We start from the raw sequence: 121,896 nt of genomic DNA, 5'->3' as shown, positions 1-121,896 counted from the left end.
CCCTTGGCCAATAAAGCGAGATGAGCGCCGCAACCCCAGAGTCGGTCACGACTGGACCTAATGGTCAGGGTCCCTTTACCTTTTACTAGTTGCTAGGGAGTAAGAGTGTGAGAGAAAGTTGGTATTCATGCCTGCTTATGGGCTTCCCAGATGCATCTAGTTCTCCACTGTAAGAAATTGGATGCTTGTCTAGATGGATGTTTGTCTAAATTAGAAGGGGACTTTTGATGATCTTAGGTCATTAGGGTAATTCTGGCGTTTCCATGCACTCTGGTTTCCATCACAGTGTTCTGTTGTGCTAGAAGTGGTTTAGTCATGCTGGCCACAAGACCTGGAAAGCTATCTGTGGAGAAATGCCAGCTCCCTCGGCCTGAAAGCGAGATGAGCGCTGCACCCCATACTTGCCTTTGACTGGACTTAACTGTCCAGGGGTCCTTTACCTTTTTTTACCTTTCTGACATTTGTGTTCAGAAATATCTATGAAAATTGGATGACTGCTTCTGTATATCTTCATCATAGAAACATAATCAAACATCACACATAAATGTACCGACAGAACAGGGCTTACAGAACAGGATGTTTAACCAGTATTTACAGCTTAATATTTTCACTTTTTTTGTATACACTTTCATATTTCATGAGAGTTAGGGATGAGTGGAAAATACACTTCTGAGAGCAACTCTGACTTCCTTGTTCCTCAAACTGTAAATAAGAGGATTTAACAAAGGTGGCAGGACAGTGTACAAGAGTGAAAGGCTTTTGTCTGTTTCATGGAAATGGCTTTTAGGTTTCAAATACACAGTTATTCCAGAGCCATAAAACAACATCACTACCATGAGATGTGAGGAGCATGTTGAGAAGGCCTTTTGCCTCCCTTCCACAGATGACATCTTGAAAATGGTGGAGGCAATGCACATATATGACATGAAGATCAATGCAAAGGGTATTAGTCCAAGTAAAGCTACCTCTACCAGAGCCATCTTCTCATTTATAGATGTATCTCCACATACAAGTTTGACCACAGCAGGGAAGTCACAGAAGAAGTGGTTAATTTCTTTGGAGTCACAGAAATAAGAGGTGAACACCAGGAAAGTCTGCCCGAGTTGCACTGGAATGGCAGCTAGCCACGAAGCTGCAACCAGCCCAAAACACACTCTACTGCTCATAATCAGGGTGTAATGCAGGGGCCGGCAAATGGCAACATAGCGGTCATATGCCATGGCAGCCAAGAGGAAGCACTCTGCTGCCCCTGTGATGAGGAAGCCACACATTTGAAAGGCACAACCAACAAATGAAATAGTTTTGTCCTTTGATAGGAGGTTTTCAAGCATCTTAGGAATAATGACTGATGTGCAGCAGATCTCTAGATAGGACAAGTTTCTGAGAAAGAAATACATGGGGCTGTGGAGTGCCTGGTTAGCCAGTGTGACAGCTATTATGAGGATGTTCCCAATCAGGGTCAAAACATAGATGCTTAGGAAAATGGAGAAGAACAAACCCTCCAGACCTGGCAGATCAAGAAGGGTCAAGATGGCGGCGCAAGCACTTGCAGCGGCTCGGCACTCCGAAGACCGGTATTCAGTGATTTGTGTTTTATTTTTATTTGTGAACTTATTGCTGCTAGGGACTGTGAATACTCAGGCACAAGTAATTTATAGTCGTCAAGAGCTCTTAAGTATCGGCAGAGGAGAAGGTTGCAGCCAGGAGGTCTCAACCTATAACATTCCAGCTGAGCTTATCAGAGAGCCTCCATATCTTGCACATTCTTGGGATACTCCCCTTGCTCTCCTTGCCAGAAAGAAAAGAAAACGGAGGGGGCGCAAGCAGAAGAGGGGTTGCAGGGCTGGTCTACGAGTGAGGCTAGGTAAAAATCCCCACAAGCCTGCATTGCCAAGTCTCCTTGTATCAAATGTGAGATCCTTACCCAACAAGGTAGAGGAGTTGGAACTTATTACCTCTCGGCAGAAAAGTATCCGGGACTGCTGTGTTATGGTCCTTCTAGAGACGTGGCTGGATCCCTCCTTTCCACAGGGACTTCTGCAGCTAGAAGGACGCTCAGTAATTAGAGCGGATAGAACCGCCGAATCCGGGAAGAGCAGAGGAGGAGGAATTTGCGTCTATATAAATAACAACTGGAGCTCGGACATCAAACAAATGGACACGCATTGCTCTCCTGACTTGGAGTACCTAGTGGTGAAGTGCCGCCCTTTTTATTTGCCACGTGAGTTTAATGTTGTTATAATAACAGCGGTGTATATACCTCCCGATGCAAACACTACTACAGCTATGGGCCACCTGCTAACTGCTATTAGCAGACAGCAGCGGGCCCACCCGGATGGAGCATTTGTGGTTGCTGGTGATTTTAACCGAGCCGATTTAAGGACTGTGCTCCCTAAGTTCCACCAGTATGTTGATTGTCCCACTAGGGGGGGAAATACCCTGGACCGGGTATATAGTAACATCATGCATGGATACAAGACCAAGCCCTTGCCCAATTTGGGGCAGTCAGACCACATATCTTTACTTATGATACCATCATATAGACCTCTCGTACGCAGAATTAGACCATCAACTAGAGAGATACGAGTGTGGCCAGTAGGTGCATCTGAGCAACTTCAAGATTGCTTTCGGAGCACCGAGTGGTCGCTTTTTGTGGAGAATAATGTGGACACATACGCTTCAACAGTACTGTTCTACGTTAAAAGCTGCATTGATGTTGTCACTACTACCAAACAAATACGGGTGTTCCCTAACAACAAGCCCTGGCTAAACAGGGATGTGTATCTTCTGTTAAAGGCAAGAAATGCTGCTTTTCACTCTGGTGATGCGCAACAGTATAGAGAAGCCAGAGCCAAATTGAAAAAGGGCATTAGGAACGCCAAAGCTATGTACTGCCGGAGGATTGAAAAACATTTTGAGAGCTCCGACCCTCGTCGAGTATGGCAAGGCCTGCGACAAATTACAGGGCAAAATATTAAAAACGAACTGGCTAGCAGCAGTGCGCACCTGGCTGATCAACTGAATCAATTTTTTAGTCGCTTTGAGGTGGGAACTGGAACTACCGTCACTACAGCATTGGCTACCAGCACATCATCAGAAACTACTACTGATAGACAACCATTTTTATTACAGACCTGTGACGTACAACGTGCCTTTCGGAGCATTAACATTAGGAAGGCAGCTGGACCGGATGGAATCATGGGACGGGCTATTAGGGACTGCGCTGCAGAATTAGCTGGTGTGTTTACGGACATTTTTAACCTATCCCTGTTGCAGGGTTCTGTCCCTACCTGCCTGAAGACATCGATTATAGTGCCAGTCCCCAAGCAGTCAGTGGTGGTATCTCTCAATGACTATAGACCAATAGCCCTAACATCTGTCGTTATGAAATGTTTTGAGAGATTGGTGCTAGATCATATTAAGGCTGGTCTTCCATCCACTCTAGACCCGTTCCAGTTTGCATACAGAAGAAATAGATCTACTGATGATGCTATTTCCATCGCTGTCCATACTGTACTGAGTCATCTAGAACGACAGGGAACCTACGCAAGGCTGTTGTTTGTGGACTACAGTTCTGCCTTCAATACAATTCTGCCAGACAGGTTATTTCTTAAAATGACCAATTTGGGTATACATCAGAAGATCTGTCTGTGGGTAAGGAATTTCCTGACTGATAGGCCGCAGACAGTGAGAATGGGCCCTTACTATTCTTCTACTCTAGTATTAAGCACAGGAGCCCCTCAGGGATGTGTGCTAAGTCCCTTTCTCTATTCCCTGTACACATTTGATTGCACCCCACTGTATAAGTCCAACACAATCATCAAATTTGCGGATGATACAACAGTGGTGGGGCTCATTAGTGAGAACGATGAGACTGCTTATAGGAAAGAAGTACAGGGGTTAATTCAATGGTGTAAAGAAAACAATCTTATGCTTAACACCAAAAAAACCAAAGAACTCATAATTGACTTTAGGAGAAAGAAAAGTGTATTTTTACCATTGCACATAAATGGCGAGGAGGTGGAGAGGGTTGGTAGTTTTAAATACCTGGGCATTTACATCTCTGAGGACCTCTCATGGACTGCAAATATTAATATGGTTGTGAGGAAGGTGCAGGGGAGGTTGTATTTCCTGAGAATGCTCAGGGGACTGAATCTATCTCAGCACCTACTTCTGTCCTATTATCACAGTACCATCGAGAGTGTCTTAACCTATAGTATATTATCGTGGTATGGGAGCAGCTCTGAAACGGATAAAAAAGCTTTACAGAGAATAATTAAAATTGCCCAGAATGTTATTGGGCTCCAACTACCAACCCTGGATGAGATCTTCACGTCTCGCACTTTGAGGAAGTCACACAATATCCTGAGAGATCCCACCCATCCCGCTCACAACTTCTTTGAACTGTTGCCTTCGGGCAGAAGATATAGGACAATGAAAACACGAACCACACGCCTTCTGAATAGTTTCTATCCAAGAGCTCTGATTGCACTAAATAATGATCTCAGGGCCAGTTGCAAGAAATAGCAAGCAGGGAGTAGGAAGGAATGAGACAGGTTTTTAGGTTATGTTATGCTTTTAATAGGTTATGTTACATTCTGGAGTATGATATGTTTTTATAGATTATGTCTGAATAGGATGAGAGTGTTGGAGATACGTGCAAATGTGTATGTGAACCCGGTCTTTGGGTGGGTGTTTGATTTTCGTTGTTGTGTATACTGTGTATATACGGACAATGACAATAAATTTATCTTATCTTATCTTATCTTATCAGAGAATCCCAGTAGCAGGAAGCTATTCACCATGCTCTTGTTGACTCGCATTTGTAAATCTGAGAAAAACAGAAAAAGTATTTATGATATCAATGTGAGAGACCCAGCATATTTCTAAAGGAAATGGTTCCAGATAATCAACAGTCCTCTCCAGAGCGGATTTGCAAAGATATACAAGAGTTGCAGAAGGAATCAGCAAAAAAGTTATATTCCTTTCCCTTCTGTTAGAGGCAGCATTTCAAGAACAAAATCTAGTTTATGGAATTCTGGATCTAACTGAATAAATTGCTAGGAATTTGGCAGTCTTGATTATTGTAACTTGGTTATTGGTGTGGTTTTCTCTGACGACACTGATGGTGACTAGGGGCTCATTTTTGAAGGCTCTGATATTTGAGATTTGGAGAGAGATAGTGCATTACTAAATAATTAATTTAATTTATATACGACCCTTCACCTGAGGATCATAGGGTAGCTTACACTATAAAACAAGAAAATATATAACATAATAACAAACAAAACAATGCCGCCTGCCCCCTGCCCCCAGTTTAAAAAGCCATGGATTGTTTTAATTAGCCAAAGACTCAAGAGAAGAGAAATGTTTTCATCTAGCACCTAAAGATATGTAATGAAGGTGCCAGGTGAGTAGGAAAGGTAAGGGAGTTGGCTCTGGTTGTATATATCAGAGGTGGGGAACCCACAGCCCTTCAGGTACTGCTACTCCCCTCTCCCCTGATGCTTTGCCATGCTGACTTGGAATGATGGGAGTTCGAGTACAACATGATCTGGAGGCCCACAGGTTCCACAACTCTGGCGTATATAAACTAAACAGACATTACAGAGACCACAAGTTTCTAGTACTCTCTCTTTGGAAACCTGAAAGTTTAAAAGATTCATTGTTGTATAACAAAGGAAGAAGTTTTTGAATACTGGAAGAGGAAATCAATGTTCCTTTTCTTCCTTCCAGAAAGAACCCTGTATAGTGAGCTATGTATGGTTTATAACTTCATTGAGAACTACCCACCCCAACTCTAAGCCATGATACTATGTTTTTGCTCAAGCAGACCAATTGCCCCATTCCACCTCCCAATAACACCCTCAGTATTCCAGACATCTTAGAAACTGAGCATAGGTCCTTGTTGGGTTATTATTTAAACTTTTCCCCCTTTTGATTTAGACACTAATATATGTGTGCCTATATGGTAGCTCGTAGAAGTATGAAAGCATTGGCTTCTGTTTACTGTGACCTTATTTTGAAACTGATAAGTACAGGGCCACCAGTATTTGGTATTAGAAGAACACAATTGTTCCTAATATTTTCTAATATGTGATGATATCACATAATATTCATAGATATTTTTACATGGAGTGTGAACAAAAGAATGTGTTAAGTACCTCTATCCCAGATGAATGAGGAATTGAAGTTTATGGAAGGTCCAATTTCTATTATTCGTTGGTCCTGGAAGAAAGCTGCACCTTTTCCATTCTTTTCCAATATTCATGATATTTGGCTCACTTAGGCTACATTTTCTTAGTTAGTTCCTTGTGTAATTTCTGCATCTGATGGTTTCACATTTCTCATTTCATCAACAAGACGAAGTCTCCCCTTGACTGTTATTTATTCTTGGGGAAAATAGGTGGCCTTGTAATAATTTATTAGCAGTGGTTTCAGAGAGATTGCCAATTATTAGTTATGAACTCCAGTGAGAGTTCAGGCAAACAAAATGAACTTAGAATGAAATAACATGGGGATGTTGCATTATTAAAGGAAATCCCTGAAGATGGTCCTTTGGGCCAATTCACATAATGTGGGTACACTACTTCATTTCACCATTTGATTGGAGATTCCGAGCTGAATGGTACACTAATTTCATTCTAAAACACTGTTTCAGTGGGATTCTGTCAGATTTTATAATGACCCCACCAGTATATTTTGAGTATAGACATGTTCTTAAAAAGTTTAAGGTTGGAAGATTTTCAACTTCTCTGCCATTTTGTTCAAACTTCATGTGTATTAGGAAGGGAAAAACAAAAAAAATTAAGATATAAAAAGAAAGAAACAATTGGATTGAAATTGAAAATCAAGTTTTGTACAGGGAAAGGAATAGGAATTTGTGTATTGGACATCCTGCAAACCAGGAATGGGGAACCTGTGGATACCAGATGTTGATGGACTTCAACTTGGAGCTGCCCCATCAGCATGGTCAATGGTCATGGATTATGGGAGTTGGAGTCCAACAACACCAAGAAAACCACAGGTTCTTTATCCTTCCTGTATAGCACCCTTGATTGAGATATTTATACTGTGGCATTGTACTATTTTTTCTGTTTGCTATACATCAATACAAGAAGTGCTACGGAGGACATTGTATAACCACACATTTAAAAAATCACTCATAATTTGTATTTTTTGCATGCATTCAGTTTTATTTATAATCATAGAGAAGATCGCCAATCCTGATTCTACTAAGGCAGGCTTCCTCCACCTCGGCCCTCCAGATGTTTTTGGCCCACAACTCCCATAATCCCTAGCTTGCAGGACCAGTGCTCAGGGATGATGGGAATTGTAGTCTCAAAACTTCTGGAGCGCCGAGGTTGAGGAAGCTTGTACTAAGGTCACATACCAGATACACTCTTGTAAATGTGCATATTCTCAAGCTCCACATACAAACCTCACTGAAAATGTGCATATGCCCATGCCCTACTGCCAAGCTCTGGATCCTCCTAGCCCTGAAGTTTATCCTCCTGATATTACTGCCCCTTCACCTGCCATCTCTACGTGAGTAATGAGAGAGCATGGAGAAAGACAGTAACCTTCACAAGCATTATCCCCTCTCCCTTTAAAAGTTGTGGTGCCTGTTGGTCCCAGAGGAAGAAGCAATCCAAAGGGTAGTGAAAACAGTGAAATAGGAAGAGGATGAATTCTTGAAAGGAACCTTAGCAGAAACTTCTTACCAAAATACCCATAAAGCCTGGAACCGATGTTGTTTGGAAAAGGCTTTGGATAACTATTTAGCTTTGAACCCCTAACTCACAAAATGGCCTTCTAAAATCTTCCCCGTGGCCTTCCTGAAAGATTCCTTGACATCCTTGTTTCTCAGGCTATATACAAGGGGGTTAATTAAAGGGGGAAGGACTGTATAAAAAAGAGAAAATATTTTGCTAACATTTCTCATTGCTTCAGTTTTTGGTATCACATATACAATGATTAATGCCCCATAGAACATGGAAACAACAATCACATGAGAAGAACAGGTGGAAAAGGCCTTCTGCTTCCCAGTGGTGGATGGGATTTTTAAAATGGCAGCAATAATATATATGTAGGAGATCACAGTCAAAAGAAAAGGGGGAAAACTGAACAAGAAACCAAGGATTAGGATGAAATATTTCACAAGGCTGGTGTCACTGCATGAGATTTTAACCAATGAAAGAGATTCACAAAAGAAATGATCGATTTCATTGGAACCACAGTACCGTAGTTGCCATATCAAGACCAAGGTTATGGTGATCACCACAATGCTGTTGATCCAAGAGCAACTGGCCAGCTGGATACAGAGTTTACCATTCATAAGAGTTGCATAATATAGGGGTTTGCATATGGCTAAGTAGCGGTCATAAGACATCACAGAAAGCAGATAACATTCTGTGCCAATCAGGAAAGCAACAACAAAAAATTGTGTGTGACATCCTTTAACAGAGATGGTTTTGTCTCCTGTCAGAAGACTGGTCAGCATCCTGGGCAGGGTGGTTGAGCTGTAGGCTGCTTCCAAAAAAGACAAATTTCCCAGGAAGAAGTACATAGGTGTGTGCAGGTGATGATCAGTCACTATGAGAAAGACCATGAGGATATTGAAAGCAATTGTCAAAATGTAGATCCCCAGAAACACAAGGAACAGAAAGATGTGCAGATGAGGGAGATCTCCAAACCCCAGAAGAATGAACTCTGTGATTTCACTCAGGTTTCTCTGCATTGTGTATTATCATCAAATGCTACATTCTGAAAGATAATGGGAAAGTGATATGAAAGTGATAGCCCTTATACAATAGTTAAGTACCACTGAGTGAAGTAATGGAAGGGAGAAAGATTCCATCAACCAAGTCTCTGAAAAAAATTACACCTCTCCTGGGAAGACATGTGAACTAATGCTAGTGTGCTGGAAGAAGCAATGATCACCATTGTCAAAGTAATGATTCTTCAAAATTAACTTTGTTGGACTGGTCATGTTGTGCTGATGCCTGATTATTATACAATATACGATACGATATACGATATCTTTATTGTCATTGTCCCTTGCGGAACAATGAAATTGAAAACTACATAAAACTACATAAAAACTACGTAAAACTACATAAAAACTACATAAAACTACTACAAAACTACATAAAACATTCAAAAACCCCTAAAAACTCTAAAACCCCATTTTAAAATACACTATACTACTATTGTCTTCCAAAGCAACTACTCTACTTTGAACTTAAAAAGGTAGGCATGATGCTGGTGGTCAACAAAAGAGTTTGAACAGCTCTCTCAAGGCAAATCGTAAAACAGTGTAGTATAAACATTGACAACTGAGAAACACTGGCCTGCGAGCACTCCAATTGGAGAACAGCCTTTACCAAAGGTGTCATGTGTTTTGAAGACACTCGAACTCAGGACAAAAGGGAGAAAAGCACTAAGAGGAAGGCACACTTGGCAAACTCTCACCATTATCAACTCCCACCCAGAAACCTATGTCCCCACAGTGGAAGGACGTGCGGATCCAGAATTGTCCTCCACAGTCACTTACAAACTCACTTTTAAAACTGTGTCTGTGGAAGACAATCTTACTCGGCTACAAGTGATTGCCAAAGAAGAAGAAGAAGGAAGGAAGGAAGGAAGGAAGGAAGGAAGGAAGGAAGGAAGGGAGACCTAGTTGATTGTTAATACAGGCCACAACTTTACTGAGAAAACACAAGTAACACTGGTGCCTGACCAGTAAATGGGACACAGCATCACAAGTTTCCTCTCATTATACCATAATGTTAATTTATTGCTTTTATCTGAATGACTGCATTTTGAACAAGAAGGCAGCATGCTGAATTTAGTAGGGGTACTCAGTGGAAAAAATAGAGCAACTGTGGGCTAGCAGGCTGCTTGATAGAATCTTGATTTAATTTTGATGCAATGCTTTGTACAATTGAACAATGGAGGAAAAATATGGGAAATCTAGGAATGCTGAAGGATCATCCTTATCCACACTTCCTGAACTAATACATGGATCAGGACATACATAATCCTTTGGATTTCATATTTTTCTGAATTGTACAATATCATTTTCAGCTATGAAAATAAAGTCATAAAAATACCTGAAGGCATTAAAATTGGTATTTCCAGATAACATGTATTTAAAAATGCATACGTACGTTGCAATACGTATTTAAATCTATTTCATTTTTATTGTAAAAAAGGGTGGGGACTATGAAGGACCACACAGAAATAATCAACTTTGAAAATAAGACCATAGCATAAAGAATTCCAAAATCCTAAGAGAGAATTAAGTGAGGAAAAAAATCAGAAGTATATCATTAACTTAAATAGAATTTGGTGGTCTTCTGAGTTTGGCTGTCTTGATGTTTGATATTGGTTTCATCTGGAAAAATTGATAGAGAAATGCACTTTAGTCAATTTGGGGATTATAGAGCTTTGTATATTGAGCAATGGCAGATAAGCACTGAGATGGAATATGCAGCTTCCATCTTGGCAGAAGTAAGGCGACTGGGAGACTTGAGTTCTGAGCTGGCTGATGGATTTAGTTTTTCTACTTGGGAACCTATTCTAGGAATAACTGTTGTTGCTGTCTTGGATATTTTGCTTGTATATATACAACCACAGCCAGTGTGGTGTAGTGGTTCGTAATCTGGGGAACCGGGTTCGCATCTCCGCTCCTCCACATGCAGCTGCTGGGTGACCTTGGGCTAGTCACACTTCTCTGAAGTCTCTCAGCCCCACTTACCTCACAGAGTGTTTGTTGTGGGGGAGGAAGGGAAAGGAGAATGTTAGCCGCTTTGAGACTCCTTAAAGGGAGTGAAAGGCGGGATATCAAATCCAAACTCTTCTTCTTCTTCTAAACCAGCCTTTAGTGCCCATGACTAAATTAACCTATGGATTTCAGTGGGACCTAAGAGCCAACCCCAGAAGTCATCAGTGGTCTCCCAACCAAAGAAAACAGAGAACATTCAGTGCGGCCTCATACTTCTAACTACTGAATAAAGTGAGGAATTGAGAACCACACGTTAATTGCAAATTTTAGTTCCTGCAGATGATCAGCACTGAATGCAAATACCTATATTGTGAAGGAATGACGAGCTGAAGTTTGCATTGAGTGCAATTTCTGAGATGCTGTTCTTGGGAGCAAGTTGTAGAGGACGTTTTCTTCTATGTCCATCTTCACAGACTTGATTGGAAGTTTCTTTCTCTATAGCTGCTTTATTTATTTTAGCATCCCATGGCATGCTTCTCAGGGTTTATCAGAAAGAAGCAGTCTCTAGATGGTTGTTATATATTATTATAAATCAAAGGTAAACATACTGAGAGATAGGGACTAATTGTCAGAGAGGGAACATTAGCTTGAAATCTAGACCAAACTCACATGGGGATCTTGCATCCCTGGTGTCAGATGTGGAGCACTTTGGGGACTTCCATTCTTAGAAATGTTCTTTAATGAATACTCAGATTTTATCAAGGGAAATAAAGCCCTAACTATTTTCCTTCTGCAGATGTTGATTTGGCCACTTAAATAGTAAGACTATTTGAGTGGGATTGGTGTTACTTTATTTTTTTTTAGTTAGCCTTGTGTGGAATGTATTGAAGTACCTTTGTGGGGGTCAGGGGGGCAGTCAGGTGGAGGGGACTCCCTGGTTCTGAATGTCAGGAAAAAGCAGCAATGCGAAAGCCAGCTGCAGGTGTCTGGAATGCAAAACAGGATGTTGATGTCTGGGACTGTACTATTGGAACTATTCGGTGTACTGAGCACCGGATGTTAGCTCAGAGTGTCATCTGACCTGTACTGGAAGTACAGGGGCGGAGTTGTGACTCTACTGCTGGAGTCTGGAGAGTGCAGACACGTTTCTCTGTACTGCTGGAACGACAGGAATAAAACATGTAAATAGATTTCTGTCTGACTCTTTTCCCTCCCTGGGGGAAGCAGGGAGGAGGGAGGAGGGTGTGTTCTTCTCACGTTTGAGGAGGATCGCCGATTTGTGACCTTGCCTGTATCCTGCCGGGAGACGCAGACGGGAAGGTCAACAAGGATTCAAGCCGAATGCCTGGAGTGAGGCCAGTTACCTCTGACTGCGGCTAAGAATCCTAACAAATGGTAGCAGTGCCAGTGGTTCTGATCCATGGGAATCTGCATGAGAGGTGGATGGATCGTCTTCATCCTCTGCACCAAGGGAGGTAGATAACGTCTGCGTGCAGCCAGAAGCTGAACAGACGGCTGGACACCGAGAGGAGGTGTTTTCCAAGCAACGGAGCCCCAAGGTATGCTGAATTTCAGGCTAAAAGTGTGAACGCAGATTGATTCATTCTCTGGTTCACGGGAGCTGCGTTTGGAAAAAGCCAGCTCTGAAAGAGGAAGCTTGCATACCAGGAATTCTTGTGGTTGATAAGATTTCCTGTTCAAAGATTGGTATGCACAGTTGCTAAGCAACGGCCGTGGAAAGTTGCTGGAAAAGGGGCTGGACTGTGAGGCTGAGCCTGAGAAAAGCGAAACAAAACCACGGAGTGTTTTGGCTACAAAGCTCACGAGCTCTTGGAGGGGACTTTCCATAGCAGCCTGCGTTTAGCTGCCAGGTGCCAAGAGCGTAAACAGCTTGCAGTTTGCCTGCCAGAGAAGGCAGAAAACAACAGCCGGCTATTGGATTTCAGCAGGCTTGAGAGTGAGTGCTAAAGCTTGGATTCAAAATGGATGCCAAGAAGGGGGGAGGCCTGCCTTACCCACCCCCTCTGACTAATGACAATTATTCATCTTGGTCTATAAAGATGAAGGCCCTGCTGCAGAATCAGAGGATTTTTGAGGTGATTGAGAACCCCATCGCTGCAGCACCAACGCGAGGTTGGGAATCACAGAATGTAAAGGCCAGGACGGCTATAATTCTGTGTGTCTCAGATGATCAATTGGTGCATATTCAGGGTTTAGAATATGTGCTTTTAGACTGGGAAGAGTGGTGAGGAAGGACAGAACCAGAGACTGCTTAATCATTTTAGGATCCAAGCAAGAGAGAGACAAAATATTAGGCCTTCACTTTGAAAAACCACTTGATTTTCAAGGCACTAAAGCAGAAATCTACAAAGATATCCCAAAACAACTTTTGGATCTCAGAGCTACGTACAAGGAATTAACAAGACTACTGAAGGGCAATTCAATTCCCTTTAGGTGGGAATTTCCTCAAGGATTATCTTTTACCTTCAAAGGAAAGAAGGTCAAGATCAGGACAGCGGAAGATCAACAAAAATTTCTTCACGATCACGGAGAGGACCTTCAGAAAGGAACTGTAGGACCTGGGTCTTGGCCACCACCAGACCCTGCATCTATACCCTCGGGTCAAGAAGACCAAGAGAAGGAGACGCCAACACAAGACTAAAAGATTGATCCAGGATGTCTCTGCAACTTCTTAGCTGGAATATAAATGGAGGAAATTCCCCGGGAAAAAAGGAAAAGAATATTTCACATATTGAAGAAAGAACAATTGGACATTATTTGCTTGCAGGAAACTCATGTGACTAGGCTCCATAGAAAGGTGTTAATTAACAAAAGACTAGGCCAAGAATTTATTTCATCGGATAGAGTTAAAAAAAGAGGAGTGGTGATTTATGCAAAGGAGAGCCTATCACCAAAGTTTCTATTTAAAGATGAGCAAGGAAGAATTTTGGCAATTGAGATTCAGACCCAAGGAGAAAAGTTCTTGTTATTAGGAATATACGCACCGAATGAGGGGAAATCAGAATTTTATAAGAAGCTGCATGAGATCATGCTGGATTATCTGGACTATAGTAACATCATTATGATGGGAGATATGAATGGGGTGGTCTCCACAAATATGGACAAGTCATAAAATCAAAGTTTAACAAAAGATGGCAGACTACCTAAAACCTTTTTTGAATTAACTGACAATATGGACTTGGTTGACATCTGGAGGACAAAGAACCCCCTAGGGAAAGAAGGAACATTCTTTTCTGAAGCCCATCTGTCATGGACAAGGATCGACCAAATATGGATAACTAGAAGTTTGGCACCTAAGACTAGAAAAGTGGAAATCTGCCCAAAAACCTGCTCCGACCATAACGCTATGAAAGTGGAAATGAGACTAATTCCAATCGGTTCCTTCAGATGGAAGATGAATGACACCTTGCTAAGAGATCAGGAGATCGTGAAGAAGGCCCAAAAGACTTTAAAAGACTATTTTGAAATAAATTTGAACACCACAGTGGAAAAAAGAGTAATCTGGGACGCAAGTAAAGCTGTTATGAGAGGGTTTTTGATACAACAGAATACGATAAAGAAAAGATTTTGGAATGAAAAAAAGGATAAGATCTTAGAGAAGATAAAAGATGGTGAGAAAAAATTGAGATCAAAACCCAAATCACAGGAGGTTCTGAGAGAAATTAAATTCCACCAAGCACAATACGCTAAATTGATAAACCAAGAAGTTGAGTGGAAAATTAAACTAATGAAACAAAGATCATTTGAATCAGCAAATAAGTGTGGGAAACTGCTAGCATGGCAGTTGAAAAAGAGACAAAAATTGAATACGGTTACAAACTTAGAGATTGAAGGGAGAAATATTCAGAAACCCGAGGAAATTAGAAAGTGCTTCCAGAGATACTTTAAACAACTTTACACGCAAGGGCCGCAGAAAGAGACTGAGATAGACCAATTTTTAAAAACCAATGGATTACCAAAATTATCCCAGGAAAAGAGAACAATCCTGAACTATAAGATAACACAACAAGAAATTGAGGGTGCTATTCAGAACATGCAACTAGGTAAATCTCCAGGGCCTGATGGACTTACCTCCAAGTACTATAAGACATTGAAAGACTTTTTGATACAACCACTAATGGAGGTTTGCAACCAGATTATGGAGGGGAAGAAGGCACCGGAATCGTGGAAAGAAGCTTTCATCACATTGATACCTAAACTGGAAACTGAAAAGACACAACTTAAGAACTACCGTCCCATCTCTCTCCTAAATGTGGATTATAAAATTTTTGCTGACATTTTGGCAAGTAGACTCAAAAAAGTATTAAATGAAGTAATTCACAAGGACCAGGCAGGCTTTCTCCCAGGTAGACATTTGTTTGCCAACACTAGAAACATTATTGACATTTTGGAACTTTTACAAACAAATATGAATACAAAAGCAGTGTTGATTTTTATTGACGCTGAGAAGGCCTTTGACAATATTTCTTGGAAGTTTATGAAGAAAAATCTTGAAGGGATGGGAGTGGGACGGGGGTTTGAAAATGGAATAGAAGCAATCTATTCAGAGCAAAAAGCTAAATTGATAGTTAACAATGTGGTGACAGAAGAGTTCAAAATTGAAAAGGGAACACGACAAGGCTGCCCTATATCCCCTCTGTTATTTATTTCAGTCTTGGAGGTACTTCTGAACATGATTAGGGAGGACCGGTTGGTGCAAGGAATACAGGTCGGAGCGAAACAATACAAACTAAAAGCTTTTGCAGATGATCTGGTTTTAACATTACAGGAGCCAGAATCTAGTACGAAAAGAGTTTTAGAACTGATTTATGAGTTTGGTCGGGTGGCGGGATTTAAATTGAACAAGCAAAAAACGAAGGTTTTGGAAAAAAAATTGACACCTTTGGAATCAGAAAGGTTTCAGAAAGAGACAGAGTTAAATGTGGTTAAAAAAGTGAAATACTTAGGGGTTAATTTGACTGCTAAAAACTTGAACTTATACAAGGACAATTATGAAAAATGTTGGTCAGATATCAAAAAGGATCTAGAAACTTGGTCAAGATTGAAACTTTCCTTGTTGGGTCGAATTGCAGCTATAAAGATGAATGTATTGCCAAAGATGTTTTTGTTTCAAACCCTACAGATTGTGGACAGAGTGGAATGTTTTGGAAAGTGGCAGAAAGATATTTCTAAATTTGTCTGGCAGGGCAAAAAGCCCCGAATAAAATTTAAAATACTAACTGATGCAAAAGAAAGAGGGGGGTTTGCTCTGCCGGACTTAAGGTTATATTATGAAGCTGCGGCTTTCTGCTGGATGAAAGACTGGTTACTTCTTGAGAACACTGATGTCCTAGATCTGGAAGGGTTCAATAATGCCTTTGGATGGCATGCATATCTGAGGTACGACAAGGCAAAGGTTCATAAAGGGTTCAAAAACCATATTGTCAGAAAAGCAATATTTATTGTCTGGACAAAATACAAAGACCTATTGGAAAATAAAACTCCGAGATGGTTATCACCAATGGAGGCTAAGGCCCGGAAAAGACCCAATATGGAGGCCAGTTGGCCGAAATATTGGGAAAAATAGAAAAAATTGGAGAAAATTGGAGGTTGCAGAGCTTGGAGAAATTAAAGAGTAAGGTGCGAGATTGGTTACATTACGCTCAAATTAAAGAGGCTTTCAATTTGGATAAAAAGATAGGATTCCAGGTGGAAAAATCGAAATTAGAGACAGAACTGTTAGAACCAAAGACTAAGGTACTTTCGAGAATGTATAACTTGCTGCTTAAATGGAATACTCAGGATGAGACAGTTAAATCAGCCATGATAAAATGGGCTCAGGATATTGGGCATAACATCATGTTTGAGGACTGGGAAAGGTTATGGACCACCGGAATAAAATTCACGGCAAGTAATGCCTTGAAGGAGAATATTATGAAAATGATATATAGGTGGTACATGACCCCAGTCAAGCTAGCAAAAATATATCACCTGTCTGATAATAAATGTTGGAAATGTAAGGAGGCTGAAGGAACATTTTTCCATCTCTGGTGGACCTGTCCAAGAGTGAAGGCCTTCTGGGAAATGATCTATAATGAGTTTAAAAAGGTATTTAAATATACCTTCACGAAGAAACCAGAGGCCTTCCTCTTGGGCATCGTCGGCCAGAAAGTGGTGAAAAAAGATAGAACTTTCTTTTTGTATGCGACTACAGCAGCAAGGATACTTATTGCAAAGTATTGGAAGACACAAGATTTGCCCACACTGGAAGAATGGCAGATGCAATTGATGGACTACGTGGAACTGGCGGAAATGACTGGCAGAATCCGAGATTTGGGAGAAGAAACAATGGAAGAGGACTGGAAAAAGTTTAAAGACTATTTACAAAAACAGTTTAAGTTGTATGAATGTTAAGAAATTGCGCAATCTAGGAAAATATGGTTCCAGTAAATTTATGGTAAACTTAAGTTACAATTAATTGATAATAATTATTTTAAGCTAAGAAATTTAACATTTGAGAAGTACAAAATAAGGTATGATACAAGGTAACAATTTGCTGATAATTTTTATTGCTGAGAACGCAGGGTAAGGGAGATGCGAGGAAGTCCAATAAGTTATATAAAAAAAAGTTATGAAAAGCTTTGTTTCTTTTTTTCTTTTATTTTCTTTTTCTTATGTATAATGCTGGTGTAATATGTGTTTTTTTGTTTTATGTTTGAAAACTTAATAAAAATATTTATAAAAATAAATAAATAGAATATGCGCAAGAGATTTGGGAAACGCTACGTAGAACACATCAGAGGGATGCTGGTTCTTCAGCGTTGCTGTATTTTGAGAAGTTGACCAATCTGAGGCTTGCGCCTGATGGAGATGTTCAAGCGCACCTGACGGAGATGAAATTTCTGCGCCAACAGATGGTGGAACGCAATTTCCGTCTACAGGAGGAAGTGTTTTGCTTCATGATGATCAACAGCCTGAATCGGACTTATAAATCGGTTGCCAGTCAGCTTGGCTCCCTACCGGCGGCGGACCTGACCGCGGAGAGAGTGTGTGCGGTGGTCCTTAATGAACACGATAGACTTGCTGCACTGGATGTACAGGACAGGGGGAGAGTAGCAGAGGGTTCTGACTCCCCCACTGCTGAAGCTACTGAGGAGCGTGCTGTAGCTTTGAGCGCTGTTCGATGTTACAATTGTGGACAGACTGGGCATATTCAGCGGAACTGTAAAAAGCCACGCCAGTCAAAAGGAGCTAAGGGCAGCTCTGGAAAGCCTGGAGCATCAGGCAAAAGTTATACCAAATCTCAGGTGAAACCTGCAAAGGCTTTGATGTCGCTAAAAGCCACACCAGAGGTGGGGAACTCATTTGTTCTGGACACTGGCGCCACAAAACACATGTGCCCACACAGAGAACTGTTTTCGACGTTTAAGAAGCAAAGCTTCACTGTGCAGCAGGCCAACGGTCAGGAGTTGGAAGCGACCGGGATTGGGACTGTGTATCTTGAGAGTCTGAACTTGACTATAAACAATGTGTATTTGGTTCCTCAGTTGAGGTTCAATCTGCTGAGTGTGTCGCAGATTGCAAGGAAAGGACTGAAACTGTCCTATGATGCTGAGAGCTGCAAGATCTTCAAAGATGGAGAACTGTATCTTACTGCCAGAGAGAAAGATGGACTGTATTTGTTGACTTTTGATCAAAGTGATTACATGAAATGTAATTCTTCTGATTCTAACATAATCTCTCTTGCAGGTGTGACCAAAAGTGCCCGGAAGGTGGCGAAGGTCGACAGAGCATTTCAGCGGGTATATGCTGATGTGATTGGTCCTCTAGCACCATCTAGATGCAATGCAAGATATTATCTTGTGTGCGTGGATTGTTTCTCAAATTATGTCTGGGTTTTTATGCTGCAGAAACCACAAGAAACCTTAGAAAGGTTTCAGGAGTTTTGTGACAAGGTTAAAAATGTGCATGATGCTAACATTGATTGTCTTTTCACAGATGAGAAGCAAGTTTTTCTTTTACAGGATTTTCAGGAGTTCCTGCAGAAGAAAGGGATAAGACACAAGGTTGCTGTTTCGGCGGAAGCGTGGAATAGGGGTGTCTGTGTAAGGGTGAACAAAGAATTGCAAAAGGGGATGAATGCGCAATTGCTTAGTTCACATTTGCCACATGAGTATTGGGCGGAGTCGTTAATGTCCTATGTTCACGTGTGGTTGAGAAAGGTCTCAAAAGAGTTGGGAAGTTCTCCTTTTGAGAAGCTGTTCCATAGAAAACCTTCTGTTGCCTATTTTAAGGTTTTCGGGTCTCATGTGAGAACAGAAGCTCCAGGTGGAGTGAAGAATGCCAGAGGCATTTTTGTGGGATATGAAAAGGGTCTCTACAGAGTAATTGTGTCTGAATCTGGTCAGGTGATTCTCACAAAATTTCTAGAGAATGCTCCTGAACAGGAAACAGTAATTGTTCACACATTTCCCACTGAGGACAATTCAGATGATGATGATGATTTTTCAGATTACAGTGGTGATGATGACAGTGATAGCTCACAGAGCTCAGTTGACACAGTCATTGAGAGGAAGTCTTACACAATGGATAGACCTTCACAGGTGAAGGATGAACCACTGTTTGCCATTGGTACTGGTTCTCAACAAAGTTCAGAGGTTGAACCAGTGAGCAGAGAGGATCAGCACCTCATACGCAGGTCTGAGAGAGTAACAAAGGGTGTACCACCAAAGAGGTACTCAAAAGAGTTTGCTAACTTAGCTATTGCATGTGTTGCTATTGTTAACAACTCAAAGCAGGTAGAAGCTGTGTCTAAGTCAGAGACAAAGACACAACAGAGAGTAGCAAGCCAAGGTAATGCAGATGCACTCATTCCTTGGAAGCCAGACAACCAGAGAGGTACACTGGGGAAACCAGTGGCGGGGAGTTCCAAGGGTGGAACTGAAACAACAGGGGACTGTTATATGTATAACAACTGTTTGTTTTCTTCTCTGGATCATGTTTTGCTCACAACGCACATTGATGCTTTTGGGGGAGGTTGTCAGGAAAAAGCAGCAATGCGAAAGCCAGCTGCAGGTGTCTGGAATGCAAAACAGGATGTTGATGTCTGGGACTGTACTATTGGAACTATTCGGTGTACTGAGCACCGGATGTTAGCTCAGAGTGTCATCTGACCTGTACTGGAAGTACAGGGGCGGAGTTGTGACTCTACTGCTGGAGTCTGGAGAGTGCAGACACGTTTCTCTGTACTGCTGGAACGACAGGAATAAAACATGTAAATAGATTTCTGTCTGACTCTTTTCCCTCCCTGGGGGAAGCAGGGAGGAGGGAGGAGGGTGTGTTCTTCTCACGTTTGAGGAGGATCGCCGATTTGTGACCTTGCCTGTATCCTGCCGGGAGACGCAGACGGGAAGGTCAACAAAGATTCAAGCCGAATGCCTGGAGTGAGGCCAGTTACCTCTGACTGCGGCTAAGAATCCTGACACTGAATGGGTTAACTGTTCCCCTGAAGGACCAGGTGCACAGCCTGGGAGTCATTTTGGTTTCACAGCTGTCCATGGAGGTGCAGGTCAAGTCTGTGTCCAGGGCAGCTGTCTACCAGCTCCAGCTGATTCACAGGATGAGACCCTACCTACCTGCAGACTGTCTCGCCAGAGTGGTATATTCTCTAGTTATCTCCCACTTGGACTACTGCAATGTGCTCTACATGGGGCTACCTTTGAAAGTGACCCGGAAGCTACAACTAATCCAGAATGCTGCAGCTAGACTGGTGACTGGGAGTGGCCACCGAGACAATATAATACTGTTCCTGAAAGACCTACATTGGCTCCCAGTACATTTTCGAGCACAATTCAAAGTGTTAGCACTTTTAAAGCCCTAAGGGGCCTTGGCCCAGTATACGTGAAGGAGCTTCTCCACCCCCATCGTTCAGCCCAGACAATGAGGTCCAGCTGCAAGGGTCTTCTGGCAGTTCCCTCACTGTGAGAAGTGAGGTTACAGGGAAACAGGCAGAGGATCTTCTGGGTAGTGGCTCCTGCCCTGTGGAACGCCCTCCCCTCAAACGTCATGGAAATAAAAAACTATATGGTTCTTAGAAGACATCTGAAGGGAACCCTGTACAAGGATTTTTTTAATGGAATAATAATAATAATTTATTATTTATACCCTGTCCATCTAGCTGGTTTCACCAGCAACTCTGGGCAGCTCCCAATAGAATATTAAGAACACGATAAAACATCAAACATTAAAAACTTCCCTAATGTCTAATGTTTTACAACTTATTATGTGCTGTAAGCCGCCCAGACTGGCTGAGGAAACCCAGCAGATGGGTAGGGTATAAATAATAAAATTCTTATTCTTATGTTCATGGACAAATGCCGGCTTCCTCAGCCAGAAAGCGAGATGAGTGCCAAAACCCCATAGTCACATTTGACTAGACTTAACTGTTCAGAGGTCCTTTACCTTTCTTTTTTTTTTAACCTTTTTTACTCATGCAATTAGGAATCCTGAAATTTATGCTGTTAAGACTCCTAATCATGTGAAAGGACCCCTATGCACATACAGTTGCACATTTGCAGATTCATTGTAGTCCTCCAAATGAAGTTACATAATTCAGTCTCCACCTCCCCAGAATGATACTGATTGGTGAGCGAAAATCGGTTACTGGCCATAGTTTCTTACAGCAGATGACCATTGTGAAACAAATGAGAAGGAAATGATCTTATAATGTAAATAAGGCAAATGGAATTGAAAATGGTATTTCAAAGTGGGAGGAAGTCATGGAACAACTTTTATAAATTATTCAAATAACTTTTATTGCTGGAAAATGAAACAAAAGTTTGTGTGATGGAGAACAGAATGTAAACTTTATTAGAAACCCCCCAAGTTCCTGCATGATCCTGTTCCTAAGGGGCACAAAGAAGTCTGAGATATGCCTCTGAAATCAGTCTGCACATACTATAAACAGATGATATCTGTGGGCGGAAAATGGTGAGAGTAAGAGAGACTGGATATTTTCCACTCTTCGGTATTTTTTTAAATGCTTAATCAGAAATGTTTTGGGAAATGAAAGGAAATTCACCTCTTTTAGAAAAATTATTTTATATTATTTTCTTCTTCATTTGAACGGTTGGGTGTGTAAGAACCACTAGACCCATCCACGTTTCCATCTCTTTCTTGATTTCATATTGTTTCATTAAGAAATTTCAGCTATGTTGATGACAGGAAAATTCCCTTGGAGTACAACTCATGATTGGGGGCTCCTTTCATGAACAGATTGGTGTTCATGGAATAGAACATATAGCAAAATAAGGGTGGCAATTTCAGCTCTGTTTCACAGGTCACAAATCAGCCTCTAACGTCACATACCAGCATGCAAAAGTAACACATATGCACATACTCTTGTAGATGTGCATATTCTCAAGCGCCACATACAAACTTCATTGCAAATGTGCAATGCCCTACTGCCAAGCTCTGGATCCTCCTGGCTCTGCAGTTTGTCCTCCTGCTATTGCTGTTTGTTCACTTGCCATCTCTGAGTGAGTAATGAGAGAGCATAGAAAAGGGCAGTAACCTTCACAAGCATTACCCCCTCTCTCTTTCAAAGTTATGATGCCTGTTGGTCCCACAGGAAGAAGCAATCCAATGGGTAGTGAAAACACTTACATAGGAAGAGGATGAATTCTTGAAAGGAACCTCAGTAGGAACGTCTTTCTCAGATACCCATAAAGCCTTGAACCGATGTTGCCTGGCAAAAGGCTTTGGATAACAATTTAGCTTTGAACCCCTAATTCAGAAAATGGCCTTCTAAAATCTTCCCCGTGGCCTTCCTGAAAGATTCCTTGACATCCTTGTTTCTCAGGCTATATACAAGGGGGTTAACTAAAGGCGGAAGGACTGTGTAAAAAAGAGAAAATATTTTGTTAAGGTCTCTCATTGCTTCAGTTTTTGGTGTCACATATACAATGATTAATGCGCCATAGAACAGGGAAACAACAATCACATGAGAAGAACAAGTGGAAAAGGCTTTCTGCCTTCCAGTGGTGGATGGGATTTTTAAAATTGAATCAATAATATATATGTAGGAAATCAGGGTCAAAAGAAAAGGGGGAAAACTGAACACAAAAGTCAGGATTACACTGGCATACTTCACAAGGCTGGTATCACTGCATGAGATATTGACCAATGCAAGAGAGTCACAAAAGAAATGATCCATTTCATTGGAATTACAATACTTTAGTTGCAACACCAGGATCAAATATATAGAAGTAAACAAAATGCTATTAATCCAGGAGGCACTGGCCAGCTGGATACACAGCTTACCATTCATAAGAGTTGCATAATAGAGGGGTTTGCATATAGCTAAGAAACGATCATAAGACATCACAGAGAGCAGATAACATTCTGTGCCAATCAGGAGATCAAAGAAATATAATTGTATATGACATCCTTTAAAAGAGATGGTTTTGTCCTCTGTCAATAGACTGGTCAGCATCCTGGGCAGTGTGGTTGAGCTGTAGACTGTCTCCAGAAAAGACAAATTCCCCAAGAAGAAGTACATGGGTGTGTGCAGGTGATGGTCGGTCACTATGAGAATGACCGTGAGAATATTGAAAGTCATTGTCAATATGTAGATCACCAGAAACACAAGGAACAGGAAGATCTGTAGATGAGGGAGCTCCCCGAATCCCAGAAGAATAAACTCAGTAATTTCACTCTGGTTTTCCTGCATTACAGTTGTCATCAAATGTGTATAACAAAGTTATTTCATATCCTGAAAGACAACTGAAACATAAGATAAGTAAAAGTTATTTGTAGTCATGAATTTTACAGACACCACTGAGGGAAAACGTGGAGAAAGCACAGTATGATTCAGGGATGTTTTGCAGGCTATAACCTTTCTGAAAGCTCACAATGCTAAAATGCCTGTGAACAAAAGTTGCTGAAAAGCATACCAGCATGAATAGATAAATAGGTACCACTGTGGCAGGAAGGTAAATTGTGTCTCTGTGTGCTCTGGCTTCTGCCACAGTGTTCCATTGTGCCAGAAGCAGTTTGGTCATGCTGGCCACATGACCCAGAAAAGCTGTCTGTGGACAAATGCTGGCTTTCTTGGTCTGAAAGCGGAGATGAGCACCCCACCCCACAGTCAAATTCGACTGGACTTAACCATCCAGGGGTCATTTACCTTACTGCACTCCAGCCTAATCGGGACATGTTGCATTTAGCAGGAATACTTATTGGTATAATGGTAAAATACTCATAGAGGCTTGCAGGCAACTTGATATAACCATGATGAAGAGGGAGGAAAATTGTGAAATCTATACATATAGGGGAAACAACCTTATTCACAGTTCCTGGACTAAAAGAGGGACCAGGACATAAGTATACTGTGGAGTTCAAATTTACAGAATTTTGTAATACAGAAAATAAAGGAATGTACCAAACTGCATTAAAATGTCTAATCTATAGAATACGTGTAGAAATGCATACATTAAAAATATCTATTTCAGTTTATCTTGTGAGGTATATGTATTTAATTGCAAATTTTCATACAGTATTCTTTTATTAAACACAAATGAATGTGATATTGACATATAGTATCACAGGAATAGCCATTCTTATTTTTGCCTTCAGTGCTCTACTGGTATATATGTAAATAAACCAATGGTCATATTAGGAATGGGGGGGGGGAATCAATTCAGTTCACATTGAAAGGCAAGCATACACAATTTGTAGTTTCTGAAACAATGCATGGACCAAAACACAGCCAACCATTGAAATTTGCACTTCTCTGGATCTTGCAATAATACAGTTCTCCAGCCAAGTCATATTTCTAAAAATGCATATACTAGGGGAAAGTGTTCATATAAAACCATATATTCATGAAACAACAAGCAAAAATGTGTTCCATTAGGGGGAACTGATTTGTAAAAAGAAGTATCTTAGGCAAATTTGCATACAAATATATGCATATTTTGAGATATTTGTACTAAAATCCTAGTGAACTTTTATGAGGACTTTTAAAAAAATTCAGAAACCAGTGTGGGAATTTGGAAAACTGACCTTCGAAGTGGGAAAATGGCAACTTAAGAGAAGCCAAAATTCACAGATTTGCTCATCTCAAATTCCAACTGGCCGTTGGTTAGATCCAGATTAAGTGAATTGAATTCAGTTCCCATTGAAAACTATGGGTCTTATTAAGCCATGATAAGTTTGACCCATTGATTTCAGTGGAGGAGTCTACCCCAAAAGCCTCCAAATCTTTCTCAAGCAAAGAAAATGAAAGCATTCAGTGCTGTCACAGCTTTGTTACTCTAAGCAAGCAGTTCATAAACACACATTTATCACGGCGCTTCAGTTGCTGCAAATAACTTGCACTGAATGTCATTACCTCTCTCATGAATGAAGTTTCTTGTAAGCTCAATTTCGAGCAGCTTTTGGTCTTGGGAGCAAGATGTGCACTGTGTCTTCTATAAGCATCTCAATAGACAAAGCTTGCCTTCCCATAATTTCTGAATTCTGTTTAGTCTGCTATGGCTTGTTTCACATCTTACGCTTTATATATATATAAAGAGAGGTAGTTTCTGTTTGGTTATTATTTATTATTAAGCATAAAAGGTAAATATCTTGAGAGATGCAATAATAATCTGAGAGGGAATGTAGGTTTCAAAGCTAGACTGAAGCCACACGGGGATACTGCAGGCCCATAGTCACAGAAGTAGGACACTGTGGGGATTTCCCTCATTCGGAAATATTCCCACTCCTTTCCTGAATGTTCAGAGTAATTCTTCTTTTAAGCACTACCTGTTTTACTTTTACTTAATTATAAGGAGCAGGGAAGGCATTTGGGCAATATACAGCTTAAGGCCTCATTGAAAAGTAAGGCAATAGATGTCGTATTGACTTATTATTGTGAGTTGTTCATGAGGGTATGTGCTTTTCATTTCATTAGACCTTTTGGCAGTGCAGTGCATCCTACTTTTTATGTTTTATTTTTTACCCACATACTGGGTAAAAGGAATTTTTGACATGCCTAGAGTGCAATGAACTGTGGTCATTGATCCAGACCAACTTGTAGCTGAAACCAGGAACAATATGTGAACCAACACAAAGCCATCCTTTTAAATTCACTCTTCTATGTTGGAATGTGTTGATGGTGTGTGGAAGGGCTAGGTGTGGCCATCGCCTACCCCTTCAAATTTGGGTATTCCGTTAAAGGAATCCAGCGGTCATGGATCCTGTCTGATGCCTGTGTGGTGGGGGGCCATGGCACGACCCTCGGTGACATCAGGGGAGAGCTTATAGTTGTATTAGCATCAACAGGCTCCACCTTCTGGTGAATAAACCCCTTTTGGGCTCACCCCTCTCCGAGTGGGTGGAGTCAATCTGTCGTTGTCCAATGCCTAAGCCAATACCTTCTCACTTGCTGTAATCAATAAAGTTGTGGCCTTTTCTTGCCCGTTAAACTTATACTCTGTGTCTATGTGTCTTCATTCCATAAAGCGGGGAACGGGTCCTCAAACCACAATATGTGAACCAACACAAAGCCATCCTTTTAAATTCACTCTTCTATGAATTTTGCAATGCAGTTCTCCAGCCAATTAATCTGTACAAAACTGCATACACTGAGATAAGGTGCATATTGGGGAAAATAAAATACATAATGCATTATATTAGGAATAAATGCCTGAAAAAAATCAGTAAATTCGCAAACAGAAATGTGTATCTCTGGAGAAATGTGCATCAAAAGGCTTTCATTAGAATTTATCCCCCTCCCCCACTCAGAAATTGCTGCAGGTGTGAAGAACTGGATTTAAGATTGGAAATATGAGAAAATAAGAGAAACCAAAACTGGCAGATTCATCTATCTCTATCTACAACAAAACCATGGTAGGGGATAAGAAACCAAGAGAAGTGAAACTGGCAGATCCGTTCATCCCTAGACATCCATAGGATTTATTTTACTTTATTCATTTATTTCAAAAGATGTACATACTGCTGGATTGCATTAAAATCTCAAAGTGGTTTTCAGCAAGAATGAAAACTAAAATTATCAGTAAAAGCAGATAACTATTTAAAGCATTTTTAAAAAGTAAAAGCAGCAGTATACTAAAATCCAAATTAAAATCCACATGCCTGGATACATTGGCCTAAAGAAAAATGTTTTTGGCAGGTGCCAAAAAAAAGTACAGTAAAGGCACTTGCCTTAAGTCAATAGACAGAGTGTTCAAAAGTGTGCATGAATCTTATGAAGCATTTTTAGGAGGCCCAATTCCACAGACTGATGCAGTTAAGTGGGCATAGATGGAGTAAGGTGATGTCACAGTTCAATTTATCCCAAGCTTTATGTAGCTACACCTTGAAATAGGCCTGGCAGCAAATTGGCAAGCAGTGTAGGTTCTGAGCAGAGGTGCTATATGCTGATAGGGTAGATATTCAGTTGCATTGTAGAGAACCTCTGCAAAAAACTCCCTCAATGCTTCTCTTCAGATGTAGCACTGAAACCACTGTAACACTATACGTCCAATTACAATTACTCAGAGTCAATTCAGGAGGATACCAACATCTGAAGAGACATCAAGAAGCACGAGCAAAGTCCCACTCCCCCCATTAACTCTCTGTGCCAATTCCTTAAATATATATGGCCACAGTGAACAGTTACACTGAAACAGATGCTTGAAATCAGGCCTTGGGAAACATGGCCCTCCAGCTATTTTTGGACTACAACTCCCACTATCCCTAGTTAACAGGACCAGTGATCAGGGATGACGGAAATTTTAGTCCCAAAACATCTGGAAGGCCGAGTTTGCCTATGCCTGCTTGAAACTAACTTTCAAGCAAAAACTTTCAACTTCCATGACTTCCCCCACCAAACTAATTTGTATAATTTCTTGCTCTGACATGATAATGATATGGGTGAGGGTTTATATAGCTAAGGCAGTAATCTAAATTCGGTTTATTTGGGAGTAAGCCTCATTGAATTAAATACAATGGACTTCTGCATGGACATGATTAAAAATCAGAGCCTGAACAATCAGACATTTATCCTCCACACCCATACAGCTTTATTTCTTGGAAGAAACGAGCTATCAATATTTGGAACCAAGAGGCACAAATTTCCCTTCCAAAATTTTCCAGCAACCTTTCTCAGAGCCTCTTTGACATCTTTATTTCTCAGGCTATATATGAGGGGGTTAATTAAAGGAGGCAGGACCATGTAAAGTAGTGGAAAGATTTTGTTAAGGTCTCTAATGGTTTCATTTTCTGGTTTGAAATATGCAATGAATATTGACCCATAGAAGACAGAAACAACAATGATGTGAGAAGAACAGGTGGAAAAGGCCTTCTGCTTCCCAGTGGTGGATGGGATTTTTAAAATGGCTGCAACGATAAATATGTAGGAGATAAGGGTCAAAAGAAAAGGAGGAAAACTGAACACAAAAGCCAGGATTAGAATGACATATTTCACAAGGCTGGTGTCACTGCATGAGATTTTAACCAATGAAAGAGATTCACACAAAAAATTATCAATTTCATTGGAACCACAATAATGTAGTTGCGATATCAAGACCAAGCATATGGTGACCAACACAAGGCTGTTGATCCAAGAGCAACTGACCAGCTGGATACAGAGTTTACCATTCATAAGAGTTGCATAATATAGGGGTTTGCATATGGCTAAGAAACGATCATAAGACATCACAGAGAGCAGATAGCTTTCTGTACCAATCAGGAGAGCAACAACAAAAAATTGTATGTGACATCCTTTAACAGAGATGGTTTTGTCTCCTGTCAGGAGACTGGCCAGCATCTTGGGCAGAGAGGCTGAGCTGTAGACTGCTTCCAAAAAAGACAGATTCCCCAGGAAGAAGTACATGGGTGTGTGCAGATGATGATCAGTCACTATGAGAAAGACCATGAGGATATTGAAAGCAATTGTCAAAATGTAGATCCCGAGAAAAACAAGGAACAGAAAGATGTGCAGATGAGGGAGATTCCCAAATCCCAGAAGGATGAACTCTGTGATTTCACTCAGGTTTCTCTGCATTGTGGTTGACATCAAATGCTACATTCTGAAAGATAATGGGAAAGTGATGTGAAAGTGATAGCCATTTTACAATAGTTAAGTACCACTGAGTGAAGAAATGGAAAGGAGAAAGATTCCATCAATGGTGTCTCTGAAAAAAAAAATGCACATCACCTGTATTATTTATGCAATTTGATTTTCTCTGGAGTTAGAGATCTGACGGGGACAAACCTTCAGTTACAGATAGGTAGCCGTGTTGGTCTGCCATAGTCAAAACAAAAAAATTCCTTCCAGTAGCACCTTAAAGACCAACTAAGTTAGTTCTTGGTATGAGCTTTCGTGTGCAAGCACACTTCTTCAGATACACTGAAACAGAAGTTGCCAGACCCTTCTATATAGTGAGAAGGTGGGGAGGGGTATTACTCAGAAGGGTGGTGGGAATGGGTGATTGGCAGATAGCTGAGATGAGCCTGTTGACGACTCTTAACGACTGCAATAGGTCTTACAGGAAAAAGCAAGGGGTGAGAAGGTGAGAAATGGCTTTGTCATGTATAATGAGATAAGAATCCAATGTCTTTGTTCAGGCCAGGTCTCTCCATGGTTTTAAGTTTGGTAATGAGTTGTAATTCAGCAGCTTCTCTTTCCAGTCTATTTCTGAAATTCCTTTGTAGTAAAACAGCTACTTTGAGATCTTGTATAGAATGTCCTGGGAGATTGAAGTGTTCTCCTACTGGTTTCTCTGTCTTGTGATTCTTGATGTCAGATTTGTGTCCGTTTATTCTTTGGCGTAAGGTTTGGCCTGTTTGTCCAATATAGAGAGCTGAAGGACACTGTTGGCATTTGATGGCATACACAATGTTAGACGATGAGCAATTAAACAGTCCCGAGATGGTATGTGTGATGTTGTTGGGGCCAGTAATGGTGTTGTCCGGGTGTATGTGACAGCAAAGTTGGCATCTGGGTTTATTGCAGGCTCTGGTGCCAGTGTCCGTGTTAGGTCTGGTTGTAGTATTATTGTGGGTTAGGAGTTGTTTAAGATTGGGTGGCTGTCTGTAGGCAATGAAAGGTCTTCCTCCCAGAGCTTGAGAAAGAGAACTGTCATTGTCCAGGAGAGGTTGTAGATCTCTGATGATGCGTTGTACTGTTTTAACTTGGGAGCTGTATGTGATGACTAGAGGTGTTCTGTTATTTTCTTTTTTGGGTCTGTCTTGCAGCAAGTTCTCTCTGGGTATCAGTCTGGCTCTGTTGATCTGTTGTCTAACTTCATCTGCTGGGTATTTTAGTTCTAAAAAGGTTTGCTGTAGATCTCTTAGGTGAGAGTCTCTGTCTGTAGAATTGGAACAGATACGGCTGTAACGTAGTGCCTGGCTATATACAATGGACTGTTTGGTATGTTTGGGATGGTAGCTAGAGGCATGTAGATATGTTTGTCGGTCAGTTGGTTTACGGTATAAGGTGGTGTCTATGCGCCCATAACAAGGGACAAACCTTGTTATGCTGAGCTCGTATTTTGCACAATTTGTATACGGTGTCTGTTTGATAATGTGTGGTTTGCTATGCCTAATAAAGGATATTTGATTTTTTTGGCCAATGTACTGGAAGAAGCAAAGGTCACCAGTGTTGAAGTAATGATTCTTCAACATAAACTTTGTTGGACTGGTCATGTTGTGTGGATGCCTGATTATTGTCTTCCAAAGCAACTACTCTACTCTGAACTTAAAAATGGTAAGTGTAATACTGGTGGTCAACAAAAGTGGTTGAAAGGCTCTCTCAGGGCAAATCTAAAAAAAAATGTAGTATTAACACTGACAACTGTGAAACACTGTCCTGAGAGTTCTCCAGTTGGAGAACAGCCTTTACCAAAGGTGTCATCTGTTTTGAAGACACTCAAACTCAGGACTTAAGGGAGAAATGCGCCAAGAGTGAATTGCATTTGGTTCCCATAACTAAATTAACCTGTGGATTTCAATGGGACCTAAGAGCCAACCCCAGCAGTCTTCAGTGGTCTCTCAACCAAAGAAGCAGAAAGCATTCAGTGCAGGGACATATTTCTTACTTCAGAACAAAGTGGGGAATTGACAATCACACATTAATTACAAAGCTTTAGTTCCTGCAAATAATTAGCACTGAATGCAAATACCTTTATTATGAATGGATGAGGAGCTGAAGTTTGTATTGAGTGCAATTTCTGAGATGCTGTTCTTAGGAGCAAGTTGCATAGTCTGTTTTCTTCTATCCTCATCCTCACAGACTTGATTGGAAGTTTCTTTCTCCATCGATGCTTTATTTATTTTAGCATCCCATGGCATGTTTCTCCTCTCAGGCATATCAGAAAGAGGAAGCCTGTAGCTGGTTATTATATATTATTATATTATATATTATTAGAAATTAAAGGTGAACATATTGAGAGATAGGGACTAATTGTCAGAGAGAGAAGATTAGCTTGAAATCTAGACCAAACTCACATGGGGATCATGCATCCCTAGTCACAGGTGTGGGGCACTTTAGGGACAACCATTCTTAGAAATGTTCTTTAATTAATATTCAGATTTTATTAACGGAAACAAAGCCCTAGCTCTGCCCGCATACAATATGCTGTTGATTTGGTGACTTAAAATATAAGACGATTTGAGTGTAATTAGTATAACTTTCAGGTAGGTAGCCGATTTGCTCTGATGCAGTCGAAATATATAAAAAAGATTGTCCAGTAGCACCTTAGAGACTAATTAAGCATGTTCTGGGTATAAGCTTTCGTGTGCGTGCACATGAAAGCTTATACCCAGAATATACTTAGTTGGTCTCTAAATTGCTACTGGTATTACTTTATTCGTGTGAGTTGGCCTTGGGTGGCATGTATTTTTCATTCCGCGTACCTTTTCTCCACTGCTCTGCATCCTCCCTTTTGCCTTCAAAAACCATATTTCTGCACTGATTTCTTTAAAAGGAAAAGGGATTTATTTATATTTATTTATTTATTGGTTTTCACATATTACAGTACAATACAAATGTACCAAAGCCAACACCATTTCTCCCCATCCCCCCATACATTTACATTTATATTTCCTCAATCCATCATATTATTCTTTTCTCCCTTCTCCCACTTCCCTCCGCCCCCACTTACAATAATCTTTGCATTCTACAGTCTTCTCAAGTCATCTATATATTCTTATTATCTTTCCTTACTAATTTTTCTTCCATACACTACTTCACATTTTAATCTAGGCATATTAGCATATCTTTTTGAGCAATATTTTGCCATATATTCATCAAAACATTTCCACTCCTTTTTTAAATTTTTGATTCGACTGATTTCTTATTACAGCAGTTAATCTTGACAAAATTAAATATTCATTTAGTTTACAAATCCAATCCTCCTTTGTGGGTATGGTGTGTGATTTCCACCTAGCAGCAATCACTATTCTAGCAGCTGTACTTGCATATAGGACCCCCCCCCCCCCAAAAAAGTGTTATCTCTTCATCTATCAATCCCAGGAGATATGTCTCCGGTTTATTTGTTACTGATATTTTCAACATCTTCTTTAGTTCTCCATGTACTTGACATGCCTAGTGCACTGAACTGTGATCATTGATCCAGACCAACTTGTAACTGAAACCTAGAAAAGTATGTGACCCAACACAGAGTCATCCTTTTGAATTCACTCTTCTCTGAATTTTGCAATGCAGTTCTCCAGCCAAGTAATTTGTACAGAACTGCATACACTGAGATAAGTTGCATATTGGGGAAAATAACATACAGAATGCATTATATTAGGGGGAAATGCTTGAAAAAACATGTATATTCACATACAGAAATGTGTGTCTCTGGAGAAATTTGCATCAAAATGCTTCCTTTAGGATTAATTTGCCCCTCCTCCCCACAAAAAATTGCTGTAGGTATGGAGAAATGAATTTAAGATTCTGGGGAAATGAGAAAATAAGAGAAACCAAAACTGGCAGATATCTGCAACTGAACCATGGGAAGTGATAAGGATCTGAGAGAAGTGAAATTGACAGATCTGTTCATCCCTAGACATCCATAGGATTTATTTCACTTTATTCATTTATTTCAAAAGATGTATTTATTGCTTGTCAGGAATGAGTTGCGAGTGCTAGCAGAGATAAGAGTCCGAGAATCCAGCCATTTTTACAGAGATTTATTGGTTTCTTCTCTCTTTTTACAAGAGCTCTAAGAGTACGTCTCCATCATGGTGAGTCAAGTTGCCTCGACTGAGGGAACTTTCGATTTTCCCCTGCATAACCATTTCCTAAGCCCAACCCCCTTCCTTCCTCTCTGACTAAAGTGGCTTGGCCCTGGAAGTGCCTCCCCCCTCTCAGATTCATTGCCTCCTGACAGCCTTTCATCAACTTCCTCGTCCGAGGAATAACAGCTACTAATTAATGGAGGTTTCTCTCGGTAAGTTCCCACTCTCTCCCCCTCCTCTGCCTCCAATTCCCTGACATTGCTGGATTGGATAAAAATCTCAAAGTGGTTTTCAGCAAGAATGAAAACAAAAATTATCAGTAAAAACACATAACTATTTAAAGCTTTTTTAAAAAAATAAGAGCGGCAGTATGCTAAAATCCAAATTAAAATACATGTCAATATTCCACATGCCTGGATACATTAACCTAAAGGAAAATGTTTTTGGCAGGTGCCAAAAAAAGAGTACAGTGAAGGCACCTGCCTTAAGTAAATAAGCAGAGAGTTCAAAAGTGTGCATGAGTCTTATGAAGCATCTTTAGCAATCCCAGTTCCACAAACTGATGCAGTTAAGTGGGCATAGATGGAGTAAGGTGATGTCACAGTTCAATTTATCCCAAGCTTTATGTAACTACACCTTGAAGTAGGCCTGGTAGCAAATTGGGAAGCAGTGCAGGTTCTGAGCAGAGGTGCTATATGCTGATAGAGTAGATATTCAGTTGCATTGTAGAGAACCTCTGGAAAAACAATCTGTCAATGCTACTCTTCAGAAGTAGCACTGAAACCACTGCAACACTATACCTCCAATTACAATTACTCGGAGGCATTCCATAAGGATACCTTCATCACTAGTATCAACATCTGAAGAGACACTAAGAAGAACAAGCAAGGTCCCACTTCCCTGATTAACCCTCTGTGCTAATTTCTTAAATATATATGTCCATAGGAAAAAGTTACACTGAAACAGATGCTTGAAACTTAACTTTCAAGCAAAAACGTATTATAATGTTTTCAACTTCCATGCCTTCCCGACCCAACTAATTTCTATAATTTCTTGCTCTGACATGATAATGATATGGGTGAGGGTTTATATAGCTAAGGCAGTAATCTAAATTCTGTTTATTTGGGATCAACCCCATTGAATTAAATACAACGGACTTCTGCATAGACATGATTAAAACTCAGAGCCTGAACAATCAAACATTTATCCTCCACACCCATACAGCTTTATTTCTTAGAAGAAAGGAGCCATCAGTATTTGGAACCAAGAGGCACAAATTTCCCTTCCAAAATTTTCCAGCAACCTTTCTCAGAGCCTCTTTGACATCTTTATTTCTCAGGCTATATATGAGGGGGTTAATTAAAGGAGGGAGGACCATGTAAAGTAGTGGAAAAATTTTGTTAAGGTCTCTAATGGTTTCATTTTCTGGTTTGAAATATGCAATGAATATTGACCCATAGAAGACAGAAACAACAATGATGTGAGAAGAACAGGTGGAAAAGGCCTTCTGCTTCCCAGTGGTGGATGGGATTTTTAAAATGGCTGCAACGATATATATGTAGGAGATAAGGGTCAAAAGAAAAGGAGGAAAACTGAACACAAAAGCCAGGATTAGAATGACATATTTCACAAGGCTGGTGTCACTGCATGAGATTTTAACCAATGAAAGAGACTCACAGAAGAAATGATCAATTTCATTGGTACCACAATAATGTAGTTGCGATATCAAGACCAAGCATATGGTGACCAACACAAGGCTGTTGATCCAAGAGCAACTGGCCAGCTGGATACAGAGTTTACCATTCATAAGAGTTGCATAATATAGGGGTTTGCATATGGCTAAGAAACGATCATAAGACATCACAGAGAGCAAATAGCTTTCTGTACCAATCAGGAGAGCAACAACAAAAATTTGTATGTAACATCCTTTAACAGAGATGGTTTTGTCTCCTGTCAGGAGACTGGCCAGCATCTTGGGCAGAGAGGCTGAGCTGTAGACTGCTTCCAAAAAAGACAGATTCCCCAGGAAGAAGTACATGGGTGTGTGCAGATGATGATCAGTCACTATGAGAAAGACCATGAGGATATTGAAAGCAATTGTCAAAATGTAGATCCCTAGAAAAACAAGGAATAGAAAGATGTGCAGATGATGGAGATTCCCAAACCCCAGAAGGATGAACTCTGTGATTTCACTCAGGTTTCTCTGCATTGTGGTTGACATCAAATGCTACATTCTGAAAGATAATTGGAATGTGATATGAAAGTGATAGCCATTATGCAATAGTTAAGTACCACTGAGTGAAGAAATAGAAGGGAGAGCAATATAATCTAGTATTCAGTGGTCTCTCAACCAAAGAAAACGGAAAGCATTCAGTGTTACCAGATACTTCTTACTACTGAATAAAGTGAGGAATTTACAACCACACTTTTATTACAAAGTTTTACTTCCTGCAGATAATTAGCACTGAATGCAAATACCTTTATCATGAATGGATGAGGAGCTGATTTTTGTATTGAGTGCAATTTCTGAGATGCTGTTCTTAGGAGCAAGTTGTATAATTTGTTTTCTTCTACCCCCATCTTCACAGACTTGATTGGAAGTTTCTTTCTCCATTGATGCTTTATTTAGTTTAGCATCCCATGGCATGTTTCTCATTTCAGGCTTTATCAGAAAGAGGAGGCCTCTAGCTGGTTGTTATATATTATTAGAAATCAAAGGTAAACATATTGATATATAGGAACTAATTGTCAGAGAGGGAACATTAGCTTGAAATCTAGACCAAACTCACATGGGGATCATGCATCCCTAGTCACAGATGTGGGGCACTTTGGGGACTTCCTTTCTTAGAAATGTTCTTTAATGGTTCAGATTTTATTATGGGAAATAAAGCCCTAGCTCTTTTACTTATGGAGTTATAAGAACAGCATCAATACATGCTGTTGATTTGGTCACTTAAAAAGTACAGTGGTACCTCAAGTTAAGAACTTAATTCATTCTGGAGGTCTGTTCTTAACCTGAAACTGTTCTTAACCTGAAGCACCACTTTAGCTAATGGGGCCTCCTTCTGCCGCTGAACCACCACTGAACGATTTCTGTTCTCATCCTGAAGCAAAGTTCTTAACCCCAGGTAATAATTCTGGGTTAGCGGAGTCTGTAACCTGAAGCATATGTAACCCGAGGTACCACTGTAAGGCTATTTGAGTGGGATTGGGGTTACTTTATTTATGTGAGTTGGCCTTGGGTGGCATATATTTTCCTTTCCACTGCTCTGAATCTTCCTTTTTGCCTTCAAAAATCATCTTTCTGCAGTGATTTCTTTAAAGGTGGTCTCTATATCTACACACACACACACACACACACCTATGTGAAGGGTATCTTATAATATGATGTGTTTGCAAGTGGCAATGATCTCCTAAAATTCCTGGGTGTCAGATTCTCTCCATAATTTCTGAAATTTGTTAATGTGGGCTTCAAAATCAAGTCAGCTTCCTCAGGAGCTGGGCTTAGAAAGGTGCCACCCAAAAATAAAGACCAGTCACAGCAGAGTCATTACCCTGACAAAATATGAGACAAGTGCCCTAGCTACTTCATTTGGTATCTGAACCACATGCCAATATAATGGTCATCCAGTATGAAAATTATATTCAAGAGTATCATATCCTTTAGCGATCCTTCAGAAGATCCACAAGCTATTTCTTTCTTTCCTCTTTATAATAAATGTGATCCTTGATGCATCAAGTATTATGTTATGGAAGATGAGCAGACTTTATATTTGGGAACATCCATTTCCTTTATAATTGATATATTACCCATATACAGAGCTATAGCTAGGTGATCTTGCTCCCCTGGAAGAACCGTCCAGATTGCACCCCCTAGCCATCGACAAATTAGCTCTTCTTTCTGCCTCTCCTCCATCCCTCTCCACCCATTCAATGCCTCACGCACTTCATCTTGTAATGAATTCCTTTACAGAAAATCCAATATTTAATTTATTATTTCTTAATAAAAGGTTTTTGTGTGCCATGAAGGTCCCTCCAGCACAGCCAGCAGGTAGAGCACCTTCTTGCCCAGGGGCTGCCCCTTTTTGACTCCCCTGCACCCAGGAGAGCCCTCTCCCCCCAAGCCAACAGGGAGCGCAGCCAAAAGGCCATTCAAACTTTCAGTTCCTAACTTAGCAGCGAAAGATTTTCCCCCACCTTTGAAATGGGGTCGCTGGCAGCTTCCTACCCCTCTTGATTCCTCTAAGCAGCCAATGCCCCCCCCCCCCCAGTTTGATGGTTCAATGGCAGGGAGCTCTGCACAGAGAGCAAAGGGGCACCGAGACCATATAATACCGGTCCTGAAATACCTACATTGGCTCCCAGTACATTTCCAAGCACAATTAAAAGTGTTGGCTCTCACCTTTGAAGCCCTAAATGGCCTCGGCCCAGTATACCTGAAAGAGCCTCTCCAGCCCCATTGTTCAGCCCGGACACTGAGGTCCAGCTCTGAGGACCTTCTGGCGGTTCCCTCACTGCAAGATGTGAGGTTACAGGGAACCAGGCAGAGGGACTTCTCGGCCGTGGTGCCCGCTCTGTGGAATGCCCTCCCAGGAGATGTCAAGGAAATAAACAACTATCTGACTTTTAGAAGACAACTGAAGGCAACCCTGCATCGGGAAATTTTTTATGTCTAATGTTTTACAATTTTTTATGTGCTGTAAGCTGCCCGGAGTGGCTGGGGAATTGCAGCCAGATGGGTGGGTATAAATAATAAAATTAATATTATTGCTATTATGTCAAAGGCCTTGCTTCAACCATACAATAGAAGACTGCGAGATGTAACACTAATATGTAGAATATTTATATTGTTTAAACAACAAAAAAGTACCTTCCTTTGTCCTCATGACTGAAACTCTGGCATTTTAGCCAACTCAGGTAATTAGTACGGCCCCAAAAGGCTAGGTAAGATTGACGTGGGGACTAGATTTGTTATGTGAGCCACTGGGTTGGCTATCCTAGCTTTGGGTATTGTAATATTTAAAATGGCTCTCCTTCATTACTTGCTCCTTGGTTGGGAACTGTTGTAAAACTGCCAAGTAAACAAAACCTGGCTCTCCTTGGGGAGGTGGTCCCTCTGGGTGGAAACATACATATCTATAAATCACTTCAGCATAGAAGCATGGGAGTATTGTTGTGATGATTTCACGTACCTCATTCAGGTATGTAAAAGATTTTGGGGGCTTGTTTCATTTTGTTTTTGTTTTTTAATGGTGCATAGGCACAAATGAGAACAAGGAACTTGATGTCTTCATAAACGATTAAATCCACTCCTGTATGTGTGTGCATATGGGAAATGTTTTGCAAATTCATGCTTTTTTCTCCCTGCAGTATACAGCAAGGATGCGCTAAATATTCATCACTGGTAATTTAGACAATTGCAACATATCTCTTTGTTCTGTTAGGAGTTGGAATGTCAACCACACCATAATTGAGAGTTTCACATCCATGAGGTGTGATTTCTCTGTTTCTTCTCCAATCAATATCCACTATTTAGGTAAGGAGAAAGCAACTTCACTTAACTACATGGTAAACATATTAGTTTTCTATTAGGTGATAAAGATATGTAAATAATCTTCCCGCCTTATTCCTCCAATTAAAAAGTAATTTAAATTAAGATATTTCAGAAGTAGGAATGTTATCTCTGTGCAACTTGAGAAATAACTTGAAAGGTTGCTGGCCCCTTTAATGAAGGAGGTTTGTCTAATAATACTTTGCTTGTCTACGTAAGTATTTTTGCATCCTTTTTGTTGTATGGTATGCTAATATTCTCTTAAATTTAGCTATTAGAATGTGTGGATTAAATTGATCATTGAGAATTCCATTATGAACTGACCGGGTGGACGACTCATATGTGGATCAGAAATTAGTTATCCAGTGGATTTCACACTGCATGAAAGTCCCACATTTAAATATGTCTATTTTCAGGGATGGGGAAATCATTGTGAAGTGTGTGTTTTGAGATTTGAGAGAAATATATTTTAAATTTTATGTTTCACTCGTGTTTTGTGAATAAGTCTTTTAACCTAAACTAGCTGGGGGAAAGCCCCATTTGTACATAGAAAAAGTTTATTTAATAACAATTTTACTTATTTCTAGATTCATTCTATGGAAAAGAAGGTATTGGAAAACCAAACAGTGGTTTCAGAATTTATCCTTCTGGGGTTTGGAGATATCCCAGCTGTCCAGGTCTTGCTCTTTCTGATGGTCCTGATAATCTACATTATCACCATGGTTGGAAACATCCTCATTGTCACACTTGTCATGGCTGATCAGCATCTGCACACACCAATGTACTACTTCCTAGGAAATCTGTCATGCTTGGAGACTTGCTACAGCTCAACAATCTTGCCCAGAATGCTGGCCAGTTTTGTGACTGGAAACAGATCAATTTCTTTCAATGGCTGCTTTTTACAGATGTACTTTTTTGGTTCACTAGCTGCAACAGAATGTTTCCTCTTATCTGCCATGTCATATGATCGATATTTGGCCATATGCAAACCTTTGCACTACACAACCCTTATGAGCAACAGGGATTGCCTCTGTTTAATGATTGGGTCCTGGATAAGTGGCTTTCTAGGAAATACTATATTATTTCCTTTGTTGCAGTTGACATTCTGTGGGGCAAACGAAATAGATCATTTCTTTTGTGACTTCAACCCCTTGCTAAAATTGGCTTGCAGTGATACTCACAAAATCATAATTGTTGCTTTCATGATTGCTTGCATTTTCACATTGCCTCCCTTTTTTCTGACAGTGACATCTTATGCTTGCATCATAGCCACTGTCTTGAGAATCCCTTCTTCCGCAGGAAGGAAAAAGGCTTTCTCTACCTGCTCATCCCATCTCATTGTGGTCACCATTTTCTATGGCACCCTGATGATTGTATACATGCTGCCTGACACTCAGTTGCTGGGAGATTTGAACAAAGTTTTCTCTGCCTTTTACACTGTCTTGACTCCAATGGTCAATCCCCTGATCTATAGCCTGCGAAATAAAGAGGTGAAAGAAGCCTTAAGGAAAATTCAAGCAAAAATAATTCAGGCTAGATTTCTAAGATAAAACAGTGTGTGTCAATGAATATTTGGTTTCTTCAGAATTGTATCCATTGCTGCTGTAGTGATGTAATAGTTATATTTGCACTGTAGTAGTTCCTAAGGGACGCGGGTGGTGCTGTGGGTTAAACCACAGAGCCTAGGGCTTGCTGATCAGAAGGTTAGCAGTTTGAATCTCCATGACAGGGTGAGCTCCCGTTGCTCAGTCGCTGCTCCTGCCAACCTAGCAGTTCGAAAGCATGAAGTGCAAGTAGATAAATAGGTACTGCTCCAGCAGGAAGGTAAACGGTGTTTCTGTGCACTGCTCTGGTTCGCCAGAAGCGGCTTAGTCATGCTGGCCACATGCTGTACGCCGGCTCCCTCAGCCAATAAAGCGAGATGAGCGCCGCAACCCCAGAGTTGTCTGTGACTGGACCTAATGGTCAGGGGTCTCTTTACCTTTACCTTTTTAGTTCCTAAGACATCATAAGTTTCTATCTATCTAGCGTCTAGCGTCTAGCGTCTATCATCTATCATCTATCTATCTATTTATCACCTTCACTTCCATTTCACATGTATAGAGCATTTCAGGTGCACACCAGTTCCTCCACATCTGACATCCCATGAAATAGTCATACAAGGAAAGTTATGTACAATGTAGTAGGTCCCTCCTCCGGCCAAATACTCCACAGTGATTATTTGTACATGCATAGTGGCTGAAAAATACTTTATTCACTCAATGTAGTGTTCTCCAGACATTGCTGAACTCCAGTTCCATAACTAACGCAGAGCCACAGAGCAGAAAGATCCCAGCCAGTCTTGCCCAAATTCATGTTGGGATATGGAGAAAAGTGTGAGCACAGGGTGCTCAAGGCAGGAGTGGGTGAATACGTAAATTTCAGTTTCTCTTGTTTCTCATTTTTTTCCACTTTTCAGTTTTCTAGATTTCCACACCAGCTTGCAATTTTATTTTATATTTAAAAATCCTTCGTGAAAATTCACCAGCGTTTTTGTGATTATTTCTCCTGAAATATTTTGAAAAGCAATTTCCCCAAATAAAATGCAATTCAATGTTATTTTGACTAACTCAATGCATTTTTATGCACACTTCACCCTAGTGTTTTTGTGATCATTGCTTCACTAAAGAATTGCAAAATTAGATAAGGAGCAATGTCAAAGGCTGGCTGTAAGCCGTTTCACATATTGTTGTGGGAAGTGCAAATTACGTAGGTTCCCTTTAAATGCAAACTTACTCATCCCCACCCCACAGCCCTACTTACTGGTCAACACCAGCACCTTGGAAATGAACTGACATTCAGCGGTGATTGTTAAAAACTGGTTATGATACATTTCCCATCTCAGTCAAATTTATTGTACTATTTGAAGTTATAAAACTACATTCCAGGGCAGGCCCATGTACATTGCAGTAGTAGTATAACCAAGGGGTTGGGGGAGAATGAATCACTGAGCTTTACTGCTGGTTATTAATCTGTAACCAATTAGCAAAGATTTATGTAGTTCTTATGGATCACTAATGGAAAAGCAGAAGAAAAAGAGTGCAAATAACAAGGCCAGTGGAAGTGATGGTATTCCAGCTGAACTATTTAAAATTTTCAAAGATGATGCTGTTAAGGTGCTACACTCAATATGCCAGCAAGTTTGGAAAACTCAGCAGTGGCCAGATGATTGGAGAAGATCAGTCTACATCCCAATCCCAAATAAAGCAATGCCAAAGAATGCTCCAACTACCACACAATTGCACTCATTTCACACGCTAGCAAGGTTATGCTTAAAATTCTACAAGGAAGGCTCAAGCAGTATGTGTACCGAGAACTCCCAGAAGTGCAAGCTGGATTTAGAAGAGGCAGAGGAACCAGAGACCAAATTGCAAACATGCGCTGGATTATGGAGAAAGCTAGAGAGTTCTAGAAAGACATCTACTTCTGCTTCATTGACTATGCAAAAGCCTTTGACTGTGTCGACCACAGCAAACTATGGCAAGTTCTTAAAGAAATGGGAGTGCCTGATCACCTCATCTGTCTCCTGAGAAATCTCTATGTGGGACAAGATGCTACAGTTAGAACTGGATATAGAACAACTGATTGGTTCAACATTGGGAAAGGAGTACGACATGGCTATATATTGTCTCCCTGCTTATTTAACTTATATGCAGAATTCATCATGCGAAAGGCTGGGCTGGATGAATCCCAAGCCGGAATTAAGATTGCCGGAAGAAATATCAACAACCTCAGATATGCAGATGACACAACCTTGATGGCAGAAAGTGAGGAGGAATTAAAGAAACTTTTATAATGAGGGTGAAAGAGGAGAGCGCAAAATATGGTCTGAAGTTCAACATCAAAAAAACGAAGATCATGGCCACTGGTCCCATCACCTCCTGGCAAATAGAAGGGGAAGAAATGGAGGCAGTGAGATATTTTACCTTCTTAGGCTCCATGATCACTGCAGATGGTGACAGCAGCCACAAAATTAAAAGACGTTTGCTTCTTGGGAGAAAAGCAATGACAAACCTAGACAGCATCTTAAAAAGTAGAGACATTACCTTGCCAACAAAGGTCTGTATAGTAAAAGCTATCGTTTTCCCAGTGGTGATGTATGGAAGTGAGAGCTAGACCATAAAGAAGGCTGATCGCCGAAGAATTGATGCTTTTGAATTCTGGTGCTGGAGGAGACTCTTGAGAGTCCCATGGACTGCAAGAAGATCAAATTGATCCATTCTTAAGGAAATCAGCCCTGAGTGCTCACTGGAAGGACAGATCGTAAAGCTGAGGCTCCAATACTTTGGCCACCTCACGAGAAGAGAAGATTCCTGGGAAAGACCCTGATGTTGGGAAAGATGGAGGGCACAAGGAGAAGGGGATGACAGAGGACGAGATGGTTGGATAATGTTCTCAAAGCTAGCAGCATGAGTTTGACCAAACTGCCGGAGGCAGTGGAAGACAGAAGTGCCTGGCGTGCTCTGGTCCATGGGGTCATGAAGAGTCGAACACGACTAAACGACTAAACAACAACGTGCACATTTGGTTGTATCCTTGGAGCAATTCTTGAATGGTTCAGACTCCCAGCAGTTCTGTTATTAAACCTGAAAGCAATGAAAGGGGGTGTGGTAGAAGCATCATTTCCAAGTTGCTGCCAGCACAAATCAATGCTCTTTCTATGTTCCTTGATCCTTTTCACTGTGGATGCTAGAACCATCTATACACAGTTTATTTGGGCCTAAAGTGCAGTTGGCCTGTCACTTATGCAAGAATTCCATTCTGGGGGTACAGATGCAAAGACAAAATCATGCAAAGTCAGGAACCGCCCAGAACCATACCTCTATAAGGTGGAGGGCTCCTTCCATGACCTTCCCAGAGCCCCGGAAGGGCGCAACTCCTACTCTTTTATAAAAGGGGTTGGGGTGAATAGTGAGGGGAGGTGAGGCTTGGAGCAAGCTGTGCGGGTGATGAGCTGTGAGGGGATAGGGGAGGGGTGGATGATTTGTAAAGGAAAGTAGATTTAGTCAGGTGTAAAAGTATGCACATACAGTTACACATTTGCAGACTCATTGTAGGCCTGCAATTAAAGTCACATAATTCAGTCTCCACCTCCCCAGAATGATACTGACTGGTGAGCCAAAATGGGCTACTGACCATAGTTTCTTACAGCAGATGACCGTTGTGAAACAAATGAGAAGGAAATGATCTTATAATGTAAATAAGACAAATGGAATTGAAAATGGAAGTCATTGAACAACTTTTATAACTTATTCAATTAACTTTTATTGCTGGAAAATGGAACAAAAGTTTGTGTAATAGAGAACAGGATGTAAACTTTATTAGAAACCCCCAAGGTTTCTTCACAATCCTGTTCCTTAGGGGCACACAGAAGTCTGAGATATGCCTCTGAAATCAGTTTGCACATCCTATAGAGGGGTGATATCTAAGAGCGGAAAGTAATGAGAGTAAGAGAGAAGGAATATTGTTCACTCTTCAGTATTTTTTAATCAGGAATGTATTGGGAAATGAAAGGAAATTTCCCTGTTTTAGAAAATAATATTTTATATTATTATTTTCTTCTTCATTTGAACAGTTGGGTGTGGAAGAACCACCTGATCCATCCACGTTTCCATCTCTTTCAAGGTTTCATTTTGCTTCACTATGAAATATCAGCTGGCATTTCCTGCACTGGTGTTTATTTGCGTTCATTATGCTGGTAAGTGAGACTCTTTACTACAAAAAAATTAACAAGAGAAAGAACCAAGACTGTTTTACTCTATAGAAAGATCCAATGTATTTTGACTTCAACCTGATCTACAATGCAGTTCTATTTTCTGTCTACTCAGAAGTAAGTCCCACCACGTTCAAAGGGACCTACTCAAGTATGTGTGTATAAGATTAAAATGTTTATGTGATAATTAATACTGCATGAATGCATACACAATAAGCTTTCTATGTAAGAGTGAGATTTATTAAACTATTGCTATCATGTTGGTTTCTCAGTGATAAAATGTATAAGGGAAAAATCATTTCTTAAGCACCACCGTATGGCAGTAACTTCAAAGACAGAATCACCATGGTCTTTAAACCTCCCTTGTTGAAATAAGTGTGACTGAAAAGCCTTTAATTTTGGGTAGACCGTGTTCATACTTTTAAATAATATTTTTATTTTAAATAACTACTTCCTCAAATGTATTTATTTGGAACAGTTTTCAAAGGGAACACATCTTTTCCATTGAAATAAAATGGCACTAAAAAAAGCCAGATTATGCAACATTAAAAATAAGAGTGATTACATTCTGCAATTCATCTTTTCCACCAAAATTCAGTACTGTATTGTCTGGTTGTTGTTGGGTTTTTGTTTTGTTTTTTGTTCACTTAATTTAGATCACTTGAAGTTATATTTATCACAACAGCAGAAATGTTATTTCTTCCAGCAGTTTTGTGCTAATATGAAAAGAATGCCCCACTATGCAATAACTCACTCCATGTGAACAAATTGCACTGTGATCACTGAGGCTACGTAGAGTAGAGCTATTTAAAACAGCCCTGATGTTGCAAGAATGCTGTGCTAATCTTGACAATTGTTCCATGAAATATTTGGATGTGGCTATTCAGAGAAACGACTTGTTAACATGTGGCTGCCAAAGCTCGAGTGGTTTTCTGTCAACTCTTTCACAGAAGCCATCTCCAAATGGCTTCTGTCCTGTGTTCTCCAGAGCAGCCTTCCCAAACCTTGTCATTTCCACATGCTGTTGGACAGCAAATCTTATAATCTCTAACCATGCCAATGCTGGCTGGGGCTAATAGGAGTTTTGTCTGAAACATTATGAAGGCATCATGTTGACTAAGATTGTGAAACTTTTGCTTTGTGACAGTCTGAAGGCTACATACAATACTAACTAAATAAAATGCAATCTCACAGTGCTTTCTTGCTGCTTTTACTGTCAGCAGTAAATATGCAAATATTTTATTACTGCTTCATTGATTGGAATTATTTCTTCCTATGTTATTTTAAGGGACGCAGGTGGCGGTGGCGCTGTGGTCTAAACCACAGAGCCTGGGGCTTGCCGATCGGAAGGTTGGCAGTTCGAATCCCCGCGACGGGGTGAGCTCCCGTTGCTCTGTCCAAGCTCCTGCCCACCTAGCAATTCAAAAGCATGTCAAGTGCAAGTAGATAAATAGGTACCTCTCCAGTGGGAAGGTAAACGGCATTTCTGTGTGCTGCTCTTGTTCACCAGAAGCAGCTTAGTCATGCTGGCCACATGACCCAGAAGCTGTCTGCAGACAAATGCCGGCTCCCTCGGCCTGGGAGCGAGATGAGCACCACAACCCCAGAGTCGTCATTGACTGAACCTAATGGTCATGGGTACCTTTACCTATGTTATTTTAAGCTTTCTTTAACACATTTTGCATTCTTTTCTTCTTCCAGAAGAGTCCAACAAGAGCAATGAATGCTACAAGAGAGAATGGATTTGTCCTCTTGGGTTTAATGAATCATCCTGACCTGCAGCTATTTTTGTTCATTTTCTTTCTATTGGTTTACATAATAATAATGTTGGGGAACATGCTCATTTTCATCATAGTCATAGCAGATCCATCACTTCACACACCAATGTATTTCTTTCTGAAGGTCTTGTCTTTCCTGGACATTTGCTACTCTTCGGTGACCCTCCCCCAAATGCTGGTTAATTTCCTATCAGAGAACAAACGAATTTCCTACACTGGATGTGCCACACAAATGTTCTTCTTGCTTTTCTTAGGGGCATCAGAATGCTTCCTCCTGGCTTTTATGGCCTATGACCGTTACGTGGCCATATGCAAACCACTGAGATACATGATCATCATGAACCAGAAAGTTTGCCTTTCACTGACTGTCCTCTCATGGTTCATGGGCAACTTGGTGTCTCTGCTTCAGACAGCTTGGGTTTTCACTCTGCCATTCTGTGGATCAAACAAAATTAATTATTTTTTCTGTGATATCCCACCACTCATGAAGCTTTCATGCATTGACACTTCTTTGTATGAAATGCAGCTCTTTACAGCTGCCATCCTAGTTATTTTCACTCCCTTTTCCCTTATCATTGTGTCCTACTCTCTGATTATTTCCAATGACCTGAAGATGACATCCTCGGAAGGGCGTCAGAAAGCTTTTTCCACCTGCTCTTCTCATGTCTTGGTGGTGACTCTGTACTATGGGAGTGGCAGCTTGATTTATCTAAGGCCCAAATCGCTTAATGCTCAGGATAGTGAAAAATACTTGGCTTTAGTGTACACCACCATCACGCCCATGCTGAACCCTATTATCTACGCCCTAAGGAATAAGGAGGTAAATGGTGCCATTAAGAGGATGGTGACCAGGACCAGGAACAGAGAATTATTTTTTCACAGATGATCATTCATTCATTCATCATAATATTTGGAAGCAATAAAGATAAGTTAGTATACTTTCAATTGCCGGTACTATATAATTTCCACAGATTGAGCATGACCAGAATGCATAAAGTGGTGTCTAAAAGAAGCACAAAGGACAGTTCCCGCTCCTGGTAAACAGCATGCTGAAATTGGATTTTGTCATACAGACAGCTAGCTCAATTGTTCCCCATTCAAAGAACAGACCAGACCAAGTAGGAGAGTACTGGATTTTGTTGTTGTTTATGCATAACTTAGTCTTAGCCATTCAAAGCACAGACCCAAACAGCAAATACTTAATTGAATCACAACTAGGTACAGAGTACATCATGGAAACCCTTCTGTTCAGTTTTCCCTTACAAAAAAGGGGGATATATGAGAGGGGGTGGAGTTACACAAAAACATGCAAAAATTCCTTGAAATTGTAAAAAGATGTAATAAAAATGACCACATAATATTCTTAGCCGTAATTGCGAAACAATTAAAATAGCTGTAAGCATGGAGTTGTATCAGACTAACATAAATCATATTCAATGACTAGTAAGTATGTAGTATAAATTTAAAACAATCCTGATTTACCCCAAAGAATCATTTGAGATGTAGTTTATTAAGAGTTTTGAGAGTTCCACAATTTTGGCCACTAGTGTACACTGGAGGGCTGTATTAAGAGCCACCCTCTCCCAATTCTTAATATGATATAATAATGATTATCTGTGTTCGCACATACAAATAAATAGAAATAAGGAAATAATCCCAGCAAGGTGGTCGGGGTTATTATTATTAATAATAATATGTTGTTGTTGTTTGCCATTTCTTCAGCTGTCGTTTGATCACAGCCTGTACGGAATGAATTTCTCTGTTGGCTTCTGCAGGAAAGCCCAGCGGCCCCTTCTTAGGTTGCCATCTTTATATGCTTACTGACCTGGGAGTTAAGCCCTGCTGAACTCAAGGTGGTCTACTCCCAAGTAGGAAAAACAGACTGGCGGGAGGCCCTGGCGCATCAAAAGTCAATGCCTGCTCAGTCCCTCGCTCGCTTGCTCGCCAGGCCCTGGTACTGCAGGCTTTGGACGGTGCGTGCGAGCCCTCCTCTCCTCCTCCTCCCCCACCACTGGCATGGAAGCTACGGCCCTGCTGGGGTGACAGCGCAAGTGCCCACAGAGAGGGCACTCAGAGTGTGCCATAGGTGCCATAGGTCCACCACCACCGCCCTATGCCAGGCCCTCTAACATCCTGCAGAGGGAAATTGGGATGCACGTCTTTTGGGGCTGCACTCCCCATGCAAGTCACATGACTTACATGAGAGCAATGTGGATCCTTCAGGGCAGGGAGGAGCCTTCCTCACCTAGAGGGGCTGTCCACAAAGTAGCTGCTCATGGGTGGTGAAGAATCATGTGGGGGACCTGACAGGAGAAAAATGAAGTCTCATATACAGCATTATATGTTCCCCAAAGGAAGCTAGCAGGGAGGAGGAGAAGGCATGCCCTGCTGCCAGTGGCTCTTTAGGTTGTGAAATGCTTCCATAACTATGAAGTACTTTATGGACTATCAGTGCTGGATCCCTGCCAGGCAAACACTCCCTGCTCAGCTTCCATACTTCTGCCAGTCATCTTGGAGATGGGCAGCCATGCCAGGGCAGGGCATTCCCTGCTTGCTAGGAGACACTGGCAGGTCAGGAAAAGGGTGGCAGGGAGCATCAGGTAATGATGAGTGGAACCTCCCCATGAATCAGTGGCATAGTGGGGGGGGGCTGTGACTCCGGGCACATTTTTTGAGGGGGCATGACCAGGTGCCCCTGCAACTGGCTCCCTTATCAGAACCTGGCACTTGTGCCAACTCCATGGGGCCCTAGTGGCTCGGTCCCTGCTCCTGCCAACCTAGAAGTTCGAAAACACATCAAAGTGCAAGTAGATGAATAAGTACCACTCCGGCGGGAAGGTAAACGGCGTTTCCATGTGCTGCTCTGGTTCACCAGAAGTGGCTTAGTCATGCTGGCCACATGACCCAGAAAAAATGTCTGCGGACAAACATCGGCTCCCTCGGCCAATAAAGCGAGATAAGAGCTGCAACCCCAGAGTCGGTCACGACTGGACCTAATGGTCAGGGGTCCCTTTACTTTTTTATTGCTGTCTTATTTTGCATCTGGTCACCCTAACTACTCTTTCAGTGTTAATATTCATCAGCACACCTAATCACAAATCAGCTACTGCACATTGCTATGAGATCATTTGCAGATGAGGAAGAGGCCCCCCTTCAGATGTGACTTCAACTGCCCTCAGCACAAGGCAGCATGGCCATTGGTCAAGGCTGATATGTGTCAAAGTCCAATACGTGGTGAGCCACAGGCTCCCCATCCCTGTGATAACTCTATTAACATTACAATCAGAGCCATGTTTACTCAGAGATAAGACCAATTGTGCTGAGGGGGACTTACACACTGTGCATCCAGTGGAAACAGGGCTGCTACTCATTTGTAAGTGAAGACAATACAGTCCGAAGTGAGAGAAAAAGAGAGAGCCAACCCCATTCTACTAAAACCTTAAGATATGCAATAAGAGAATCTAACTTATTTGTCCACTTGTACTTCTCCTTTCATACCATTGGAGCCAACTCCTAGGGGCTATGGGGGCTTCTGCCTCCACAATAAAAGATTTGAGGCGGCCAGGCCCCCACAAAGCTGATAGGCATTCCCATTCAAATGGTGTGTGTCATGTGATCAAGTATGTGTGGCAGGGCTTACCTGCGCCCCCACAATATCTTCTTCAAGTTGGTACCCCTGTTTCATACTTAATTCAGCACCTGATAATACAGTTAAGGGTGTATGATACCCTTCACAATCAAAGAATTCCTCCCCTACCCAGAACCATACCTCTATAAGGTGGACGGCTCCTTCCATGACCTTCCCAGAGACCAGAAAGGAAACAATTCCTACCCTTTTATAAAAGCAGTTGTGGTGAATGGGGAGGGAGGGAAGGCTTGGGGGCAAGCTGTGCGGGTAATGAGGTGTGACCGGATAGGGGAGGGGTGGATGATTTGTAAAGGAAAGGACATTTAGTCAGGTGTAAATGTAGCATGCGTTGGCCAGGTATGGAGGGATGTGGGTTGTCAAAGGGTTTGGTGGGTAGGTGGGGTTGGTGACCAGAGTGAGCAGGCATTCCCTAGTTTTAAAATAATAGAAGAAGAAAAGAAAGATAGCCTGAATATCTGGTGTCCTTTTTTTCTCTCAGTCACATTCTGGCATTACTGAGGAAAATCAAGAGAATTCAGTGGGAAAGGTGGCATTGATGATGACCTCAACGAGCTTTAAATACCTACCTCCCTACCTTTAGTGGATGGGATTTTGCAGATGACTGATATATGTGATCACTTGTTGCCCAAGCTTTCTAAATGGTTGATACCACAGATTTAGATCTTCTGCAAGTAGCACTGAGCTATGCTCAGTTGGACTTAATGCACTATAATAGGAGCTAAGGGACTGTGAGAATACTTTTGTGCTATGAAATGACAAAAAATACTCTACCTTGTTGAGTTCATTGATTTGCATGTCAAGGGGTGGGCAGGGGATAGAAACAGGATCACAAAAACAGGGTCTACTGTAATGTATCTATATTCATTTGAAAGTTGGCATGGAGTTCAGACTGTTGCTCGTACAAAGGTACACTTGAGGTGCCCTACTCATGCAATTAGGAACCCTGAAATTTATGCAATTGGGATTCCTTATCATGTGAAGGGACCCCTATGCACATACAGTTGCACATTTGAAGACTCATTGTAGGCATCCAATTGAAGTCACATATTTCAGTCTCCGCCTCCCCAGAATGATACTGACTGGTGAGCCAAAATGGGCTACCGACATGGCAATTTAACCAGTATATCCCATTTTTTTCTGTTTTTCACTTTTCTTCTTTGTGACTGCTGTTGTAATAAATAATCCTTCATAAAAGTTATTGCATTACATTCTTCATTATATTATCGTTCCATTGATATAAAATTTTATGGTGTAACTCGGTGCTTTTTTTTTTTCTTTCCTTCTAAAAAAATGTCTCATTTAGACTCAAGGAAATCACCAGAGGGGAAAAATAAACACAGTTCAAATCAGGAAGAATAAATACAGTGAATTTCTTCTCCTGTTAAATTTACAAAATTTTTAGGGGTATACGTCCCCCCTGCGTCCCCACAGGAAAAAAAGCACAGGTATTACTCCCAGACAAAGTGGTGTTATGAGCCATCAAACCACGGAAATAAGTTTTCTCCAGAAGGTTACACAATTTTGGACACTAGTGTACACTGGAGGGCTGTACTAAAAGCCACTCTCTCCCAGTTCTTAATATGATATAATAATGATATAAATATAAATAAAGAAATAAACCCAGCCAGGTTATTATTATTATTATTAATAATAATAATAATAATAATAATAATAATAATATGTTGTTGTTGTTGTTGTTGTTTGTAATTTCTTCAGCTGTCATTTGATCACAGCCTCCACAGAATGAATTTCTCTCTTGGCTTCTGCAGGAAAGCCCAGAGAACATGTAAACCCAACAACCCTTTCTTAGGTTGTCATCTTTATATGCTTACTGACCTGGGTGTTAAGCCCTGCTGAACTCAAGGTGGCTTACTCCCGAGTAGGAAAAACAGACTGGCGGGAGGCCCTGGAGCATCAAAAGTCAATGCCTCCTCAGCCCCTCGCTCGCTCACCAGGCCCTGGTAACGCAGGCTTTGGCAGCACGTGCGAGCCCTCCCCTCCTCCTCCTCCCCCGTGACCAGCACAGAAGTTACTGTTAGAATTCCTGCTCCATGACTGCAGTCAGTGAGGTCTGCATGGGATTAATGTCTATCACATGACGGTGTATGTTTTGACTCCACAGAGTGGGAAGTAATGGAGACAGGATGTTTGTGTTACTGTGTTCCGTGAAGTGGGACTATTGTCCTTTCTTCTTTTTCTCTTTGCTGTCTGATGCTACAGAGAGGGGGAGCCATGTTGCAGTGCTCCGTGTGTGTTTATAAGTAAATAAAGTAGATTAGCCCAAATACTGAGTTGCTGAGGTCTGTCACACAAAGTGCGCAAACTCTGCGGATCTCTAAGTGTGCTGGTGTTGGTTGGCATCGGTCGCTGTGATGTTCAGGCTGAAGAAAGCTTATGAAGCTCCCGAACGATCAACCAGGAGGGAGGGAACATGCCAGTTGGGCATGTGTCTCTACCAGGGTCCTACTTGAGTATAGGCTGAACTAAGGGACTGTGAGAATACTTTTGTGCTATGAAACTTGTTGAGTTCATTGATTTTCATGTCAAGGGGTGGGCAGGGGTTAGAAGCAGGATCATAAAAACAGGGTCTACCGCAATGAATCTGTATTCATTTGAAAGTTTGCATGGAGTTTAGACTGTTGCTTGTACAAAGGTACACTTGAGGGGCCCTACTCATGCAATTAGGAACCCTGAAATTTATGCAATTGGGATTCCTTATCATGTGAAGGGACCCCTATGCACACACAATTGCACATTTGCAGACTCATTGTAGGCATCCAATTGAAGTCACATAATTCAGTCTCCGCCTCCCCAGAATGATACTGACTGGTGAGCCAAAATGGGCTACTGACCATAGTTTCTTACAGCAGATGACTGTTGTGAAACAAATGAGAAGGAAATTACCGTATTTTTGACCCCATAGGACGCACCGGCCCATAGGACGCACCAAGTTTTTTTGGGGGGGAAATAAAGGGGAAAAAAATTATTTTCCCCCCAGGCGCTTGCGGGGCTGGCAGCAGCGAGAAGCGCTCTTCTCCCCGCCGCCCGCCTGCAGAACAGGTCCGGGGACAGCGGGAAGACGCGCTGCGCCTCCCAGCTGTCCCCGGAGCTTGTGGGGCAGGCAGCGGGGAGAAGCGCTCTTCTCCCCGCCGCCTGCCTGCAGACCAGGTCCGGGGACCGCGGGAAGACGTGCTGCGCCTCCCAGCTGTCCCCGGAGCTTGCAGGGCAGGCAGCGGGGAGAAGCGCTCTTCTTCCCGCAGCCTGCCTGCAGACCAGGTCCGGGGACAGCGGGAAGACGGGCTGCGCCTCCCAGCTGTCCCCGGAGCTTGTGGGGCAGGCAGCGGGGAGAAGCGCTCTTCTCCCCGCCGCCTGCCTGCAGACCAGGTCCGGGGACCGCGGGAAGACGCGCTGCGCCTCCCAGCTGTCCCCGGAGCTTGCGGGGCTGGCGGTGGGGAGAAGCGCTCTTCTCCCTGCTGCCTGCCTGCAGACCAGGTCCGGGGACAGCGGGAGGACGCGCTGCGCCTCCCCACTGTCCCCCGACCTTGTGGGGCTGGCGCTGCGGCTCTCCTGAAGCCTGGAGAGCGAGGGGGGTCGGTGCGCACCAACCCCTCTCTCCAGGCTTCAGCGAAAGCCTGCATTCGCCCCATAGGACGCACACACATTTCCCCTTCATTTTTGGAGGGGGAAAAGTGCGTCCTATAGGGCGAAAAATACGGTATCTCATAATGTGAATAAGACAAATGGGATTGAAAATGGTATTTTAAAGTGAGAGGAAGTCATTGAACAACTTTTATAACTTATTCAATTAACTTTTATTGCTGGAAAATGAAACAAAAGTTTATCTGATAGAGAACAGGATGTAAACTTTATTAGAAACCCCCAAGGTTCCTTCACAATCCTTCTCCTTAGGGGCACACAGAGGTCTGAGACATGCCTCTGAAATCAGTCTGCCCATCCTATAAGCAGATGATATCTATGAGCGGAAAGTAATGAGAGTAAGAGAGACTAAATATTGTTCACTCTTCAGTATTTTTTAATCCGAAATGTATTGGGAAATGAAAGGAAATTTCCCTGTTTTAGAAAAATTATTTTATATTATTATTTTCTTCTTCATCTGAGGAGTTGGGTGTGGAAGAACCACCTGATCCATCCACGTTTCCATCTCTTTCAAGGTTTTATTTTGCTTCACTATGAAATATCAGCTGGCATTTCCTGCACTGGTGTTTATTTGCGTTCATTATGCTGGTAAGTGAGACTCTTTACTACAAAAAAAATAACAAGAGAAAGAACCAAGACTGTTTTCCTGTGTAGAAAGATCCAATGTATTTTGACTTCAACTTGATCTACAATGCAGTTCTATTTACTGTCTACTCAGAAGTAAGTCCCACCAAGTTCAAAGGGTCCTACTCCCAAATATTTGTGTATAATATTAAAAGGTTTCTACAATAATTAATACTGCATGAATGCATACATAATAAGCTTTCTATGTAAGAGTGAGATTTATTAAACTATTGCTATCATGTTGGCTTCTCAGTGATAAAATGTATAAGGAAACAATCATGTCTTAAGCACCACCGTATGGCAGTAACTTCAAAGACAGAATCACCATGGTCTTTAAACCTCCCTTGTTGAAATAAGTGTGACTGAAAAGCCTTTAATTTTGGGTGGACCATGTTCATACTTTAAAAAAAAAAAATGAAAAAATAACTACTTCCCCAAATTTATTTATTAGGAACAGTTTTCAGAGGGAACACTTATCTTTTCCATTGAAGAACAATGGCACAAAAAAAATCAATTCAGCCGGATTATGCAACATTAAAAATAACAGTGATTACATTCTGCAATTCATCTTTTCCACCAAAATTCAGTACTGTATTGTCTGGTTGTTGTTGGGTGTGTTCTTTTTGTGGTTTTTTTTGTTCACTTAATTTAGATCACTTGAAGTTATATTTATGACAATAGCAGAAAAGCTATTTCTTCCAGCAGTTTTGTGCTAATATGAAAAGAATGCCCCACTATGCAATATGTCACTCCATGTGAACAAATTGCACTGTGATCATTGAGGCTATGTAGAGCTATTTAAAACAGCCCTGATGTTGCAAGAATACTGTGCTAATCTTGACAAATGTTCCATGAAATCTTTGGATGTGGCTATTAAGAGAAACAATTTTTAACATGTGGCTTCTCAAAGATCGAGTGGTTTTCTGTCATCTCTTTCGCAGAAGCCATCTCTAAATGGTTTCTGTCCTGTGTTCTCCAGAGCAGCCTTCCCAAACCTTGTCATTTCCACATGCTGTTGGACAGCAAATCTTATAATCTCTAAGCATGTCAATGCTGGCTGGGGCTAATAGGAATTTTGTCTGAAACATCATGAAGGCATCATGTTCACTAAGAATGTGAAACTTTTGCTTTCTAATAGTCTGATGACTACATACAATACTAACTAAACAAAATGCAATCTCACAGTGCTTTCTTGCTGCTTTTACTGTCAGCAGTAAATATGCAAATACTTTATTACTGCTTCAGTGATTGGAATTATTTCTTCCTATGTTATTTTAAGGGACGCAGGTGGCACTGTGGTCTAAACCACAGAGCCTAGGGCTTGCCGGTCGGAAGGCCGGCAGTTCAAATCCCTGCAACGGGATGAGCTCCCGTTGCTTGGTCCCAGCTCCTGCCCACCTAGCAGTTCAAAAGCACGTCAAGTGCAAGTAGATAAATAGGTACTGTTCTGGTGGGAAGGTAAACGGCGTTTCTGTGCGCTGCTCTGGTGTGACAGAAGCAGCTTAGTCATGCTGGCTATATAACGCAGAAGCCGTCTGCAGACAAACGCCGGCTCCTTCGGCCTATAGAGCAAGATGAGCGCTGCAACCCCAGAGTCTTACCTTTACCTTTACCTATGTTATTTTAAGCTTCCTTTAACACATTTTGCATTCTTTTCTTCTTCCAGAAGAGTCAAACAAGAGCAATGAATGCTACAAGAGAGAATGGATTTGTCCTCTTGGGTTTAATGAATCATCCTGACCTGCAGCTGTTTTTGTTCATTGTCTTTCTATTGGTTTACATAATAATAGTGTTGGGGAACATGCTCATTTTCATCATGGTCATAGCAGATCCATCACTTCACACACCAATGTATTTCTTTCTGAAGGTCTTGTCTTTCCTGGACATTTGCTGCTCTTCGGTGACCCTCCCCCTAATGCTAGTTAATTTCCTATCAGAGAATAAGAGAATTTCCTACACTGGATGTGCCACACAAATGTTCTTCTTGCTTTTCTTAGCATCATCAGAATGCTTCCTCCTGGCTGTTATGGCTTATGACCGTTACGTGGCCATATGCAAACCACTGAGATACATGATCATCATGAACCAGAAAGTTTGCCTTTCACTGACTGTCCTCTCATGGTTCATGGGCAACTTGGTGTCTCTGCTTCAGACAGCTTGGGTCTTCACTCTGCCATTCTGTGGATCAAACAAAATTAATTATTTTTTCTGTGATATCCCACCACTCCTCAAGCTTTCATGCATTGACACTTCTTTGTATGAAATGCAGCTCTTTACAGCTGCCATCCTAGTTATTTTCACCCCCTTTTCCCTTATCATTGTGTCCTACTCTCTGATTATTTCCAATGTCCTGAAGATGACATCCTCGGAAGGGCGTCAGAAAGCTTTCTCCACCTGCTCTTCTCATGTCTTGGTGGTGACCCTGTACTATGGGAGTGGCAGCTTGATTTATCTAAGGCCCAAATCACTTAATACTCAGGATAGTGACAAATACTTGGCTTTAGTGTACACCGCCATCACGCCCATGCTGAACCCTGTTATCTATGCCCTAAGGAATAAGGAAGTAAATGGTGCCATTAAGAGGATGGTGACCAAGACCATGAACAGAGAATTATTTTTTCACAGATGATCATTCATTCACCATAATGTTTGGAAGCAATAAAGATAAATTAGTATACTTTTGATTGCCGGTACTATATAATTTCCACAGATTGAGCATGACCAGAATGTATAAAGTGGTGTCTAAAAGAAGCACAAAAGACAGTTCCTGCTCCTAGTAAACAGCATGCTGAAATTGGATTTTGTCATACAGGCAGCTAGCTCGATTGTAACCCATTCAAAGAACAGAAGAAAAAAGAGTTTGGATTTGATATCCTGCTTTATCACGACCTGAAGGAGTCTCAAAGCGGCTAACATTCTCCTTTCCCTTCCTCCCCCACAACAAACACTCTGTGAGGTGAGTAGAGCTGAGAGACTTCAGAGAAGTGTGACTAGCCCAAAGTCACCCAGCAGCTGCACGTGGAGGAGCGGAGACGCGAACCCGGTTCCCCAGATTACGAGTCTACCGCTCTTAACCACTACACCACACTGGAGAGTATTGGATTTTGTTGTTGTTGTTCATGCATAACTTAGTCTTAGCCATTCAAAGCACAGACCCAAACAGCAAATACTTAATTGAATCACAACTAGGTACAGTGTACATCATGGAAACCTGGCCTTCTGTTCTGTTTTCCCTTACAAAAAAGGGGGATATATGAGAGGGGGTGGAGATACACAAAACATGCAAAAATTCCTTGAAATTGTAAAAAGATGTAATAAAAATAACCACAATACAATTAAAATAGCTGTAAGCATGGAGTTGTATCAGACTAACATAAATCATATTCAATGACTAGTAAGTATGCAGTATAAATTTAAAACAATCCTGATTTACCCCAAATAATCATTTGAGATGTAGCTTATTAAGAGTTTTGAGAGTTGTTAGGAGACCCACTACTACAGTAATGGCAAACCGTTTAGAGACTGAGTGCCCAAACTGCAACCCAAAACTCACTTATTTATCGCAAAGTGCCAACATGGCAATTTAACCAGTATATCCCATTTTTTTCTGTTTTTCACTTTTCTTCTTTGTAACTGCTGTTGTAATAAATAATCCTTCATAAAAGTTATTGCATTACATTCTTCATTAAATTATCTTTCCATTGATATATAATTTTATGATATAACTCAGTGCTTTTTTTTTTTCCTTCTAAAAAAAGTCTCATTTTGACTCAAGGAAATCACCACCGGGGAAAAATAAATACAGTTCAAATGGGGAAGAATAAATACAGTGAATTTCTTCTCCCATTAAATTTACAAAATGTTTAGGGGTATATGTCCCCCTGCGTCCCCACAGAAAATAAAGCACTGGTATTACAAAGTGGTGTTATGAGCCATCAAACCACGGAAATACGTTTTTTCCAAAAGGTTCCACAATTTTGGACACTAGTGTACACTGGAGGGCTGTACTAAAAGCCACCTTCTCCCAGTTCTTAATATGATATAATAATGATTGTCTGTGTGTGCACATACAAATAAATATAAATAAAGAAATAAACCCAGCTAGGTGGGCAGGGTATTAATAATAATAATAATAATAATAATAATAATAATAATAATAATAATATGTTGTTGTTGTTTGCCATTTCTTCAGCTGTCATTTGATCACAGCCTCCACAGAATGAATCTCTCTGTTGGCTTCTGCAGGAAAGCCCAGAGAACACGTAAACCCAACAGTCCCTTCTTAGGTTGTCATCTTTATATGCTTACTGACCTGGGTGTTAAGCCCTGCTGAACTCAAGATGGCTTACTCCCAAGTAGGAAAAACAGACTGGCGGGAGGCCCTGGAGCATCAAAAGTCAATGCCTCCTCAGCCCCTCGCTCGCTCACCAGGCCCTGGTAACGCAGGCTTTGGCAGCACGTGCGAGCCCTCCCCTCCTCCTCCTCCCCCGTGACCAGCACAGAAGTTACTGTTAAAATTCCTGCTCCATGACTGCAGTCAGTGAGCTCTGCATGGGATTCATGTCTATCACATGACGGTGTATGTTTTGACTCCACAGAGTGGGAAGTGATGGAGACAGGATGTTTGTGTTACTGTGTTCCGTGAAGTGGGACTATTGTCCTTTCTTCTTTTTCTCTTTGCTGTCTGATGCTACAGAGAGGGGGAGCCATGTTGCAGTGCTCCGTGTGTGTTTATAAGTAAATAAAGTAGATTAGCCCAAATACTGAGTTGCTGAGGTCTGTCACACAAAGTGCGCAAACTCTGCGGATCTCTAAGTGTGCTGGTGTCAGTTGGCATCGGTTGCTGTGATGTTCAGGCTGAAGAAAGCTTATGAAGCTCCCGAACGATCAACCAGGAGGGAGGGAACATGCCAGTTGGGCATGTGTCTCTGCCAGGGTCCTACTCGAGTGTAAGCTGAACTCCTGACAATTACGGCCCTGCTGGGATGACAGCGCACGTGCCTACAGAGAGGGCACTCAGAATGTGCCATAGGTGCCATAGGTCCGCCACCACTGCCCTATGAAATGCCCTCTAACATCCTGCAGAGGGAAATTGGGATGCACGTCTTTTGGGGGTGCCCTCTCCATGAAAGTCACATGACTTACATGAGAGCAATGTGGATCCTTCAGGGCAGGGAGGAGCCTTCCTCACCTAGAGGGGCTGTCCATAAAGTAGTTGATCATGGGTGGTGGAGAATCGTGTGGGGAACATGACAGGAGAAAAATGAAGTCTCATATACAGCATTATATGTTCCCCAAAGGAAGCCAACAGGGAGGAGGAGAAGGCATGCCCTGCTGCCAGTGGCTCTTTAGGTTGTGAAATGCTTCCATAACCATGAAGTACTTTATGGACTATCAGTGCTGGATCCCTGCCAGGCTAACACACCCTGCTCAGCTTCCATACTTCTGCTAGTCACCTTGGAGATGGGCAGCCAGGGCAGGGCAGGGCATTCCCTGCTTGCTAGGAGACACTGGCAGCTCAGGAAAAGGGTGGCAGGGGGTGGCAGGTAATGCTGAGTGGAACCTCCCCATATCAGTGGCATAGTGGGGGGGGGCTGTGACCCCAGGCACATTTTTTGAGGGGGCATGACCAGGTGCCCCTGCAACAGGCTCCCTTAGAGCCTGGCACTTGTGCCAATTCCAGAGGGCGCTAGGGGGCTGGGCACCCACAAAATGTTGTTCTGGGTGCCTGGCACCCTCCCATCACCACCACCCTTCACCGCCATTGTGACATGCTGCCCACTGCTGCCCAGTCTTCGTCCCCTTGCTGCCAGCTGCCGCCTTACCTCTGGCGCTCTGCCACTGTGGCTCCAGACCAGTTGCCACCAGTTGCAGCATTAAAGAAAGAAAGAAACAAACAGAAGCCTAGCAGAGAGCTGATATTTGATGGTGCACTAGGTAAAGAGTCATCTGGAAGAGCACTGTTAGCTGTCCTCTGTGTTTTTTAAGCTAAAGAGTTATGACAAGTATGGTAATTTAAATACAAGTATGCTCCTTTAGAAAATATATCAATTAAGAAACCACAAAACATAGCAGGCTTATGAAGTCTGCATGCATTTCTGCAGTGCAAAAGGACATTTTCCACACCATTACACAGAGTAACATGTTTATTCATTTACATAATTAGATCATTATTACTTTTGTTATATAAAAAATAGACTAGCTGTAGTGAAAATGTAGGTTACAGGTTACTTTACCCTGGTAGGCTTGCCATATTTTGAAGAGCAAAAAGGAAGACACATTTGCTGACTTCTACTTTTAACTATGGATCGCTATGACGATTCTACCCATGAAAAGGAGGACATGTCCTGGGGGAAAAGGACATATGGTAGCCCTTTGTGACAGTTATGTCAAAAACAGTTTCTATGGTGCTATACAGTATGAGCTGCATCTGACGATTTCCAAAACTGTTTCTGTCTGTTGTCTAAAGGAACTGCCTGGATATTTCTTTTTTCTAACAGCCAGGACTATATCAATATCTGTTCCTCAACTGACATTAGGAAATCTCCATGTTGTCCGTAACACATCTTTGTAGTCTATGAGAAGATTTTCTGACCAAGAATTCTCTTCATGGCTACCTTCACTTCATGGTTCCTCAGAGTGTAGATAATGGGGTTTAGCATGGGTGTGAGGACTGCATAAAATAGAGACAGCATTTTTTTGACTTCTGGGGAATAGTTGGAGTTGGGTCTCAGATAGACAATGCTCCCACTTCCATAGAACAATGTCACCACAATGAGATGAGACGAGCAAGTAGAGAAGGCTTTGTGTCTGCCCTCTGCTGAAGATATTCTGAGGATGGTGGTAATGATGCGTATGTAGGAGATCAGGATAAGTACAAAAGGAAACATGAGGAACAAGAGCGTAGAGGCAAGGGCTTGCATTTCAAATAAGTAAGTATCAGCACAAACTAACTTCAGTACTGGTGGCGCATCACAGAAAAAGTGATTGACCTCTTTGGGTCCACAAAAGGGGAGACTAAAGATCCAAGCTGCCTGCAATAGTGATACGGGAATGCCAATGACCCACACCCCACCCACCAACTTGTGGCAGAAATTCTTGTTCATGACAGTGGCATAGTGCAAGGGGTTACAGATAGCAACATAGCGGTCATAGGACATGGCAGCTAAAATGAAACATTCAGCACATCCAAAATAGAAGAAGCCAGACATTTGAATGGCACAGCCAATGTAAGAAATACTTTTATGCTTCAGCAGAAGGTTGACTAGCATTTTAGGGATTGTGTCTAAAGTGAAGCAGATCTCAATGAAGGACAAGTTCCTCAGGAAGAAGTACATTGGAGATTGAAGAGCTGGATCTATCATGACAACCACAATGATGAGGACGTTCCCAGTCACTGTCACAATGTACATCATCAAGACTAGGGGAAACAAAAACAGCTCTATATTTGGCATGGTTGAAAAACCAACGAGGATAAATTCCATCACACTTGTTTGGTTTTTCCACTTCATTTCTTCAAGATTATTGGATTGGATTATATACTGAAGGTAAAGCAACAAACAAAGAGATTAATAGCTATTTAATACATTTTGCACTGGCTCTATTAAATTGATTTACAGTGCAACCCCAATCCCGTGATCTGTTTGGCTGGGGTGGATTAGGATAATGTGGAGGTGACCAGATAATAACTTTTTAATGTCCCACTTCAATCAATCAATTCTTTTTTCACATATTCAAAATACAAACTTCAAACTTCATCCTTATGCTTTAATTTACATCATGTTGCCTTAGTGTTTTACATTTGCTTGTCATAATTTAAAGTTACAATTCAAAGTTTATTCTAAAGCCTAACATTTATATAGCAGTTGCAGGGAGCTAGCTTTTCCAAAAATGCTTAATATTCTCCATGTCATTTGGTATACCGCATCTTTTAGCTTTTCATTTTTATCAAGACTGAATTTCATTGAACATTTCTATTTTTTTAAAAAAGAAGATAAATACCTTTAAGTTGATTTTTATCATAGGCAAAAAGTTCAAAAAATAAATCAATTTCCGTTAATCCTTAAATGTATTTACTTTTCTACAATAAAATGTCTTAACTGAAAAGACTGAAAAGATATATACTCTACTCTAAAAAGACAGTTTGCAAAGTACATGTCCCAGGTCATGGCCATATTTTATGAGGTTGCAGCCAAGGAAGTGGTGATACTTCACATCTATCTGCCTCTCCATCAGCCTAGATCTAGCAGCACTCATTTCATCTGGGTGCTGCAGAATGAGAGATGAGACACAGAGGCTTCCATCATCATCTTCTCTAGGACCAACTAAAATATTTCTTAAATTAATAGTTTAACTTACTGCAAAAGAGGGTAGTGTTCCTGTATCTTTCATAGCCATGCAAAATTGTTGCTAGATTAAAATAAGGTCTACTTGCTATTAGAGGCTCAGTATTGCTGTCTTATTTTGCATCTGGTCACCCTAACTACTCTTTCAGTGTTAATATTCATCAGCACACCTAATCACAAATCAGCTACTGCACATTGCTATGAGATCATTTGCAGATGAGGAAGAGGCCCCCCTTCAGATGTGACTTCAACTGCCCTCAGCACAAGGCAGCATGGCCATTGGTCAAGGCTGATATGTGTCAAAGTACAATATGTGGTGAGCCACAGGTTCCCCATCCCTGTGATAATTCTATTAACATTACAATCAGATCCATGTTTACTCAGAGATAAGACCGATTGTGCTGAAGGGGACTTACACACAGTGCAGCCAGTGGAAACAGGGCTACTACTCATTTGTAAGTTAAGACAATACAGTCCCAAATGAGAGAAAAAGAGAGAGCCAACCCCATTCTACTAAAACCTAAAAACATGCAATAAGAGAATCTAAATTATTTGTCCACTTGTACTTCTCCTTTCATACCATTGGAGCCAACTCCTGGGGGCTTCTGCCCCCACTATAAAAGGTTTGAGGCAGCCAGGCCCCCACAAAGCTGATAGGCATTCCCATTCAAATGGTGTGTGTGCACTGTGTCATGTGTCTTCTTCAAGTTTGCACCCCTGTTTCATACTTAATTCAGCACCTGATAATACAGTAAGGGTGTATGATACCCTTCAGAATAAAGAAATTCCTCACCTACCTCTTAAATGTGAAAGAAATTTCTGTGTTAGCAAAGCAGGGGCTGCTTGGTCACTCAGTCACTGTGATTGTGTGGAGCATAATTTCCAAGCCATTCTTCACTTGAGAATATAAAGACAACACTATTAAAAAATCATTGCAGGCCTTGATTTACATTATCTTTAAAGTTATAAATCTTGTTCATACTTTTGAATTTCCATAGTTCTGTTAAACTACTAGTGAATAGGATAATTAATCCCTTACTGACATATAAACTTTGGAAATTATTTCTTATGGTAGCTATACTTTGCGTTTCTGAGCAGGAGTTAAGGATGGAGGCTGCCCTCACCTTGATTTTTAATTAGAAACGTGCTATATATTTTTAAAGGAGCAGAATGCTGTATCACCTTAGTCCCCAAAGGCAAATGTATCATTTGGGGATACATTTGTTTCCTAGTAGAATAAACAGGACTAGGATGGGTTTCTACTAGTTCCAGATCTTTATTACCTCATTTCTTCATTCACACAATTAGAGATCAGAAAAGGGATGCCTGTTGGGGGAAGGGGCAGAATCTGAAGCAATGTGTTTGATGATGCAAGCACCTTTGAACCAATTGTATTGAGCAGAATTGAAGTGGTGACAATTTGAGGTGGACACTTTTGGACTGTTAATAATAATAATTCATCATGGGGGGGGGGAGAAAATAGCACAAATCTGCATAAAATTTGCATAAGGTTATTAATAAGTATAGATGCAAATTAATGCATTGTCACTAAAACGTAAATAGAAACATGACATCTCATCATATTGGGGAGGACACTCGGTGATGTGTGCTATCCAGGTGTTTTTGATTGGCAACTTCAAGCTCTCTCTTGTTATGGTTCATCATAATTTTTATATTTGACAGTTCAAATCCAGAACTGTCCTCTTGACAGCTCTTCAAGATAAAGTGTGTGGTGGGAAGGGTAAGCAACCGAACGAGTACATGTCCACACTGAGGCCATCATCTAAAGCACAGTGAAATTTGTTGTGTCAGGGGGTAAATGGCTAGCAACATACTGGAATACCGCAGAGTCCATGTGTACTCCAGTCATAGTTTTGTTGTCATTCAGAACATTTCCAAACATAAATGGTTTCATGTGTGGTTTCCACAGTCACTTTAAGTTACTGAAACAGTAACTTTAAGTTACTGTTGATCAATGTTCAGAAGTAAACAATGAAACTTTCAGGTTCTAAGCCTTTTTCAAGGAAGTAGGCCATGATCAAGTTTATCCACTCAGCCCCAAAATTTATCCACTAAGCCCCAAATTTTCTCTTTCAGTGATCTGGTGTAAAGATCTGTTCACATAATATGGTTACTACAATACAATACAATACAATCTGGGGAACATATTAATTGGGATACATTCCGTGTGTCTAATTCTCATGGGACAGAAGACTTATAATGCACCAGAACTCCGTTTGATTTTAGAATTCATTGATGCTACTGGAAACTCATAGTGAACTATTGTCTGCTCCCATTGGTAGTCTGGACTAGGAATATCCCTTTGGGAATCACCAATGGGGATAATGACTGTTGATGTTCCATGGCCTCTACTGATGCCACATTTTTCCTCTGATTTTTGTTCCTGGGTATGTATAATTAGCTGTCTAATTAGCTTTTCATAAAGAATTTTGGTCTCTAAAAATCCAAGGCTGATGCTTTAGTATTTATTTATTTTTAATTTAAACTATATTTAGTTTCATCAATGGCAACTTTCATCGGGTGTTGCTGTGAAGCCAATGTCCATTACTGAGCCATATAAATACTCATTACTGAAATTCAACAATAATTAGTTTGCGGGATGTTGGTTTACTGCCCCTAGATTATGGACTCCGTGCTTTGAACTCTAACAGGAATACAATTTGTTGAACTATTTTGTTTTCCAGATGTTTTGAACTACTCAGCTCCTAAATGGAATCCTGATAAGTACAGGAACATTTCCAAGTTGGAATAACGGAATAAAAATGTTTGCTAACTTCTGCTTGTAAAATCATCGGTGAAATAGAATTGTGAAAAATGTCAAATGTCATCTGTCAAAGCAACTAAGGCAATCATTGTTGTTGTTGTTGTTTAGTTGTTTAGTCATGTCCGACTCTTCGTGACCCCATGGACCAGAGCACGCCAGGCAATCATAGTTATTGCAAAGAATGATTTTGCTTTCAGTTGGAAAGTGGAGTTATTGGTATTGCGCTTCTGTGTATTGTTACCCGGGATTGCAGTTTAATTTTTTAATGAGCTGACCTAACCAGACTATGTTCAATGAGTTCATTCTTTTGGGGTTTGCCAATCTGGGACAGCTTCAGGCCCTCCTCTTCGTTCTGTTTCTTGTCTTCTATCTAGTGACTTTGATAGGAAACATATTCATAATTCTGCTAACAAGCTGGACCCCATCTTGCAAAGCCCTATGTACTACTTCCTCCAAAACCTGTCCTTGGCAGAAGTTAAGTTCACATCAGCTATTGTCCCTAAGTTGCTTGTGGACCTTCTCTCTGAGACAAAGACTATCTCCTTTTTTGAATGAAGGGCACAAATATATTGTGCCGTCTTCTTTGGGGGCCTAGAGTGTTTCATGTTATTAGTTATGGCATACGATTGCTTTGTCTCTATTTGCAACCCGCTGCATTATACTGGCATAATTAATAGGAATCCTTCATAATGTTAAAAATGTATTATTAAAATGTGACACCAGAGGGTGCTGTAGAGCAGGGATCAGCCAGCAATGAAAGAATGCATTGAGCATTATATAACATTATTTTTCATAGCATATTTACAGATCAATGTAGATCCAGCCTTGGTCAAAGGCCAGATCATTACGAATCAATCTGATTCAGTTCTGGCTTCGGATGAATCCTGTAGGGAACATATACTAGAACCTTTCACTTTTGCCTGCAAGTGATCCCTACCATACATGCAGTCTCTTGACTTCAGTTTGCTTGGAGATCAAAGTCCTGCCCCACACACACACACACACACACACACACACACACACATATATATATATATATATATATATATGAATTTATATACCGCCCTATACCCGGAGGTCTCTTTTATATTTAATATGTAAGGCACTCCATTAAAAAAGAAAGTAAAAGAAGAAACAAGGTATTCCGTCTTAAACTGCATGTATTTAAGCCAAGGCACTTTATGTATGCAGGCTTGCGGAGAGCTGCCTGCATCCCGAAGCCTGGGGCGCGCCGAGCAGCGCGCCCCAGGCTTCGGGCAGATATCCGCAAGCCTGGGGAGACCGGCGCGACTTCCCACCGGGCTCCCTAGGCATGCGGATAGCAGCCTGTTCTTGGGGGTGGGGTTGGGGGAAGCTCGGGCTTCCCCATCCCTAGCCCCGCGCCTGGGGGGGGGGGAATAATTTTTTTTCTTTATTCCCCCCCCCCAAAAAAAAAACTAGGTGCGCCCTATGGGCCTGTGTGCCCTATGGGGCGAAAAATACGGTATTTTTTACCTCCAAGATTTGTCCTCTTCAGCCAAGTTTATATTTTGAAAACTTAACTTCATTTTCCTGCTGCTTATCCCCAAGGAACATATATATTAACAAGGTGAGAACTCCACAGAGAATTTACTTTCCCTTGATTATACTACAGAAGATATTGTCTGTGCTATTCAGCTTTAAAGGTTCATTTTAAGTCATATATGTTTCTCCGCAGAAAGGTTTTATTTCAGATTGTGTGACGAATAGTAGATCATATTAATTTCCTAACCATCATGTATTCCGTTTTCTTGCAGGATATTTTGTGACTTTTAGTTGCTGTTACTAAAGGTATTGTCTTTGTCCATGGAGTTTTCTTGGCAGGGATACTAGAGTGGCTTGCCAGTTCCTCCTCCAGGTGGATCACGTTTGGTCAAAACTCTCCACTACGACCTGTTCATCTTGGGTGTCCTGCTCGGCATAGTTCATAGCTTCTCTGAGTTATTCAAGCCCCTTCGCCACGGCAAGGCAGTGATCCATGAAGGGGAGTGATCCTGTGGGAGGCAGTAGAAGACAGAAGTGCCTGGCGTGCTCTGGTCCATGGGGTCACGAAGAGTCAGACACGACTAAACGACTAAACAACAAAAGGTATTGTGCTATTTTTACCTTTGGTTTCTTTTTAATGGGACAACATTTCCCTTTTTCTTTGTCAGAATTTTCGTGTGATTTTTTTTTAATATGTACTCAGATATTTAAAAGACATGGGGTATTATTGGCGCCTTATATGTGACTGTGGCTATTAAATTCTGCAAAGGGGATCAGCATTTTAGGAAACAGACAGTGGCTGGAATGGATATTACAAAAACGGCAGGTAAATCCCATAGGTGGCTTTGCATGGTCAAATTACATATTTACTTTCACCATATGTACAAGTAGACAATGTCTAAAAGGAGCAGGTATCTATTTGGCTAAGTTCTCATAATGGGCAAAAAAGGGGGGATTAATTAAACTGAGTAACAGCAGTATAACTACAGATTTCAGTGAAGGACTTTTAAAACTGGATGACCTTGAAATAATTTAGCAGTAGTAGTAGTACCCCACCTATATGACTGGGCTGCCCCAGCCACTCTGGGCAGCTTTCAGCATATCCAAATAGTAATAAAAGAGTACGTGTTTAAAACTTTCCTATATAGGACTGCCTTCAGATATCTTCTAAAAGTTGTATAGTTACTTATCTCCTTGACATCTGATGGGAGGGCATTCCACAGGGAGGGTGCTACTACCAAGAAGGTTCAATAGGATGCACTCCTAGGTAACTGTTGTATAGCATTATAGCCTGAATGTGTTTTCAATTTTCTATGCACAGAACTAGATGTCAGGTGGAAGATGTCTAAAAATATAAGGGCCTCTGATTATGATCACAGAATCTTGGGAGTGGGGAGAGGTAGTACTTGAGGTATTGCAGTCCTGAGCCATAGGTTTCGTGGCACATTTCTCTCCTTCGTTCTCATTTGAAACTGTGATCCATTTTTAAAAAAATCTGTTCAATACCCATAGATGGATAAAGTATAGAGCTGACTTATACATGAGCTTGTAGCGTGATGAGCAAAGATGACAGCCAGGACCATTAGAAGCCACGAGAAATAGCTGAGAAATATAGGAACCAGAGGCAGTGAAAAAGAAGCAGAGACTTCAGCCAGTCAGACCAAAAGCTCTCAAGAAATATGTGTTGTGTGATATCAACTTGGTTAGGTGTGTTGCATTGAAAATAGCATTTCCTGTCATCACAGTTACTTTTATCATTGCAGATGGTATCTGATGAGAAAGATGTGGAGACAGAATTGGACATCAGTGAATGAATTCATTCTTCTTGGCTTCACCACTCACCCCACATTGCAGCAAGTCCTCTTGGTGCTCTGCTCAGCTGTAATTCTGGCTACCATGTTTGGGAACAGCCTCATCATCTACTTGGTGTGGGTTGACTCACGCCTTCATACAGCCATGTACTTTTTCATTGGTAACCTCTCTTTTCTGGACATGCTCTTCACAATCATTACTGTCCCTCAGATGCTTGTCCACCTGGCCTCTGGGATAAATATCATTACCTTCAGTAGATGCATGGCCCAACTCAACCTGACTCTGTCTTGTGGGATGACTGAGTGCTTCATCCTGGCTCTCATGGCATATGACCGCTACGTGGCCATATGTCAACCACTGCGGTACCCAACCATCATGAGGATGCAAGTGTGTACCCAGATGGCAGGAGCCTGTTGGTTAGGTGGCTTCTTCAATGCTGCAGCACTGACAGTTGTCACTATAAATTTCCCCTTCTGTGGGCCCAACCAGATCAACCATTTCTTTTGTGAGGAGCCTGCTGTGTTGCAGCTGGCTTGCATGGACACCTATATAGTAAAAGTCCTCATCTTTGCCCTGAGTGTCATTGTGCTCATTTTCCCTTTCACTTTTATAGTGATCTCTTACATCCACATTGCCAGGGTGGTGCTCAGCATGCACTCAGCAAGGGGACGGCAACGAGCTTTCTCCACCTGTGCTACCCACCTCACTGTTGTCACATTGTTCTATAGCACCATTGGCTTCACCTACTTGCAGCCCCAGTCCAGCCGTGTGGCTGACCAGGAAAAGAGAGCCTCGGTTTTCTATGCTCTGGTCTCTCCCATGCTGAACCCTATCATTTATAGTCTGAGAAATAAGGACGTTAAAGGAGCTTTGGCCAAAGCAATGGGGAAAGTCAGCTGAGTCTCTTCTATATTACAACTTGGAAGAGAGATTATGCATTCAGTGTACAAGCCCCCTTAATCCAAACACTCCTGGAATTTATTCCGTTTGATCCTCTCCCGGGAAACCACAAAATCTTTAAAGGGTATCTACTATGCTCACTTCTTCAAACTCTGTTTTAATCTGCAGGTCTATACTACATATTTATTATAGTGATTATTAGTCACCCTCTCCTTTGTCACCCACGGGTCATCCAATAACTGCCACTCTTTACAGAATGCAGGCCAGGGATGCTGGGTGCTGAGCACTGCATGAATTGGAAACTCTCCAGAGTCATCTCAATGAGCAGGAGGATCCCTCTTCTTCAAAAAATTATTAAAATTTAGACTAAGAAACAGGCGTGTTCTGGAAAGAAGGAGATAAAAAAGACCTGCTAAATAAATCAGTCACTGGGTGCCAAGGCTTTGATCTGAAAGGGTCTTTCATCGTTGTGCTTCAATTTAAGTGGGGTGAGCGGCTGTTTCTTTTTCTACATTTGCTATTTCATGATTTGGTGAACTTCACTAAGAAAGAATCAATTATCTAAACGGAATGCAGGAGAAACTGTAAAACTAGAGAATTTGATGCTTGGCCGCGCGGTCCTCTGTGGAGAGCCCCAATTAGAACTGGCAAAAACAAGATCAGATATGTATGCGGCACGGGTTGAGAAAATGACACAGGCTGTGGCACAGGAGAAAAAGAAACAGCCTCCCCTCACAGGAGGCTGAAGACAATCGATGGATTATACTTGGGGCATATTTCACACACAAAACTGCATTTGCTTGCATGGATTATTGTTATATATGAATTAATGTGAAAGTGAGGGTGAATCTTTGCGAGCTTCCTCTAGGGCCTGGGGCAGGAGCAAGCTTGAATTCTAGAGGAACCAAATAATTACTGATTGTGAAATATACCCTACGGCAGTGTTCCCCAACCTTGGGCCTCCAGCTGTTTTTGGACTACAATTCCCATCATCCTTGAGCACTGGTCTTGCTAGCGAGGGATGATGGGAGTTGTAGTCCAAAAACAGCTGGAGGTCCAAGGTTGGGGAACACTGCCCTACGGCACTGCTTTTCTATGGAAGACTCATATTTGGAACATCAGCTTGTTGCGTGGCAAGACCCTCAAGCCAACCCCCCATTAGCATAAAGAAATTCACACAGACACAGAATTTTTGTTTAAGGTCATTGGGGAATTTTTTTGGCCACAACTTTATTGATTACAGGAAATGAGAGCGGTATTGGCTTAGGCATTGGCAAAAGACAATATCTGACTCCTGCCCCCTTTGCAGGAAGTCTGTAAGGGTAAACCACCCAAAGGGAGACTGCTTCGGGGGAACCCACCTGCATCTCCCCTGGTGTTCCCAGAGGCCTGGCATGGCCCTAGCCCCTCAAGTGAACTTCAGACAAGATCCAGGCCCTGGATTCCTTTAACAGAATACCCTTGAACCATGGAGGGTCAGGTGATGGCTGACCTCCCCTCCTCCACTCAACAATAAGCCAATGCCTAACCACCAAACCTTACAAAGTTGTGACAATTGCTAAGAGGTAGGCAAAAACCAAGTGGCCCATGCCAATTCGCCAAATGGAAAAATTCATACCCGGTCCCCGACCCAAGACGGGCAACCAACCAAAGTCCAAAGCAAGGCCAAAGGACACTTAAATTAAAGGAAGGGTGGGTGGGTGTTCAGCAGCACGAAGCAGGTGCTTGGCACACGTCACACTACTGCTTTTATACATTCCCCCATAATCAGCTCTTCAAATTGATTGGGCAATAGCCCTGGGTGATCATGGTGCCACCTTGGCATGAGGGTGATGGCTCTACCCACACTGGGGGGGGCAGGTTGAGGGCCTGCCCACAACCAGGGTCAACTATTAAGATGATCCCACTTTAAAAAACTGAAAATTACTGTGCCATAAATCTTATTAAATGAAGGAGAGCTGGAAGAGAGCCCAGAGCCCTTGAAGATAAGACTGTGGAATGAAAGGGGGGAGGCACTGGAGGGGACTGCACTGAAAATCAATCGACGGATAACAACACAAAATAAAATGCCTCTTACATATGGGTTTGTTAAACACGATAGAAAGTCACATACCAGTGATTGTGGGGATAGGACAATGGGTTAAGATCAGAATTATGAAACTGGGGAAAAACAACAGAGAAGGAAGCAGGAACAAGTGAAAGAATCTCTCTCCCAACAGCCAGAACATGGGAAGCCCTCTTAAAAAAAATAATTTGGAATGTATAATTGGCTTTATTGTTTGTATTATGATGTGGCAAGATTTGATTTGTTATTAATTGGAATGTTATTAATTGAATATTAATAAAAATATTTTATATAAAATTAGTCACTCTCTCCTTGGTAACTCTGCTAACTTTAGATCTGGCTGGGAAATTATGGGTGATTTGGATCTGTAACATAATTCTCAGTACTTCACTAATTCTCAGTACTTCACTAATCTACAGTTTGCACAATATTCAGGAAAGTCAAGATCAAGGTACAGTAGTGTGTTTATTTACTCGCTCACCCACAGTGCAATCCAACAATCTTTCCCTTAATATTGATGGCTACTGAGTTCTTAAGATACTATGTTGTCCCCTGTCAGCAGAGTGACATTGTTCTGATTGAACTACAACTCCCATCCACTCCCACCAGCAACGCCTCTGTGAGAAATGGCAACACATGAATAGTTAGAAAGACAGAGTCAGAGTTTACAGTTGAAAGTTGCAGTGATTTGAACCCAATATAAAGCAGCAAGTTGGGAGAAGACAGAGGCAAGAGCAATGCCTGATGTCTGTTTGAATCCAAGGCTGTGGCTATGGGAGAAAAACACCCTTTTGGAGTGGTGATGCTGTGAATCCATCTGTCACAGGCTGTATATATACTGTATATACAGTAGTACCTCAGGTTAAGTACTTAATTCGTTCCGGAGGTCCATTCTTAACCTGAAACTGTTCTTAACCTGAAGCACCACTTTAGCCGCCGCACTGCCAGAGCACGATTTCTGTTCTCATCCTGAAGCAAAGTTCTTAACCTGAAGCACTATTTCTGGGTTAGCGGAGTGTGTAACCTGAAGCGTATGTAACCTGAAGTGTATGTAACCCGAGGTACCACTTTATATGTAAATAAACCATATATCATAAAAACACCACATTCTCCACTGTGCCTCATTCCTGAAGGAAACATGAACCCTGGGTGTATTCCTGGAATCTTGCACCACACATTGCTTATATCAAGTCTGATTTTGGGTGAAAGATTTCTGCCTGGATTGCAAAGGGTTGGACCACATGAGCCTTGTGCTTCCTTCCAGCTATACAATTCTATGATTCTATTATATCAACATCATGCTTTCCAATGAGTTCAGATGTTAACATTCAATTGCCAGTCATTGTGTGGACTCATTAAGAGTTGTGCATGTATATGTAAATCAGTCCCCAACCTCCCAAAGGCAAGAGCAGATAGAGCTTATATTTGACTTTAACTTGCATCAGTTAAATATCTGATAACCATTGTACATATTTTAATGCTGCTATATAAATTTTTACAAATGGTTCTTTAGCTTTCCGTGGGGACGTTTTTCCTTACTGCTTTAGCCAAGGCTCCTTTGACTTCCTTGTTCCTTAAACTATAGATAATAGGATTAAGCATTGGAGTGACCACGGCATATACGAAAGCCAACATCTTGTCTTGGTTGGGTGAAGTGTTTGTTCTGGGGTTCATATAAGCAAATGCAGCTGTTCCATAGCAGAAGGTGACGACAGTCAGGTGAGAGGAACATGTGGAGAAGGCTCTGTGCCGACCTTCTGAAGAGTGGATGCGTAGGATAGCACGGATTATATACACGTAAGAAAGCATTATCAAGATGCAGGGGATGAGTAGCACAATGACCCCTGCCACCATAAGCATGATTTCATTGATAAAGGTCTCAGAGCAAGCTAACTTGATAACACCCAGGACTTCACAAGCAAAGTGGTTGATGATGTTGAAAGTGCAGAAGTGAAGGCGCATGGTGAACCCAGTTTGCACTAGAGCATTGAGGAAGCCACCAATCCAGGAAGCTAGTGCCAACTGAATACACACTGTCCTATTCATGATGACTTTATAATGCAAGGGATAGCAAACAGCCACATATCTGTCATAAGCCATGGCTGCCAACAGGATAAACTCAATGCTGCCAAAGGTCAAAGAGATACAGAGCTGGGCCATGCATCTGTTGAAGGAGATGGTCTTTGGACTAATCAGGAAATGAACCAGCAGTTGAGGCACCACACTTGTTGTGTAGCAGATGTCCAAGAAAGAGAGATTGGTCAGGAAGAAGTACATTGGTGTGCTGAGCCGTGGGTCAATACGGATGGCCACAATGATGAGTGTGTTACCTGTCAGGGTGATGAAGTACATGGAGAGAACCACTGCAAAGAGGCACAAATTGGCGCCTCGGTCGCTGGAGAATCCCACAAATATGAACTCTTTGATACTGGTCTGGTTGCGTTGTTCCATTATGCAGACAATGTATCTCTGCTGAAGGGAAAAAATCAGAGGAAGTGGGAAGCATGACTTACACTTTGTGGTTTGAGGTGTCACAGTCCCTTTGCTCCTCATCTAAAAATTAATGATGGACACAGACATAACATTTTAGGAGCACTCTAGGTAAATGGAAAGCATGTCAGTGTGATGAAATGTTTGCAACAGTACCAGGAGAGTGTAGGAATGGGGGAGAAATTCATTTTGGTTCAATTCAGTGCACATCTTAATGAAAACTGAGTTGAACTCATCTAATTTACGGTTCCCAAGACAACTTGTAAAAAGAAACACAGCTATCCTTCAAACACATGCCTGAATTTTGTAATGTAGTCCTACATTCTAGGGACGCGGGTGGCGCTGTGGGTAAAACCTCAGTGCCTAGGACTTGCCGATCGCGTGGTCGGCGGTTCAAATCCCCGCAGCGGGGTGAGCTTCCGTTGTTCAGTCCCAGCTCCTGCCCACCTAGCAGTTCGAAAGCACCCCCAAGTGCAAGTAGATAAATAGGTACCGCTTTATAGTGGGAAGGTAACGGCGTTTCCATGTGCTGCGCTGGTGCTGGCTCGCCAGAGCAGCTTCGTCATGCTGGCCACGTGACCCAGAAGTGTCTTCGGACAGTGCTGGCTCCCGGCCTCTTAAGCGAGATGAGCACGCAACCCCAGAGTCGGACACGACTGGCCCGTATGGGCAGGGGTACCTTTACCTTTTTACCTACATTCTACTTTTTAAAAAACAATGTATATGTCAGGGAAAACCATGCATAATTTAAAGCAAATAACACAAATACCATAACAGAGAAAATGCATCTGAAATGTTTAAATTAGACAAAATGCCAATTTTAGGAGAAATTAGTACAAAAATGCTATTTTGGGGGAAAACTTCCCACCCCCACCCACCAAAAAGAAATGAAAACTATTATGGAAATGTGGTGAGTTTAATTTCATTTTGAGAAAATTAGACACTCAGATTGATAGATTTGGTCATGCCTGATGAAGAGTTAATAATTGCAGGAGGGACCATTTGCTTTCCATATGCTGCTAAATGGACAGCCCAGCAAGTTTCTCCAGTCTTATTGCCCACGATTAGAGTGTTTACAAACATGCAAATTTTAGATCAATACCCAAAATACAAATGAAATAGCTGTAAACAACCCAGTAAGGAATCTTTAAAAACTAACAAGAAAGAGAGAGAGAATGATGCATCTATTTAATGATTAGTGTTATATGATAAGGGGGAAGTCTGTATGATGCCTGAGTCCCTTCCCATTTACTGGGTCCTGTGCTAAGTAAGGGTTAAAAGCTGATGGGAGATTCCATTACTAACTGGGCAATGGTAAGGTAATGGCCATAGCTTGCCATTTAACCACCTTCATCAGCAACTCTTTCTCTAGACAATGATTGTGAATCACCATCTTTTACATTTTTGTATGTGCTGTAAGCCACCCAGAGTGGCTGGGGAAACCCTGCCAGATGGACAGGGTATAATTATTATTATTATTATTATTAAAACATCACAGTCTTTGCTGTTCCTCATTCCAAGGGAAGCGGACCCTTGTTAAGCCCCTTGTACCCTTGGAGTCTCTCACCTATCAGAGCCTGGGCTTGGGTGTAACAATTGAATGAACAACGATGAGGAAAGGTGGATGTAAATATCAAAGTATCATTTCAGTAAAAACAAAAACACACATGAAATGAACTGTAGTCCAGAAAGGTTTATAACATAGGTAATTGGCTCAACCAATAATGGATACATCCATGAAAACTAAACCAATACCAACAGATGATTCAGCCAAGCTACATGAAGTGGGGAGCGGGAAGGGGGAATCATTACTGTGTCTGACCATTTTAGGAATAATGTTCTTTACTTGCCGACGCTGTCAGCCACCTCAGGTTACCTCCTTCTGAATTGGCAAAAAGTGCAATATGGGGGGGGGGGAGAACTTTATTCCTGAAATTGCTCCTGTGAGGAACTACTAAGCATATAGGTGCACATAAACCTAGATGTGGAACAGGAACTATGAATGAATGAATGAATGAATGAATGAATGAATGAATCTTTATTTGCACCAGCCATTGACTATAGCAATAAAACAACAATACGATATACAAAGAATAGAAATAAAAAGTCAATTATTTAAAATACATTTTAGAGTTTTGAATCAATAGCCGAATAATTGATCTTATTCTGATTGCCCATCTAAAAACCTTGCAACCTTTGCTATCACCTGCTCATCTTGATCTGAGAAAGGACACTGTGGTAGTGGTTGGGCGACCTGGAATGGACAATAAAAGAGGGGTGAGGAACTACTAAGCATATAGGTGCACATAAACCTAGATGTGGAACAGGAACTATTGTTATTATTTTTAAAAAAAAAAACAACAACACATAAGAATACATAAGAATAAAGTTTCACTGGATAACCCCCATCTCTATCCCCACTCCTTACTTCATCTGGTGTGTATTGCTCCAGCAAATGGAAGTCTTGTAAGAAACATGGATTTTCCAAGAAGACACTGTAGACAATTATTGAGTTCAGGTTCAGCCTACAGTTCCAAATCCCCATTGGGCAATTAATCAAGACAACACTTTTTAAAGTTTTGAGGTTAGAGCTTTCATCATCCAAAGCCTTTGAAAATAATTTGAGGCTGTACCAGTTTATCAGTTTCATAGGATCACTTGCAATATATGATGTAACCAGGTGATCCTCAACTAAGTCATGCACAAAGTAAACCCATTGACATCAATGGACTCAACAATACTATTTTGGTTCAATTCAAAATAAAGAAAGAAATGAGGCTTAGAAAAGGAAGGGCTTGGGGGTGGGGAGAAAGAGAGGCAGATCAGAGTGGGTAGGACTTTTTCAATTATCCAGTCTCCCTCGTGAAAGGTCGTGCAAGCACATGAAGCAGTGATAGTTTTGATTCAGATAATAATATTTATTTATTTATTTCATAAAAATTATAGACTGCTTGATTGTAAAAAACAAACAAACACTCAAAATATTTTACAAAAGAAAAAAAAGAGAAATTACAGCTATACTTTAAAACATACAGAAGTTACAATACTGAAATAGATTTAAATTATATAACAAATATATAATTCCCACAGTACATGTGACAAGAGAAAGGATTTAGAAAATCAAGAGAAAAACACACACATCACAATCCTCCGGCAGGATGCTCAAGTTTTCACCCTAATTTAAAAACATTATTTTGGAATTTCTGGGGCATTAAGCTACGAGTCAGCCTGCCAACAGACCTCCTAAAAGACTCTTTCACTTCTCTGTTCCTGAGACTGTATATCAGTGGATTGACCAGAGGGGTCAGAATGGTGTAAAAAGCAGAGAAGACTTTGTTTAGCTTTCTCATATTTTCAGTATTGGGCAGCACATAGACTATGATTAGGGTGCCATAATAAATTGTAACCACGGCAAGATGAGATGAGCATGTGGAGAAGGCCTTTTTCCTTCCAGTAGCAGATGGGATTCTCAGGATAGTGGTGATGATGAACATATATGATGTCAAAGTCAATAGAAAAGGAGGAAGGATGTAAATGACTGAAAATATGAAACCCATCAATTCAAATTTTTGTGCCTCAGTGCAAGCAATTCTTGCTACTGGGGTAAAGTCACAAAAGAAATGTTCAATTTCATTGGGGCCGCAGAACGTCAACCGTGTCATTGGGTACATCATTATTGACATTGCTAGAAACCCATTAATCCAAGACCCAGCTGCCATGTGAAGGCAGAGCCTGTTGTTCATTAGGGTTGCATAATGTAGGGGCTTACATATTGCTATGTATCTGTCATAAGACATCATAGCTAGGAGACTGCATTCAGTAACGATCAGAGAACTAAAGAAATAGAATTGTGTGATGCAGCCAGGGATGGAAATAGTTCTGTCTGCAGTCAGGGAACTAACAAGGACCTTGGGCAAGATGGTTGAACTGTAGAAGGTCTCCAAGCAAGACAGGTTAGCAAGGAAAAAGTACATAGGAGTGTGAAGGTTGTGGTTTGTCACAACTAATCCAACAATGAGGATGTTTCCAGTCATTGTAAGGATGTATATAGTTAGAAACAAGATGAAGAGGACAATCTGTAGGTCTTGAAAATCCCCAAATCCCTGGAGAATCAATTCTGTGATGATGGTTTGATTTCTCCCTTCTGCCATTGCCATCCTTCGTATCTAGGGGGAAATGTAATAAAATTCACTGAATTATTAACCATTATTTGCTGCTGCATACGGTACAATGACTATTAAGTATGGCTCTGCTAGGGATTGTGTAGGTGATTCTCTTTTGCCAGAACTTTCCATATCTTATGTGTGTGTGTTTGAGACACAATGATCTGAAGGTTTAGTGTTACACATTTCACAACAGCATTACTCTTGTCAGTGTATGCTTTTGTAGTGGATACATATGCACTCATTATCAAAGTGCAAGTTTAGCTTCCATTAATGGTTTTCCTATTTGGAGCAACGCAAAAACAAGCGTATGAGAATAACTTGCATTTCTACATCCCACATCATTCCATGATTATTGAGTAGGAACATTGTTTGTTGTCAGTGTTAATAAATGCAAAGAACAAGTAGTTTTGTATTCCAGTTTGAATGAATCAATAAAAACGTTGATACAAAAATAGAAGAGTAGGAAGGGGATGGAAAGGAAGATATCTGTACAACTGCATGTCCAGTCTCTTCAGCTTAAGGCCACAATCCTACATGCATTTACCTAAGAGTAAGCCTTATTGAACTCAATAGATCTTACTTCTTAGTAGGTGTTTAGAGGATTGCATTGTAGTTGATGTAGTTCTGGTGAAGTTCAGAAATTTAATTCAAGGAGTAAAACTAATCTTAGTTGTTTTTCTTTCTAGCAGCCAATGACAGCTGTCCTTAATTGAATATGTGGTGAGTGTATTAGTTTATAGTCTCACCATTATTTGATCTCCCACATCTCATCTTTCTTTAGTTGTGCCCTTGTGACAGATATAGGTGGCCCAGATAAATGAGTAAATACGAGGTAGGCAATAAAAAGAGAACCAACATATCTAAGGAGAGCCAGAGGCAAAGGCAACCCATAGAACTATAATATCATAGAGATGGAAATCACCCCAAGGATCATCTTGCATTGATCACCCTGCAATGCAAAAATCACAGCTAAGGAATCCCTGACTGATGTCCATTCAACTAATGACCCTCTGGGATCCTCAGGTGAAGAAGCTTCGGGTCTCTGTTTTTGGATGATGTTCAGTTGCATACTAATAAATTTAGTTTGGGCAATTAAAGTTGATTGGGAGTTATTGTGCAAGAAACCGACATCACCAAAAGATCAGATAAAGAAAGTGAAAGGAAAACATGTGGGATAACATTTGATCAATCAGCTTACTCCCCTGCAAACAAGAAGCAGATCCTCTGGAAGCCAGACATGTGGCCTTGGAGCCTTACAAGATCCTGCAGTGAGAACCGGTGGTGGTGTAATGGTCAGAGTGTCAGGCTAGGACCTGGGAGACCAGGGTTCAAATCCCTCATTGAGCCATAAGCATGTTCTGTTACTTGTCAGCTTGTCATGCAATTGTACAGAAAATAGCCCCAGGAATTTGGAGGCTAATCACACTACTGGCTTCCCACCTTCTAAGGAAAGGCTATCACTCAGATACAGAGGTCTTGGCCTCTTTTCCTCATTGATTTTGTTTTCCCTCCCCCATGAGCAGTGTTTCTTACCTGTATAGTCCTTTATCTCATTCTGTTGAGTGATATGCTTGAAGTGCAAAATATGGAGCATAGATTGACCTTCTGCTCTTCTTCATGCTCCCTGTATTATTATTCTCTCTTTCTGGTTCTGATATTTGCATCTTTGAGTTCTGCATGGATTTCATCTGTACATATGAGCCCTTACAGCAAGGAGACATTATGTTCTGAGGACCAACCCCCATACAACTGCCACTTTTTCCCATGTATCCATCTAATTTAATGTCCCTTGGAGATAAGTGTCTCCTATGTCTCATTTAAAGGAAGAACTAAGTCTCCTGGGGTCACATTCAAATTCAATTTTTACCTTCACAGAATGCAATGTTTGTGATTAGGTACACCCACAGAGGTAAGAAAAAAAGAGTCATTCCATTACCTGGAGGGGTCACTTCCTGGTTCGCATGGAGAAGCTATTTTCAACGGAGCCTGATGACAAAAGCACACAGCTGTATTGAGGCAGCAGCAAGTGTCAAATTTTTGCATCTCTAACAATTTTGCACCTGGGGCAACCTCCCCTATGGTCCCCCTCACCCTATGCTGCTGCTGGATGGTGCCATTCAGCCTGGCAGAAAAACTGGGGATAATGTTGCCCAACAAGGCTATGTTGTGCGTGTCAGGTTCATACACCCAGGATGCCCACAGCATAGAGGGAGGTGCCTTAACAAACCTAGCTTCATGAACACAGAGTGCAGCCCTGGTGACGAGAGGGATAGAATCCCCTATTTATTAGAATTCACTGGCCCAGATGTATTTTATTTGGTTACAGTGGTACCTTGATTTTAGAACGTAATCCATTCCGGAAGACTGTTCGAGTTCTGAAATGTTCAAAAAACAAAAACTCAACAGCCAACAGCTAGGTAGGCCTCAGGATCTTGCACTCAGTGGAAGCCGCATAGCATGTCTGACATCTCAGGTGTGTTTGAAAACCGAAGCATTTACTTCAGGGTATACAGAGTTCATAAACCAAACTGTTCATCAGTGGAGATGTTCAAAAACTGAGGTACAACTGTATTTTGGTTTAATTAGTTTGTTTTGCAGGGCCTCTGGTTTGTTATATTTTAATAAGTATAACATGTTTACACAAAATATTGTGTGTCTCAAAATTTCCTTCTGGTGTGATGGCAATTGCCTATATCCCACCTTTGAAGATGCAAATTCTACTGAGGCAGTAAAGGTAAAGGGACCCCTGACCATTAGGACCAGTCGTGACCGACTCTAGGGTTGTGGTGCTCATCTCGCTTTATTGGCCGAGGAATCTGGCATACAGCTTCTGGGTCATGTGGCCAACATGACTAAGCCACTTCTGGAGAACCAGAGCAGCACACGGAAATGCTGTTTACCTTCCCGCCAGAGCGGTACCTATTTATCTACTTGGACTTTGAGGTGCTTTCGAACTGCTAGGTTGGCAGGAGCAGGGACCGAGCAACGGGAGCTCACCCCGTCGCGGGGATTCAAACCGCCGACCTTCTGATAAGCAAGTCCTAGGCTCTGTGGTTTAATTCACAGCGCCACCCGCATCCCTTTCTCAAATTATTCTGCCTAGGAAAGACCTTGCAAATGAATATTGCTTTCAGTAAAATAAATATTACTATGAAAATTTGGGGGTGACGATAGTCTCAAAGAATAAATTCTATGTTTCCTGATGCAAAGAAAATATCTCCAATATTCACACTTGACTTCATGTGGCTAGAAATTGGAGGTTTCCAGTTGTGAAGGGCATCAGAGTGGTCACAATGTGAAACTGATGCAATACAAACAAGCAACAGCAAGCATGCAACTGTTGCAATGCTGAGTACTACCAACAACAACAACAAACCAATGCTGACCATTTTCTGAGAAAGAGGAATCAATCAGTGGGATGAGGAGGTAATTTTCACCCCTCCATCCTCCCCTCTGCATGGTGCCTTTGCAGCAGATTTAGAGGGGGTGAAGTGTGCAGTGAAAGGTACAGTAAATTTCTGAAAATCTGCTCCCTCCCCATTCTGTTTTTAAAAACGTTTTCTTTCAGTAGAAAGGTGCAATTGGACACAATAGGGTTGATCTGGAATTTATTATCATTTATTTATTGTTTAGACCATTTATATACCACTTTATATATTAATATATATCCAAGTTCTATAAAGCAAACATAAACAACAAAAATATTTTCAAAACACCAAATAAAATCAATAACACAAATTACTAATAAATACAAACAAATATCAATTCATTCTCCTGTGGCACACCGCTCCACTCGACAACCCTCTTCCAACTTTCACCCAGAGCCGCAAAACCTCCCAGAACACCTCCAAGATTTCACAACAAAGAAGAGTCTTGGAACCAGCTGACATCACAATAATCACTCATAAGCACTGGGATTGCTTTTATTGGCAGGCAAAAAGGTTCATGGGGCTTCAGGTGGTTCTTAGCTGTGTCCCTTTCAGCACTCAATAAACTACAGTGTACAACTACAGTGTACGCACCTAGCTCCAAGCTACAGCAGGTAGAATTCAGCAGATCATGAATGGTGATAATCAATGACACAAGAAAAATAGTATAATTTCTTCTGTCCCATCACTATATGTATGACAAGAGAAAAAAAGAGATTTAGACAGTATATAAAGGCTTCAGTATCCATAAGATGAAGTCACCAATTTCTCCCCTAATCCAAAATTAGTGTCTTTGATTCCCTATGATCTTATGCAGCTTTCCAATAGATTTCTTAAGGGACTCTTTCACTTCCTTGTTCCTGAGACTGTATATCAGGGGATTGGCCAGAGGTGTTAGGATGGTGTAAAAAACAGAGAAGACTTTGTTTAGCTTTCTCATATTTTCCCTCTTGGGCAACACATAAACTAAGATTAGGGTGCCATAATAAATTGTAACTACAACAAGGTGAGATGAGCAAGTGGAGAAGGCTTTTTGCCTTCCAGTGGCAGATGGGATTCTCAGGATGGTGATGATGATAAATGTGTATGAGGTCACAGTCAATGAGAATGGTGGCAAGGTGAAAATGGTTGAGAATATGAAGCACATCAGTTCTAATGTTTGAGTTTCACTGCAAGCGATACTTGTTATGGGGGTAAAGTCACAGAAGAAATGTTCTATTTCATTGGGACCACAAAATGTCAACCTTGTCATCAGATACATCATTACTGACATTGCCAAAAAACCTGTAATCCAACAGCCAGCTGCCATGAGAACACATCGCTTAGCTGTCATATGGGTTCCATAATGCAGAGGTTTACATATTGCTACATACCTGTCATAAGACATCATAGCTAAGAGACCACATTCAGTAACTACCAGAGCAGTAAAGAAATAGAATTGTGCAATGCAGCCAGGGATGGAAATGGCTCTCTCTGCAGTCAGGGAACTGACAAGGACCTTGGGCAAGATGGTTGAACTGTAGAAGGTCTCCAAGCAAGAGAGGTTTGCCAGAAAAAAGTACATGGGAGTGTGGAGGTTGTGGTTTGTCCAACTAATCCAACAATGAGGATGTTTCCAGTCATTGTAAGGATGTATATAGTTAGAAACAAGATGAAGAGGACAATCTGTAGGTCTTGAAAATCCCCAAATCCCTGGAGAATCAATTCTGTAATGATGGTTTGATTTCTCCCTTCTGCCATTGTCATCCTTTGTATCTAGCAGCAGTGGTTCTTTTCCCCCCTTTCAGTAGTCAATGAAAGCTTTCCTTCATTTAATATCAGTGACTTACATTGTCATGTATGGTATGTGCACTTCCTTTCTTCAGTCATGCATTTGTTGTGCATTATCTTTTTTCTCACCTTCATGACAATTATTTCTTAGTTTACATATATCTTATTCTGTTGAGTGATAAACTTAAAATGCAGAATATGGAGAAACTTTTCTTCATCATCATGCTTCCTGTATCTGATAATCTATCTGTCTTATTCTGATACTTTGCTTTTGCTTTCCTGTAAAGTATTGTACTGCTCCTCTCCTGCCTTCATTGCATAAATGGTAGAAGTTTGTCTTCTGCATCCATTTCATTTATACAGATGAAACCTCATGGTAAGAAGACATTATATTCCGAGGACCAATGTCATCTACACCTTCTACTTGTTTTTGTGTATGTAATGTCTAAAGTAATTTCCCCTGGTGATGTGTGTCTCTTATGTCTCATTTAAATGAGTAACTAAATCACCTGGGGTCATATTCAAAAGTAAAGTTGATGATTAGGTCATTAAAATTTGACAAAATAGTCCCAGTCTGCTAGGAAATTCTGGCACATTTACCCCCCAATATCCCTTCATTAACAAAGAGTTGGGTTTGCTTGTTAAGCATGCTAGTCTTTAGAAAAGGGATCAGAAGACTAAGATGGAAACTGGAAAGGTTTGCTTGTTGCTCAATGTAACAAAGTGAAAAGGGTTAATGAAATCAGGTGTGTGGTAATTAGTACAATGGACTATCTAAACTTGTTAGGCAAGTTTATTTATATCTATGCTAAAAAAGATTCAAACATAATAGTGCTTGGACATGTGTGATGACATATGCTCACACCTTTTCAGTGGCTTGTCATGTCAAGTAGATGACATTCAGAAAGGCGTGTGCAGAGGGGGACATCTGTCCAAACTGCTGTTCAGAAAGGAAGTTGATATTCTGGGATACTGAAAAGAAGATCTTGTTAGTTCCCTGTTTCCTAATATGGACAAAGATATGACACTACTGTATTTTGTACTTGATTTCTGAATCTGAGGTCTCAAGTAAATGTGATACAAGATAACCACAATCTGATCTCACAACATTCCTCTTTCTTTAAAGAAGGTGCAGGAGAAGGTGCTGAACTGAATCAGGACCATACTGCATCAGAAAACAAGCTTAAAACTCCCTTAGTTTCTTTTCCTCAAATAGCCCTGCCCCAGTGCTATCTACTCTGCTGGAGAAATCATGTCAGTTTTCCCATGTTTTTCCCCAGTATGGAAAACAGATGGGACTCTCTGTGTGGTAAAGAACATGAAAATCCTCCAGGTGAAAGGGTTTATTTCCAATTTACCGTATTTTTTGCTCCATAACACTCACTTTTTTCCTCCTAGAAAGTAAGGGGAAATGTCTGTGCGTGTTATGGAGCGAATGCCTGCGGGTGGCGGGGGGGATCTGCTGCAGTCGTGAGCAGAGGATCCATGGTTCCCCTTCCTTCCCTCCTCCATGGCTCGCTTTGAAACAGCAAAGCGGGAGAAGAGCCGCTGAGTGGAGAGAAGAGAGGGACAGAGAGCCTGGTTACAAAGCACGGATCCACATGGATCCTCAGGATTTTTGCACTGGGTCACCCCAAATTCACCATCAGATCACATAGCATGTCCATGGCTACAGCTTGCACCAAAAAAATCACACACCCACTGTTGCCTGGGGCCGCAGTGGTGCAAAAACGTGGTTACAAAGCATGATTCCACATGGATCCTCAGGATTTTTGCATTGGGCTACCCCAAACTCACTGTCAGATCACATGTCTGTGGCCACAGCATGAACCACAAAATCATACATCCACTGTTTCGTTTAGAATATTTTTTTTCTTGTTTTCCTCCTCTAAAAACTATGTGCGTGTTATAGTCGGGTGCGTGTTATAGAGCGAAAAATACGGTAACTGCTGATCCAATTTGCCTGATGTCCCAGAGAAAGATTTATTGTCTAAATCTTTCTCTGGGACATCAGGCAAATTGGATCAGCAGTTAAATTGGAAATAAACCCTTTAAAGACTTCACTATCTTCCACCAGTAAGCATTAATTTCTACTCTAAACTTAAATAGTTCTTTAGATTCTGGGGCATTATGCCCTGAGTCAGCTTGTCAAGATTTCCATCAGTCATGGATGTTTTCATCACATCTCACTGTTACTTATGCTTCAAAATGAACATAAGTTGGATCCTCCATGTTGTGCTCGGCACTGAAACTCTTCCCTAACCAGCTTGTGGGCGGGGCTTGCCCTGCTCCAAGCCGGTGGTGCCACAGTTATGCCAATGGCCTTTAGCCAATCAGAAGCGTGGCAAGGTTGGGGGTTGGGGGTATTTATTTGGCAGCATGACGTAGGGACCTCCTTTTGCTTTGCGCTGCTGAACACCCACCCACCCACCTGATAATTAGGTTGTGTTTGACCTTGATTTGGACTTTGTTTGGTCGCCTGTTTTGGAACGGGGGCAAGGTAGGAATTGTTTCCAATGTGGCAGACTGGCTGTGGCCACTTGGTTTTTGCCTACCTTTTAGCAATCGTCACAACTTTGTAAGGTTTGGCGGTTAGGCATTGGTTTAGGGGAATGTGGGAAGCGGAGGTGCGGCCATCACCTGCCCCTCCAATGAATAGGGTATTCTGTTAAAGGAATCCGGGGGTCTGGATCTTGTCCAAAGCCTGGAGAGGGGCTAGGGCCATGCCAGGACCCCTGGGAACCCCAGGGGTGAACACCAGTCTATATACATTGATGGAGCTCCCCCTGCTGGTTGATTACCCTTCGGAGGCTTCCTGCAGGGTGGGGCAGGAACTATATATACAGTGGTACCTCGCAAGACGAATGCCTCGCAAGACGAAAAACGCGCAAGACGAAAGAGTTTTCCGTTTTTTGAGTCATTCCGCAAGACGAATTTCCCTATGGGCTTGCTTCGCAAGACGAAATGTCTTGCGAGTTCTTGCGAGTTTGTTTCCTTTTTCTTAAAGCCGCTAAGCCGTTAATAGCCGCTAAGCTGCTAAGCCGCTAATAGCCGCTAAGCCGCTAAGCCACTAATAGCCGTGCTTCGCAAGACAAAAAATCCGCAAGACGAACAGACTCGCGGAACGGATTAATTTCGTCTTGCGAGGCACCACTGTAGTTTGATACCAATGCCTAAACCAATACCAGTCACATTTGTGTATTTTAATAAAGTTGTGGCCAAAATTTGCCCATCAACATTTAAACTAAATTCTGTCTCCACTGTGTCTTTATTTCCATGGGGGATGGGTTTTGGGGCTCGAAGCACAATTAAGCTGAGAATATTGCAATACTGGGAAATTGGAGTCAATTTGAAGTGAGGGAAATGAATCTAGGGTGATTTAGGATTCCATCCCAAACTAAAAACAGTTCCTTGAATTTCCTTTGACCATATGCCATTAGTCAGTTTACCAACAGATTTCCTAAGGCACACTTTCACTTCCCTATTCCTGAGACTGTATATCAGTGGATTGACCAGAGGAGTAAGAATGGTGTAAAAAACAGAGAAGACTTTGTTTAGCTTTCTCATATTTTCATTATTGGGCAGCACATAGACTATGATTAAGGTGCCATAATAAATTGTCACTACAAAAAGGTGAGATGAGCATGTAGAGAAGGCCTTTTTCCTTCCAGTAGCAGATGGGATTCTCAGGATAGTGGTTACAATAAATGTGTATGAGGTCAGAGTCAATAAAAATGTAGGCACGGTGAAAATGGTTGAGAATATGAAACCCATTAGTTCAAATTTCTGAGATTCACTGCAAGCGATTTTTGCCACAGGGGTAAAGTCACAGAAGAAATGTTCTATTTCATTGGGACCACAAAATGTCAACCTTGTCATCAGATACATCATTACTGACATTGCCAAAAAACCTGTAATCCAACAGCCAGCTGCCATGAGAACACATCGCTTAGCTGTCATATGAGTTCCATAATGCAGAGGTTTACATATTGCTACATACCTGTCATAAGACATCATAGCTAGGAGACCACATTCAGTAACTACCAGTGCAGTAAAGAAATAGAATTGTGCAATGCAGCCAGGGATGGAAATGGCTCTCTCTGCAGTCAGGGAACTGACAAGGACCTTGGGCAAGATGGTTGAACTGTAGAAGGTCTCCAAGCAAGAGAGGTTTGCCAGAAAAAAGTACATGGGAGTGTGGAGGCTGTGGTTTGTCACAACTAATCCAACAATGAGGATGTTTCCAGTCATTGTAAGGATATAGATGGCTAGAAACAAGATGAAGATGACAATCCGTAGATCTTGAAAATCCCCAAATCCCCGAAGAATTAATTCTGTGATGATGGTTTGATTTCCCTCTTCTCTTTTTTCCATATTGTATGTCTGAAGAAGGGGGAAAAGGCCCTAATACAAATTAGTGAATTATTAGATATCAAGACATCAAGCACCACACGTAGCACTGGTGCCATTTTATTTTATTTTTTATGGAAGAGATTTCCATGTTACCTTTCCTAATAAAAACATCTTCCCAAAGTGACATAAAATGCATTTTTCGAAACCAAGAGAGAAAGAAAAAAAATCACTATTATAATCTAAATAAGATAAAAGTGATATAGTCATTTAATATTAATCCAATCAAATATATAATTCCCAGTCACTGAAAAACTTACAGTACCAACAATTATCCCTAGTTAAACACAGAAGAAATACCTTCAGGGCCTATCTAAAAGAGGAGAGAGGGAGAGAGAGAATTGTATCATCAGGGAGTTCCATGCCTACCAAGAAGGCTTAGCCCCCCCCCCCCCCCAATTCAAATGTTAGCTGGCATTTACAGTTCTAAGACAGCACTTACCCAGAGCTCTCCAGGACAATCATTTTCTACTGCTGAACATTGTTGCATGGAGGAGGGGGATCCAGAGAATATGTAATTTTAATGTTGCATCAAACATTAACAACATGCCCCTGTATTTCTTTGAAATTTTGTCATGATTAGTTTCATTTGTAAACTTAATGTATTCCTGTCAAGAATCATTTCTCACTGGTTTAGCAATATCTTGTTTTGTTGAATGGCCAGGGAGAATATGGAGTATCAATTGTTTTTTTGAAATAAATAACAAGATGAAAGATTAAAAAATATATATTAAAAGATGATCTAAAAAGAATGAAGTGTTTTTGTTTTAAGACAGTCTTTAAAAGAATCTTTCAAAAAAAGTTTTTTTAAAAAAATAATTCCAGTAGCACCTTAAAAACCAACTAAGTATAAGATTTCTAGGTATGAGCTTTCGTGTGTATACACACTTCTTCAGATACTCTGAAGCAGAGGTTGCTACAACCTTGTAACTGTTGATGACAGTTAATGATGGCAGTTGGTTTCACAGGGAAGGGCAAGGGATTTTAAGGTGCTACATGAATTATTTAAAAAAAAAATTGGGAAAGATTCTTTTAAAGACTGTCTTTAAAGACTTTATTCTCTTAAGGGAGTTCTTTTTGGATCATCTTTTAATAATTTTTTATAATCTTTTTCATCTTGTTATCTATTATGACTACGACAGACCAACACGGCTGCCTACCTGAATCCGGTTTTTTAAAAGTTGTTGTTCTTTATGCATGATGTATTGAATCTTCTTCCTGTATCTCTCTGTGTGATTTTTCTTTCAAATAAAGCAATGTACTATGCCTTTTTAATTTTCAGCGCATGCATGACAGAAGTTCTATATCCATTTCCTTCATATATGATATATATCTCAGCAATGAGGCATTTATTTATGAACGTTAATCCCTCCCCCCAATATTTCATCTTGTTTTTGCTTAAGAAAACATATCCTAGAACTGAACGTCTCCGGTGATTAATTATGTGTCTTCTGAACAAGGTTCCAGAAAACCAAAGTGTTGTATACTAATGGGAATCCTAACTATGCAATAATAATAACGTAATCATGTTTACATTTATTCACTTTAAAACCCTAATCATGAAGCACAATCTTATGCTTGTTAATTCAGATGTAATTATGCACACAGGCCCTGCTTTCCAAACACAATGTGTTCCCAGGAAATTGTTTGTTAGGCACATGTTCATATAATAAGCTGATTACTTCCATTATTTCCGGTATAGGAACCAGGGGTACCAACTTATGGGAGAGCAAAGATGTCAAATTTTTAAATTAAGAAAGATAGTTTGCAATATTTCTTGACCATTGACCATTGACAAATGAAGTGTTGGTTACTAGTTGCACTGTTTGTATAAGACACTATTTGTGCATGTGAAGAACCATGAACTCTGTCTAGAGTTTGTTAGAGGAAAGGAAAATATGGCATAAATAAACAGATTAGTTGCACCAATAAAGGTTGATCAGTGTGATCATGTGAGATCTGGGAGTTGAGTTTCAAAAGTAAAAACAACATTAGAATGAAAATGTGGCCATTGCAACAAAATATAATAAAGAAACATAAATGAAAGCAGAACTAGAAATTTTGGCTGTTTTAAACAATGTTAATGATATGTCACTGTGATAATTCATAGTCACTGTTTTTCTTATTCTTGCTTACTTTAATCACATGCAATAGATTGGGTGAATGCTAAATGTTCAAGTAAAAAAAACAAACCTAAAATAAAATACAACATATCTTTCATTTCAAATACAGCTTCTTCATAAATATCTTTTTCAGTGCACCCTTAATATCTTTGTTTCTCAAGGTATAAATCAAAGGATTCAGCATGGGTGTGACAATGCTGTAAATGACAGAAATGATTCTATCTTTGTCTAAAGAGTAGGTGGAAATTGGACGGACGTAGGTGAAGATGGAACTCCCATAATATAAGAGGACAATGGTCAGGTGTGAGGCACAGGTGGAAAAGGCTTTGAGCCTTCCTTCAGTGGAGCGTATCTTCAAGATAGTGGAAATGATGTAGACATAAGAGAGGACAATGCAGACAAATGGGGTCCATCCTATGAAGACCCCAATGACAAGAAGAATGATCTCATTGAGGGAAGTGTCTCCACAAGAAATCTTCAGAAGGGGAGGGATATCACAAAAGAAATAATTGAGCTGATTTACCCCACAGAAAGGTAGTTGGAAGGTAAAGTAGGTGTGCACAGCTGAGTTGAGAAAACCACTTGCCCAACAGGCTCCGGATAACTGGAGACAAAACCCTTTCTTCATGGTGGCTGCATAGTGCAAAGGATGGCATATAGCTACAAAGCGGTCATAGGCCATGGCAGCCAGTAGGATGCACTCAGTACCCACAAATGAGGCAAAGAAATAAAGCTGAGTTATACAACTGGCATATGGAATGCTCTTTTTCTCTGAGAGAAGGTGGACCAGCATCTGAGGGACATTGGTGCTGGTATAACAGATATCCAGAAAAGAGAGGTTCCCTAGAAAGAAGTACATGGGTGTGTGAAGCTGAGGGTCCAGGCAGGCAATGGTAATGATGGAGATGTTCCCCACCAGAGTGCAGATGTATGTGATAAGAAAGAATGAGAAGAGCAACAGTTGCAACTCCTGAAGACCAGAGAAGCCCAAGATGAGAAATTCAGTCAGTGCTGTTTCATTGATCATTGTTTTGGTGTTCTCTGTTTGGGAAATGAGAAAAAAAATCTGATAAGTGTCCTGCCACCATAAGAAGAAGCCAAGAACAGAGACTGATCAGAAATTCTGTAAATGCGCACAACTTTTTATTCATTTGTTAAAACAATAAACTACACACCATTTGAATATATTGTGACAGTGCACAAAAAAGGATTTCAAAGGAAACTCAAGGATAAATGAGTAAAAATACACTAGATCCATCTGTAAAGCCAGCATGAACCAATGGCCAACAAAAAGCTTGTTTGAAATCCTTAATAGATTCACATCATCCCCATTTCCACAGCAAGCATGTTCCAAGGTGTGAATGTTGCCACACTAAAACTTAGGTGTTTGCTAAATTGATTTTTGTGGTAGGAGTGGCACCCATAATAGATCCTAAGCAACATGATGGAAAGTAAAATAGAAAAACTTAATGCAATGTCTAGAAGACGTTGAGCGTTGGGGCCATATTAGACATTAGCTTAATATGTAGCATCCAGTTTCATATCTTGTTTTTATTTCTCTCAGTTTTCTCTCAGGTTACATAGGCTTCAGGTTACATACGCTTCAGGTTACAGACTCCGCTAACCCAGAAATAGTACCTCGGGTTAAGAACTTTGCTTCAGGATGAGAACAGAAATCGTGCTCCCGCGGTGTGGCAGCAGCAGGAGGCCCCATTAGCTAAAGTGCTTCAGGTTAAGAACAGTTTCAGGTTAAGAACGGACCTCCGGAATGAATTAAGTACGTAATCCGAGGTACCACTGTATAAGGTTCAGTTCTCCACTTTTCCAGATCAGTTTGCCAATACTTTAATTTTTAAAAATCCTCTTGAAAATTAATCAGCATATCTGTGTGAATTTATCTGAATGTAAACAAATCTGTTTGCAATTTTGTCTAATACACACATTTTGGCAAAGCAATTTTCCATAATATATCATATTATTTGAATAATATTTACTGGCTATACAGTAAATATTATTTTCTGTACCTCGGGTTAAGAACTTAATTCATTCTGGAGGTCTGTTCTTAACCTGAAACTGTTCTTAACCTGAGGTACCACTTTAGGTAATGAGGCCTCCCGCTGCTGCCACGCCGCCACCACGCAATTTCTGTTCTCATCCTGAAGCAAAGTTCTTAATGCGAGGTAATATTTCTGGGTTAGCGGAGGCTGTAACCTGAAGCGTCTGTAACCTGAAGTGTCTGTAACCCAAGGTACCACTGTATATACATTTTTATGCATAGTAGTGTGTACATTTTTCTACATATTACTTAGATGGAAAACCACATTGCAAAATTCGGAAAAGTATACACTTCAAAGGATGGTTGTTCTCTAGCTCTCATATTGTTTTAGGAAGTGTGAATGAAGTAAGTCTGCATTTAAATGAGACCTGAATTGAATTTCTCCCCATCTCTAGCGGAAGACCATACTTACAAGGGAAGACGCATAGAGGGAAGGGAGTGGAGAGCCACCATGGTGTAGTGATTAAAAGCGGTAGTCTTGTAATCTGGTGAACCGGGTTCGTGTCTCCACTCCTCTGCATGCAGCTGCTGGGTGACCTTGGGCTAGTCACACTTCTCTGAAGTCTCTCAGCCTCACTCACTTCACAGAGTGTTTGTTGTGGGGAATGAAGGGAAAGGAGAATGTTAGCCATTTTGAGTCTCCTTAGGGTAGTGATAAAGTGGGATATCAAATCCAAACTCTTCTACTCCTTCACTCCTCTGCTGCAGTTGGATTCGAGATTGCTCCCCATTGCTAGGAGCCTTAATGGGGTGAGGGAGTCCCCATCATCCAAACCACACAGGATGAGGAGGCTATCTCCATTCTGAGCATGATGGGGAAGTGAAGAGGTCAGTCTTCCCTACCCATGCTCTGCATTCACAATACACATTGTTACCCTATGCATCTAATCCATTAAGAAAACACAAATAGCCTAATAATGTGCTCTGCATTCAGCAAACATCTGGTTTGACCCTTCAGATTTCTAAGATACTGTGTCCCAGCCCTGCACAGCTTGCTACCCACTGCAGCCCAAACTTTTATTATAATGTAGCTTCCAGGTTTTTAAAAACTCCACACATAACTTGAATCTCTCAGGCAAACAACACCTCCTGCGTTTATGTATGTTCTGCTACTGGCCTCCCTATTTCTAACTTTGAATCTGCAAAGCTAAAAAGCTGTAACCTTTTTATTGTTTCTTTTGTGTCTTAACATGGCATGCATTACAAGAGATAAGCTTAACAATGTTTGTTTGTGTGTGTGTGTGTGTGTGTGTGTGTGTGTTCTATACACTAACATTCAGATTCTAAACAATTTTCTGTCAGTTATTTTCTTCTAGCATGAACATCTTAATCAAGTCAGTTGTGTATATAATGGAAGGACACACTGAGACATACCTAGGAACACATGTTCTTAAAACACAAAACTACCACAATTCAGGTGATTGTAGATAACATCAGAGCTCAAGGACCAAACACCCAGCAAAATTCTGGACCAGATTCACTTCTAGTGGAACATGCAGTGCAAATCTGTGCTTGGAGTAAATTTTGAAGTCAACGAAGTTACAATTCATGCTATAAAGAAGCACACTGATTTTTACAGCTGGTAGGTACTTTTCACTGGAAATGAAGTATTATTTTGTACTCACTGTGCATTGAAATATCAAAGGAAAAATTGGTCACTTCAAATAGCTAATTCAATTGCATGTTGGATGGTAAATATCTGCAGGTATCACACACTTACCCCAGTACAGTATCTCACACATGCGCATATAAATATATTCAGAAACCATGTGAGACTTATTCCCCAATTAATTTCTGCTGCAATGTTGCCAGGCAGCCCACAGTGCCCTTAATTGCAACTGAAGACTATAGCCTAAAGAGTTCTCAATATATGCCAGTAAATAATTAAATTCAAACCCAGAAATACTGAGAGGGAGCTGGAGAGTCCTTGTGGCTCACAAGGAGGCCCTCCACAGAGTCTGAAGAGGACATCAGTGGGGGCGGAGTAAGCCCCAAATAGATCAGAGGCACAGTGGGGCTTTGTTCATGCTGCTCAACCTCTCTGCCTAACAGCAGCAGCCACTCTCCCGCATGTCCTCTAGCCCCCTGCTGGCCCTAGAGCTTCAGTTCTAGTTATGGATATTTTGGGGTACATCATTTTTGTATGGATTGAAGAGAGGTTGGCAGACAGGGTGTTTAAAGGGTGTTTAGAAGGTGCTCCCCACTTCATATGATTTCACTTATGCTGCGGGGGCCTGGAATGTAACTGTTTATTTTATTTTGCTTATTTTTGCAGGAGTAGGGTGAGGATCCAAACCTCTGTGTGTGTGTTTGAAGCAGAGACTTCTTCCCATCTGGTGTCTATGATTTCTCCTGCATCTTCTTCTCTGTCTACTCATGGGTCATCGTGCACTGCCTCTGGACATAATTCAGGATGTAATGCTGTCAATAGATCAGTAGCCTCACATCTGTTAGCGATATTGAGTTGCATCAGGCTTCTCATGACAACTAGCTGAAAGGGAAAAACCCACTGGTATTGGATTCCCACATCTTGTAACTTTCCATAAATGGTTTCAGATCATGGCATTTTCTAAGGGTTTCTTAGAACCACAGATGGCTGGTTGTCATGTGAACTATCCTGTTAGTTTCTTTTTTCTTTCCTGTAACAAGCAAAGCACAATACAGGCAAAACACAATACCACATCATGTGTGGGCACTCCTTCTCTGAGATTGGAGTCAACCATACTGTGAATATGTTCCAAATCATCATCATCATTATTATTGTTATACTTATTAATATTGTTATACTTATTAATGGCCCTTCACCTTAAGGTCCCATTGTGGGTTACAGCATTAAAAACAATATTAAAAACAATTAAAGTGGATGCCATGAATTAGTGTCTTGAACCAAGTAACAATGAAGGAAGTTAGATCTGGCTTCACCTCTTTTTGAAATCTACACAAGCTTCTGTCTGCACTCAGAGTTTTCAGCCTCTTTCAGTTTCTCCCTGATCTCCATGTTGTCACATTGTGAATGATGAATTTGCTTATTGCATTCAAGGCTCATTTCCAGCTTTCTCTGTGAGATATCCACCAGCTGTTTGGGCCATATATCCCCATGTTTCTTTAACAATGTCTTATATGGGAAGTGAACAAGTCCCTGAGATTAAGATCTCTGTTCCTGAAAGCTTTACCAGAGTTTGTCAAGGTAGGAGCCATGCTTGGTGTGGCCTGGTCTCATTGCAAGCCCTCGTTAGACCTATTTTTCTCCCATAGCTTGAAAACAAACTAACAGGAGAGGTCATTTAGTTTATGTTTGGTTTCACTGACATTCCCTCTGTACAATCACATCGCATCACAGTAGGGGAGCTGTGGACCATAGCTACCAGTTCAGGGAGATAGGATTCTGGTGCTTCTCTGGAATGACAGTTTCAAGCAGCCATTTTTCTTCACATTGGCCTTCTTGCCCCCCACCTTGTTTAAAAAAAGTATTTGGGAAAATTGGCCATCATTTTGCTGCACATCTCTCCTAATTATCCGCATTTTTGTATGCAATTTGCCTATTATTCATATTTTTACTAGAGCTGTGCAAGGACACACCACCAATTTGCTCTGGGGCCCCAATCACTCTCCCCCAATCAGTATTATTTGCCTCAAGCCATCCCAAGGGCCACACATTGAGCTATGCATCTGTCCCCAAAACAAGATGGAGAGGGCTAATTCTTAAAAAGAATTTCTAAACCTTCCCTTTGAAAAGGTGAGTATCTGTGTAGAATCTGTAAAGCAAGAAGATCCTGTAGGAAAGCAGATTGTGAAGCAAAAGCCATACACCACAGGATTTGTGAATGTGCTGTGGGCAAATCCAACCAGATCTGTAGCTATCTATAGCTGCCTGTACTGGAAGAAATATGAATATGGCAAAAATAAATAAATTAGTTACTCCAATTCAGGCTTGAGGATTAAAGATCTTACAGTTGAGTTTCAAAAATAAAACAATATTAGAATTAAAACTCAGGCCTTTCTCTCACAAAATGTCTCCCTCTCTCACACACATACACATAAACCAGATAGAAAAAGAGAAAGACAAATGAAAGCATGTTTAATTTAATGATACTAAAATGCCACTGTGGTAATTCAGTCATTGTCCATCTTATTTTTGTTTACGTTAATCCCAAACAATAAATAGGTGAAGATTAAATGTTAAGAGAATCAAATAATCATGGAACAGTAGAGTTGGAAGGGAGCCTTGGGATAATTGTCTCCAACCCACTTCAGTGCAACAATATGCAGCTGTCCCATATGGGGATGAAACCCTCAACCTTGGTATTATCAGCACCATACCCTAACCAACTGAACAAGTTAATCATCATCATCTAAGATAACATGCAACTATTCTTTCATTTCAAATATAGCTTCCCCATAAATATCTTTTTCAGTGCACCCTTAATAACTTTGTTTCTCAAGGTATAGATTAAAGGGTTCAGCATGGGTGTGACAATGCTGTAAATGACAGAAATGATTCTATCTTTGTCTAAAGAGTAGGTGGAAATTGGACGGACGTAGGTGAAGATGGCACTCCCATAATACAAGAGGACAATGGTCAGGTGTGAGGCACAGGTGGAAAAGGCTTTGAGCCTTCCTTCAGTGGAGCGTATCTTCAAGATAGTGGAAATGATGTAGACATAAGAGAGGACAATGCAGACAAATGGGGTCCATCCTATGAAGACCCCAATGACAAGAAGAATGATCTCATTGAGGGAAGTGTCTCCACAAGAAATCTTCAGAAGGGGAGGGATATCACAAAAGAAATAATTGAGCTGATTTACCCCACAGAAAGGTAGTTGGAAGGTAAAGTAGGTGTGCACAGCTGAGTTGAGAAAACCACTTGCCCAACAGGCTCCGGATAACTGGAGACAAAACCCTTTCTTCATTGTGGCTGTATAGTGTAAAGGATGGCATATAGCTACAAAGCGGTCATAGGCCATGGCAGCCAGCAGGATGCACTCAGTACCCACAAATGAGGCAAAGAAATAAAGCTGAGTTATACAACTGGCATATGGGATGCTCTTTTTCTCTGAGAGAAGGTGGACCAGCATCTGAGGGACATTGGTGCTGGTATAACAGATATCCAGAAAAGAGAGGTTCCCTAGAAAGAAGTACATGGGTGTGTGAAGCTGAGGGTCCAGGCAGGCAATGGTAATGATGGAGATGTTCCCCACCAGAGTGCAGATGTATGTGATAAGAAAGAATGAGAAGAGCAACAGCTGCAGCTCCTGAAGACCAGAGAAGCCCAAGATGAGAAATTCGGTCAGTGCTGTTTCATTGCCCATTGTTTTAGGATTTTCTGTTTTAGAAATGAGGGGAAACTGATAAGTGTCATGTTGCCATAAACAAAAGTCATGCACACAGGTTGAACACCGATTATACAAATGCACACAACTTTTTTTCTTTCCTTTTAAGAAACAGTACATCATTTTAAAATATTGTGGCGGTGTGCAAAAAATGGGGGGGGGGACAGAATATTATACCTATAAAAATGCACTTGTTCCATCCGTAAAGACGGCTTGAAAAATACCTAGCAATGCTATCCTAGAAAAGCCTTTTAGAATAAACAGAGACATGCATTAAAAATAAGAGACTATTAGTACCATCCTCATTTCCAGTGGAATCATATTCAAACTCTAAGTGCTACTACATTAAAATCCCTAACCTGTGTATCTTTTAAATATAATCTGAGGTGTGAGTGGCACCCAGAATAAGGCCTAAGCAACAAGATGGGAAGTAAAATAGAATTATTTAATGCAATGTCTAGAAGATGTTCATCCTCAGGATCAAACTATGTGTTAGCTTAATATGTAGTATTCAGCTGTATACTATACTTTTCCGTGTATAAGACTAGGTTTTTTCTTTAAAAAATATACTAAAAAGTGGGGGTTATCTTATACATGTATAGTTGATAGGGTGGACATTTGATTTGTTGCTGCTGTGGCTGTCAGTGGCTATTGGGCATGTAATTGGTTGCTGCGTCAATGGCTGGTGTTAATTAGCTGACACTGCAGCAGTTGGGCGGGCGATTGGCAGCTTCTACCAGTGAAGAGACAGATGTGAGGTGGATTTTTGGACGCATGCAGGTGATCAATTTTCGGCAATGCCCCCCAAAAAATCTCAACAACCTTGGTTAATTCCCCCTCAAAAAATTCAACAACTCTGGGCAATTCTCCGCAAAAAAGGAAAGCTCAACAACTCTGTGCCGTCTCCCCCCATTTTCTTAAATTTGAGTCCCCGAAAATAGGGGGCATCTTATACATGGGGGCGTCTTATACACAGAAAAGTATGGTATATTTTATTACAGGTACAGGGGATAGAAATGGGTAAATCCAACAATTTTCATTTCTCTCAGTTTTCCAGTTTTCCTATATTCAGTTCAGTTCTCTGCATTTCCACACAGGTATATTTTAATTCTTTAAAATCCTTATGAAAATTCATCTGCATGTTCATGTGAATTATTTTATATAATTTATGTTGCAATTCTGATGTCCTACTGTGTTATTTATTGTATGTAAGCCGCTTTGTGACTCATGTGAGTGAACCAAGGCACAGAAATGTAATAAATGAAATGAAATGAAATGAATTTCTCCTAATACAAACATATCAGTATACATTTTACCCTGTATAAGAGAATAGAAACCCTAAGCCCTCTTCTTGATGTTAAGTTACAGTTTTTAAACTGAACTTCTTAATCAAATTGCACTTTTGCGTTAACAATTCAAAAAAAGCTAAGCAAATATAACAAAAGGAAAGAAAACAAACAATCAAACAAACATATAAACTATAAAACATCACAGCCTGGAAAAGCAAAAATGCAAAGATACAGCGTAGCTACAAAGGAACAATCCAAAGATTCCCATTACAAATAAAGAAAGTTATGTAAAAAATAAAAGTATTCTCAGCCTGTAAGTTCCATCTTTACTTAGAACAAATGAGCCAGACATGTGCATATACTGATGACACTGAACAACAATTCTCCTAAATATTGGTATAAGAAAGAAAACCATGCCGGGGGTGGGGTGGGAGTTCATTCAAGCTTTGCCCTTCAGCTACTAGGAACATACCCAGGATCACATTTTATTAAAACAAACAGCGGTCACAATTCAGTTGATTAGAGGTAACATCAAAGGTCAAGGAGCAAGCACACTGCAAAACGCTGGATTAGATTCCCTTCTAGTGGAACTTGCAGTACAAACCCATATTTGAAAATAAAGACGTCAGTCCTTAGAAGTCAGCAAAGCTGCAACTAGTGGTATAAGCAAGCACACTGAGTTCCACAGTTGTTAGATACATTTCCAAGAAAATGACAGCGTTGAGTTGTACTTACCATTCATTGATATATCAATGGAAAAGTTGGCCACTTCAAACAGCTAACTCAGTTGCATGTTGGATGGTAAATAGATGCAGGCAGCGAACATGTCCCCCAGTATCTCCCACAAGCACATATATATTTTCAGTGACCACATGAGACATATTCCCCCATTAATTTCTGGTGCAATGTTGAGAGGCAGCCCATAGTTCCCTTAATTGCAACTGAAGACTAACCTAAGGCGTGTTGCAAAGATGTTGCAAAGATGGTGACAGAAGTTACAAACAGGGAGTTTGTAACTTATTAGTTATAAACAGGGAGCTACAATTCTGCATTTAGATGTGTTTCAATGCATCTGTGAGTTTAAAAGCATTTTAGTATTTTCTCTGAACAAATACTGAAATGAGTCCCCCCCCCTTCCAGCATATTCTAATCAAAGCCTTAAGACTCTTAAATAAACAATGTCAATGAGCAACTTTTATTAGGTCAGTGTCAGCGACCTAATATTTCCCCCCTGATTTTTGGAGGACTGATGCTCACTCTAATCAGGTATACCAACTTCTGCCAAGATATACCACCTCAAAGAATCAGACAGTTCACATTCTGTACTGCTCTGCTGGAGAGACAGTCTACCAAGAAAATCAATTATTATCACTGCCTGCATGTCCCCTTGATGCCTAATAATGGAATGTTTTAATAGTACTATTAATCCTCTCCAGGGTATTCATCATAATCTGAAATGCTTCTGCATACTTAGCCTAGTGAATTGCAGTTGTAAAATAAGGAGGAAGTCCTCCGCTGTCCCGGGGCGATTTTAAAATGCCACCCGCCAGCATTTTAAGATCGCCCGGACAGCGGAGAAGTCCTCCGCTGTCCCGGGGTTTTTTAAAATGCTGGGGGTGGGAAGAAAAGCCCTTGTCCCCCCCCCAGCCTTCAGAAGAGGTCCGGGGACAGACTGTCCCCGGACCTGGTCTGAAGGCGGTTTCCCTAGGAACGCATTAATTGATTTTCAATGCATTCCTATGGGAAACCATGCATCGCAAGACGAAAAACTCGCAAGACGAAGAGACTTGCGGAACGAATTAATTTCGTCTTGCGAGGCACCACTGTATTCACAAAACTTCATCACCATTTTGATGCACATTTTCCCCAATATACAATCCATATTTTTGTATTTAATTTTGCCTAATATACACATTTATACTAGGGCTTTGCAGGAACAACCCCCCCCCCCCACACACACACTAGCCCTGATATTAGCTCCAATATCAGGGTGATTTGCCCTGTGCCTATCTGGGGGCCTGCACCCCACCATGGCTCCACCCCCAATGAAATTTGGGTGGAGTGGAGCTAAGATATTTTAAAGAGTTTTTCAGCCTGTAGAAAAGGTCAGGGGTGGTGCAAGCCACCCAGGATCTGATACTGCGTGGTGTCTTTCTCCACCAGCTGGCTGTTGTGAGCAGCTTTCGTTGTGCAAAGAAGCTGCTCACAAAGGAACAACAGCCAGAACTGTACAGAATTTGTTAAGCAGGCATCCACCTCCTGAGGATGTTGAGTGGAGGCAGTGATGCTGCAAAGGGTGGGCATTATGTCAGGCAGGAAAGGAAGCCATGGCACTGGACCTACTTTCTCCTGGGTAAGTCTTTGCCTTTTTCACATGTTTTTGTGTCCTGACTGCCTCCCTTCCCTATCTGTTACATCACTCCCTGACAGGAATGGATTGTTCTGAGACAATCCAACTGTACCTATAGAAATCCATGTGTATCAGTACCCAGCTCGTCAGAAGGGAGAGGCCCTCTGAGTATGCCCAATTTGGCTAAGGCCAAATCCAGCCTTAATTTTTACAGTTCCTAACTACTATTAATATTATACAATATTTTTATTTCCCCCGCAATAACTGATGCTCCTCTCAGTCTATCAGAAGGCCTTTTGCACCATTAATACTTTTATAATGTTTTATACTTTGATGTTTTAATATATGTCTTACATTTTGTACATTGTCTGCATTAATTTTTGTAAGCTGCTTTGAGTCCCAGATGAGGAGAGCAATGGGGTATACATTTTTTTAAAAAAATATATATGTCTAGGAAGCAATCTCAAAAGCATTAAAAATACTAATAACTGAAATCCCACATGTTTGATTAATCTTCAGGGAAATGGTTCCCCATCCAGAGGTTACTTAACTCTTGTTTCCTCTTCCACCTGGCTCAATTTGAAAGCACAGCCTTTGTGGGTTCCTTGTTGGTGTAATGCTCTCTATGCAAAAATAGTGTTGTGGAACAAATCCTGATGAAGATTCCACATAGAATTGTGATGGGGTGCAGAACCTATTTATTTTTCTTGATTGTGTCATTCATCCTAAAAAAAAAAGTCATATCACTGACAAACCCACCCATCAACTTTGTATAGAACACAACTTCCATGGTAATTTGCAGTGGGAGGGAGACACATGAAGTAGGTAAGGATTTGTTTTGTCTGTTCAGTTATTTATGAAAGAGAAAGTACGAAAGAGATATTCTAATATTGTGAAAGTACAATTGCTGGCTAGGACAGATGGGAGTTGTTGTCCAAGACATATGGAAAGCATCAGGTTTTGTTATTATATAATAATCCAGTGCTTTGGGGGGGCACTCAAGGGTATAAAGTACCGGCACCTTTCTTCCCACAAATTCTAAAAGTGTAACACTTTTTAAAAAGCACTAAATATATTATTGTTTTAAGTAAGATATATTTCTATACTTATATAGGGGGTGGGCTTTCAAGCTGTAGTTTCAGCTGACTTGCTCAGGATGGAATGCTTACGATATATTCATATACAGAAGAACTGAAATGGATTTATGAGACTAATGAACATTTTCCATCACATCATGAGGAGATTCCTCAATATTTTGGGCATCAATATTAGAGATGTAATTGAAATTTCACCTAAATAAAACTTTGAGGGGAACATAGGTGGCAGATTGAAAAGGTAAAACTAAGATTTGTTGTGGCAAAGATGAGAAGAAACCATTTGTGACAATGCAATGGCATATACAGAAAAGAGCTAAATCCAGAAGCAATAGTAAATATGGATTTTATGGTGGCCCTCATTGCAGTCAACAAACTATTTATATATCTTCCTATGCAATTTAGCCCAAGTGGACACAAAGTGGTATAAATAATGTGAAACTCAGCAACAGATTGTTCTTCAGAGCAAAGAGCCAGAAGGAGGTTGAACGTTGTTGTACTCTCCTCAGCATATACAGTATGAGCCTAATGAACCAGTTTTGTTGTTTATCTGCTTTGCACAATTCCTCTTGAATGTATTAATTCATCTTCTTCCTCTCCCCCACCCTCGACATTTCTTTCTAGATCATAGGCCTGTTGTGAAAAGTACAATGGAAAACCAGACCATTGTGGATGAGTTTATTCTTCTGGGGCTTTCTGATGATGCAACACTCCAAGTTTTCCTGTTTCTGATTTTCTTGTCCATCTACTTAATAACCCTTGTAGGAAACATGCTTATCATGCTGGTGATAAGGGCTAACCCTCAGTTACATACCCCAATGTATTTCTTTCTTACTAACTTATCCTTTCTTGACATCTGCTATTCCTCAGTAACAGTTCCCAAGATGCTTGAAAGCCTCCTAGCTAGTAAGAAGACAATTTCTCTCAATGGCTGCATCACTCAGATCTTTTGCTTCATTTTCATGGTTGGAACGGAGATCTTCTTACTTTCAGCAATGGCATATGACCGCTTTGCTGCCATATGCAACCCACTGAGATACAGCACCATTATCAGCCACCGTGTATGTGTCCAAATGGTGGTAGCTGCATGGATATCAGGCTTCTTGGATTCCCTTGTTAATACCCTCTTTTTAACTGGCTTGCACTTCTGCGGTCCCAGAAATATTAACCATTTCAGCTGTGAGTTGCCTTTGCTGCTGCAATTGTCTTGCAGTAGTACCTTTGCCAATGAAATGGTGATTCTGACCTTCAGCATGACATTAGGGTTTGCCTCCCTCCTTCTAATTGTAGCTTCCTATATGCGCATTATTAGCACCATTCTCAAGATACGTTCGGTGGAAGGAAGGCAGAAGGCATTTTCTACTTGTGCTTCCCATCTCACTGTGGTCCTCCTGTTTTGTGGGACAGCAATCATTAGGTACATGAGACCTGCATCTGGGTACTCAGAGACATTAGACAAGCTGGTGTCCATTCAGTACAGCATCCTCACCCCCATGTTAAACCCTATCATATACAGCCTAAAAAACAAAGAAGTGAAGATAGCTTTAAATAAGCTCCTAAGAAAATGACTTTGATCAAGGCTTGACAATGATTTAGATTTTCATACTATCGTGATTTTCATACTATCCTGATTTTTAAAATGAAATTATGTGTGAGAAAAACCTATGCACACTGTTATACATTTGAGGGGACTGGTAAGGGGGAGGTTTAGCGGAGCCAGAACATACATACATTTATTTATTTATTTATTTATTTATTTATTTATTTATTTATTTATTTAATTTATATACTGCATAATTGTAGAAAAAACCTCAAGGCAGTTTACCTAAAATGAATGATTTGCTAGGGAAACAATTGATGAATGCCTCCCCCAAGCTAGGTGTTGAGTCATCCTGATCTGCCTTGCCTGCTGCCTCCGCCCACCTGCCCACTAGACCAACCTGCTCAGCACTGTGCCTTAGCTGCCAGGGCTCTATGCCCCCTCAAAAATGTGTGTCCAGGAGCATGGCTCACCTGCCCCCCCCCATGCTATGTCTCTGGGTAGATCAGCAGCAGCAGCAGCTGGAAGTGGCTTGTAACTAGTCTAATTTTATGTCGGCTCAACTTGCCCCATCATGCTTTACACCAGCTTTTTCCACCTAGGATTGTTCCCTTAGTAATATCTGAATTCTTGTGCAATGGGAATTTTTGTCAACTTGCAAAACATTTATGAAATGTTGTTTGATTAATAATTACATTATAATAATTTCAATCATAAAATTTTTATTATTTATACACCACCCATCTGGCTCGGTTTCCCCAGCCACTCTAGGTGACACATAATTCCAACACATATAAAAGCATAATGAAACATCAAACATCAACAACTTCCTGACACAGGGCTGCCTTCAGATGTCTTCTAAAAGTTGTGTATTTCTTTATTTGCTTAACATCTGATGGGAGGGTGTTCCACAGGGAGAGGACCACTCCCAAGAAGGCCCTCTGCCTGGTTCCCTGTAACTTCACTTCTCACAGTGAGGGAACCGCCAGAAGGCCCTTGGAAGTGGATCTCAGTGTCCATGCTGAATGATGGTGGCAGAGACACTTCTTCAGGTTTAGACTTTACAACAAAAATATGAAAGAAGAGACTTAACATTCCTGGATACTGGGGGGAAAAGTATGCTTTTCTATTCCATGACATTTTAGCATGCTAATAGCAAGAAAAAAATCAGGTTAAAATTTGAACACGCTGAATCTGATAGCATATTTCTCATGGTTCTGTGAAAAAGATAAAAATCCAAAACCTGTATGAATATTAAAATGTTTATAACAATTTTCTATAGCAGTTTTTTTTTAAGTTTTTGTATTTGAATATATCTAAATTGCCTTTGTGTGCAATGAAAATGTTACATTAACTGGCACATATAAAAGGAGAAAAAGCAGGTATTTTACAGGGGGAAAGACAATAATCAAATGGTGTACTGACAAAAAATAAAAAATACACACTTATGGCTTTGCCAGCTGATTCAGCAACATACCAGTAAAATCAGAAGTAGAGTCTGGCCATTGTCAAGATTCTTCTTGCAAGAGTGCCTCTTGAAAAACATGAGTATTTGTGAATGTATTGCTGCATGCCACCACAATCTACAAGCAGAGCAAGATTCTAGCAGCAATTCCTCAGCTCCACCCAGCTTTCCCTTATCTGCAGCACTTTCTTCTTCCACTGCTGGCACTGGAGAAATCGATTAACAGCAGCTCTTCAGCTGCAGCGAGTTCACCCTTTTCCAAGGCATTTGTCTTCCTCCTTCACTTCTACTGATGGCATCTCTGTGCAGTCCAGGTCCTTCAGATTCCCATCCACCTTCTGGATCTCTTTAGTCACTCTTTCCATCTGGGTGCATTGCAGCTAGACTCCTGGGTCACTTTTAAGCCCCTGTATAACTTTTAACACATCACATGGCATCACACTTTCCTCTCCACAGCAGCTGATCCATTTTATCCAGATGTTGGCTTTGTAGCTGCATTACTCTCTTAAACCACTCGATGAACATAGATATTCTTCTCTCCATTTCAACTTGGGCACATCTCTCTAGCAGGCTGTCCTCCAGGAAACATGAATCCAAACTTCTGACACCAGTGTTACCTGTCATCCCAATCTCCAAGCGATGTAAGATTCCAGGGGTTCCAGGGGTTCATGTTTCCTTTTGGATATGAAGCACATTGGAGACGGTGGTGTATTTATGGAATATTGAGACATGTATGCAACCTGAGCCTACGATGAAGGGATGCACAGCATCAATACCCCAAAGAGGGTCTTGTTTCTCCCATATCCTCTGCCTTGGATTTAAGCAGACAACAAACATCATGCTCTGTTTCTCTGCCTTTCCAGCTTGCTGCTTTTGCCTCCAGCTTCTAGCTCACATAACAGCTAACTCTTAACTCTGGCTTTTGTCCTTCTCACTATCTGCAAATAGAGAAAGGGTGCCATCTCCCACAAAGCCCTTCCTTTGGTCTCCTTAGACCACACCCGGATTCTAGTCTGGATATTTCCCAGAATTTGAAGGCTTGATTATCACTTGCTGGATTTAGGAATTAGAGAGGTCTGGCATCCTGCTTAACATTCCAAGCCTTGATTAAATTCTAATACTCATTGGATTCGGAGATTACAGATGTCTGGAACCCACAAACTCATACCAATACTATCATTCTTCCATGAGACCATCTGAAGAGAAAGAATGAAAGCATCACTGGTTAGAGTTTGACACTTCTCCCCAGGGTGTTTCTAAACAAGGGTGTGGGGGCTCAGGTCACAGATCTCTTCTGTGCCTAGCTTTGATGTTACTGGCTCCTGAGAGTTGGTGGGTTATAAGCTCTTTATATTGTGAGTGAGCATTATTTTCTTGGAAAATATTCAAAAGGGCCACTTCTGGGGTGGCTTCTAATACCTGTTTATTTATTTTGCATATTTCTTGTAGGACCACTGTCTCAAAGAGTTGTATTTGCACATACTTTTGTAACCCATGAAAACTTTTAATAAAAATTATCCAACAAAAAGTGTCTGATTTGTTGAGTAGTAACAGAGAGTGCCTTGAGTTTGCACGTCTTGTGTTGTGCCATTCATGGGGGTTATTGAGGAGCATTCCTGTAGGACAGGGATGGAGAGCCTTTGCTGGACTACAAATCCCATCATTTCTGAACATTACCCATGTGGGCTGGGACTGATGGGATTTGAAGTCCAACCATATCTAGAGATATATAGGTTCCTCTTGGTTGATTTTATTTCTGAATTAAAGGTATCATGAAATAGAAAGGATTTACAACCTTTTCAGCCAGGCAGAAATGTTCATGTGTTTCTAACCTCTTCAGGGGAAAGTTCCTAAATGTTGGAGTTTTGAGACTTTGGAAGAAGATGAATAATAAACTGAAGTTATTCTGGTGTGTGGACATTTTGCCCCTAAAATTTAAAAGTGAAAGGAAACAGCTGGGCATATCTGATTTTCATGAAAGTGTTGCCATTCCTAGGTGCTACTGTTGGTGAGTGGTTTTGAGAATCTAAGAGCATCTGAACCTTGACCTCATTGACCTATTGTTGAAATAGATTAAATGATATTTGATTTTCTGTTTAATCCCAACAAATGGATTTTCAGAATTCTGAATAAATAAAGTAATGGAAATAATAAATGCTTAGACCCAGTACTGGACACACGATAAAGTTACTGAAATCAATTGGTTTCAATAGGTCTTCTTTGTGTATTACTTAGTTCAGGGGTGAAAAATCTTTTCCAGGCCAAGGACTGCATTGACCCATGGCAACTCATGGCACACATTAAAGTGGATGTGCCTCAAGTGTAAAAGTGGGTGTGACCATTTTAATTTTTAATTTTAAAAGGATACATTTGGTCACAAAAATCTCTTGACATCACAGTGTCAGAGGAGGCAACTCATATGAGTGACAGGTAAAAGCACTGTGCTCCCCCCATTTTTTTTACCTGCATTCTACTACAGCTTACTAATTAAATCAATGACACTGTAAAAAGCTAGAGAGATGTACAACAACTCACCTATCATAAAAAACTTGGTGAAAATCAGTAGCTCACCTGACTGAGTTGAGTTGCTGCTGCATGGTGGGATGGAGAGGAAGAGGGGCAAGGTTGACTTGATTAAATGCATTAGGTCTCCTGCTGGTGAATTTGTACTGTGATGGCTTTCCATCCTGGAATTTAGCCACAACTCATCCAAAGGGAGGTTAGATGATCAGTGCAGCCCCACTATGCCATCCACTTCTAGTGAGACTACCTATGATTATCACCTGAACTCCTGCATAACAAATTATTAAACATTGATGGAAGGCTACTCCTTCTGGACAGTTTTGCAGCTATCAGGGACATTTGTTGTTGTCTCAGCACCTCACTGTTGTTGTCTCAGCACCACGCTTGAGTTGCATTGTGGGTTTAACTAATCACCTATGGGCTAAGTAGATTGGGGCAACTGTTCACTATGTTGCAGGGGTTATATATCACTGTATTATTGGGAATTTTTTTCCCACCCGGGGGCCACTTTCTCTTTTTGGAAACTTTCTGAGAACCACATGTTATGAAATTAACAACAAATGCCAATTTAAAAGTGTGGATAGTGGAGATTTTTGCCCAGGTTTGAAGCAGAGATGGTCGCTAGATGGCTCCTGCATTGTATCCTGTAGAATGATATGAATATTCCTGATCCTGGTATGTTAAAATTAAATAAAATGGCTTTAGTTAGTCCAGTGATAGGTGTCTCATCTTACTTTGCACATCTTTCTGAAACATGTTAATTTAAAGATTAGCACAGTAATGTAGTGAGGTCCTATTAATGTTTAGCCAGAACTAAATCTCACTGGTTTCAACAAGGCTTACTTCTTAGTCTGTTTGTAGGAGTTTGCATTCACAGAGTCCCTTGTTCTAGAGATGTCTTAAGGAGAACCTGGATATCATGCACTTTTGAAAAATGTAATCATTTTGCTTATAATTGGTTTGCTTTGGTTTGCTTCACTTATTAATTCACACAGAAATTCCTCAAGAATAATATCTACCACATTTTCAGATATGACAGGACACTGACAATTTCCATTGATTTTTTTTATAAAGCATTTATATACCACCTAATTATTCACATTTCTAAGAGGTGTACATGAAATTGCAATACACGACACAGATCTAAATAAAAAGTAGTTTAGGCAATGAAGTAGGAGTACTTAATGAAGCCTCCAGGGTTCCAGAGTCCCAACTTCCTACACCCGCAAACCTCCTGTGATTAAAGATGACCCAGATAAAAAACATTTGCTGCTCTTCTTTGCAATCAAAGATTTTACTACAAGGTATGATTTGCTGTTTTCACCTTGCATAATTGCCAACAAACTCCAGAGCAGGGATGGGTGGATATGTAAGCTTTGTTTTGCTGGAGAACGCCATTACAAAATTCACAAAAGTGTGACTTTCAAAGAATGGCTGTGGTTTTGTTTACATATTGTTTTGAGAAGTGTGGATTATGGATTAGGTAAGTTCACCATTAAATGGGTATTGAATTCAATTTCTTCCCCATCCTTATTCAGGCGTACTAGGTTTTTTTCTTGTTTCTTGGTTTGTTTGTTTTTTGGAATTCTACAAAATGGGGATATTTGTCACAATTTATCAAAAGAAATGTTAGTTAGCCTAATGAAAAAAGCACAGGGTCACATCATGCAAGGATAAAGAACTGACCCCCCCCCCAGATGATGTTGTACTACAACTCACATCATCCATCAGCATCTCTCTGGAATTTTGGGGTATTTCAAAATATGTGTAGCTTGCCATTTTTAGTGTCATGTGACTATATGGAACAGGTAATTTATTCTGCAGAAGCAAAACAGTTCGTGTCGTTAGAAGAGTTAAATTTAGAACATTGGTTTAAGTATTTATGAAAGAAAGGAATCTTTAACATGCATTTCAAGGAGTTTAGAACTGAAATATTTTAATGATAAGCTTATATAAGCTATACTTGTTTGTCCAATGACAGCCTCATAATGTCAAGTTTTCATTTATTTTTTCTTCCTCTGCTCCTTTCCTTTATAGATGTTATTTTCTATTCTACAAAGAAAAATGATGGCTCCAAATGAAGACTGGATATACAGTGAGGAATGCAGCTGCTATACTGCAAAAGCATATTGGATTTTTCACTTTCCCATAATCTGCACCATGCCATGGTTTCCCAACATTATCACCATGTTTTGTGATGCATCTTAAGATGCATACTTGGAGATCAATCTGAGGTGCTGTTGCCACAACCAGAAGCATTCATTTTGCAAAAGCATTCCAAAACATAGTGTATTGTGGTGTAGCAATTCTTAAATGTTTGTGCAGTATATGTTCTTATCACAATTCCTTTGAGTCTGGTTAGCATTACAGGAACAACATAACGGGGGGGGGGGAATAGCCACCCCCTTCCCTTAACTTCTTAGTAAATAATAAACAATGGCATGGACAAACAGTAGTGATGTCACTGAGTTTATTTTGTTGGGGTTTTCTGATCTTCTTCAGCTGCAGCTTCTGCTTTTTCTGATATTTGCGATTATGTATATTGTGACCTTATTGGGAAATATCACCATCATTTTGCTCACAACAATTGATCCAGCCCTTCAAAACCCCATGTATTTCTTTCTCAGGAATTTGTCTTTCTTGGAGATCTGCTTCACTCTAGTTATAGTCCCTCAAATGTTGGTGAACCTACTTTCAGAGAACAAAACCATTTCCTTCCCTGGGTGTGTCATGCAAATGTATTTCTTTTTCTTTTTTGGAAGTTCTGAGTGTTTTCTCCTGGCTTCCATGGCTTATGACCGCTATATAGCCATATGCAGCCCTTTGCACTATACATTAATTATGAAAAAGAGGTTTTGTATCCATCTGGCCCTGTTCTCCTGGTGTTCAGGAATTCCAGTGGGGACAGTTCAGACAACATGGCTATTTAGTTTCCCATTCTGTGGTCCTACTAAGGTCAATCACTTTTTTTGTGATGGTCCACCAGTGTTAAAACTAGTCTGTGCAGACACTTATCTGTTTGAGCTGTATGCTGTCACAGGGACTATTGTAATTGTACTATCCCCATTTATCCTAATCTTGGTCTCCTATGTTCATATCATCACTACGATCTTACGAATGCCATCAGCAGAAGGCAGACACAAAGCCTTTTCCACTTGCTCTTCACATCTTGTTGTGGTGACTTTGTTCTACGGCACAGCTGGGTTAACTTATTTCCGACCCAAATCCAGTTATTCTCCAAACACCCAAAAGCTGTTGTCCTTATCGTACACAGTTGTCACTCCCATGCTGAATCCCATCATCTACAGTTTGAGAAACAAGGAAGTGAAAGAAGCCATGAAGAGACTTTTGAGTAGAAAAACACTGCAATTGCAGCTGTAATCACATGAAAGACTGGAAGGGTTCCAGGGATGTAGTTCAGTAGTGGTGCATCTGTTTTGCATGCAGAAGGACCCAGGCTGAGTCTTCAACAATGACAAAAAGGGCTAAGAGACACTCAGTGTCTGAAATCTTGGAGATCCACTCATAGACAATGTAGACAATATTGAACTAGATGAACTAGTGGTTTGACTGCATATGGCAACTTCCTATGTTCCTCACTCACCTGCAAAGGTACAGATTAAAAGGTAACAGATTGAAGTATCCCTTCAGTTATTTCTTGTTGTTGCATTTTAACTTATCTCCCTGTTTTGAAAATATATTTTGAGAATGAGATATAAAGTTATAAGTGATCTCTTCTGTTGCTCTGCAATTGAGAATCTTGATAGAAAATGCTGTATTCATAGAAACAGATACGTTAGGACTGGATCCCCTCAATTCCCTAGCTTGACATAAAGTCAGGCATAGCCAATGCCCTGCTGACATTGTTTAGTTCCAGTTCTCATCAGCCGCAGCCAACATGGCCAAAGGGCATGGAGGATGAGAGCTGCAGTCCAACATCTGGAGACAAGCCCTGCATAAGTGTACAGCTATTGTGAATGCAGCTCTCCATGCACTGGAGGACTGTCAACAGGGAAGGAGGGATCAGGATGCACAGGGAAGGCATTGGGGACAATGTGAAAAATGAATGGACCAAGCACTTCATGGTGGTTGTTAAAAATATTTTGTGCCAGTGCTTGTTAGCGCTGCAAATAAGAACATGTATGTGTTAGTTTGGTTGGTTTATATATTTCCTATATATGAACTTCAGTGCTTTATTTTTTTAGATTGTCTTAAGGTGTTGGATCCAAAGATTCTTGTCCTCCTTTGAAACACACTTCTTCCAGTGGAATGATCTTCCTTGGAAGAAGTTCCTTCTGTTGGAGAAAAGCACCATTTCAATACAACCCATTATGGGTTGCTATCACAATGAAGTAATAGTTTCCTATAAAACTGATAATTTGTACAGCACCCCATGGCATGCTAAGAACATAAAATCATAGAGTTGTGGAGTTGGAAGGGACCCCAAGGGTCCTCTAGGCCAACTACCTGCAATGCAGGTACCTTTTGCTCAATGTGGGTCTCATGTTGCTTCCACCATGTGGTCTGAGCCTGTATCTTGGATACTGCTGGGGGTGGTGGGAATACAGCCCTCTGCCTCATTAACTGTTGTAAGTACTGATGACAAAATGCACGGCTGATGAAGACAGAAACCTATATCAGAATTAAAATTAATCTAGACTGTTAATCTACTCTTGTGGGTAGGGGAAACAGCATATTACTTTAAACATGTTCTGTTGCACCCACAAAATGTCAGCAGGGAAAACATCCCTGTTAACATAATTGTATCTGTGTTTTCTGAAAAGTAAACATTTGGTTTAATCAGATATTGCACAATTAGCATTAACTACTCTAGGGAGAACGAAGAGGGGACAATCTAATCCCAGGTGTCACTTAAGGAATTCATATAATCAAACTTGGTCACCAAAGCACAAATCTTTCACAATCTGGGTGGCTCCTAAGCTCCTAAGATTCTGCAGGTAGGCAAATAATTTATTCATTTTTACTTAGCAAACCTTTGCCAAGTAGCTGCTGCTCAACAGGAAATTTATGAGTTCAACCTTAGTATATTCACATACATGTCTGGGTTTTTTATACCTATTCCAATTTAGGAATAAGAACATAAGAAGAAGCTTGCTGAATCAGGCCAATCTAGTCTAGCATCCCATTTTGACTGTGGACATTGTGTGATTCTTCACTTTGATTTATATGATATAACACTAATTTAGAATCAGCAAAGCTTCCTTTCCATTTCATACTGTATTCTGTCCACTTGTATTAGCCTGCATTCTACATCACTGTACATGATAAATGGAGAATTCACATAATTTTAGAGTAAACCTCCATAATTTTAGTCCACCTCCAGCCCCTGTCCAGTACAGCACTTTTGCACTTTCAGCATCCCAGATAAATAGCATATCATCCTCTGGTTAATTGCTTCCAGTGAAGGAGATTTCACCATCTCCAAATGTAGTGATGTGTACCCATCAGAACATTTCCTATGGCTCCCCTCACCCCCCATAGATAATATCATCAGTAAAGTTGGCAAAACTTGATATAAAATATACCATTAATAAACTTTCATGACCCTGGTGCTAGTCCTTATCTTAAACATAATCTAAATGGTTTGTGTAAAAATTCCTGACCTCTTAATATTAAAGATTAGCACACTAATTTTGTGTAATCAACAAACTTTAATTATCACCTCCTGTAAGAAACAATCAGGTTACACACATACACACACACACACACACAGAGAGAGAGAGAGAGAGAGAGAGAGAGAGCAATCTTCCTCCAAAAGTAAAGTCATGATTCAGGAAACAAGCAAGATAAATGGTATTTTCTTATTACGTATATGGACAAGGTCTGGACAAGGTAAACAAAACAGAGGAACTTGTAAGAAATGAACAAATGATTAGCCAAAGACCCCTCCCATTTCCTCAGTGCTTTTTTCCAAGAAAATATGTGCCAGAAGTCACCGTGAACTTGTTATAGTAAGTTGCTGGGTGATGCAGTTCAGTCTTGAACCAGTGCCCCTAGTTCTGGTGCAAGTCAAATAAATGTCCCCACACCCCTCATTCTCTTATATTCAGGTGGATGGCTAGGACAGCTCAGAACAGTAGAGGCCTGGCTGGGAAGCTTAAAGCCCACCACCACTAAACGGGAGACAGATTGAAGAAAAGGAAATACAAATTGGCACTGCCCCATAGCTTCACCAATCGCAGCTAGGAGCAGCTAGCAGCTAGGTGGAGTCATAGATGTAAAATAAATATCAACTCACATACACTGGACAGCTTGAGGAGGAGCCTACAAAGAACTGTGTGACTAGCTCTGTGCACTCAAGGGGTCTTTGAATTTGTATGTCTTGACCAGGGTTCCCACTTTACTGCCCACCATGGCAGCCAGGTTGAAATTGGGAGAATTCCCAAAGCAGTTTGTGATATGGTATTAAAGTCTGCAGGGAAGAGATACTGTATTTCACCACATAATCGTTACATTTTTATGTTAATTTTTCTTTCCGAAAAGGGGTGTGTGGTGATTATGCAAGAAAAAAAGTGGGTGTGGGGAGAGTGTTTGTGTGCTGCTGCATTTGGGGACACCTGGGAGGAGACAGTTCTGCAATAAGAAACCCTACATTCCCTGCCCCGTGAGCCCCACATGGAGAAGCAGAAGGCCCTCTGCTGCTTGCTCCCTGGCACAGGCAGTTACTGAGTACTGGGCAAATCTGCGGATCCCAGCTGTGTGCCTCTGGGCACGACCTCACCACCATCCCTTCCTCTGCCAAATTTCTCCTCTATTGCTGGGTCTTGGGCTGGGCCTCCTCAGCTGCCACCGCTGCCTTCGCTCCCTGTGTGGGGCTGCCTCGTTCTCCATGGGCTGAGGGCTGGCTCAGCCAACAGGCAAGGCCCACAGGCAGGCGTGGGCCCACAGCAGAATAGGAAGAGCCTGGGAAACAGCTGCACCAAGAGCCATTTAATTTTTAAAAGCAGAGAAATGCTGTTGAAAGTAAACAGCAGCTTCAGAGCAAAATGAAACACCTCATTCGCAAGGGATTTTCACTCTTTGGAAAGGTATTTTCACTCCTGCGACGATTATGCAGTGAATCCTTTGGGACTGATTTTAGGAACCCCCCCCCAAAAAAAAGGGGGTATAGCTATTTTGCAGTGGCAATGATTATTTGGTGAAATACAGGTAGATCATTCTTGAGAGAAATCTAAACAGATAGTTTGCAGAGGTCTTATTTGAAATTACACTTGCAAATTAGTAAGTGGAGCATTTCAGTCATAGAGCCAAAAGGTATGGATTATCTCCCAACCAATTCTGTAAATGTAATGGTTATGTTTCAAATAGATTTTTCCCAGCCACAGTTAAACATGTAAGATATTCCATCTAACAGTTTCTCAATGAGGGAGTGAACAACTCTCCTACACACACTATAGTATTTTATTTTATGTGAAGTTGCTACAGGAAATTGTTGTGTAATGCAGGGTTTTGGAGAGGGAGAAATGCACTGAGAACAAAATGAGCACATTAAAGAACAAGACACTGATTAACAAAGTGATGGACAATTAGATCGAGGAAGTCAACTTTTAAAGACTGATGACAATACATTTCCCCTTATCCTGCCTTAAACTGCCCATATTTGACCTGTCCATCCTTTATTGCTTTCTATATCATCTACTAACAGATTCAACAAGTTCAATGGTTGAAGAGTGGTAGAGAGACACTACCATCTCTTTAGAAAATTGCTTATAGAAGAAGGAACACCCTGACAGCTTTATCTGACAGTGTTTAAGACATGATGACACAGACTGAGAAAAAGTTAATTACCCAAGACAATTGGACCAGTGTTACAGAATTCATCCTTATTGGCTTTTCCAATCACCCTGAGCTTCAGGTACCTCTTTTCATCCTCTTCCTTATCATCTATGGAATAACTTTGTCAGGAAATGTCCTCATTGTTCTTGTCACAACCTTGGACCTTTCACTTCAAAGCCCCATGTATTTCTTTCTCCGGAACCTTTCTTTCTTGGAGATCTGCTTCAATTTGGTCATTGTCCCAAAGATGCTGGTCAATTTTCTGATAGAGAACAAGACCATTTCCTATGCTGGCTGTGCCACACAAATGTATTTCTTCTTCTTCTTTGGTGCAGCTGAGTGCTGTCTTCTTGCTGCCATGGCATATGACCGTTACATTGCCATCTGCAATCCCTTACGTTATCCAGACATTATGAACAGAAGGACCTGCTTCCAGTTAGCTGCTGCATCATGGTTCTCAGGCTTCCCTGTCTCTACTGTACAGACCACATGGATCTTCAGTTTGCCATTTTGTGGACCTAATAAAGTCAACCATTTCTTCTGCGACAGTCCCCCTGTTCTAGAGTTGGCTTGTGCTGATACTTACATGTTTGAAATTGAAGCTCTCACGGCCACTGTGCTCTTCATCATGTTTCCCTTCCTCTTGATTCTCCTCACATATGTTCGCATCATCACCACTATCCTGAGCATGCCTTCAGCAGAGGGGCGACATAAAGCCTTCTCAACATGTTCATCTCATCTCGTAGTGGTTACTTTGTTTTACGGTACAGCTACATCTACCTATTTCCGGCCCAAATCCAGTTACTCACCAGATACAAAGAAGATCCTCTCCCTGTCCTACACCGTCATCACCCCCATGTTAAATCCAATCATCTATAGCCTGAGAAACAAAGAGGTAAAAGGTGCATTGAAAAGGACATTGTGCAGGAGAATATTTGCCCAGAACACAATATTATTTGTTGATCATTAACATAGATCTGGCATGTGCATGACTTGATGACTATGATATAAAATGGTGATTTGGATGTATGGATGGGCTTTCTTTTATCAGTTTTATATCGTATATAAAGTTATGTTTTAATTATTTTCAAAAAGTATCTTCAATTTTTAGGAAAATATATATTCAACCACTTGAAGGGTACAGGAATTACAGGGGAAATACAGCATGTAATGAACTTTTATTGTACAATATTATTTTTATTAATCAACTTGCTTTCTTGTATACAATTATTTGCCAAGACTTGTTTCTTTCTTAATTTCTTTTGATTGAAGTTATTTGGTTGGATGATAGCATTGATGAGAATAAGAGCCAATCCCATGAAACTGCTGTTACTCTATGTGCAGTATAGCTATTAGGACTGTACATTCTACCACCTGTTCAGTATGGGATAATGCTTAATTCCTGCATCCCATATCTCCTCAGAAGGCGTGACCCTACTATTAGACAAAGAGAGGTGTCAACCTCAGGTATTGAATGCTGGGAGGCAGGGAATGACAGAGGTAACTTATTTAAGATAGTGATAGCATGCTCAGAGAATATTGGCCCTACCAGCTTACTTGCAAAAGCTGCAATTTCCAGACTATCTTCAAAGGCAGTCCCATGTAGAATGCATTGCAATTGTAAGCTTGGAGGTTGGCACTGCATGAATAACCATGCCTAGCCTATCTTTATCCAGAAATGACCACAGTTATCACATCAACCAAACCCAGGCATAGGCCTTCCTAGCCACTAAGGTTACCTGTCCCTCAAGTCACAGAGATGTTTCCAGAAGCACCTGCAAGCTACATACCTGCTCCTACTTGTTTTCTATTTTAGGGAAAATTTTTGATACTGATTTGTTTGTGAAGGACCCCCTTCGGTATATATCAAAGTATGCTGGATATAGTCTGGGGCGCACTGTTTACATGGGACTCTGGCTTGCTAAGAGGGCCTCTTCTAATGTGAATTGAGAGTGTGTTCTAGCTACCATTCCCATACAGTTGTGCAGTGAAATTTGGTTGGTTTGTTTCCAAGCAAACATAAGCTTGCTAATAACCTCTTTTCCACCTCTCCCCATCCCCTATACTTCCTAGTAAGCAGTAGAAACCTGGATGTGAGTGGGTGTGAAAGTGCAAAGGTATATAAAGTAGAAGAGTGCCTAATGCTTATAAAAAAGAATAATTTAACAATGAAAAATAAAGCAAATTAATATACTTTATACATCATTAATAACATTCATAAAATCAGCTTCATTTCAGTTTGGAAGCTCAGAGCTTAGAGGAGTAGCTTAGAGGAAGTAGCTTAGAGGAAGTTGAAGTAGCTTAGAGGAAGTTACTTGTACACCCCCTTTATTTATTGCATCGGATAAGGATGAGGCACAAGAAAAAAATGGCCAAGAAAATTGATAATTGCATATTCCACTATTAATTATTTTGTTATGGGCATGTTGGAGAACAAGTCAATGATTCTTAATACTTGGGAGCTACTTTTCAGTTCGCTCTGCCCTGTTCACTTCAGATTGAATATGATGATAATTACCAGTGTTCATACTTCCCATATGTTTTGACACAGTTCTCTGCTCAAACAACAAATAACATGCATGTTTTGAGAGAATTTTTTAAAAAAATATTTTGTTCAGAAAAATCTGAATGCAAACATATTTTATTGGATATTTCTATTTAGATTAAAAAGAAGCTGTAGACTGATGTGGCAATGAGATGGGTTGGATCACACACACATGCTAAAGTTACATGGAGCAGAAATAGACTAATATGCCCATCCCTGGTTGCAAATCCACCTGTCTGGTACATATGATGTTCCATTTTCACCGTTGCAGCCATAATTTTCTTAGCGACTGAATTCACTGGGGAAATCAAACTTCTTAGCAATCTGCACTTTGAGGATTATTTTTTTCAATGCTGCTTTCATATCCTTATTCCTCAACGTGTAGATCATAGGATTGAGCATTGGAGTAACTACACTGTACACCACAGCTATGATTTTGTTCAGGTCAAAAGATGAACGGGTAGTTGGACTTACATACATGAAGATCACTGTCCCATAATATAGAGAGACGACAGTAAGATGGGAGGCACAAGTGGAGAAAGCCTTGTGGCGCCCACGTGAGGAAGGTATTCTCAATATGGTTATACTAATGTATATATAGGAGACAACAGTGGACAGGAACGTGCTCAGAATCACCATAGCAGAAAGGAAGAATACAATCTTCTGTGTAAGAGATGTGTCTACGCAAGCCAGTTTTAGTAATGGTGGAATATCACAAAAGAAATGGTTTATCACATTGGGGCCACAAAAGGGTAAATTCACCACCACTATGGCAGCTACCATAGGGGCCAGACAGCCTCCTGCCCAGCAGGCAACCACAAGAAACACACACACTCTTTTATTCATGATTGTTGAATATCTGAGAGGATAGCATATGGCCACATATCGGTCATAGGCCATCACTGCAAGGAGGAAGCACTCAGCTGTCCCAAGAAAAAAGAAGAAATAGGACTGTAGCAAACAGGCAGCAAAGGAAATTGTGTGCACCCCCATCAACAAGATGGACAGCAGCTTAGGGACTGTTGAAGATGTATAGCCAATGTCCAAGAAAGAGAGGTTTCCCAGGAAGAAGTACATGGGGGTTTGAAGGTGGCTGTCTGTCTTAACAGTTATGATTATGATTATGTTGCCAGTCATTGTAAGAAGGTACATAGCAAGGAAGAGAAAAAAGAGGGCAATTTCCACCTTCCGAGTATTAGGGAAGCCCAGAATAATGAACGTTGTCACTATGGTATGGTTCAGAGGTTCCACAAACCAGTATTCTTCCATCTACAACAAACAAACAAACAAACAAACAAACAAACAAACAAACAGTATTGCAATGTCATGTCTTCTTATTTTTAAAAAAATCCCAGTAAATATCACCAAACTATGAAGACACTCTTGGCTTTGTCCCCATCCTCTTCTCTCATTAAGGTGCAAGCCTGTTCACATACACATAAAGGGTGTGGGTATGGATAAATTATTGAAAATATGAATTTGAAAACTGGAAATAATAAAAAGTTGGAACAGATGCTGCAATCATAGAATTATAGAACCAATTTCTAGACAAAATGTTCCAGCAGAATTTTGGAAAGTGCAAAATTTCATAGGGTTTGTTTGGGTTTTTGCATGGATAAAACAGTTAAAGATTTCTTTTTTACAATTGAAAACAACATTTCTGGATGTGACATTTCTATGAGAAGTCATTGCACAATGGTAGAGGATCTGCTTTGCATGCAGAAGGCCCCAGGTTCAATTCCTGATCTCTCCAGGTGGTGCTGGAAAAGAATCCTGTCTGAAACCTAAGTAGCCACTGACAGATTTAAGATTTAAGATACCATGAAGTTTAACCTAGTGCAAAATATTAATACAGTTTAGGAAATTATTTTTGAAAGTGGGAATGCAATTCTTTTTGAAAGTGGGTATACAATTGTAATAAAATAAATTAATAAACTCTTCAGTAGCACTTCAGTATTATTGTATCTTTGTTGGCAAGAAGCATTTCCATTTCCATCTCCTCCCCAATAACTGAAGGCTGGGATACAAAATCTGTAGCTGAAATTTTATGCAAATAAGTTGAGAGTCAAGGAGGAAGAATCTGTCCAAAGATACTTTTGTTGAATTGTTGACAGGTTTGTTTGTTATTAATAATATTCTCAGGCTGCAATCCACTGCACGTTCAAGGCATGTGCATTGAACTGAATAGGACTTTACAAGTAAACCTGCATAGAATTCTGCATAGAATTCTAAGCAAGTTTATTGAGACACCAGAATATTATTATTAGGAGAAGTGATGTGTTGCAATTAAAACAAAATATTTGGGGTGATATAATCAAACTAAAGTTGTCTTTAGGAACAACCCTATGCACAAGAAACTGACATAAAGTAAGCCAGGCATAAGTTAAACTGGTGTAGGTTTCACCAGATCCAAACTCCGTGCAGGAGATGGGCTTAAGTTACACCACCCTATTTGCCGGCTTAACTTTTGCAAGGTTGCCAAGTCATGTGATCAAGCTGGCCTAGGATTTAGCCTCATCCTCCCCACTGGTCCTGGAATGCCCTGGAATAACCCTTTTCACTGTTTATGCTGACTTAAGATCTACTGGGCTTGGCTCACCTGGCTAGATTCCAGCCGAGCTGTGGCGGGGTAGATACAGCAGTGTATCTCCAGCTAAGCCAGGAATGGGGAGTTATGCTGTCATAGCCTTGCTATGCTAGGAACCACTCAGCAAAACCAGACAAGTGCTGGATTCTAACCCTGCTCATGCCAGGATATATTACAATATAATTCTTCTCCTTCGCTCAGATTTCAGTAGGAGGAAGTTAACCATACACTTATTTTGGCTGGACTGCATCTGGAGTTTCTTAGCCTTAGGCAATTTGAATGCCTAACATTTACTGATATAAAAAAATTCCTTCCTGTAGCACCTTAAAGACCAACTAAGTTAGTTCTTGGTATTACCAAGAACTAACTTAGTTGGTCTTTAAGGTGCTACAGGAAGGAATTTTTTTACTTCGACTATGGCAGACCAACACGGCTACCCATCTATTTACTGATATATTTAGATTAATTTTATTATTTTTAAATAAATAAATAAGTTCATCTCACTAGGCTATGAAGGACAAACATCTTGATGGGGGGGGGGGGGGACAATAGCAATAATGATAAAAATGAAATTAAATCCCAGATCTGAGTCACTGCAAACCAAATTAACACACTGAAACCAAAAATGCAACAGACTTACTGTACAGGCTTAAAATTGTCACTTGGAGTTCTGTTTTTGACTTTGTGTCTATTGTCAAAAAACAAATTCATAAACAAGGACTATTGTAAATGAATCCAGATATGTTATAATAGTTGTTTACAACATGCAATGAAATAAACTATAGAAGAAATCATCATAAGCTGTGTCCTTTTATTCCAAAGCAGTGAGCACTGGCTGCTATATCAATTCTTATTAGTAGGATTAGTATCTCCAAGAATGCATGTCTCTTGGGTTTTGAACAATTTAGCCTAGTGAGAATTAAATGTATTCATGTGTTTTAATGATGAGAAAATAGTATCTAGGCAAGCAAATATAGGTTATCTTTTCAAAAAACCGAACAACCCAAAGCTTAACCCAATGTTTTCTTCCCAATCTATTCAGATGCCTCCTGTTGCTTTCAAACACCACTTTCCCCCTTTCATTCTCTCTCCATACTCATTGTCTAAAAATATAACAACAGAATACTTTACTTATGAGTAAAATAGATCTTTATTCAGGCAAGTAGCAGTATAGGCTCAACAGTACAGTGGTACCTTGGTTCCTGAATGGCTTGGCTCCAGAACAAATTGGCTCCTGAACGCCGCAAACCCGGAAGTAAGTGTTCCTATTTGTGAATGTTTTTTGGAAGCTGAACATCCGATGCAGCTTCTGCAGCTTCTGATTGAGTGCTGGAAGCTCCTGGAGCCAATCAGAAGCTGCACCTTGGTTTTCAAACGGTTTTGGGAGTCTAACAGACTTCTGGAACAGATTAAGTTTGAGAACCAAGGTACCACTGTACAGGTTCAGCAGCAGATAAAGGAGTAGGAGACAAGAGTTCAGGAGCCAAACAAGGAATTCAGAAATTGAGAGAAATAACAGAGATGTCCTAACAAGCTTTTGAAGATGAAAACAT

The 121,896-nt window shown here is 40.8% G+C and overlaps 15 protein-coding genes and 2 pseudogenes across 17 annotated transcripts; 5 read left to right on the top strand and 12 right to left on the bottom strand.

Moving 5' to 3' along the window:
• Positions 1–644: 644 nt before the first annotated feature.
• Positions 645–4,823, bottom strand: LOC308461977 (olfactory receptor 10C1-like; the record flags this gene model as incomplete). The annotated part of the gene is made up of 2 exons (XM_080979150.1): positions 645–1,507; positions 4,763–4,823. 2 exons carry the CDS (start codon positions 4,821–4,823, stop codon positions 645–647), a joined length of 924 nt encoding a protein of 307 aa, XP_080835276.1.
• A 2,972-nt stretch (positions 4,824–7,795) lies between these two features.
• Positions 7,796–8,740, bottom strand: LOC308461976 (olfactory receptor 2AP1-like; the record flags this gene model as incomplete). The annotated part of the gene is made up of 1 exon (XM_080979149.1): positions 7,796–8,740. One exon carries the CDS (start codon positions 8,738–8,740, stop codon positions 7,796–7,798), a length of 945 nt encoding a protein of 314 aa, XP_080835275.1.
• A 13,774-nt stretch (positions 8,741–22,514) lies between these two features.
• LOC308461975 (putative olfactory receptor 2W6 pseudogene) lies at positions 22,515–23,459 on the bottom strand (annotated as a pseudogene). Its single transcript has one exon. The product of its transcript is annotated as a putative olfactory receptor 2W6 pseudogene (transcript).
• A 4,305-nt stretch (positions 23,460–27,764) lies between these two features.
• Positions 27,765–28,778, bottom strand: LOC308461974 (olfactory receptor 2AP1-like; the record flags this gene model as incomplete). The annotated part of the gene is made up of 1 exon (XM_080979148.1): positions 27,765–28,778. The coding sequence occupies one exon, from the start codon at positions 28,776–28,778 to the stop codon at positions 27,765–27,767; it is 1,014 nt and encodes a 337-aa protein (XP_080835274.1).
• A 1,682-nt stretch (positions 28,779–30,460) lies between these two features.
• LOC308461972 (olfactory receptor 6C75-like) lies at positions 30,461–40,060 on the top strand (the record flags this gene model as incomplete). Its single annotated transcript, XM_080979146.1, has 3 exons — positions 30,461–30,482; positions 38,404–38,495; positions 39,098–40,060. Exon 3 carries the CDS (start codon positions 39,107–39,109, stop codon positions 40,058–40,060), a length of 954 nt encoding a protein of 317 aa, XP_080835272.1. The 5' UTR covers positions 30,461–30,482; positions 38,404–38,495; positions 39,098–39,106.
• On the bottom strand, positions 34,155–35,168 carry LOC308461973 (olfactory receptor 2AP1-like; the record flags this gene model as incomplete). Its single annotated transcript, XM_080979147.1, has 1 exon — positions 34,155–35,168. One exon carries the CDS (start codon positions 35,166–35,168, stop codon positions 34,155–34,157), a length of 1,014 nt encoding a protein of 337 aa, XP_080835273.1.
• Positions 40,061–46,098: 6,038 nt separating the features above from the next.
• On the top strand, positions 46,099–46,926 carry LOC308461971 (olfactory receptor 10A7-like; the record flags this gene model as incomplete). Its single annotated transcript, XM_080979145.1, has 1 exon — positions 46,099–46,926. The coding sequence occupies one exon, from the start codon at positions 46,099–46,101 to the stop codon at positions 46,924–46,926; it is 828 nt and encodes a 275-aa protein (XP_080835271.1).
• Positions 46,927–53,928: 7,002 nt separating this feature from the next.
• On the top strand, positions 53,929–69,315 carry LOC308461970 (olfactory receptor 10A7-like; the record flags this gene model as incomplete). Its single annotated transcript, XM_080979144.1, has 3 exons — positions 53,929–53,934; positions 55,637–56,557; positions 68,626–69,315. 3 exons carry the CDS (start codon positions 53,929–53,931, stop codon positions 69,313–69,315), a joined length of 1,617 nt encoding a protein of 538 aa, XP_080835270.1.
• Positions 60,521–61,481, bottom strand: LOC308461538 (olfactory receptor 10A7-like; the record flags this gene model as incomplete). Its single annotated transcript, XM_080978535.1, has 1 exon — positions 60,521–61,481. One exon carries the CDS (start codon positions 61,479–61,481, stop codon positions 60,546–60,548), a length of 936 nt encoding a protein of 311 aa, XP_080834661.1. The 3' UTR covers positions 60,521–60,545.
• Positions 69,316–72,889: 3,574 nt separating the features above from the next.
• On the bottom strand, positions 72,890–73,831 carry LOC308461521 (olfactory receptor-like protein OLF3; the record flags this gene model as incomplete). Its single annotated transcript, XM_080978517.1, has 1 exon — positions 72,890–73,831. The coding sequence occupies one exon, from the start codon at positions 73,829–73,831 to the stop codon at positions 72,890–72,892; it is 942 nt and encodes a 313-aa protein (XP_080834643.1).
• Positions 73,832–77,008: 3,177 nt separating this feature from the next.
• On the bottom strand, positions 77,009–79,738 carry LOC308461486 (olfactory receptor 6F1-like). Its single transcript, XM_080978476.1, has 2 exons — positions 79,570–79,738; positions 77,009–78,036 (listed from the first exon to the last, which is right to left on the bottom strand). The coding sequence occupies exon 2, from the start codon at positions 78,025–78,027 to the stop codon at positions 77,041–77,043; it is 987 nt and encodes a 328-aa protein (XP_080834602.1). The 5' UTR covers positions 78,028–78,036; positions 79,570–79,738; the 3' UTR covers positions 77,009–77,040.
• A 1,949-nt stretch (positions 79,739–81,687) lies between these two features.
• On the bottom strand, positions 81,688–87,324 carry LOC308461497 (olfactory receptor 6B1-like; annotated as a pseudogene). Its single transcript, XR_013991508.1, has 2 exons — positions 87,235–87,324; positions 81,688–84,206 (listed from the first exon to the last, which is right to left on the bottom strand). The product of XR_013991508.1 is annotated as an olfactory receptor 6B1-like (transcript).
• On the bottom strand, positions 86,494–88,027 carry LOC308461482 (olfactory receptor 6F1-like). Its single transcript, XM_080978473.1, has 2 exons — positions 87,945–88,027; positions 86,494–87,617 (listed from the first exon to the last, which is right to left on the bottom strand). Exon 2 carries the CDS (start codon positions 87,606–87,608, stop codon positions 86,604–86,606), a length of 1,005 nt encoding a protein of 334 aa, XP_080834599.1. The 5' UTR covers positions 87,609–87,617; positions 87,945–88,027; the 3' UTR covers positions 86,494–86,603.
• A 1,834-nt stretch (positions 88,028–89,861) lies between these two features.
• LOC308461540 (olfactory receptor 5V1-like) lies at positions 89,862–90,829 on the bottom strand (the record flags this gene model as incomplete). The annotated part of the gene is made up of 1 exon (XM_080978537.1): positions 89,862–90,829. Exon 1 carries the CDS (start codon positions 90,792–90,794, stop codon positions 89,862–89,864), a length of 933 nt encoding a protein of 310 aa, XP_080834663.1. The 5' UTR covers positions 90,795–90,829.
• Positions 90,830–96,199: 5,370 nt separating this feature from the next.
• Positions 96,200–97,132, bottom strand: LOC308461543 (olfactory receptor 5V1-like; the record flags this gene model as incomplete). The annotated part of the gene is made up of 1 exon (XM_080978540.1): positions 96,200–97,132. The coding sequence occupies one exon, from the start codon at positions 97,130–97,132 to the stop codon at positions 96,200–96,202; it is 933 nt and encodes a 310-aa protein (XP_080834666.1).
• Positions 97,133–102,536: 5,404 nt separating this feature from the next.
• Positions 102,537–116,181, top strand: LOC308461969 (olfactory receptor 10A5-like; the record flags this gene model as incomplete). The annotated part of the gene is made up of 2 exons (XM_080979143.1): positions 102,537–103,427; positions 115,204–116,181. The coding sequence occupies 2 exons, from the start codon at positions 102,537–102,539 to the stop codon at positions 116,179–116,181; spliced, it is 1,869 nt and encodes a 622-aa protein (XP_080835269.1).
• Positions 109,851–110,795, top strand: LOC308461518 (olfactory receptor 10A4-like; the record flags this gene model as incomplete). The annotated part of the gene is made up of 1 exon (XM_080978514.1): positions 109,851–110,795. The coding sequence occupies one exon, from the start codon at positions 109,851–109,853 to the stop codon at positions 110,793–110,795; it is 945 nt and encodes a 314-aa protein (XP_080834640.1).
• Positions 116,182–121,896: the final 5,715 nt, after the last annotated feature.

This window comes from Podarcis pityusensis (genome assembly GCF_964106645.2).
Source record: "Podarcis pityusensis genome assembly, chromosome: 13".
Taxonomy (NCBI): Eukaryota; Metazoa; Chordata; class Lepidosauria; order Squamata; family Lacertidae; genus Podarcis; species Podarcis pityusensis.
The sequence above is the reverse complement of the archived record's forward strand: the minus strand, read 5'-3'. Positions and strand labels throughout refer to the sequence as shown.

Coding starts and splice junctions, on each gene's coding strand:
- LOC308461482 (XM_080978473.1), bottom strand. CDS start 87,608: ATGGAAAAAAGAGAAGAGGGAAATCAAACCATCATCACAGAATTAATT.
- LOC308461486 (XM_080978476.1), bottom strand. CDS start 78,027: ATGGCAATGGCAGAAGGGAGAAATCAAACCATCATCACAGAATTGATT.